Source organism: Quercus robur, chromosome 10 (assembly GCF_932294415.1).
Source record: "Quercus robur chromosome 10, dhQueRobu3.1, whole genome shotgun sequence".
In the NCBI taxonomy this organism is placed as follows: Eukaryota; Viridiplantae; Streptophyta; class Magnoliopsida; order Fagales; family Fagaceae; genus Quercus; species Quercus robur.
Window position 1 is genome coordinate 43945789 of NC_065543.1, and position 118775 is coordinate 44064563.

Genomic DNA, 118775 nt, shown 5'->3' on the forward strand with positions numbered 1-118775 from the left:
CTAGTCTTTTTGAGGTATATCACAAATGTGGCTAGTGCTTTTCCTTAGGTTGTTACAATATGGTATCAGAGCCGGCCTGGTAACCCCATGTGGACTTGGAGACACTACCCCACAAAGTGGGCCCTAACGAGGACGTTAGGGATTTAAGTGGGGGAGATTTTGATGCCCCAATTCTATTGATTGTGTGATGTGTTTGGGTGTGTGATGAGTCCCTCATTAGGTATTTACTAGGTTAAACTGGGCTTTTTTAACAACTGTAAGGAGCTTCAATTGTAACTAGTCCTTTTGAGGTATAGCGCAGATGTGGCTAGTGCTTTTCCTTGGATCATTACATAGATGGTCAACTTAGGGCAGCCCATTTGATATTGGGCTATACTCCAATATCTAAGAGTTTCTAGGCACCAAAGTTAGTTATTAAGGCTAGAGATCCTCGCCTGCAGCGGATCAATGTTGCAGTCCCAAGCTTTCTTATTAGCAGTCCCGTTCCAGAAGGTATGCTCGCCACCAAGCCAATACCCAAGGGCATACCAAAAGTAGCCTCGCCACCATAACAAACAACCGGAGTAGCCACTTCTTCTCACCCCGCTGACACAGAGGAGGAAGATATAGTTGAAGTATCTGATTCTGGGGACGAGTTTGAAGTCTTCAATCAAGCTTTGTTCCCAGAAACTTCAACTCCTGACCTCGGCCATCCATCTTTTGACCTTGGCCATCCATTCACACTGATAATTGATAAGATGGGGATTCAGCGTAAGCCAAGGTTTAACCTACTAGACCTGATAGTCCCAACCAGGGATGGACGCGCTTAGGAAGGCAACCCTAACTAAGCCTCCCACCCCTCCCCCCCCCCCCCCCACATGCCCTGCTCCTCCAACTTGAACCTGTCGACCTAAAAAGGAAAAGGGAGCAAAAGGTCAAGGAGGCGGTGGAAGTTGGAAAGACCCCCCCCCCTCCCTTCCAAGAGGATGAGGCAAAAAGAGTGGCCAAACAAGCCTAGGTGGGGCAAAAAGGCGCTGGGAGGAGGAGTGATCCTCAGGTTGCTCCTTCAGCCTAGACCCCTTCCCCAATGTTGGATGGGGCTCCATTGCCAGCCAGTGCCTCCATCCGGGACTTCCAAGGAGGGACGGCTGGCTGTGGCCAATGTGGTAGAGCAAGTTCTGCTACTTCCCGAGGATATGACTGAGCTCCGGTCCATGAAGAGGCACAAGGTTTTGCTCAACCTGAAAGGTATCTCGCTATGGTACGTCCTCTACTTAGCTCTTTCTTCTCATCTCTTTTCTTTTACTGCCTTCCTCTCTTTGTTTTTCTAATCCATGTTTCTTTCCTCAGTAGATTGTTCAAGCCTTATTTCGAGTGGAAAAGATAACCAACTATTGCAATAGGCAAATGAAAGAAGAGGAAGGGAGGTGCAACGCCACCGTATAGGCCTTCAATATGGTCGAAAAGAGAATTCAAGAGCTCAAGAGTAAGCTGCTTGGGGAGGAGAGGGAGAGAAAAAGCACTGCAACTGCCCTAGATAGCGCTGAGAGGCAGGCTGAGGGCCAAAGGGTGCTCCTCCCCAACGCAGAGGATCAGTTGGCCGCCTCCAAAGCTCAGATCATTGCCCTCAAGATGAAGTTGGAGGCCAAGAAGGAAAGGGAACGAGTGGAGAGGGCCTGGGATTAGGCCGAGCAAAAGGGATATGACGTGGGAGTTGCAGAGACCGAGGAGGCCCTTTGGGCTGAGGTCACGGGGGTATGTAGGAACTATTGCTCCTAAGTGTGGTATGAATCTCTCAACCAAGCTGGGGTTGAGGCTTCATCGGCACTTAGGAAGGCAGAGAGTGTATACTACCCCCTTGCCATCCGAGCGTCCGTTCCTTCTAGCTCGGGGGTTGATACCGCGCCCGAGGTGGCAGAAATGGGTAAGGACAACATAGCCAATGTTCCTACCTCTTCTGACAACCCCTCCGAGGAGGCCGAGCAGCTCGGGGTCACAGAAGAGGAAAAAGAAAAGAACGCAAGCCAGAGAATGGCCCCTGATGTCATGAAGCCTCCAACTATCACCCAGGACCCTCTTACTGAGAAAGAAGCTCCTAAAAAGATGGAGATTGTCCTGGCCACCCTTTCTCTACCTACGAAGACTGACCCTGCCAGCAAGGGCCCCGAGGCCCCAAAAGCAGCATCCTCTCAGCCAAATAAAGCCCCTCCCAAGGAAAAACTTGTAATAAAAAAGAAATAGATCTTGGTGTAGTTCTTTCTTTTGTGTTTTTCTGTTCTTTTGTTTTGGTTTTCAAGGTTTGTAATCAAGTTGCCCCTTTTTTGTACTCAATTTGCCTTGTTTTAAGGCTTTAGTTAATGAAAGTTATGCATATTTCCTTTCTTCCTATGATTTTTATACTAATGTTGAAATAAAAAAGAAATAGATCTTAGTGTAGTTCTTTCTTTCGTGTTTTTCTGTTCTTTTGTTTTGGTTTTCAAGGTTTGTAATCAAGTTGCCCCTTTTTTGTACTCAATCTGCCTTGTTTTAAAGCTTTAGTTAATGAAAGTTATGCATATTTCCTTTCTTCCTATGATTCTTATACTGATATTGAAATAATTTCTATCTTATCTAACACTTAATAAATGTAGTAATGAGGTAAAACTCTTTTTATTAATTTGCATAAGTAACAGAAAAGTTATCCCGCCTCGTATGATCAGCTTAAAACAAGTTAAATCCACCAAGTCCATCATCTCGGCAAAGCATAATTTTAACTTCAAGGACGTACACAGTAATGTAGTCTACATATAGGTTTAAACTTACTATGTTCCCTACTCATTGGCAAGTTTAAAAGGCCAAAGGGATAATCAATTCTCAAACAAATACAGGTATGCCTGCAAACACTTTAAGTGATGCTTATGAGCATCTACTTGAGCCTTAAGTATGTAGTCCAAAAAGTCTGCAATAACTAAGGCTTTGCCCTGACACTTGGTAACATGGTAGGAAGTATTAATTTACCCAAAGCACGTGGTCTGAGGAGCCAAACATAGCTAAGGTTCTATTTAACACTTAGAAAAATGATTAGAAGATATCAATTTACCCAAGGTATGTGGTCTGAGGAGCCAGATATGACCAAGGTTCTGTTTGATACTTAGATAGATGTTAGGAAGTATTAATTTACCTAAAGCATATGGTCCGAGAAGCCAAGCATAGCTCAGGTTCTGTTTAATACTTAGAAAAATTATTAAAAGATATCAATTTACCCATGATATTTGGTTCAAGGAGCCAGGCATGACCAAAGTTTTGTTTGATACTTAAATAGATGTTAAGAAGTATTAATTTACTTAAAGCATGTGGTTCGAGGAGCCAGGTATAGCTAAGGTTCTGTTTAATATTTAGAAAAATGATTAAAAGATATCAATTTACCCATGATATGTGGTCCGAGGAGCCAGGCATGACCAAGGTTCTGTTTGATACTTAAATAGATGTCAAGAAGTATTAATTTACCCAAAGCATGTGGTCCGAGGAGCCAGACATAGCTAAGGTTTTGTTTTATACTTAGAAATATTAATAATATGTAGCTCAACAAATAATGTAATAAACAAGAATGTGATAGGAAGACTTTCATTAATAATAATATCTTTTCAGGTTATTTACATTCCAAGGACGTAATAAAAAATTCTCATCTAGGTCTTCAAGATGATATGCACCTATTCCAGCTACCGAGGTGATGCGATATGGCTCTTCCCAGTTGGGCCCTAACCTTCCCTATGCTGGGCTATTTGCAGTACCCAGAACCTTTCTTAACACCAAGTCTCCGGGCACCAATGACCTTAGCTTCACATTGGCATCATACCCTTGCTTGAGCTTGTGTTGATAATAGGCTAATTGAACCATGGTTCTTTCTCTTCGCTTTTCAATTAAGTCTAGGCTCTTCCCTAACAGCTCATCATTGTTGCTCGGGGTGAAAGAACTCGTTCTCAGTGTTGGGAATCTGGTCTCCATAGGAATAACAGCCTCGGCTCTATAAGTCATTGAAAATGGAGTCTCCCCAGTAGACCTACAAGGTGTAGTCCGGTTCATCCAAAGGACATGTGGCAACTCTTCTACCCATTTTTTCTTTGCGTCATCTTACCTCTTTTTAAGCCCACTCACTATAACCTTATTGATAGCTTCAGCCTGTCCATTCCCCTGTGGATATGCCGGGTTGGAATATCTATTTAATATGCCCAGGTCACAGCAATACCTCCTGAAAGCCTTACTATTAAACTGAAGACCGTTGTCTGAGATAAGAGTGCGAGGGGTTCCAAACTGAGTGATAATATTTTTCCAAACGAATCTCTTGGCATCCATGTCCTTGATATTTGCCATTGGTTCAGCTTCAACCCACTTGGTGAAATAATCCGTGTCGACCAATAAATATCGCTTATTCCTTGCTGCCCTGTGGAAATGACCTACAATGTCCAAGCCCCATTGGGCAAAAGGCCAAGGGCTAGATATAGGATTAAGGACACCTCCTGGTTAGTGAATGTTGGGTGCAAATCTTTGGCATTGGTTACACTTCTTCACATACTCTTGTGCTTCCCTCTGCATATTTGGCCACCAATAGCCTTGAGTGAGGGCCCTGTGAGATAAAGATCTACCCCCTGTGTGGCTTCCACAAATCCCTTCATGTAATTCTTCCAAGAGTAATTCAACTGCTTCAGGGTGTATGCATAGTAGATACGGTCCAAAAAAAGATCTCTTATACAACTTTTGGTTCTCGGACAGCCAAAACTGAGGAGCCTTTCTTCACACCTTGTTAGCCTTTGATTTCTCCTCGGGTAGGATATCTTCCTTAAGGAACAGTACAATAGAATCCATCCAGTTAGGACTCACCCTAATCTGATGAATATGAACCGCATTTCCCTCCATTTCAATAGGTTTACACAAGTCTTCCACAAGAATCACTCGAGGTAAACTTTGTCCCAAGGAGGTTGCCAGTGTGGCAAGAGAGTCAGAATGTGTATTTCTACTTCTAGGGATTTATGATAAGTTAAAAGATTCAAATCTTGACTGTAAATGTCTAACCTAGCTCAAGTACTCCAACATTCTGAGATCTCTGGCCTCCAACTCTCTTTGAACTTGGTCTACAACCAGCCTTGAATCAGAGAATATTTTCACTGCTTTTCCACCCATCTTCTGAACCATGGTCATCCCAGCCAATAGAGCTTCATACTTAACCTCATTGTTTGTGGCCGAGAAGCCCAATCTCAAGGATTTCTCAATTATGATCCTCTTTGGAGATATCAGAACTAGCCCCACTCCAGATCCTCTATGGTTCGCAACACCATCAACGTATACCTTCCCAGACAAAGGATCCTACAAGGAGATTGCACCAACCGATTTTCCATCAATGTTCTGCTTTTCTACTTTCTCTTCTATTGGGGTTTCAGCAAACTCGCCCATCAGATCGGTGAGGACTTGAACCTTAATAGAGGTGCGAGGCATGTACTTGATATCAAAAGCCCCTAGGATTGTACCTCACTTGGAAATTCTTCCTATGTAATCAGTGCTTCTAAGTAGAGATCTCAGTAGAAGCTGGGTCAGGACAACAACTGTGTGTGATTGGAAGTAGTAGGGGAGCCTGCGTGTAGCATGCACAACTGCCAAAATGGCCTTCTCTAGGGGTAGGTAATGGACCTGGGCCTCATGTAGTGACTTGCTCACATAATAGACCGGCCTCTGCACACCACTATCAACCCGTACAAGTACCATGCTTACCGCATGGGAAGCCACAGCAATATAGGCAAACAAAACCTACTTTAACTCGAGTTTGGACATAATGGGTGGTCGAGAAAGATTATCCTTTAACTACTGGAAGGCTAGGACACATTCCTCGATCCATTCAAATCCCTTCCACTGATTTGACAATTGGAAGAAAGGTCTACACCTATCTGCTGACCGAGAAACGAATTGGTTTAGAGCAGCGGTCATCCCTGTTAGCTTTTGGACCTCTTTGGGATTCCGGGGTGGTTACAGATTGTTAATTGCTTTAATCTAGTTAGGGTTAACTTCAATTCTGTTGTGTGTAACCATGTACCCTAAAAACTTCCCTGATCCGACCCCAAAAGAACACTTGGAAGCATTGAGTCGTAGCTTATGCCTCCTCAAGGTCTCAAAGATATTCCTGAGGTCGTTAATGTGCTCAAATTCCATCTTACTTTTGGCCACCATGTCGTCTATATATACTTCAATATTCTTGCCTAGTTGTGATTTAAACATCCTAGTTATCATCCTCAGATAGGTAGATCCTGCATTTTTCAATCCAAAAGGCATCACCTTGTAATGGTAGTTTCTAATAGGAGTGACAAAAGCTGTTTTTTCTTGATCTTCTAAAACTAAAGGTATCTGGTGGTAGCCTTGGAAGGCATCCAAGAAGCTCATCCGAGGATGACCTACAATGGCATCCACCAGTTAGTCTATCTGAGGCATGGGGAAAGGATATTTTGGGCAGGCCTTGTTCAGATCTGTAAGTCCATGAATACCCACCATTTTCCATTTTTATTCTTCACAACCATAGTATTGGCCAACCACTCAAGGTAGAACACCTCTTTAATAGCCTCAGCTTGTTTAAGCTTCATCACCTCGTCTTTGACAACGTCAGAATGATCCTTAGATGAGCGCCGAGATAGTTGCTTTCTAGGGGTGACAGATGGATTGACGTTCAAATGATGACAGATGAAGCTCGAATCCACCCCTAGAGCTTTGTAAGCATTCCATGCGAACAGATCAACGTTCCTCTTGAGAAACTCTACCAGCTCTTCTTTCTCCTGAGGAAGTAGTTGAGCTCCAACCTGAAAAAACTTCTTCGGGTCATCACCTACAACAATTTTCTCTAGATCCTCACATTTGACCTCCCTGGTTGACCCATTGACAATTAACACCGAAGACTTTGACTACTATAAGCCCCCCTCTGCAGAGGCTGAGGACTCAACTGTGGGCTGATGCATAATTGTGGCCACGAGGCATTACCTAGCCATGGATTGACTCCCTACAAGCTCATCAATCCAGTCCCCTGATGGATACTTCACCTTCAAATGTAGAGTTGAAGAAATGGTCCCTAAGGCATGAAGCCAGCGTTTGGCCACAATGGCCTTGTAGGGAGAGTACGCATACACCACAATGAAGTCCACTTCAACCATCTCTAAACTTGCCTGCACAGGTAACCTAATTTGACCCCTTGGGATGACGACTTTCCCATCAAAACTCACCAAAGGTGAATCGTAGGCTGTCAAATTCTCAAGCTTCAAGTTCAGCCATTTGTACAAGTCAGGGTACATAATCTTTGCACCACTGCCTTGGTCCACCATCACCCTCTTCACATCATATCCCCCTATTCTAAGGGTGACCACCAAAACATCGTTATGTGGCTGGATGGTTCCCATCTTGTCCTCGTCTGAAAAACTCAGCACTGGTCGGATCTCCACTTTAGCCCTCTTAAGCTCAGAATTAAAGTCATCGGCTGATAGTCGAGCTACAGACATCACCTTGGAAGGATGAAAACCAGTCCTCCCAAGTGCAGCAGAGATGACATTAATTGTGCCTAACGGCCTTGAAGAAGCATTCCCCTAAGCCCCTGACCTTGCTTGGTCCTCTTGCCTGTTGGGCCGATACAAAAACTATTGTAACCTTCCCTCTCTTACTAGTTGCTCTAAATGGTTCCATAGAGTTCTACAATCCTCGATAGTATGCCCTTGTTCCTGGTGGTATTGATAATGAAGATTTTGGTTGCGCCTCATGGGGTCTCCTCCCATTTTGTTTGGCCATTTAAAGCATGACTTGTTCTTGATCTTCTTCAGGACTTGATGTACTGTCTCCTGGAACAACGTGTTCACCATTTGAGAAGTTGTAGGCCGAGATTGCCCAGCAAAATCCCTTCGGGATCTGTTATTGTTGTAATGGTCCGACTTGAAATCCCTCCTATCTTAAGGGATAACCTTGCCTTTTCCCTTGCCTTGTTGCTAGTCCTCCTCAACCCTCTTATACTTATCAATCCAATCTATGAGCTGGCGTACACTAATAACAGGTTTCCTCGTCAAAGACTTTCTTAAGTCATGCTTGGTAGGTAGGCCGACCTTGAAAGTCCTGATGGCTACATCATTAAAGTCACCATCTATCTCATTGAACATTGCCTAGTATTTGTCCGAATACATTTTCAGGGTCTTCCCTTCTTTCATGAACAGGGACAATAAGGAATCTAAGGGCTGAGGAACCCTGCTGCACGTAATAAAGCGAGATCGAAATGCTTGAGTGAGTTCCTTAAAGGAATTAATGGAACCTGCACCAAGACCGTCAAACCACTTCATCGCCACCGGTCCCAAACTGTTGACACCCTATTTTGCAACCCGTATTTAACCTCACATAGAGGGTAAAAGGGTAATTTCACATTGGAAATACGCATCTTGATTCTGGTCATTAGATCCTTAATCTCATTTCACCAAAGTGATCTTGATGTTGTAACGATTAAATCGACTGGTCATGAGCCGTAATCGGACCATTAGATTGAAAGTTATCATCAAAACAAGTTTTAATGGCTGAGATGCACTATCACAAATTGAGTCCGACTATATGTGATTATGAATAATTTATTTCAATTAGTTATAAGTATAATCAATTTGAGATCGATGATATGTCATAATTTGATTGGTTAAGACTTATTTATCAAAATTTTATAATTATTTATCAAAAAAATTTGATTGGTTAGGATTACATTTTATGGCAGGGTTGCACACACCTAATTAACTAGATAGTTAAACATTAATTATTCAATGAGTAACTTATGCAATTATCTTTTAATTAGAGTAAATTTGGAACCAATTAAGTCTGAAATGGGAGTGATTGGAGTCATTTAATGTTAATTGGGAGCTAATTTGGGACCTATTGGTGTTAATTGTGCTGAAACCATTTTCTAACAAATGACCTCTGCTCACCATTTCATCGATATCTCTCAGAATATTTTGAATTTGTGAATGAGGTTAATTTTCCCAGAAACTAGAGATCCGGGGCTTTAATTTGAGCACAAGAATGAGACAATTCCGATCAGAATTGAGGTAGATATGATTTTTCAAAGTTGGCTCTACAAACTGTTACAGCAGTTACGGGAAAGCCGAACTTTGCTTACTCTTCACCCTCATCAATCTCCACATTTAATGCACCAGATTTCCCCAAATGCTAAAATGAGGTCTAGGTTCATGATTCCTTGTCAACCCTCATTAAATGGCCTTCCATTCATATTTCCTCCACCACTACTATATAAACCTCCCTCTCCTTCATTCCAAGACACAAAAAAATCCCCCTCTCTTCTCTTTTCTTGAGTTCTAGTGAAATTGAGTAGTCTTGTCATATCTTGGTTTTCTTGAGACTCAAGGTATTGAGTGAGACTCACTCTCCTTCTCCTAGCTCTTCTTTTCTTCCACCCTTAGGACCTCCATCAAGAATCCCCTCATCCATTATATGGATCTTGCAAGAAGGTATAATCTCCTTCCCTAACTGTTTGTTTATATTGCCATGATGAGAATTTAAGATTAAAGCATGATAATTCCCTTGAATATGTTTGAATGTTCTTATGTGTTCTTCACATGTTCTTAGTTGTTCATCACATGTTCATGCATATCACTAGATTTAATCTTAAATCCACATCAAAAATATGAAAAACATGTTTGTTTAGTAATTCTTTCAAATCCTTGAATCTAGGTTATCACTATCCACACACATTCACTAGAGTTTATTTTTCAATCCAAATGTCATGCTTAATAAATTGAATTAGGGTTTATTACATGCACACACATTAAATTCAACATACAAATTGATTGACATATTGGATGATGTGATATGAATGTTGGCCACCATAGTTTAGAAGACCGGTTTCACCGGGCAAGGTGGGTGCCTAACACCTTCCCATCTTGTAACATAGCCTTTGAGCTTAGATCAAGGGTTAGTAGATCAAATACTTATCCATGTAATTTTTGATCTTTAGATTGTAACTAGGAAACAAAGCCATGTATTTTATCTTAGATTGTATCTAGGACCAAAGCCATGTAATTTTCCTATGATCAATGTAAATTCAATTTCAAATTAATAAAATGAGGAATTTTTCATTCATGGTTTTCTTATTTTTCCAATAATTAAATAAGTGGCGTCTCCATTGTAAAACCCTTAATCTAAAGGGAAAAATATAACTAGTCGAACCTCCATTTTGAGAGGCAATAACACGACTCCACTCATTCACATGGGTTTGGCCCAACACATCATAAAAACGGGCCGGGGCCGCGGTCTCTCACACAAACTGGATGAGAATACCTTGCATATCAAGGCATCATTCTTGGAGTGCATAGCCAATCTTTGATTGAAATGGCTAACGTGCACCACAAGGTCTGTTCAACCATTATACATGGTGAACGTGGGTTAAGTGAACCGCCAAGGAAGTCTCCCTCCCTTAATCCTACGCGTGAAAGATGATCTGGAAATTTGGTTGAGTGCTTTACTCATAGCATCATTTTCCAGGCCTCTCTAAGATGAATTTATGCTTCTGTGTTCATGATGGTAGTCCCCATCATGAGAGAAATATTCACAATGAGGGGTCCTTGATCTGCACCTATAGCTACTATCCTCTTCATCGTCAGAAAAGAAATCAGATTTGGAAGGAGCTCGCTTTCGCCATTCGTGGCGTAAGCTTCTCTTCAAGTGATCAATTTCCAACTGCATGGCTTTGGTATTTTTCTCGTGAGAGAGGTGGCTACCACCCTAAGAGTGACTCTTACTAGTATGGGTAGTATGCACACTCCCCTCCCGGTCCCTTCTCTGTTCGAGATCACGGAAGTGATCCTGACACTAAGACTTTATAGATTCTGCCTGGTTTAGACCTAAACCTACCATTGTTGACCATTATACTCACTATAGCACCAATATTTCCCATAGACGGTGCCAATTGTAAAGACCAGATTTGGATCCTTAGCCCAAAGGATAGATGGACTTAGGCCCAAAAAACCCAAAACAATGAATTTGTAGAGGATGGGTTGGAAAACTGGGTTAAAATGAGTTGGACAACAAGTAAAGTGGGCTTAAATGACCAGAATAGGAAGATAGATTGATTTAAACTAAAGAAAATTGTTCTCGACATAGTCCGAGGAGATTAGTTCTTATATATTTCTCATAAGTTTGATTACAAGTTTGGTTCTTGATTACTACAGTGTTTCTTTCTTGATTTCTCGATCCCCTTCTCTCATTGCTTCCTTCCTCTTTTATACCATCTTCCCCCTTCATTCCTGCCCTCCATATGCAGGCCGAATGGTTGGTGTTGATACTTGTCCCATCAGCCCCTTCTTGAAGTCTTTGTGTAGTAGTTGTAAGGCTAAAAACCACTATTCAGGTATCACTTCCACATTAATGCGGCCAGAGAGTTAGCTGCAGAGCATTTAATGCGGTGGTAACAGCTTTCTCCTTAGATATTTTAAGACTCCCCTCTGTCCTTTGTTTCTGCAATGCTTATCTGTGCCAACAGAACTTCCTAGAACATTCCCCCGGAGGGCAAACCACCTCTACAGACCTCGGCTTTGGTAAGCCAAGGAGGCACTCATCCTCAGCCTAATCTCCTAGGCCATTATAATCAAAACTAACTTCTTCATTTACTAACACGAGCTCCCTTAACAATGTTTACCCCTCCTCGAACAACCCCTTATCCTCGACTTGGGCCTCAAGCCCAATATAAACATAGATAATGAGCTCCTAAGCCCAATACCCCTACACATTATTAATAATATAGAAAATAAATTTGCACATATGAAAGTGAGTGTTATGAGTATACTCTAAATTTTGTAGGAGAAAGAGAAGGGAAGAAAAAAAAAACTAAATTAAGTTTCCCAATAATTTTGTGTTAAAAAAGTCTAACAATTTGTTTGAATCAAATAAAACCACAAATTTCCACACCAAAAAAAAAAAAAAAACTAATTTTAGACCCACTTGTCTATGTATCATACGATACATAGATTCATCGATACAACACAATTCATATGATATGCACCCATGTATCAGATGATTTATGAGTACTTGCGATACGCAACGTTTTGTACACGACACGATACGTATCGCTTATTGTACAATACTAACAACTATGTTAATAGGTAGTATGCTAAAGTAAGAGATGAAATACATAGTGTATTTTTAAATAGTATTAAAATAAATAAAGTAGATTTTTGAAGTGCTAAAAACTAAATTTTTTAGCACCACCGATGTAAATGCAAAAGAACCCAAATGGAGGATAAAGGGATAAAAATTATAGGCACTCTTTCATGTAAATTCAATCAATAACTTAACTTCAACCCATCATAACACTAATAATATCCACTAACAGAAATCATGAGAACTAAATTTATGTCCCAAGAATTACATTGACCTAATCAACTTGCATTCAAAAGATATGTCATTCACTCATCATTTTTTTTTTCCAACCTTCACATCATTGGAATTGGGCAAAGTTAACCATAACCAATAATCTCCTACCAATAAAAACAAAAATAAAACTGCAGGCATTAACTAATCATCAGGTCGAAGTTTGTAAAGTTGGAATTAAATTAATGCAAGTTTCCATCTCATAACTCATTGACTATGAGTTTTCATGCATGATGCAACCACTTTTCTTTTCTCTTTAATATATATTATTTTTAGGCAAAAAGCACATTTTGGTCCCTACATTTTCACACGATTCCCACTTTGGTCCCTATATTTTATTTTTACAGTTTTTAGTCCCTATTTAGAAAAACGTCTTCTGTTTTAGTCCTTTCCATCAGTGCCATTAGGGCACTGACCTACGTGACAAACGGAATTATTAAAATAATAATAAAAAATTTTATTTTGTCATTAAAAAATGCCAAGTCAACATTTAAATTTTAAAAAATAATTTATTAAATTTAACTAAATAAAAAAATAAAAAACAGAAATAAAAATAAAAAATCACATTAATTAAGATTGAAGTGTGTCTTGAGCAAGAACAACAAGAACACAAACTCAGATCTAAGAACAAAAAATTAAAATCCAAAAATCATAAACCCAAAAAATAAGAACATCAAATTAAACCTGAACAAGGAATTAAACATGAAAACAAACACAAAACACAAACCCAAAAAATTAAAATAAAACCAGCACAATACTCCCACTCTCATTTTATACTTCTTTTTCTTCGTTCTTTCCAGATCCATTACTTGCTCTATTTGTGTTTGTATCTTTGTTTTTCTTCTTTCTTTTCAGATCCATGACTCTCTCTTTCTCTCTCAAATACCAACACCTTAGTGTTCAGCATATGGCCGTCGATGTAGCGCACACGCGACGCCGTGGTGGCGCGCCTCGTCAAGACGCTGTCCAAGCAGTCCATTCTCTCCAAGTGCTACGACACCTTGCTGAGCGATCTATTTCTCACTCTAAATCTCACACTCTTGGAACTAGCGCCCGATCGGACCTCAATGGTCCCCATCCACCTGAAAACCATCGCCCCATCGTGAACCCATCAGTCCGACCAGATCAGGTCCAAGGTGGCGGCATGATGGCGGTAGTTCTCTTTCTCTCCCTCTTTCGCATTTGGCTTTTGTCGCTGGTCTTGGATTTTTTTGGGGGGGGGGGGGGGTTTGTTGATTGTGTTTGTTGGGAGTGGGCCACGGTGTTTGTTCTAAATTCGTGGGTTTCATGGGTTAATTTTTGTTGGGTTATGGTTCCAATTTGGGTCAGGGTGGTGGTGGTTGGTGGTTCCGATCTGGGTTTGGTTTGTGGCTTGCTTCGTGGTTTGGTTCTTCGTTTGTGGTTTGGTTTGTGATTTATTGGTGGGTTTGGTCACTGTGATTGTCCCTGGGTTTATGGCTTGCTTCAGACGTGGTGGTTGATGGGTTTTTCTGAGTTTGAGATTTTTTGTTTGGATTGGTTGTGATGTATTTTTGGATTGATTTGGTAGTTTGGAGTTTTAGGATTTGATGATTTTGCTGGGTTGAGAAAATGGTGATTTTGAAAATTTTAATTTTTGAATTTTAATTTCTAGGTTTGTGTACTTAAATCTGGGTTTGTGTTCTTGTTCAAGAAATACTTAGATCTCAATTCATATGATTTTTAGTTTTTAATTCTGTTTTTTATTTTTTTATTTAGTTAAAATTAATAAATTATTTTTTGGCGCAATTGCACTTTTAGTCCCTACATTTTTAAGTTTTTCCATTTTAGTCCCTACATTTTATTTTTTCCACTTTTAGTCCCTAAAACCAATTTACGCTTTCCGTTTTGGTCCTTTCCGTCAGTCAACCAACGGAAATAGCTGAGGTGGCAGCCGGAACAATTAAAATATTATAAAAAATGCCACATCACCCTGACAAATCAGCATATATATTTTAAAAATTAATTTATTAATTTTAATTAAATAAAAAAAATAAAAACATAATTAAAAATAATAAAATCAAACCTAAACCCAGAAAATCAAATCCAAGAACACAAATTCAGAATTAAAAACAATGAAATCAAATGCCTATGAACACAAGAACACAAACCCAGAAAATCAAACCCAAGAACATGAAATTTATACCTAAATAAAAAAAATTAAAAACATATAGTTTAAAAAAGAAATTAAATTAATTATATTAAAAAATTTCAAGTCCTGCTCTCTTTCTTTCATTTATGTCAAACATAAAGGTCCGGCCCTCTTTGTGGATTTTGAGCTCTGTGGTGTAGTGGTGTTGGTTGAGGTAGATTGATTGAAGCACTGTGGTTGATGATGGGTTGATTTATGGTTCATGGGTTTTGATTTGGGGTGGTTTCCGATGGGTTTTGGGGTTAGAATTTGGTATGGGTTTTGATTTAGGAATGGATTTAGGGATGGGTTTTCCTTTTGGATTCAGATTTTGTGGGTTTTGTGTGGATTTTGCTTTGATTTTTTTGTGGGTTTCGTGCATGGTGGTGGTGGTAGTGAATCCCCTCAATCCACATTTTCTCCGCCTTCCCGAATCTCCTCCCTCAAGAACTCCCAAACCCCAACGCACAAACCCCTTATCGCCGCCTCTGCCTTCTCTGGCTCCCTCCACCTCCTCTTCGCCAACGCCATCGAAGCCTTGCTCGAGTCGGAGTGCTTGGTTCCAATGAAGGAGCTACACGTTGGGGCTGTGTCTTGTGTCGATGTGAAGGACGATGGGGCTAAGTGCATGATAGTGGAGGGCTTGAGGTCAGCGGTGGTTTACCTCCAATCTCTTACAGATCAGTGGGTCTCTATTAGATCGGTGGGTTTAAAATTTCTGGGTTTGTTTACGGGTTTCTCGAATTTGGGTTTGAAATTTATGGGTTTGTTTTTGGGTTTGATGTTTGTATGAAGGGTTTGATTTTTCATGTGATGTTCTGGGTTTGCTAGAGATTGAGGGTTGGGTTAGGGTCTGTGTTCTTTGTGTTTTGAACGTTTGAAGGTCTTTTGTATTTTGTAGATCTGTGCCCTTTGATTTTACGTGTTCCATGTTGGCATGTTCTTGATTTTTTTAATTTCCTCGACAACCAAACATATTATTGGAAGAACATGAACATGTTCTTCATGATGACTGGGAAGAACATAATGTAAAGAAATTTTTTTTTTAATTTAATTAATTTAAGTTCATGTTCTTCATGATAACTAGGAAGAACATAATCTAAAGATTTTTTTTTTAATTTAATTTCTTTTTTAAACTATCTGTTTTTAATTTTTTTTATTTAGGTATAAATTTCATGTTCTTGGGTTTGATTTTCTGGGTTTGTGTTCTTGTGTTCATAGGCATTTGATTTCATTGTTTTTAATTCTGAATTTGTGTTCTTGGATTTGATTTTCTGGGTTTAGGTTTGGTTTTATTATTTTTAATTATGTTTTTATTTTTTTTATTTAATTAAAATTAATAAATTAATTTTTAAAATATATATGCTGATTTGTCAGGGTGATGTGGCATTTTTTATAATATTTTAATTGTTCCGGCTGCCACCTCAGCTATTTCCGTTGGTTGACTGACGGAAAGGACCAAAACGGAAAGCGTAAATTGGTTTTAGGGACTAAAAGTGGAAAAAATAAAATGTAGGGACTAAAATGGAAAAACTTAAAAATGTAGGGACTAAAAGTGCAATTGCGCCTTATTTTTTTAAATTTAAATGCTGACTTGGTATTTTTAATGACAGAATAAAATTTTTTATTATTATTTTAATAATTCTATTTGCCACGTAGGTCAGTGCCCTAACGGCACTGACAAAAAGGACTAAAACAGAAGACGTTTTTCTAAATAGGGACTAAAAATGGTAAAAATAAAATATAGGGACCAAAGTGGGAATCGTGTGAAAATGTAGGGACCAAAATGTGCTTTTTGCCTTATTTTTATTCATTAAAAAAAGTTAAAGGAGTTTTCATGGAACCCATGACCCAAATTTTAAAAAACGCACATCTTTGGACTGCTTATGTATTCGAGTTGGAAAAGTGGTCCCATAACCTGAACCCGGAAAGGCCTGTCATCTGTCTGGGGTCAGACTAGCCCAAATGTATTTACAAATTGTAATACAATTAGGTAAAACTAAAACCTCTCTCAACTCACAAACTCTACTCTCTTTGCTCGGAAAATGTGAAATCTGTGTACATTTTTCCTTCTCTATAAAGCCTATTACCCGATACAAAGGAAAAAAAGAAAAAGTAATAATAATTAAAATTATAAAAAAGAAGAAGCTAAATTACAAATTACACCTAACTTTCAAACTTATTCAATTTAATAAGATTTTATAAAAAAAAAAAAAAAAAAAGTGTTGTTAATAACCCCCAAAATAACATACTTTCATTTGTTTGCCAAGCTTTCCCAACTACATTGAAAGGTCCCACTAGGATATGGTTCAACAGATTGACACCCAACTCCATCAATACCTTCAAAGAGCTAAGTGTGCAGTTTGCATCGCATTTCATAGGGGGGCACATGTACAAGAAATCCACTGCGTGCCTGATGAGCATCAAGCAATGAGAAGACAAGATGCTGAGGTCCTATATAGCATGTTTCAACAAAGAAGCCCTTTCGATAGACGAAACTGATGACAAGATACTTGTTACTGCATTCACCAATGGTCTGCGAAAGGGGAAGGTTTTGTTCTATTTATACAAGAATGACCTAAGGACTATGGCAAATGTGCTTTATTAAGCCATTAAGTACATGAATGTAGAAGATGCACTACTGGCTCAAGAGGAAAAACCCAAGAAGAGGGAAGGGCAAGAAGATGCACGGCAAGACAAGAGATGGAAGACAACTAGAACAGGAGACCTATGGGAGGACAAGCACTCTAAACCACCCACTGGAAGGTTTGCGAATTCCACCCTGCTGATTGCCCCGATCGAATCAGGTCCTGATTCAGATTAAGGACGATATGACCTTGACGTGGCTTGGCAAGTTAAAGGGAGATCCCAATAAGAGATCCTAATAAGAGGTCTAGAGACAAGTATTGCCGTTTTCATCAGGATCACGGTCACGACACATCCAAATGCTATGACTTGAAACAACAGATCAAGGCCCTCATCAAGCAGGGGAAGCTACAACGATTCGTCAGCAAAGAAAAGACAAACCCACCGCAGGAACATGCTAGTAGAAGGGATGGCGAGCACCCCAAGCCACCTTTAGGAGACATAAGGATGATTGTAGGGGGCACCACAATGTCTGGCTCATCTAGGAAGGCATGTAAAACCTACCTTAGAATGGTTTAGAACATCCAGCTAACGAGTTTCATTCCAAAAATGACACAAGGTGGACAAACCCATAGTTGGGTTCTAGAAGGAAGATGCTCGACGTCTCCACCACCCCTACGACGATGCTCTTGTTGTTAGCATACAGGTAGGAGACTACAACACCCATCGGGTCCTAGTCGATAACAGAAGCTCTACTGAAATCCTATATTACTCGGTGTTCCAGCATATGAGAATTTATAAGAGAAGTATACTACCCCGACTGGCTGGCCAATGTAGTGATGGTCAAGAAAGCCAACGAAAAATGGAGGATGTGTATAGACTTCACAGACTTAAATAAGGCGTGCCCCAAAGATAGCTACCCATTCCCACGAATCAACGTCCTAGTAGACTCAATAGTAAGACACCAGTTGCTAAGCTTCGTGGATGTTTTTTTTGGTTATAATCAAATCAAGTTGGACGAGACTGATCAAGAGAAAACTTCATTCGTCACCAGCCAAGGCATTTTCTGTTACAAAGTAATGTCGTTCAGTCTCAAGAACGCGGGCGGAACGTATCAAAGGCTTATGAACAAAATATTTGCACATCAGATTGGGAGGAATGTCCAAGTCTACATAAATGACATACTAGTGAAAAGTTGACGGGAAGACAACCATTTGGATGACCTCAAGGAGACCTTCAATACCCTCTGCTCCTATAACATGAAGCTTAATCCAAGTAAATGTGCATTTGGGGTAACGACCAAAAAAATTCCTAGGCATTAAATTTAACCCAAACAAGATTCGAGCCATAATGGAGATGGCACCGCCTAGGAACATAAAAGAAGTACAAAGCCTCAATGGCAAGGTAGTGGCGCTGAACAGGTTCGTCTCAAGGGCAACAGACAAATGCCTGCCTTTCTTTCGCAAGTTGAAGAAGTCCTTCAAGTGGACGGCTGAGTGTCAATAAGCATTCGAGGACCTAAAAGTATACCTCTCTTCCCCACCATTGCTAAGTCCTTCCAAACCAGGGGAGGAGCTATTTCTCTACCTCGTCGTCTCCCTGGCCACTGTCAATGCAGCCTTAGTCAGAGAAGAAGACAGGGTGCAGAAGCCCGTATACTACACTAGCCAAGCACTCTGAGGCACGGAGGAAAAGTACCCCTTGATAGAGAAACTAGCCTTCGCCTTTGTGACTGCAACTCGCAAGCTCAAGCCATATTTCCAAGCCCACACTATGGTCATTCTGACAAACAAGCCTCTATAGAGAGAAATGAGAAATCCTGAAACCGCTGGACAGATGGGCCAGATGGCCCTATGGGCAATTAAGTTGAGTAAATTCAATGTGCAATACCGCCCGCACACTACCATGAAGGGACTGATAGTCGCTGACTTTATTGTAGAATTCTCCAATATAGAAGGCTAGGGGGTAAAAGAGCATCCTCAATGGAGTATCCATATGGACGGATCGTCCAACAAGCAACATGATGGGGTAGGTATAGTACTCCACTCTCTAGTAGGGGATGAGATCGAGTGCATGGTTTGTCTCAACTTCCCTACGACTAACAATGAGGTAGAGTATGAAGCATTAGTAGCTAAACTGGATCTCGCCAAAGCAGTAGGGGCTACAAGTATGGTTGTTACAAAGATGAACAGATGAAGAAATACTTGGAACAAGTAAGGAAATAGGTAGATGACCTTCAGACCAAATTTGTTCAAATCCCAAGGGAAGAGAACGAGCAAGCTGGTCGTATTGCCAAGGCCGTATCAACAGAACACATGCTCATTCCTAAGTAAGGTACTTTCTTTCATTCAGCTTTCGCCCCTAATAAATGGTATGGATGTGTAGGAAATAGGCTCACAAGACAACTGGACCGCACCAATAATCTTGTATTTAAGAGATGGCACATTACCTGACGGTAAGGAGGCCACAAGGAAGTTGAAGGTTCAGGTGGCATGATTCATCCTAATAAAAGATGTCTTGGGCAAAAGAGGCTTCTCCCAATCATACCTAAGATGCCTAAGCCTCAAGGAAACAAATTACGTCATGAAAGAAGTTCATGAAGGGATCTGCGGGAACCATTCGAGGTCACGGTCACTAGTGCACAAGCTGATTCGGGTAGGATACTATTGGCTTACCATGCAGAAGGATGTCCAAGCCTATGTCAAAACCTGCAACAAATGTCAGAGGTTCAGCAAAATCATTAGACAACCAACAGAAGAGCTCATCGTGATGACAACTTTGTGGCATTTTGCTTAATGGGGGTTAGACATTATGGGTCCATTCCCGACAGCGGTAAGATAACTGAAGTTCCTAGTGGTCGATATAAATTACTTTACCAAATGGGTGGAAGTTGAAGCACTGGCCACCATCATAGAGAAAAATGTACGAAGTTTTGTCTGGAAAAACATTGTCTGCAGGTACGAGATCCCTAGAGTATTGGTCTTGGACAACGAAAAACAGTTCGACAATGAGCCATTCCAGGATTTTTGCTCACAGCTGGGGATCAAGAATCACTACTTCTCACCCTCCCACCCTCAAGCCAACAGATAAGTTGAGGTCACGAATCGATCCTTGCTCAAAATCATCAAAACTTTGCTCAAGGAAGTAAAGAGTATATGGTCAGACGAGCTGCCAAGTGTACTATGGGTGTATAGGACGACGGCCAAAATACCTATAGGAGAGACACCATTTCAACCAACTTACGGAAGTGAAGTCGTTATTCCCACTGAAGTCGGACTCACAAGCTACAGAGTGAAGAACCATGATGAGAATAGGAACGACGAAGCCATGGGCCTACAACTTAACCTAATAGACAAGGTTAGAGTAACAGCTGTGTAAAGGTTAGCACGATACCAAGACCACATGGCCAAGCATTACAACTCCAGAGTCAGACACAGAGATTTCCAAGTTGGAGACCTTATCCTGAGAAAGGTGACAGGTGCCACAAGAGATCCATCCCAGGGAAAGGTAGGACCTAATTGGGAAGGACCCTACAAAATCACTTCATGGCAGAGAAAAGGCACTTACCACCTCGAGAGGCTAGACAGACAGAAGTTGCATCACCCATGGAACACTGAGCACCTAAAGAAATACTACCAATAGACGACGGCATGCAAAGCACCACTCCTTATTTCCAGTTTATTTCTTTTTAGTACATTTTTGTTATCTACAGTACTTTTTAGCCCAAATGGAAGCTTTTTATTTTTTCAAAACAATTGTTGGCTTATGCTCGTATTTATCATAGTAAGAGGAGTTATTCAGATATATCATGCACGTTTCTACAAAACCACAACTAAGTCCACAAATGGATGGATGCATCCCAAAGGGATGCCTTGATATGTCCTTAAGTGGACAGACACATCCCAAGGGGTGCCTAGAAAAATACAAGTCCAAAGAATGGACGGACACATCTATTGATGGACGGATGCATCCCACGGGATACATTGAAATTCTTAAAAGTCCCATAAGTGGACGAATGCATCCTAGGGATTCATTAAAATTTATTAAAGTCCATTAATGGATGGACACATCCAAGAGATGCACTGAAATTTATACAATCCCATGAAGTGGCCAGATACATCCAAGAGATGCATCAAAATTTATAAGTCCCATAAAGTGGACAAATACATCCAAGAGATGCATTGAAATGTATATAAGTCCCGTGTAGTGGACGGATGCATCCTAGGGATTCATTAAAATTTATTAAAGTCCATTAGTAGATGGACACATCCCAAGGGATGGATGAAAATCTATATAGGTCCCATAAGTAGATGGATACATCTCAAAAGGTACATTGGGATTCATTAAAGTTCATTAGTGGATGGATGCACTGGATCTATTAGTAGACGTATATAAATCTAAGCGAAAAAGAAGCCAACGGATAGAAAATCGAAATCTTCTAGATGGAACGGAGGTAAATAAACTTAGAATCAAAAGCCTAAAAATGTTAAAGTTATACAACCATTGTTTTCTACATGATTTTAACAAGGGCCTCCTCATCCTCGACCTTTTCATGATCTGCATTTTAGGCCTCCTCAAGTGGACGGTTCTCATCCTCGACAGATTTAACCTATTCTTCTTGTAGAGCGGCCTCTCTGTCACCTTGAGCGTCGGGCGTAGGGTTAGCCTCAAATAGCTCGTCGATACCTTCAGGCTTGACAGACTTGGCTGGGGTCTAGGCCACAGTGTCAATGGAGATCTGAGAAATGTCCAGGTTAGGGAAGAGAGCCTTGACATAACGGAGGCACTCATTAAAGTCGTCTGCATAGCAGTTGCTGAGCTCGTAAAGGAACCCGTCAGAGTTATGGAATTCCGTTTTCCCATCCTCCTTAGCTTGAAGGACTTGCTTCTTCAACAAGAAGACCTCCGCCTCCTTATCTGTCAGCACATTCTTCAGAGCCTTGGCATGACTCTCCGAATCCTCCAGGGCTTTCTTCGTCACATCCAGCTTCTTAATTTGCACCTCCCTCCAGGTCTTGAGATCATTCAACCCCGTCTTCACAAACTTAGCCCTCTCCTTTAGATGGTCAACTAGCTTCTCTCAGGCCATGCAATGGTCCATCAAACCTTTCATCATTAGCACCCCCTACAAGAATCAACACAAGGTTAGAAATAAGGGTGACTAAGAAACATAAGGGAAAGAGGACGGTTACACACCTGAGCCATTCTGAAAAGACCCGTCTTCCTTATAGCCTTAGTTGCATGGTTGCCCAAGTCCTCATAATCATTGTCCTTGATGATGGACGAGAGTTGCCCAATGTCATATCACGAGTCCTTGCAAAGGAGGGGGCGTTGTTCAACGACAGGACCTTTGGCCATCATCAAACCTTTCCCAATCCCATGACGGGGTGGAGGAGGCAGCTTGGTAAACGGAGAGGTCTCCCCAACGGTTGGAGTAATCACCTCCTTTGGCTTCTTTGGAGGACGGTTGACCTTGTCTGCGTCTTACACTTAATGAACGGCTTGATTGGACCCATCCCTTCAATAGGGGGCATGCCCTCCTCCTTCTGTATCTTCACCTGCACGGCGGTTTGTTGGCCAATGAAAGCCCTCCTCTTGCCGTCGTCCATTTTTGTGCCAAAAGGGACGGGAAGAGAGAGTTAGGCAGAAAATTTCTAAAGAATTAAATAAGTAAGAAACAAGAAATGGACTCACGTTGGCATGCAATTGCGTCGTATCGATAGATAGTATCTGTAGGCTCGGGACCCTCACAGTACCAGTGCAGAAAGTCCAAGGTGACGAGCTTCTTCCACGTCCTCTCCTTTAGTGAAATTTTGAAGATCTTCTCTAGAAAGCTCCACTGTTCAAGGTTAATCTCTAGATGGTGGTCCTGAGCTGTAACAAAAGATGATTAGACTAACAAGTAAAACAAATAAAACAAATAAAAGAGCAAATTTAAGCAAACGGACACCTACTAGACGGAGGCATTATACCCCAAGTTCTATCAACAAAGGGCATGTTCTCCCGTTCATCAGGGTGACACATCCAGTTGTCTCCCTAGATGAAGAAGTACCAGTTCTTCTAGTTCCGATTGGAATCAGGGGTCTTGTACACTAGCCTGAGCGACGATTTCCTTGGCAGAAAATTGTAAATTCCCTCAAACTTGACTATTTCAAAAGGACAGTAACAATGGAAGAACTCTTCCATAGTTAGTTGACGCTTCCCTTTAGTTAGAACCTCGTACAACACCTCCGCACCAAGGAAAATTCTCCAAGCATTCAGAGCAATCTAGGTGACGGCTAGTCTTAGGTATTGGAGTAAGTGATGGTGGAGAGCACTCAAAGGTAGTCTAAATCCTGCCTTGAACATCTGCTTATACACCCCGATGTCATCAGCACCACAGTAATAGCACTTTTCAAACTTGAAAGGTAGACGGATGGGGATGTTGGCAGGAATTTGTTATCTCTCCCGTAAGGTGTCGAAGTGTTTTCTTTTAATAGTCAAGTTAAAATCATTGACCGTCCACATTAGGGGAAGAACGAAATTCCTAAGGCTGACAGGGCCAATGACAGATCTAATAGGAGATTCAACGTTCTCCTCGCCGTTTGTGTCTCCATTTGTACCACTTTCTGACCCATCCACGTCTGAATCCTCATCCTCCTCCTCGAAAGGTGAGTTGGCAGATGGAACCCTTTCAGAATAAGAGGCACCAAGGTCGTCTTAACCTGACGGATACACCTCATCATAGCCCGCTCCTTCGTAGATACACAATTGTTCACTAGACACTTCACTAGACATCTATTACACCTACACGTAATGGATAAACTCCTAAGACTCTACAGGTTTGCATATGCAACGAACATACAATACTTAAAGAAAATAAGAAAATAAAAAATATGTGTAAAGGACGGAGAGCACTTACAGGTGTGCAATGCAGAAAAGAGACAGAAACAGTGTAGTGAACGGACGCATTGAGTAGACAAAGTGACAGATTCTTGTAGATGACGGCAGCACTCTGACACTGGAAAATGGTTGCGAAAAGTAAAAATGAAGGGGGGAAGCAACATATATATAAAGGAAACGGCATGGAAGACAAAGAGACGCTTTGATCCGGGTAACCAGCCACTGAAATTGGGCCATCTGTCCCCTTAGCATTTATGACTCTTAACTACCCTGTCAATCAAAACAAGACTCCCTAGAACTAGGTAAGACTGTCACTTCACGTGCCTGTCCGGGATACCAGGCGACAGACCCATAGAGTGAGGGGGCAACTGATAGGGATAAATCCTAAGGGAGATGGATCCAATCAACAAAGTTAGTCATAAGCGACGATGTTGCCAAAAGAGATGGCCTAAATGGCCTAACAGTTAAAGAACTGGTAGAGGGGAAAAACAAGTGAAGTCCCATAGTGTGGTGAGGACTAGGTGCAGTCTTGAAGAGCTGCGTGAGTGAGAGCAAGCAAAAGAGAAGAGAAAAATAGAGAGAGTAAGAGAAAATATACAGTGAGGAAGAAAGCAGTGAGTGAAAAGAAAAAGAGAGTTTTTTTTCTCAAGTTGTATCTCTAAGTATTGTAATCTCTATTTTATATAGTGAAATTATTCGGAGTTTGTCCCGTGATTTTTCCTTTCAAAGAGAAAGGATTTCCACATAAATCTTTGTGTTTTTGTGTGGTTGTACTTCCGCTATGCTTGCTAAAATTTATTCACAATAATATAGAATTTTTCCCAACATAACTTTACAGGCATCCTGAAACAGTTTGTGTATCATACAATAAGCAGACTTTGACTCTTATTAAGATTAAAAACTGATCGTCCTGTGTACAACATATGCTTCTGGCAACCCTATGATAATGTGGTCTTAGTGTCGTATAATTTTGCTCGTAAAAAAGTAGTAAAGTCAATGACGCTAGTGAGACTTTGTAGTGAACAGGTATTGGTTGACCTTATGGCTGGACCAGAAATCCCGACAACCAATACTTGTTCACTACAAACTCACTCGCGCCATTGAATTTACTACTTCTTTACGAGCAAAATTATACGACACTAGGAGCACATTATCGTAAGGTTGCCAGAAACATATGTTGTACACAGGACGATTAGTTTTTAATCTCAATAGGAGCCAAAGTCTGCTTGTTGTATAATACACAAACTGTTTCAGGATGCCCGCAAAGTTACATTTCTTCTCCTTCAGCTTATTGTGCATCTCTATCTAGATAGTCAAAATCAAGAACATAAAAATGTTGGCGTACCAACAGGTCAAAATTTGAGAGTATGAAAGATAAGTACTCTATGGTCATGACGGTGAACAATGTGTATAAACTTCATTTTGTTTAGTTTTTCTTTTTGTTTTTTCTAAATAAAATTGAACCTAAAAACCTATTGAGGTAGTCCCTAACTTTAAATTAATACACAACCATTTTCACTTATTAGCACAAAACCCCAGCTTAAATTTACAACTTAATCCCTATAATTTTTAACATCCGAAATACTAACAAAGAAAAATGGAAACAAAACAAACATGGTAATCATTAATTAAGAGATTTAACAATTTGCAGTGAAATTACAATTTTTCTTTTTGATTCTTACCTTCAATCATAGAAAAGTGATTCTCAGAAACCTTCACCGATGACTAAAGCGACGGGATGCGAAAAGAAAATTCACTGAACACAGAACATGAGAGAGAAGTAGTAGTCTCTAGTTTGACACCAATTATGCCCACCCCAAACCCACCCATGAGAGAGAAGTCGTCGGTGAAGTTCAACGTGTTGTTGATGTAATGTTAGCATAAATTACACCCCTACATCGGAGGATTTGGTGTTGGGAAGGTGGGTATCACTGATCTGTTTGCCATTGCCATTGCCATTGAAACAGGACAAAGAGATAGAGATTAATTGAAATAAAAAAAGAAATTAAGAGATAGAGATTAATTTGAGTGCTGTTGTTTGGTTGCCAAGAAAGTGAGGGAAAAAGGAATGACAAAAGGCAAGAAAGGATAGGAAAATGAATGGATTTTAAAATTGAGAAATTAATTAATTTTTTTTTTTTTTTTTTTTTTTTTTTATGGGAAGGGTTGGGTTGAATTTGGGTATGTTGTTTTTGGGTTAAATGAGATTCAATGGGTTTTTAGTTAAAACCCAATAATTACTGGGTCTAATTGGGTTGATGTCCATTTAACCCAACTAATAATTGGGTGAATTTAGGTTCAATTAAAGTGGACGGGTTTAGGTAAGTAAAGGGGTTTGGACTTACTTTAACACCCGTAAATTTGAGAGAGATATCAAAGAACAAGAGAGAAAAGAAGCGCCTTCAATTTCTTTCTATCCTTTTTCTCTAAGGTTTTTTGCTATTATATGTTACCTACTTGACCGGTAATTGGTGTCTCGTTAAAATTAAAATATCGGTTAGGATTAAAACGAAGTGAAATACACGGTTAGGATGCAAGTAGGTACCATGTCTACTAAAAATATAAAGGGTACGTAGAATGACCCTAAAAAATTAAATAAAATAAAAAATAAAAAATGACCCTTAGACCTAACTGTGACTTGGGATAAGACAAATTGACTAAGAGATCGAGAAACGACGCCTCTGTACTTTGACCTTGTCCCGGTGTGTTTTTTTTTTTTTTTTTTTTTTTTTTTTTTTTTTTTTTTTTGATAATGGTGCTAATTTATTAATATGATCAATTTGTTAGGAAAAGTTGTGTTTGATTAAGGAGTACCAATCAAATTAAAAATGAGAGCTCCAATTTCCCTAACCTTTTCCTTCCCAGAATAATACTTTTCATAAAAGAAATTGCAAAGAAATAATAGGAAAGGATCCAGTATTCTAAAAGTTAACACAAAGAAACAATATAAAAGGTATACGTCTGTATCCGTTAGAAAAAAAACTCTTTTAATCACATTTTTGTTTTTAATCTATTTTCTGAAACTAAAACATCCAAAGTGGTAGCGACAGAATTCTGTAACTAAATCTTTTTATTTTCTTTGTGACATAGAAGTTTAGGAATTTTGAATAAAAATTCTTATAATTTAGGGATTTTGAATAAAAATTCATCAATTAAAAGAGAAAAAAATAATTGATTATTTATCATAACTTAAAAAAAAAAAAAAAAAAAAAAAGAAAAGAAAAGAAAAGAGAGAGACTACATTTTAAGGCAATTTAAATCATGTACATCTTTATTGGACACACCAAAATGTGTCAATTAAACTATAAAACTCTAAGCAAACAAAGTAAAATTTGATTGCCCATTTTTTACCCATGGGTGTTGGTATTTTGTGTTGGTTGGTATGACTATAATCATATGTAAGGATTCCATTGTTCCTTTTATGTTTGTAATAAACATTCAAAAGATAATAATAGACACGAAAATGATGAAGACACTGAATTTATAATACGCACCAATCCAATTAATTGGCTAACTCTCATTCTTCACTGCTGGAACTTAATACAACTGAAAGGTAAAAGCTCTCTACAATTGAAATACACATAAAATTAAATTATAAACCTAAGAAGTAAGAAGTCAATATCGTTGCAATTTAATTTATATTACTTTCATTACTGAACTTCTACATTCAAGTTTTTGTAAGCATTGAGTTCATCTATAAGTTTGGAGTGAAATAAAATCTATGCGGCAAGAAAATTATTGAATGTCATAAGAAGTTTGTAGTGCTTCTTATGGAACACCGCAAACTTCTTATGTCATTCAATGTTTTCTTGTCACAAGTATATTTACTCCAAACTTTGATGAACTTTTACAAAAACTTGTATACAAAATTTCAGGTACATGATAAAAGTAATATAAATTAAATTGCAACCGTATTGACTTCTTAGGTTTATGTTTTAATTTAATGTGTATTCCAATTGCAGAGAGTTTTTGTCTTTCAACTGTAGCTCACTAAGGTCCAGCAAGAAATGTGGGAGTTAGCCAATTAATTGAACTCGTATGCATTATAGTCAAGGTTTTTAGACCCAGACCGTTTATTGAACCGTAAAAAGGAGAGGTTCAATGTTTTTGAGATCGAATCGAGGTTGAACCGTAATGACGTCATAATTAATTTAATAATTAATTAAAACCTAAATATAGATATTAAATTTATAAAACTAGCAAAATTGACAATATATCTATATATGTGAGGGAAATTTAATGATTTTTAAGCATATATTTAATAATTAAATAAGAAAGTTAATAAAATTAAATAATAACCATGAAAACATTAAAATTTATGATTAATTTTTGAAGTAAAGTTGAATATCTTTGAAGGATTTTAATTATATTTTTTTTTTATTCCTTGTAAGAGATGGATAATTTAATTAAGAAGAATAAAATTGTGTTAAGTTGTTTAAAAAAAAAAAATTTGCTAAGGGGTTGGACCGCACGGTTCTCACCAGTTTGTGCGGTCCAACCCCGGTTTTAGGGGTTCATAGAATTAACAAAAAATCCAGTTCTTTATGCTTAAAAAACTGTTTTTCATCTCGGTTCTCAGTTTCCACAGTCCGACCTCCCGGTCCAGTCCAGTTCTAAAAACCTTGATTATAGTCATACCAACTTACACTAAATAATAAAAACTAGATAGTGAAAAATGGACAATCAATTTTTACTTTATTTGTTTGGAGTTTTGTAGTTTAGTTGACATATTTTGTTGTATCCAATAGAGTCGTCCAAGGTTCAAATTGCTTTATAATCTTCTTTTTTTTCTTTTTTTTTAAGTTATGGTATAATTAATCTTTTTTTTTCTCATATAATTGATGAATTTTTATTGCAAATACATAAACTTCAGTGTGGCAAAAAAATATTTAGTTAAAGGAATTCTGTTGCTACTACTTCGGTATGTACAAGACGTTTGAGTGCAAATGAAAGAAAGGAGCTTTCGGTTCAGTGTAAAAACAAAAATGTGTTTAAAAGAATTTTTTTTAATGGACACAGACGTATAATATACCCTTATATATATATATATTGGTTAGCTTTTAGTATACTAGATTTTTTCTATTATTTTTCTGAAATTTCTTTTATGGAAAGTATCATGAAAAAATCACAAAAATGTGTTAATTTTGTTTGACATACAAGGTAAGTTGGGACCCCTAAAAAGTAAGAAAACCCTTGGGTTCCTAAGCTAAACTAGAAAGTAAAAGAATGTCCTAAACCAGAAGACAAATTCGGAAGCTTGGTTATGTGTAGGGAATGTGTTAAACATCCCACAATGCCTATCTTAAAAGATAGAACCTTGTTTTGAATCTTAAATTTTACCATTTAAAGAACAACTTAAAATATTCGGTATTTAGTTTTAAAAAGAATAAGATATGCATGTTAATGTGAAATGAAATAATGATTAAGCTTATCCTATGTGACATGTAATTTATCCTAAAATGACACGAAAAATGTCATGCATCTATCCCAAGTTGACATGTGGATGTATGACATGTACAACCTACCCTAAGGTGACGTGTATAAATGTACATGTGAACAATCTTAGAATTACATATAATTTATCCTAGGATGACCTGTGAATGCATAACATATATTTTCTACCTTAGGGTGACATGAGCATGTAGGCATGTGCCCATGGACATGTGAATAATTTATTTTTGAAAACAAAATTAAAAAACATTGCTAAGCATGTGATAGCATGGCATTTGTTAAGAAAATAAATTGAATAAGGCTTACCTCATTGCATAGCCATAATACAACATACCAAGTGCAATCTTGCAATTCCTCTTCCCAAAGTATCTTCTCATGCAAAAGACACAAAGAAATTACAAGAAAATGGTAAATTCAAAGTGTGAAAACAAAGTCATTTGACAAATTTATGATTTTAAAGGAATAAATTTTATTTGTGCACAAAATGAGATTGAAAATACATTTTTGGAAGTGTTAGAGGTCAATTTGTGATTTCAAAGAATTCAAGGTAAAATATAATTTGGAAAAGTTTTGGGTCAAAAGTTTAATTTTGGAAAGTTTGAGGGTTAAGAATGTAATTTTATGATTAGAGGGTTATAATGTAATTTATGAAGTTTAGGTGTTGAAATGTCACTTGGAGAATTTCTGGGGTTGAAGTGTGATTTTGTGAAGTTTTAGGGTCCAAAGGTAATTTCGAATTGAGCTTAATTTCAGTTGGGCCAAAGTTGAGTGTGGATTTGTTTTTTTTTTTTTTTTTTGTGAGTGGGCTGGGCTGACCAGTTTGCTCTAAGTGTAATGCTCCTTGTATGTTTCGGATTGGGCTGAAACATTTGTGGGTTTTGTTTTATCTTTATTTTTTTTATGTGAGTGGGCTTGGGGTATAAGTGAGAGTGGCTCTTAAAGTTGGACTTGCATGCATTTCAGACTCAGGCATTAGTGAGGCCAGACTGGGCTTGGGCTAAAGTGAATGTTAGGCTTTTGTATTTTGGTATGGGCTAGAGCTTATTAGGTTCAAGTTTGGGTTGAGTTGTTGTTGCTGGGTTTTAGAGAGCTGATTGATTTTTGGGCTGGATGAACTTTTATGTTTAAATGTGGGCTGGCGTGAGACAGATTTGGGTTATAAGGAATGGGCTAGACATGGGTTGGAGTTGGACTGGTTTAACCCGGTCCAGGTCTATCCTAACGAAATCCAATCACCAAATGAAGTATTGCCGATCCACCTGGTCTCTCTCTATCTCTATCTCTATTTCTTTCTTGTTTTTTTCCTCTTTGCTTTGTTTTTGGCTAAAAGCTCCCGACTTTAAGCTTGATTGCATCTTGGTTGGCTTGTTGGGGTTTGGGGGAAATGAGAATTTGGGTATGTTGGTTGATTTCAAGATGGGTATTTCTGGGTTGGATATATGTGTTGCTGGGTGTTTTTGATTCGGGGTTTGGGGTTATGGGTTTGAAAAGAAGGGATTCTTGGTTTGGGTTTGTCTTAAAACGTTCTGCTTGGTTATGTTGGTTTGGATATTTTCTATGACTGGATATGTGTGTGCTGTGTTCATGAATGTGAATCTGAGCATGTGTAAACAAACCGTGTTCAAGCATGGGCATGTATGAGCAAAAATAACATAAAGGTATAAGCTTTTAGGTTCAAAATGCATGCTTGTGTGAAACAAATGACATGAACATGTTCTGTGTAGCTGTGTGTACAAATCTAAATATTTGAGCATGTAGAGACTAGCAAGCTTTTATTTTTCCTTCTTCTTCTCTGTTGATGTTGAATAAGGTTTTTCCCCAATTTAATTTGCATGAGGCGATACTGATTACAAGGATAAGCATACAGAAAACTTAATTTTTTGTGGGTTTTTTTTTTTTTTTTTAGTAAATGTTTAAATTTTATTGAAACAATATATAGTACAAACACAGAAACTCTTGATTAAAAAAAAAAAAAAAAAAAAAAAAAAAAAGACCCACACAAACAGCCAACTGAGCAATTGCAAAAAGCATAAAACCATTGAAGATAACAGAAAGCTGTTGATAGTAGCCAACTAAGGAATCAAAATGCTGCTAGACGCTCATGAATCCTTCTATATCTTTAATGCAAGAATTCAACTTATGCTCATCTGGCAATGTTTTCCCACCACTTCATAAAGGTGGATTTCTTGAACAACGCATCTTTACCCAACTCGTTGCCATCGATCCATTTCTTTACTTGTTCTTCTAGTCGCAAAACCTTTTCCTTGACTGATGCAAAGCCTCCTAGGCCGCTAGTTTCAATGCGCAGCTCCTCTACGTTGGCCCAAAAGCATGATTCTCCACAAGATCCAGTAGGCATCCTTTGAGCATGCTCAAGCCATCTTTGAGTGAACCTGTAACGTTTTGGCCTGCCCCTATCCATATAAGCTCCTGTGTCTTTGTTCTTCAAGTGTCGATAATAGTTGGCGATGCTTAGGGGCTCACTAACGTGGCGGTACCTTGTTCCAAGTTCTACCCATTTTTTCTCGCCCTCAAATGCATCTGGGAGTTCATACCTTTTTAACATTTTGATGATTTCATCCCATATACCTGCTAACTCAAGCCCCTTCACATGAGCATCAAAATCCTTGGAGGTTTCTTGAAGCTTGAATGCATCATAACAGCCTAGGCTACTAACACTATGCCCACAATGCAATCGGTAGTCTTCTTGTAGGTAATTCATTGCCTTTTCAATATCTGTCTTCTTGGCATCAATGCGATTCTGGTTGCCATCCTTTCGATTCTCTAGCTCTCCAGCGACGCGAAGATACAATCTAGCTCTTGTGCTCTAGAACTCCCCAAACACAAAATAAGCATATAAAGAAATGACTAAGAAAATTCTTTGGCAGCAGTGCGCTAAATTTAACACATTTTCCAGCATTAACATACTTTTTCCTATTCTCTTGGTAAAGTCTTTTGCAAGTCAAGTTTTGAAAACAATTATCTTTTAAGAAGAGATTATTGATTTCAAGACTTTGGAATTTATTGAAACACCAATAAAAAATATTTTGGCAATAAAAAGCAAAGGAAATAGAACTGACCAAGCCAAGGTCCTTCAAGGTTGTGTTCATTGTTGTAGTATCACCACTTGTGGAGTCTGCAGATAATGGAAGTTGTTCCAATGACTCCAACAAAACAACATCTAGCGCTCTCTTTCAATTCATTCTCATAGCTGAAATGTTGTTGAAGGCTTCTTTGGGCAACATCTATACGTTCTCTTTCACTGCTCAACTGAGAGGAGTAAAATAGTAGTTGCAAAACAGCATCTGGGTTCCTCAAGATAGCCAGTTTTCCATTCCCAGTGCAAAAGACATAAGTTCCAAAGGGCTTGTAAGGGCTTAAAGCAATAAAATTGGTTACAGTTTCCAATAGCAGTTTTGTATTTCCCATGAGGTTGCAAGCAACATGGCTTGTTGGAGTATGTGTGTTTCAAACACTTAAACTATGCTTGTATCCTACATTGGTTAAAGATGAGTTTTCATCATAGTTTTAAAAACCGGACCGGATCGGCCGGTTCAACCGGTTCAACTGGGAACCGGACCTTAATCCGGTCCGGTTATTATTAAAAACCGAAAATGAAAGAAAAAACGGAAAAACCGGAAAAACCGCCGGTTTAACCGAAAAACCGGAAACCGGTAAGGTTAAACCGGTTTTTAGCTTGTTCTTTAACCCTTCAGCCACTGTGTTTCTGACCAAAAAAAAAATAAATAAATAAGAGATTTTGTTTCAGATTTAAGAAGAAGAGAGGTTTTGACTTTGAAAATGTTGTTAAGTCTAAAGCTGTGAAGCCTAAGATGCCCACATTGACACCAAAAATATCAGATTTACTATTTATGACTTGACACAGTTGAAAAGAATTGAGGAAACTCAAACCAAAGAGATGCAGCCACGCAGGTACAATGTCCGCTTCAGTTTAAGAGCTTTTCTTGCTGCTCTTGTATTTTTTTTTTTTTTGGCTGAATAAAAAGAATGAGAAAAATCTTGCTGCTGCTCTTGGAGACTTGCACAGGCGCTAATGCACATATATTGACCGAGAGAGAGCACTGAAGGCAAAGAGATGAGAAATGAGAGAAAAGTAAAAGAAGAATCCAGTACAAAGCTTTTAATTAACCAAGGTGTGGATGTAAGATTTCAAAATATGTGGTAGGTGGATTATCAACGTGTAAAGGACTAAAGGTGGGATATGTGGTGGAAAAGTAATGGGCAATGATATTGTCACTCACAGGTGACTTTTTGATATTTGAAAAATGAAAGAATAACTAAAATAATTTTTATAGTAGGCTTGAGTTTGGTTGTCTAATATATAAATAAAAAGAGATGTTTTATTTACAATATTTTTACAACAAATTATAAGTGGTTAGTTGTTATTAGTTCAAATTTAAATTTAATACTAAAATTACTTTTTTTTCCTAACAATAACAATTAGTAACAACTAACCACTTAGAATTTGTTGTAGAAATATTGTAAAACTATTGTGAATATATCATTTCTTATAAATTAAAGTTAAGGTTTAATGTTTTACTATTATTTAATTTAATTTTTTAGTTAAAATATTAGTTATAAAATTATTTATTTATTTATTTATATTTTATAATTATTAATTAATTATTTATGACATCATCGGTTCGACCATCGGTCCGACCCCGGTCCGACCATAAAACCGAGAATCACTCTCTATTCCGGTTCTTTGACCGTACCGGTTTTTAAAACCATGGTTTTCATATATGTTTATAAACCATAGCACCACTTAAGTGTTAGCTTGAAAGATAATGGGTTGAGGGTCAGAGTTGGGCCTTGAGTTGGGTTTAGACTTGTCTCTGTCTCTTTTGTTCCTCATTCCTTTTCTATTTCTTTTCCTTTTAGCCCATTTTGGTTCTGCCCGTTGGCCATTAAACAAGCAGCCCGTTGGGGCATTTAATGTGCTGCCCTCACACTAGTTGGTTTATAAAACCCTCATTTCCCCTCTTTATTTATTTATTTTTTTTCAGCTACACAACCGCCTCTTCCCTCTGTTTGCTCTGGTTTTTTTTTTTTTTTTTTTTGGGCTCATCTCCACTAAAAATTTTAGCATCAATTTTTAGTTTTAAGAAAAGGCAAATTAAGATTGTTCTTAGTTCTTCTTGCTTGAGTGTGTGATCAACTTGAAGAAATCACTATAGTCTAATCTTGGGGGGTTGTTCAGTCAAGAGAACCATTCACATCGAGTTCTACTCTGGGTGGCACGAATCAACCTTTAAAGACATCGCATTTTGCATGATTCTATAGTTTGTGAGATCTTTCTAACTCTATCTATTTATTTTTATCATTGCTAATTTTTTAGGGTTTGTATAGTTGAATCAAACTTGTTCATTTAGGCTAAGTTTGTTTTGGTGGTAAAGGAAATCTGGAAAATATTTTACACCCTTAAAAGTGTTTGGATGCGTATGAAAATTCGGTCAAACTGAAAACCAATTTCAGTTGACCGTAAAATAGACACCTCAACTCTGTAAAACCAATTACATACTCATTTTACCTTTAATTGATTTCCAACCTCACTTAGAACTCAACAACCCAAAGAGAGAGAGAGAGAGAGAGAGCACCAGAGGAATCGGATCGCCGTGCAAGCTTTGGTCGCCGTGCAAGCTCCATCCATCATCCGCCGTCCGCCGTGTAAGCTGCGTCCACTATCCCTCTTCTCTCCCTCGTTTTCTCTCTTTTCCTATGACCAACCATGGCCGAATCTTCAACTACATGTCACCGATCTGCAACCCACCACCCACCCCTGCCATCGCTGTCGCCTCTAGATCGAACCACCGATCTTGTCACCCAAAGCCCCAAGCTCGATACCAATCTTGACAACCGATCTGGCCGCCACCACCGATCACCGATTTGGCCACCACCGATCACTAGCCCACACACTTCACCCCTAAACCCACCCGATCTGGCTATCGTTGTCCTCCATCCACTCTGATCCTCTCTTTCCCGATCTACCTCTCTTTCCTTCAATCTCTCACTCTTTCTTCCTCCCCTCACTGAGTTTGTGAATAAAAAATGTTTTTATTTTGATTTTTGGTTGTGTTAAGTGAAGAATTTGAAATTTTCTGTTATAAAATTTGTTTGGGAGTTGAGAAAATGTGAAAAATTTGTAGGAAAATAGCATTTTCAGAATGTTATCAAACACTAGAAATCGTTTTCCGGACTATTTTTCATTGCACAACCAAACACCTAGATTTCATTTTCTTTAAGGGAATTCACTTTCCCTTGCATTCATTTTACACTCGGAATTTGATTTACATCGAACCAAACGCAGCCTTAGCCTTATTTTCCTACAATTTTAAAGGTTGATTAGTGTGTTTTAAAAATGAAGAAACAAGTTGTTGTTCTCCTAAGGTCATTTCGGAAATTATAAAGCTTGAGGCTTTTGATGGAAATAATTTTAAGCGTTGGAAAGAAAGGGTTTTGCCCATCTTAGAGTTTACCGAAATTGACCGGGTTCTTTATGAGCCTAAACCTGAAGATGATCCTAAAAACATAGCAAAGTGGGAAAAAACAAATAAATTATGTGTTCATACTATTAAGTGTGGTTTATCTAACAAGTTGTTTGATAATTATTGTCATTTTACTTGTGCTAAAGATTTATGGGATGAACTTAATGGTCATTATGGGTTTGAGGATGAGGGTGCTAAAAAGTTTGCTACGGCTAAATTTATGCCTTTTCAAATGGTTGAGGAAAAAAGTGTTTCTAGCCAAATTGAAAATTTTCAAAAATTAGTATCCGACCTAGCTAAAGAGGGTGATGTTTTACCCAAGAGGTGTGTGGCTCATGGCCTTGTGTTTAAGTTGCCGGACTCTTGGAAAGAGTATAAACACCGGTATAGCCACCATAGAACCTATTTGAATCTTCAACAAACTATCATTGATATTCAAATTGAAGAAACAAATAGGATGTTAGAAAAGGTTTCTAGAGCTAAGGAATTTACTTCCAAGGCTAATGTCGTAGAGGGAGGACCCTCTAGACCTCCATAACATAATAAGAAACATGATTTCAAGGGAAAAGGAAAATTTCATAATAAAAAAGGCCCAAATCCTCAAATCCAAAAGAAAAAGGGTAATTGTTTTATTTGTGGCAAAGTAGGTCATTATGCAGCAACATGTAGGACAAGAGGCAACTTCAACAATAATAAGAACAACAACAAAGGCTCTACATCAAATAAGGCAAATTGGGTGCAAACCGAAGAGATCATTGCAACAGTGGTGTGTGAGGCACACTTGGTGACAAAAGTGAAGGGATGGGTAGTTGACTCGGCTTGCACAAGACACATTGGTGAATTCAAAGAGGAGTTTAGTTCCTACACTCTTATGGCGGAAGGCACCGAATGTGTCTATGTTGGGGACAATAGGTCCGTGTCGGTGACTGGTAAAGGGAAGCTACTCTTAAAGCTAACTTCCGGTAAAACTCTTTCACTCAATAATGTCCTTCATGTACCTCACTTTCAACACAATCTCATTTCGGTGCATTTGCTTGGTAAGGCCGATATTAAAGTTTTATTTAATAGTGGCATAGTTACTTTAACTAAGAATGAAGTCTTTGTTGGTAAGGGCTATGATGATGAAGGTTTCTTTGTACTTAATATTGATCAAGTTATTAATGAAAAAGGTTCATCTTCTTGTGCTTACTTAGTTGATTCCATTGATGTTTGGCATGGTAAACTTGGACATGTTAATCTTGGCTCTATAAAGAAAATGAAAGAATGTGGAATTATTAACTCACTAAGTGAAGCTAATATGGACAAATGTGAAATTTGTGCCGAAACTAAAATCACTAAGAAACCTTGTAAATCCATAACAAGAGAAACCGAGCTTCTTGGATTGGTACATAGTGACTTGGGTGATTTAAAACACACCATGGCTAGAGGTGGTAAAAGATTTTATGTGATCTTTGTTGTTGACTACTCTAGATTCACTAAACTTTATTTACTGAGAACCAAAGATGAAGCTTTGGAAATGTTTATAAAGTACAAAAGTGAAGTTGAGAACCAAAAGAATAAAATGATTAAAAGACTTAGAACCGATAGAGGTGGTGAATATGAATCTAATCCTTTTAAGGAATTTTGTGAACAAAATGGAATAATACATGAGGTAACTCCACCTTATTCACCGGAATCTAATGGAATAGCCAAAAGGAAAAATAGAACTCTTAAAGAGATAATGAATGCCATGCTTGTTAGTTCTGGGCTATCTTCCAACGTGTGGGGGGAGGCCATTCTTTTGACTTATCATATTCAAAATAAAATATCTCATCAGAAAACCAGTAAAACTCCTTATGAACTTTGGGAAAGGTGTAAGCCCAACTTGGAATACCTCAAAGTGTGGGGGTGATAGGCTAAGGTCATGCTACCCGAGCCTAAAAGGAGAAAGCTTGGTTCTAGAACATGTGATTGTGTGTTTATTAGTTATGCTTGCAATAGTTCATGCTATAGATTTCTTGTCATAAAAAATGATATATTAGAATCATACACTATTATTGAATCCGAAAATGCCATATTCTTTGAGCATGTGTTTCCTTTGAAAAATAAGGAAAAAATATTGCATGATTCTATTGAAATTTCTAATGACTTTGTTGACGATGTACAAGAAATAAGAAAGAGTAAGCGAGCTAGGAAGGAAAAGGATTACGGTAACGATTTCCTTACCCATGTTGTTAAAAATGAACCTGTAAGTTACTATGATGTAATTATGTAGATGCACCTTTTCGGTTGGAAGCAATTAATAATGAATTAGAATCTATTATGTCTAATCATACTTGGAAATTAGTTGAGCTTCCACCCAAGATTAAACCTATTGGTTGCAAATGGGTGTTTAAAAGGAAATTAAAACCGGATGGTACAATTGATAAGTTTAAAGCTCGCTTAGTAGCCAAGGACTATAAGCAAAAACATAATGTGAATTATTTTGATACTTATTCTCCGGTTACTAAAATTGCATCTATTAGAATTTTATTTGCCATTACTTCTATTTACAAACTTGTAGTACATCAAATGGATGTTAAAACTGCTTTTCTAAATGGTGATTTAGAAGAAGAAATTTATATGGAGCAACCCAAGGGTTATGTAGTTCTTGGACAAGAACAAAAAGTTTGTAAGTTGGTTAAATCTTTATATAGTTTAAAACAAACACCTAAACAATAGCATGAAAAATTTGATAATTTTATGCTTACACATGGGTATATGATCAATGGTGCCGATAAATGCATATATTGCAAATTTATTAATAATGAAGGTGTTATTATATGTTTATATGTTGATTACTTACTTATATTTGGAACTAGTCTTGATGTTGTACATGATGCTAAACACTTTCTTACCTCTAATTTTGATATGAAAAATTTGGGTGAGGCAAATATAATCTTGGGCATCAAGATCCTTAGGGATAATGATTGCATTACACTATCACAATCTCACTATGTAGAGAAAATTCTTAAAAAGATTGAACACTTTGATATGTCACCTATGTCTACTCCTTTTGACTCAAATGTGCACTTGTTTAAAAATCGTGGTGATAGTGTTTCACAAGATAAATATGCACAAATCATTGGTAGTTTGATGTTTTTGACAAATTATACTCATCCTGATATTGCATATGATGTTGGTAGATTAAGTAGATATACTCATAATCCTAGTATTGAACATTGGGATGCAATATCTAGATTGTTGAGATATTTAAAGGGTACTTTTGATTATGGTTTGTCATATTGTGGTTATCTTGCTATATTAGAAGGATATTGTGATGCTAATTGGATCTCTGATATAGATGAGGTAAAACCCACTAGTGGATATATGTTCACACTAACTGGAAGGGTTATCTCTTGGAAATCATCTAAGCAGACTTGTATAGCGAGATCCACCATGGAATCAAAGTTAGTAGCTTTAGAAAAGGCTGGGTCTGAAACCGAGTGGCTTAGGAATTTGTTAATTGATATACCATTGTATACTAACTCTATTGCCTCTATTTGCATGCATTATGATTGCCAGACTACCATAGCACGTGCTAAGAACAAAATCTATAATGTGAAAAGTCGACATATCCGATGGAGGCACAATATTGTGAGGCAGCTCATTGATAATGGTGTAATCTCCTTGGACTTTGCGAGATCAACAAGGAACTTGGCCAATCCTTTGACCAAGCCACTAGCAAGAAGGCTGATGAGTGAGACATCGATGGGGATAAGACTGATACCCAAATTGTGACACTATGGCCAATGCCCAACCTCTATGATGGGTGATTCCACGTAAGGGGTTAAATAAGTAGAGGTCATTTGTGGTCCATATGGACACTGTCAATTATTAAGTATTCTGCTATCTCATTGAGGAGATTAGTGATGAGTCCATCCTTATGGTGTGAGACAGTGCTAAGTTGCAGATTGTTGGAGGTTGAACTCTAGTTCTTAATGGATCCATAGTCCCTACTTGTTAGGATGGGGTGTATTGCTCACACTCTTGATAGATACCACTTATGTGGGAGTGGAAGTTGTGCTGCTTCCTATGAGACTTGGGTAGGTCTCTAGAGCTCTCATGAAACCCAATGGCGCATGGCCTATATAAGGCGCCAACCCGCTTATGGAACAACCTTGGTAAAGAAAGGTATGTGAGTGATAAGTTTGGTTATCTAATAGCTTGGTTAAAAGAGTCTAACTCTACCATTGTCTAGTAGTTCCTACTTCTTAACCCTAAGTATGGTTAAAACCTTAGGGTACCATATTGATGCATGCCTTCTTGAGTTTATTGCATTTCCTAGTTTAGTGTTTGTAACATGTGGAGGATTGTTGGAGTATGTGTATTTCAAACACTTAAACTATGCTTGTGTCCCACATTGGTTAGAGATGAGTTTTCATATATGTTTATAAACCATAGCACCACTTAAGTGTTAACTTGAAAGATAATGGGTTAAGGGTTAGAGTTGGGCTTGGGTTGGGTTTAGGCTTGTCTCTATCTCTCTTGTTCCTCATTCCTTTTCTATTTCTTTTCCTTTTAGCCCATTTTGGTTTTGCCCGTTGGCTCTTAAACAAGCAACCCATTAGGGCATTTAATGTGCTGCCCGTTGGCTTGCACAATGATCATTGCATGCAGCTCTCAGCCCTCACACTAGTTGGTTTATAAAACCCTCATTTCCCCTCTTTATTTTCTTCAGTTTTTTTTTAATCTTTCAACTGCACAGCTGCCTCTTCCCTCTGTTTGCTCTGGTTTTCTTTTGCTCATCTCCACTAAAAATTTTAGCTTCAATTTTTGTTCTTCTTGCTTGAGTGTGCGATCAACTTGAAGAAATCGCTATAGTCTAATCTTTAGGGGGTTGTTCGGTCAAGAGAACTATTGACACCGAGTTCTACTCCAAGTGACACGAATTAACCTTTAAAAACAACGCATTTTGTGTGATTCTATAATTTGTGAGATCTTTCTAACTCTTTCTATTTATTTTTGTCATTGTTAATTTTTTAGGGTTTGTATTGTTGAATCAAACTTGTTCATTTAGCCTTATTTTCCTACATGGCTTGCCACAGATAATGCATTCCTCATTAAATTTGAATAAAAATTTGAAGCCTCCCAGGGTGTGTTAGCGGATGCTTTTGCATTAAGGAATTGGAGAACTAGCTGTAATTCTTGTTTAATGGATGACAAAGGAGCAAGCAAGATCGGAGGGACAATGTCATATCTCATGACAAAATGTATGAAGTAGGGAGCCCATTTCTCATGCCTAAGAGCATGGAAAAATATATGGTTATCGGTTAGAGGACATCCAAAAGTTAGACAACCAAGTGAGGCTCTTGAGGTATCTAGTCTCAAGTATTTTTCCAGGAACCAAATTGTTGCAAGGATGGCAATTGAACCACCAGTGGAGTGTCCTGTGAACACTATTTGCTTCTCATTCATAGCCTTTTCCACCTAAATGAAATAATCATAATAAACCCAACTTTTGTTAGTTTGAAATGATAAGTAATCTTATCAAAAAGAAAAAAAAAATGGTAAGTAATAGAGTAATGTTAACGGGTGCCCTTAGGACAATTGTTAATAAACAAGTTTAGAAAAAAAATTATACCTGAAAGTTCAAATATGTGTATAAACACCCTTGAACGTTTAGACCCCCAATATACAAATTACCAATACAAGCTTTAAATCAAACAATTAATGTGCAGAACATGAACAAAAGCTTAATACAGAATTGGTAAACAATCTAAGCCAATTAAAAACACATCCACAGCGGAAAATAAAAGGCAAAGATAAAGGGAAGAGAGATGCAAACACAAGGACAACACACGATGTGTTATCGAAGAGGAAACCGAAGCCCTCGGCGTAAAACCTCTCCGCCGCCCTCCAAGCGGTCAATAATCCACTAGAAAATGTAGTTGGGATACATGAACAGCAATAGACCCTCCAAGCCTAATCTACCCGATGTACCTAAGCCCTCCAAGCTTCTTGCTCCAACGAGGTTGCGCCGAACCTTTTTCTTTTCTAGCTTCCCGGATTCCGCTACTTGACCATAGCATCAACCAATGTAGATTGGTTCCTTCCTAACTGCTTCCCAAAGCACCAAATAAACCTTCTCACAGATATGGGTATGGTGAGAAAAGGATTTGGCCAAGAACCTCTCAAGGATGTATCAATGGAGAGGAAGAGAGTAGAGGAATTTGAAGAGTCTCTTAGGTGAAGATTGTGGATAAATCAATCTTGTTTTTCTCTAGGGTTTCTCTCTCAAAATTCTCTCTGGAGGCTCTCTTTCAATCGTGGGTAAAAGGGGTATTTATACTGGAATGGGAGAGGAATGTGAAACTTCAGGTTTTACAAAACAGGGGTGGCTCGCGGCTTGACCTCGCGGCTTGACTAAGTCGCGAGATCCAGTCGCGAGTTAACCATATGGCCAGTTGTCCTGTTTTGTCCTGTAGTGCTCCAGCTAGCATGACTGTTCATCTTCCAGCATGCTTGGCACGTGTGCTGCTTCTGGCGGCTTGCAGCCGCGAGTCACCCGTGAGTCCCAGCCGCGAGTCACCCGCGAGTCACCCGCGAGTCCCAGTCGCGAGTCTCTGTTTTCTTGCACACTCTTGAGCAAACTTCACTCTATCTCACTCACTACCCTTACAACAAACCCACCTAAATACAGGGTTACTAAATGCTGAATTACAAGCAAATTTGGCACGGAATAAAGCCAATTAGATGGTTGAATAAATTCAACCTTACAATCTCCCACTTTGGCTATTCCGTGACAAAACCCTAAAACAGACTCTAGACTTAACATGTGAGTTGGGAACAGTTGAACAAAACTCACTCACACCTAACTCTAGAAGCTGTGAAGCACTTGAATCATATGAACATAATACTCCTGAAACACAACAATACACCATGATCATTGTAAGTAGAAAATTATAAATGCATATGAAACAGGCAATATGAGATCAAGCAAAGATGGAGTTAATAAACAAACCATGGCTTGATCAACCAAGTGAACACCACAAGGTAGTGATCACAGTGCTCATTCACACTTGGAATGAACACAAGGACATACAAGTTAACAAGCACAAGGCAAGACACTTGTATGCTCAACACTCAACCAATGCATAACACACAAGACATGTGCATCTAGGAACAATCCTACAAGGGCACAAGAGTGACAGTACATAAACCAAAATGCAGAACATTTAGATTAAAGTACTGATTTCAACATAGCATAAAGGCTGCATTAAGCAAGGTACATACCATAAAGCCTACAAACTATGCATAAAACATTAACCCTAAAAGCTTACAAAAGCACATGGGTACAAATACAAAATTACTGAATAAAAACTTAAACAATATAAGCTAAAAGTGCATAAAGGTTCTCCCCTTCAAAGTAATGAGAAGCTGTGATGCACTTGGAACATATATACTTGTAACCTGAAACACTTGCACAAAACACATTAAACCCTTAAGGTAAAGCAAGTAATAAAAGGACAAGTATAATGTAACAAGTAAATTGCGATCAAGTAAACATGATGTGAAACATGTGAGCAACTTGATCATACACCAAAACAGTCATATAGTAATGACTACAATGATCACATAGCAAAGCAAATGATCATCCGAACATGCATTCAAAGGAGCACAATAACATAGGGATATATGCATGTCCAAAACAAAAACATGATGTGATGAGAACCACAAAGCATAACTCAAAGCACCATAAAGCCAACAAGAAAACAAACAGAACAAAGTTTTCTTATGATCTCAATGTCTTCTCCCCCTTGGTATATGCATCTCCTCTATGGAATAACTCTCCCCCTACAAATGTGCACAAGAGTCATATAAAAATGACAAAACACTCCGACATACTCTTTAGAGTATACTCTCCCCCTTTTTGTCAGGAATAGACAAAGGGTCAAGGAGAAACGAGGGTAAGAGATGAAGGTAAGAACAAAGAGAATGATGAAGGAGGGAAAAATGAAATTTTTTTTTTTTTTTTTTTGAAAACAACTTTGAAAATAACCCTCAATATGCAAAACACGCGATTTTCGCGACTGAGTGAGTCGCCACAAAGTCTCCAGTTCAAGCCGCCAAAACACTCAAAGACAAAAGATTGAAAATTTTTCCAAGTGTTTTTCGCGACTGGAAGGTCTACCCGCGAGTGAGTCGCGAAAATCTCTGAGTGAACCTTGCGACTGGACCTTCCACTCGCGAACAAGTCGCCAAAAATGACCAGCGAAGATGCGACTGAGGCTCGCGACTTGACATACCCGCGACTGAGCCGCCAAAACAGGGCAAAACTGGGTTTCTTGAAAAATTTCAGATTTTTTTAACAAAATACTTTCCAAAAACACCTAAAACACTCAAAAATATTTTTCCGCTTGAATTAACAAAGATTGAGCATGTGAGAACACATTTCATCAAGTGCAATCACACAAATGAATATGGCATTTATTGAACATAAACTTGTGTGTTGTGTGTGGATATCAACAATGAGATAGTCCTTAGTCTAATGTGAAGCTTCAATGATCAATTCAACCAAGGCATACACAATTAGCACCAGATCAAGTGATCCATCTCAATTATAGAAATATGTATATATGACCTCCCACAAAACTTGATAACATATCTTGGAGCTTTACATTTGACTCCATAACATTTGATCATTTTGATCTCTTGAGACAATCACCTCTCATTGTGAGAGTGATATTTGATATTTCACTTTAATGAACAAGCCTTTGGCTTTTTGAATAAACATTCTCTTTAATATAAGGTCGCTTACCCTTTTTCCTAGTCGAATACTAGAATGTGCGACAGGCTTTTGCAGCTCAATATCTCTTTTCATTTGGAGATTTACATTTGGTGAGCTCTTCTTAACAAAAACAAAAATAAAGAGTGGGAAGATATATAGACACAAGTCTATGCAAGTTTCAAGATCAACATAACCATTCACTAATCATTCATGACAAGTTTGAAGATCTATTTACAACAATCACATAGATTTCAAGATTTCTCCCACAGTGATATGAGTGCAAAGAAACAAGCAATGCTCGAAAATGCACAAAGCCATTAGCACAAAGGTACAAGGCAAAACAAGTTTTGAGACAAAACTCAACAACGTCGATCAAACTTTTTGATTTTCTACATTTTATGTGGTTTTGGATTTTTACACACACAAACCAAAGACATAAAAGTAAGATCAAAACAAAAACAAAACAATGCATATAAAGATATGCATGATGCACAAATGCATGACAATGAAGCATCTAATGCATGAAGGGTCCTACAAAGATCGAAAGAATTAAATCAAGGACCAAAGGAACAAAAGCTCAACCATAGGAACCCTTCCTCATCCAAACAGAACAATTGTTTGGAATGAGTGTCTCATGAGAAGTGAGACGAGGGTTGGAAGAATGAGAACCAGAGATGCACATAGACAAGGAGTTAAGAGCATTAAACACTTTCTTTAACAACATGCTATTATCACTAAAATCCGGTTTATCCTTTTTAGCACAACTTTCAAAAAGCTCAAGTTTTTCTTTTCTTTTGATTCTTTTAAAAGCATGAAACTTAGAGCATTGAGGTCTTAGATGACCAAAGGCACCACAATGGTGACACACAATGTGTTTAGGTCCACTAGGCCTTTTGGGAAGGGATCTAGCAATATGATTTTGTTCCCTCTTCAACTTATGACATTGAGGTCTTATATGACCAATCACATCACAATGGTGGCAAGTTGGAACAAACTTAGATCCATCCAAAGTCTTAGGTTGAGACCTAAACAGAGGCTTTGACTTAACAGCCTTTCTCTCCACCTTTTGATTTCTTTTATGTGGAGGAATGTACACTGATTTGTCCTTTAAGGTAGAACACACACTAGGCACAAAATCGGGTACCACAACATGATTGCAACAAATATTTTCATCCTTTTTAACAATAGGTTCAGCAATCAAACACTTGGCATGCATCTTAAGAGATTCATTTTCACATTTAAGATCATCAACAAGTTTGTTAGACAAAACAAGTTTAGCATCCAAGTCCATATTCAAACATTCAAACTCTTTCAGCTTTTCAAGAGAAATTTCAGCAAGTTTTTTATATTTCTCAACCAATTTGTTGGATTCATTGAGCTTAGCAATCAAATCATCCTTTTCACAAAATAACTTGCTCAAATTCTTCTGAAACTTCTTAGCATTTTTCTTCAAGAGTTTGTCGACAACACCCATAGATTCAAATAACATGTCATCACACTTATGAGGATTAACACTCATAGAGGCATTTTTACAAACATATGGCATGTTACAATCAACAATATCCATAGAAGCATACAAAGCATTATCCATGGCAAAACACACAAGGGGTCAAGGATCATACTTAGGTAATAAAACCAAAACAAGTGTACCCGCTCTGATACCAATTGAAAGTTCAAATATGTGTATAAACACCCTTGAACGTTTAGACCCCCAACATACAAATTATCAATACAAGCTTTAAATCAAACAATTAATGTGCGGAACATGAACAAAAGCTTAATACAGAATTGGTAAACAATCTAAGCCAATTAAAAACACATCCATAGCAGAAAATAAAAGGCAAAGATAAAGGGAAGAGAGATGCAAACACAAGGACAACACACGATGTGTTATCGAAGAGGAAACCGAAGCCCTCGGCGTAAAACCTCTCCGCCGCCCTCCAAGCAGTCAATAATCCACTAGAAAATGTAGTTGGGATACATGAACAGCAATAGACCCTCCAAGCCTAATCTACCCGATGTACCTAAACCCTCCAAGCTTCTTGCTTCAACGAGGTTGCGCCGAACCTTTTTCTTTTCTAGCTTCCCGGATTCCGCTACTTGACCATAGCATCAACCAATGTAGATTGGTTCCTTCCTAACTGCTTCCCAAAGCACCAAATAAACCTTCTCACAGATATGGGTATGGTGAGAAAAGGATTTGGCCAAGAACCTCTCAATGATGTATCAATGGAGAGGAAGAGAGTAGAGGAATTTGAAGAGTCTCTTAGGTGAAGATTGTGGATGAATCAATCTTGTTTTTCTCTAGGGTTTCTCTCTCAAAATTCTCTCTGGAGGCTCTCTTTCAATCGTGGGTAAAAGGGGTATTTATACTGGAGTGGGAGAGGAATGTGAAACGTCAGGTTTTACAAAACAGGGGTGGCTCGCGGCTTGACCTCGCGGCTTGACTAAGTCGCGAAATCCAGTCGCGAGTTAACCGTATGGCCAGTTGTCCTGTTTTGTCCCGTAGTGCTCCAGCTAGCATGACTGTTCATCTTCCAGCATGCTTGGCACGTGTGCTGCTTCTGGCGGCTTGCAGCTGCGAGTCACCCGTGAGTCCCAGCCGCGAGTCTCTGTTTTCTTGCACACTCTTGAGCAAACTTCACTCTATCTCACTCACTACCCTTACAACAAACCCACCTAAATACAGGGTTACTAAATGCTGAATTACAAGCAAATTTGGCACGGAATAAAGCCAATTAGATGGTTGAATAAATTCAACCTTACAATACCATTTTTATGGGAAATTAAAAAAGTTGTCAAAATATTATTTGTTTTTTTTTTTTTCTTTTCCCATAAAAACTTTCTTAAAATGATTCACTAACAAATGCATTTCTAGTAATAAAGAAAGAATAAACATTAGTACTTTTACATTTTAAAATTTTGGTCATCTTAGATTATGAAGTACCTTAAACATAACAATGATTTTAGTATACTTCAACTTTAACATTAGTTTTAAACAACCCCCCCCCCCCCCCCACACACACACACACACACACACACACACACACAAAAGAAAAAAAAAACTTTAATATTAGATACAAAAATAATAATAATAATGACACCATGCACGAGAAAATAAATTCTCACTTATTTACATTATGTTTTTTATGTCAATCAATTTATGTTTAATTACATTCTCAAAAAAAAATTATGTTTAATTAATTAATTACTTTTTAAATATACTAATTAATATTTTGAAATTAATCTGGCTTTAACCTTTTATTTTAATCTTTGTCCTCTACTAAAATCGTAGTTCTGTTTCTGCTACCATGTAACCACTTCCCCAGAAAAAAACTAGTATTCTACTAATTTTTTAATTTCTAAACATTTCATATATTATATTTCCACCAAACCTTACACATTACAAATACATATAATATGGTTTAAATTCTTGTTAAGGGCCATTTGTGGAAGCCCAGGCAAACAGAAAGAAAGCCCAATAATGAAGGCAACAAAGAATTGACAAAATAGATAACAAAAACCCATTAGGCCCAAGCGGCAGGAATAATGAATTACAGGCCCAATAAATAAATAAATGGGTCTTGAAGAGGCAAGTGGGCTCCAAAAAGCCAAGAAAAAAAGAAATAGCATCCCATGGGCAGTGTATGAGGTAAAAAATGTGAGAAAGGGCCACCGCAGGCTCAAGACAATGCAAACTAAGAGAGTAAGGGGTTTATGGCAGGCCCATGAACCCCAAGGACAAGAATAAGGTTATTGGGCCAGGGAAGCCCAATGAAGTTGGTAAAAAGCCCATGGGAGTGTGGAATTAGCAAATGGGCCAAGGAAGCCCAAAGAAAGCAATCGGGTCGTGGATGACCAAAGGAAAGCCCAAAGGGACATAGGAGCCCATAAGTAAAAGCAAAATAGTGCACGTGACAAGCCACTGAGAAAAGGGATAAACGGCTGGCCCAAAAGAGGTCTAGCAGGATTAAGTTATTACGGCAGGAATAACAGTTCAACGTTGCAAGAAATAAAGAAAATCAAGAGTGGACCAAAGAAATGTAAGGCCCATCATCAGACAAAGCCCAGCTCTTGAATGGAGCGAGAAACCAAAGAAAAACCCACATAAAAGGACAGAAAACACAAACGAAGAGTCTCCAGATCACGGCAAACGCATAAGCAGCAGGCAGACTCTTGGACATATCTGAAAAGAAAGTACGCGCAAGGCCCAGGCACCACTAGCTTGTACCCAGCTAATATAGAATGTGGTGGGACCATGGGCCAGAGGTAAGAGGTAAAGGGGGTATGGTTTGGTGGTGGGGAGAGGGGAAAAGATCTATTTTGCGGCTCCTACCCAAGCCCTTTTGGGAGGTACATCCTGTTGGGATGACAGACCACCCAAAAGATGCAAGTTTGAGGGGGAATTGTTGGGTGCATCCTTGAGGGAAGGAGAGAGAAAGTACTTATACCATGGCAGGAAAGAAATGCTACGATAGATGGAGAAATGAAATCTGCCTCTGTCTGGCAAGAGTGAGTGGCGCACATCTTTGATGGTCGGCAAGTGCGCCCAGACCAGACAAAGGCGATTAAGGGGCAAAGTGGTAAAAAACTGGCCACGACAGGCACTATAAAGGGACCTTTGCCGTGCCCTGAGAAAGTGATCGAAAAACAGAGCATTTTATGGAGTGAAAAGAAAAACAGAGTAAAAAGATAAGAAAAAAGATAAGAAAGAAAACAGAGAAAATTAAGGAAAAATGAGAGGTAATACAGTGGGCATGCACCAGTAGATCGGTTGCCCTCTCTCCCCCTTCAAATCCTGCTCTCTTCCAAAACATAACAAGGACCTCTTTTGGGTAATAACCATTCAGGTCCGACTCCCTCAAAGCCATTAATCTCCACGGCAGGATCTTTTTATTGGGAGATTATTTGCATTGAGAAGAGGCGTTCTCCCCTCTTTGGCCTTGCTTCGGCAGACTAAACTTAAAACTTGATTTATGCCCATTCTTGCTTAGTTCATATTATTTTATTTCTCCTTTACTTTCTCTGTGAATGACATTATCATGACTGTAATCATGTTTTATAAGTAGGGATTACATAGCCATTTATTTAAGTAGTCGAAATACTCTGTTTTGGTTATTATTATTATATCTGACTGCCGTAATTCGTCTAAAACAGTTCTGCTTGCCGTAAGCTTACTCCTGGCAGACAAGGCATAAGTTTGTGCATAAACCGGCCCAAGTTGAGTTACAATTGGACCGGCCCCAACTCCCTTACTCAGAAACATTCGGATCTATTACCACAGGAGGCAGCCCAGCCCAACACACAATACACAAAAAAAGGCCCCCACAATTCTTAATATATTTATTATGGCGTAAACAATGTTAGCAAATCATAGAAGAATCATTCAGCGAAAAAAAAAAAAAAAAATCATAGAAGAATCAATAGTAGGGACAGTCCATTTATTTATTTGTATTTCTTGAGTTGGAGCTTGAAGACTTCCTTTAATTTTTATTTTTGTCTTTGGCCAAGACTGGGTTAAACAATCGTTGACGGCCAAGACTTCCTTTAATTTTAATTTTGTCTTTGGTTGAATGAACAATGTCATTGACCAAGACTTGCTGGAAGGTGATTGGAGACTCGGGCTATAGAAATATTCTTAAGCCTCCAATGAAAAGCCTCATAAGTGAAAACTGGGGCCAGACACATTTCTTCAAGGAAGTTTCTTGATGTGATTAAGGATGTTGCTCTCACAACTTCCTATTTGATCTTCTTCTTTTTTTTTTTTTTTTTTCTTTTTCTTTTTTCTTTTATTTATTTTTAGTGTAAGTGAAGTGATTTTGGTAACTATGCATTTGGAATACTTCAAAGATGTCAAACCCATAGTTATTAAACTTGGCAAGGATATTAATTCAATCTTTGAGTTAAATCGTCGGGTTACTGATTCACTTGTCAGTTACGGGTCAAACCACAAGAGAAAATAGAAAATTTTAAAAAATAAATATATTTTTTATGTGAATATATATATATATATATATATATATATATATTTATAAAGTAAGTTTTAGAAATCATAATATAAATAAATTAATTAATTAAAAAAAAATCATGTATCTAAATTAAACTAGAAATTATAATTTAAAATCAAGGTTTCACAATAACAGAGTAGTATTTTGATAGCATGAGAGTTTTGGAGGTAGGTAAATAGGCTGAGAAGTGCATTTTTTTTATATAAAAAAAATTTAGGTTTTCTCTTCTTTAAACTAACACATTATAACATATTAATCAATAAAGAAGTCAATAAAGTGGATCTATACGTGTAATTTTATAAATTTCACAAACCGAACTAGGTTATATAAACCCATTTGGGTTACCCTGGTTGCCACAAACCCCCAGAGTTTGACTAGGCTTGATTGGGTCATATGCAAAAACAATCCATTTAAACACTCGAACCAGTCTAGGTGTCGAGTCACCAGGTTTTCAGTCCAACTGGCTGGTTCAGTGTGAATTTAATAACTTACTGGCTCAAACCATTTGTATCTATAAATGTAAAATGGCATAAATGTAACATTTTGGCCAAACAACCCAAAAAATTACCCATATTAGTTTGTTCACAATTATGCATATCTTGTCCACATCTACAATACTCAAGTAAATTTACACAGCTAAAGTTCATGTGTAAAGACATTTTATACATTTCTCAATTCACAATTGTGTGTGTTTGAGTAACGTTGATGTTTTAAAAAAGTGGTTATGTGAATAAGGAATGAATGTTTTATTGAAATATTTTTAGAATAGTCTAACATGAGTGTCTTTAAAAAATGATTGTATGATAATAAAAATAAATTGTCATGCTAACATTGATAAGAATTCTGATGTGAATGCTCTTTTCCACTTTAAATGTAGCAATACTATTGTTCTTACTGTGAACTTGGAAAAAGTAGGATTGGCCTACATGAAACGTTGAGAAAATGTCTAGCGGAATTGCATTTGTTAATCACTAAATCCCCAAAATTTCACTGAAAATAATATAATCCAAGCTTAACGGTAGGAAATGGACAGGGCACCTATCACACTATTGGGCTGTAGAAGATCGATTTCTTTCTCTCTCTCTCTCTCTCTTTTTTTTTTTTTTTTTTTTTGACGAAGTAGAAGATCAATTTCGGTGTAATAATAGCAACACCCACCCACTTAGCCAATGTCTAAATAGAACCTACATGGAGAATAAAAGGGATAAAAATTACAGGCACTCTCTTCTCTCATGTAAAAGTATTTGCATTCAAAAGATTTGTGTCATTCGCTCTTCATTTTTTTTTTTTTTTTTAAAACCTTCACAGCATTAGAGTTCGGCAAAAGAAAGTTTTCCATAACGGCCTTACCAATATTTTCCTACCAATGAAAACAGAAATAAAATTGCAGGCATTGTTTATATTCAAAACGATTTAAAAAACAAAAAAAAAAAAAAAAAACAATTGGGGCTTTATCATTCATGGAAGAAGATAAATCAATCAGTTTTTCTATGAAATTCAAATGCAAGAATTGGATGGTTAAAAAAAAAAAGGAAGAATGGTAAACAAAATATATCCAAGAAAAAACGGAAGATTATAAGATTTATTTATTTTTCTAAAACTTATAATCTTAGAATTTATATGTGTTATCTTTTAGCATAAATATTATTATTGAATTAGTCTTAGAGCATTGGCACACCAAACACTAAAAAGCCTTTCACACATCAAATGTTCTAAATGTTAAAAAATTTAGCATTGATGAATAGTACAATTTCAATTTTAGAACTATATGAGCATAAATTGTAAAAATTTTATTGTTTTTTTTATTCTAGTTTTCTCTCTCTCTCTCTCTCTCTCTCTCTCTCTCTCTCTCATATTTTCTTTTTTTGATTTCTCTCATCACCCTCGGCCTCTCTTCCCCTCACTTTCACCCAACCCCTCATTCTTGCTCTCTTACTCTCACCCTACCTCTCCTCTCTCTCTCTCACTCACACTCTCAGCCTCGCCAAGTTGGCCACCATCCCATACCATTTCTCCACAATGCCCTACTGCCAGATCTCTCTCTCTTGATCGACGAGTAATAGATTTTAATTTTGGGTTCGTTTGTTTTTTGGGTTGTTGTTGTGGCTAATTTTGGTGGGTTTTAATTCGGGTTTGTGTGTGTGTGTGTGTGTGTGTGTGTTTTTTTTTTTTTTTTTTTTTTTTTTTTTTTTTGTGTGTGGTGGTTATGGGTTGATTTGTTTGGGGGTGCAGTGGCTAATTTTGGTGGTCTTGGTGGTTCCAATTGTGGTAATGGGTTTGAATTTGTGGGATCTGATTTGGAGGTGGATTTGGATGTTGTTGACTAGGTTTTTGCATTTGGGTTTTTATTTTTATTTTTTTGTATTTTTGTAGAACCATGGCGGTGGTGGTTATGGGTGGTGGTCATGATGGTGGATGGGTGCTAGGTTCAAAGAGTAGAGAGAAGAGAGATGGCGGATGACTTCTGGTTTAGCGTGGTGGGAAGAGAGAGAGAGAGAGAGAGAGAGGAGTTTTTGGAGAAATTAAATTGATTTTTTATTAGTTGTTTATATTTTTTTAATGTGGTGTATGGAAGAATAGAAGATGTGATGTAGGGTGTAATGTTAAATGCAATGTTAAAATAGAAAAACTAGGTTTTATTGTGTTGAATTAGCATTTGGCATAAAAAGTGATGCTAGTGCTCAACAGTGTTAGGGATAGCATAGCAATTACATTAACTATCAAGTCAAAGTTTGTGACGTTGGAATTAATTTAATGCAAGTAAGTTTCCATCTCATTGAATATGAGTTTTCATGCAATCACTTCCTTTCCATCTCATTGAATATTAATTAGTCTAAGCTAAAAGTTTTGTTACTTAATTGACATTTTTCCATGCACAAAGTGCTCAGAGAGTCAAGAAGTGGAAAGGAAAATATGGTAGTGTATAAATTGTGAATTATTAGAGGATAGTTGTCCTCCTTTTGCTAAGTGTGGAGGTGTGATAATCGAAATTGGGATTAAGTAGGGTGGATTTTGGTTTCATGCATGTTATATACGACCAAATAACAATTTTTATCTTCTGGAAATAATGACATCATGTTCGTATATTTTTATGTTGCAATCTTATTATGTATTTATCGGACTGAATTAATTTATGCTCAAATACGAGTTTTATTCACATTTTAATATGGCATATAACTTTGTTGGCCAAACCCGCTAGAGAGGGGTGCCTGAAGTTTGTTAGCATTCTCAATTTCTTGTTTTATTTTTTGGATAAAATATAGTAGCATGGTCCACGAAATTTTCAGTGAATATAAGAAACACGTGGCACTTTTCGATATGTAGGAGGAATCACAAGAACACTGAAGTATTACCAATCAAATAGTGATGCCACCTTGAGGTTGGAATTGGATGGTGGTTCTGTTGAATATGTTTTTTCCCAAGTTAATGTGCATGAAGTCATTACAAGGATGAGCATATACACAAAACAGAATTTCTCTTTAGGTAATGATTAAATTCTATTGAAACAAGAAATATGTTACAAACAACCACACAAACTCTTGTTTTAAAAAAAAAAAAAAAACTCACACACAAATAACCAGCTCAGCAATTGCAGGCTGTTGATAGTAGCCAATTAAGAAATCAACATGCTAGACACTCGTAATCTTGAATCCTTCTATATCTTTAATGCAAGATGCTAACTTGTGCGTTTCAGGTTGTTTTTTCCACCATACCATAAAGGTGGAATTCTCCATCAACACATCTTTATCCAACACTTTGTCATTGATCCATTTCTTTGCTTGTTTTTCTAGTTGCAAAACCTCATCTTTGAATGGTGCAAACCCTTCTTTGCTGCTAGTTTTAATGCGCATCTCCTCTACATCGGCCCAAAAGCATGATTCTCCACAAGATCCAGCAGGCAGCCTCTGATCATGCTCAAGCCATCTTTGTGTGAACCTGTAACGTTTTGGCCTGCCCTTTTTCGTATAACCTTCGGTGTCATTGTTCTTCAAGTGTCTATAGTAGTTGGCAATATCTAAGGGCTCAACAAGGCGGCGGTACTCTGTTCCAAGATCTATCCACTCCTTCTCACCCTCAAATGCATCCGGGAGGTCATAATTTTTTAACATTTCAATAATTTCATCCCATATACCTGCTAACTCAAGTCTATTCACATTAGCCTCGAAATCCTTGTCGGATTTATGAATCTTGAAGGCATCATAGCAACCTAGGCCTTGATGCCTACAACTCAATTGGTATTCTTGTAGGAATTTCATTGCTATATCTGCCTTCTTGAGATCGATGCTGTTCTTATTTCCAATCTTCCGCTTCTCTAACTCTCCAGCAGCACAAAGACACAACCTAGCTCTTGTGCTCTAGAACACCTCACACAGGAAATAAGCACAAAGAAAAGACTAAGAAGATTCTTTGGTGAGTTGTGCTCTAAATTCAACATATTTTCTAACATTGAAATTCTTTTTCTTTTCTTTTTTTTAATTCTCTTTGTATAGTCTATTGCAAGTCATGTTTAATTACTTTTTAAAAAGAGATTGATTTCAAGATTTCGGAATTTGTTGAAACAAGCAAAGGAAATAGAACTTACCAAGCCGAGGTCCTTCAAGGCTGCATTAATTGTTGTAATATCACTACTTGTAGTTGTAGAGTCTGCAGATAATGGAAGTTTTTCCAATGACTCCAACAAAACCGCATGGTCCGCATCTAGCTTAGTGAAGCAGTCTTTCAATTCATTCCCATAGCTGAAATGTTGTTGAAGACTTCTTTGGGCAACATCTGGACATTCTGCTTCATTGTCCAACTGAGAGGAGTAAAACAGCAGTTGCAAAACAGCATCTGGATTACTCAAGATAACCAGTTTTCTATTCCCAGTGCAGAAGACAAATGTTCCAAAGGGCTTGTAAGGGCTTAATGCTGTGAAGTTTGCCATGGTTTCCAATAGCAGGTTTGTGTTCCCCATGAGTTTGCAAGCAGCATGGCTTGCCACAGATGATGCATTCTTCATTACATTCATATAGAAATTCAAAGCCTCCGGGGGGGTGTTAGTGGATGCACGGGAGGATTTTGGATTAAGAAACTGGAGAATTGGCTGAAATTCTTGTTTAATTGATGAGATAGGAGCAAGCAAGATCCGTGGGACAATGTCATATCTCATGACAAAATGAATGAAGTATGGAGCCCATTTCTCACGCCTAAGAGCATGGGAAAATATATGGTTACCGGTTAGAGGACATCCGAAAGTCAGACAGAGAGGTGAGGCATCTGATCTCCAGTATTTTTCCAAGAACCAAATTGTTGCAAGGATGGCAATTGAACCACCAGTGGAGTGTCCTGTGAACACTATTTGCTTCTTCTCATTCTTAGCCTTTTCCACCTGAATGATATAATCATATTCAGTCACGCCTTTTTCTTTTTCTTTTTTTAATTTTATCTATACTATCTCTAAAGATGATTTCCATCTTTGGACTGGACTTTTTTGTGATTCAAAAATACCCCTAAATTTTAGATTTAACAAAGAAAAAATTTAAGGATAACCTGGTAAAAATATATCTTCAACTCCATTTAAAATGCCTATAAAATAAGACACTCTCCAACTAATTTATGTTTTCAAAACAAACAAACAAACAAACAAAAAAACTTATCCAAAATTAAAATAATAAAAAAAGGAAAATTATCACACTAGATTAAAAATAAAAAATAAAAAACCCTTTTGAAACTATTCATGTTCCTAGCCAAATCAAGCTGAATCCTAACATTCTTAGGTGGTGTTTGGATACAGATTATTCCACGTCCACGTTTGCATTGTAGCGCGTTTTGCCTTTTTTTTATTTTTTATTTTTTTGGTTCAGCCCGCAATTGTTAGCAAGTCAACTCTGAACAGTGCTCCCATGCACTGTTCACGAGTCTCACAAATTACATTTTTCAACAATTTTTTCATTAAAAATGGGTCCCACAGCACTATGCACTCATTTAAAAAATATTTCGCTACAGTGTTTTCAGTTTTTAGTTTCAACAAAATAAGTTCTATCCAAACGGACCCTTAAAGCTATTAAAAAGACAACCAAAGAAGGGTTTTACTGTAATCGCAAGATGTGATTGGCAAATCAATAAAAATAGTAGGCTACATATGCGTGACCAAATATGGAACACAAGTTTTTTTACTTAAAAAAAATTGAGTCACATTGGTATTCTCGAATGGGTTTGGTATTGTCTCAATTAAGAAGACTTTGATTCAGCAACAATAAATGAGGATATTATATAAAGACCTGGCCTCTAATTCCGTTGGAACTGAATTTTTGTTCAATTGGGTTTTATTTATTATAAAACTTTTATAGGTGTTGTAATGAATAAACTTTCAATGCCGTTAAAATGGCTTTTGTTCATGATTTTTGTTCTCTCTATACTGTTATGTGTTTTGTCAGTTAGAACAAACAAAAAAACAGGTACTTCGATAATACAATAACAATAAAGAACATGCAAATCTAGGTCAATAAATATGAATAGAAGTTAAGCACTTACATGAAAAATACAAAAAACACTGAGTAATCTTGATGGAAATCCAAGCAATTACTCAATCAAACCAAATACAAACAAGTGATGCAATTACTCAATCAAATCAAATACAAACAAGTGATGAGGGATTAAGGCCTTGTTTGGTAGTGATGTTCAAACAACAGTTTTAAGTGTTTAAACACTAAAAACTATGAGCCAAAAAAAAAAAAAATTTGGTAGCAATGTTTTATGTTTTATTTTGGGTGTTTGAGCTACGATTATCAAATTAGGGCATTTAAAATATGTATTTTGAAAACTCATTCATACTAGTTTTTTAGTTTTTCAAGTAATGTTGCTAAAACCAAATTAAACTCATTCATGTAAGTTTTTTTAAGACCTTCTTCCCTCTCCCCATGTGTATGTTAAAAATATATAGTATTAAAAAAAAAAAAAAAAAAAAAACAAAACAAAACAAAAGTAATGTTGCTAAATGTTCTTTTTTTTTTTTTTTTTTTCTTCCCACAAGTCCGCCTCTCTCTCTCTCTCTCTCCTTTTACCGTACAATCATCACTTTTAAAAAAACATATACACATACACATACTCCTTGAAAGAGAAAAAAAAAAAAAAAAAAAAAAAAAAAAAAAAAAAAAAAAAAAAAAAAACTCTTTATGAAGCCTTCCAATATTACAAAATGGTATAATATCACAACATTCCCTAACCAATGTGCCGGTACTAATTTTTTTTTTTTTTTTGGCAATAAACCCACCTTCTGTTTGTTTGAAATAATAAGTAATATAGAAAGAATAAACATTTAGTACGTTTGAGTTATTTAAAATAAATTTATATAATGCATTTAATAAAAATCAAGGCTTGTATAGAACAATTTAAAATTTTTGAGTATATTCTTATAATTTTAATACTTCTTATTAATTTTTTTTTTTTTTTTACTTTTTATGTCATTAAAATATCTTGTTTGAATATCTTAAAATTACTCTTTTAACTTCATCTTTTAATGACTATATATTAATTATTTTTAGTTATATCTTTTTCTATTATTTAAAATATACTTTACTTTTAGTCATCTATGTAAAATTATTAGGTACTTCCGAAATACCATAAATGCGTAGTCCCTCTTCTCACATAAATGGTGGATCCCACCATGAATTTAATTAGTGGAACTCACTATTCATGTGAGCGGAGAGAGTACGCATTTATGGTACTCTTGGAGTACACAATAATTTCCCATCATCTATACTTCTATACTATTAATAACAAGATTTTATGTTTGGCTTTCAACTTTCAACATTTTGCGTATTAAAATACTTTCACACAAATTTTTAAAATCTCTAAAATACCCTTATCTTTTAGCTAAATAATTTTAAATTAAAAAATACAAATTGTTTAAAAGAGTAATCTACTGTTCTTAAGTTTTAGACTTTTTCCTTTATCCTCTCCACTCAACCTAAATCTTAGGACACTATCTCTATCTCATTTTTAAACATTATTCCACATTACTTTACCTCTTTCTAAAAAAAAAAAAAAAATAAAACATTATAACATTATAACATTAAACCAAAAAAACAAACAAATAAAAAAGAGTATTATTGCACACGCTTTGCACACGTGATGAGTCTAGTCTTAAATTACGAAGTACCTTAAACATAATAATTATTATATTATACTTCAACTCTATAGTATACACAAAAATAAATTGATACCAAGCACGGAAAAATAAATTCTCACTTATATTCAAATTATGATTTTTTATGTCAATCATTTTTACATATACTAATTAATATTTTTTAAATTAATCTGGCTTCAACCTTTTATCTTAATCTTTGTCGGAGACTAAAATACTAGTTCTGTTACTGCTAACATGCAACCATTTTTCCAGACAAAGTAGATAATAACTATTATTTTTTTAATTTCTAAACATTTCATATGTTATATTTCCACCAAACTTTATACATTACAAATGCATATATAGTGTAAACAATGTAAGCAAATTATAGAAGAATCAAAAGTAGGAACAAGCAAGTGGTCAGGAAATTTTTTTTAAAATAAATTATAAAGAGAGAGAAAGAGCAAAATGTACCTCCTTTATGAAATCTTGGTTCCTCGAGATTTTGTCAACAAATCTATGCAGAAAGGCTTTGTTGACCTTGGCATGTTCATCAATGCCTATACTTCTAAGAGAAGGAAACAAATCAAGATTGATCTTGGTTTCTCCAAAAGGTTCTCCATCATACCAGTCATTTTCAGACCAATATCCAGGAAAGCTAAAGATCGCATATGATGAACCACCAGTCTTCTCAAGAATATATGACTTTTGTGAAGACTTGTTGTGAGCTTTCACTGCAAGAGAGCAAGCCTTTTGGATTAGGTCTGTATTGATTTCTTTGTTTTCTCCAACCTTTAAACTAGCCATTCTTCTTGCTCTTTCTTAAGTTAGAGCTTGAAGCAAGGAAGTAGCTTGTTTATACTGCAAAATACAAATACCCTTCAGCTTTTATGCAGATTATAACGTGAATCTTGGGTTAAAAAAATTATTGACCAAGACTTGCTCTAATTTTTTTTTGGTTGATTAAACAATGTCATAGACCAAGACTTTGCCCCAAAAAAAAAAAGAAAAAGGCCAAAGACTTTGCCGAAAGGTAGTTGGAGACTTGGGGCTATAGAATTAAATATGCTTAAAGCCTCCAAAAATAAAAAATAAAAACCTCCAATGAAAAGCCTCATGAGTGAAAATTGAGGCCAGACACATTTCTTCGAGGAAGTTTCTCCGGGCCAAGACTTTGTCGAAAGGTGGTTGGAGACTTGGGGCTATAGAAATATGCGTAAAGCCTCCAATGAAAAGCCTCATGAGTGAAAACTGGGACCAGGCACATTTCTTCAAAGAAGTTTCTTCGGTTTGATCAAGGATGCTGATACCAGGAGCTTTCTACTAGTCTAGGTGCATTTATGTCCATTCTTTTTCTTCTCTAGTTAAGTGAAGTGACTGTTGGGTAATTACGCGTTTGAAATACTTTAATTACATTTTTATTTTTTAGATTCCATCTACCGTGGAAAGATGTGACAATACTATTTTTAGATTCCATCTCCATGTACCATATAGTACTTGGAGAAAGTAGGATTGGCCTACATGACAACGACACAATGAGAAATGTCAATATTGTATATTGTGTTTGAAGGAAATGGCTCATTAGAGTATCAGGTGTTGTTTGGATTTTGCGAAACTCAGTTAACAAAACTGAGTTTTGGTAGCTCATAACCCAAAAAACCGTAGCCCCACATGTATAATGTTTGTTTGGCAAGTTTTTGGGCCAGTTAACTTAGTTAACAAAACTGAGTTTTGTGAGATATGAGTTACCAATTTCGGAAACAGCCAGAGGATGTTTTCAAGTTATGAGTTTATTAACTCAGTGGCAATTTGGTAATTAAGGGTCCGTTTGGATAGAGTTGAAAACTGAAAAACATTGTAGTAAAATAATTTTTAAATGTATGAATAGTACCATGGGACCCATTTTTAATGAAAAAGTTATTGAAAAGTGAAATTTGTGGGTCCATGAACAGTACACGATGTGCACTGATTGGCTGAAAAAAGTGAGAAAAGTCAAACTTTGCGGCTACTGTTCATTGAACAATACATGAACAGTAGCCATAAGTCTTACAAACGTGTGAAAAAAAAAAAAAAAAAAAAAAAAAAAAAAGGAAAAACGCAGATGCAGAATCGCTGGGTTTCAGCCCAATCCAAACGTAGCCTAAATGAAATTTGTGGAACCCAATACTTTGGGTAATCACATCAAACACCAAAGCTTTTTCATTTCTCTTTCTTACTTTTTCACATTTGCTCCTCCTTTCTTTCTACCCGTTGCAAGTTCAGTGCTTCTTTCTATTTTTTTCTTTTTTTTTTTTTCTTCCTTTCTTCACATCTATTGCTTCTTCTTTCTTTCTTTCTCTTCTTTTTTCATCTCTTCACATTGATGCTTTTGTGGATTTTTGTTTGTGGGTTTTTTTTGTACTTTTTATGGGTTTATTTGTTTTTGTATCAGTGGGTTTTGTTTGGGCTTATGCACAAGAGGGAGAGATGGTGGTTGGATTTTTGGGTCTCTAATTTCTCTCTCTTGACCCAGGTGAACCATCGTGTGCGGTTGTGGATGTTTCAACATCATGGGTTTGTGGGTTTTGATGGTGAGATCGGTGGGACAAGGGTTGTGTTTTTTTGCGGTGGTTGGGTGCTGTGAGTTGGTTTTTAAGGGTTGGGATCGTTGGGTTTGTGGCTTTTTTTGGGTTTATTGGTGTTGGTAGGAGGCGGAGTGGCATTTTTGGCCAAGGCCGTGGTGGTAGGAGGTGGAGTTGGGTTTTAACACTTATCTTTTTGGAAGATTATCTTGGCAGTGTGACATAGCTTGGCGTGTTTGTGAGGGAAGGAGGAGGAGGAGGAGCAATGGTTGAAGATGGGATGAAACCTTCCGCGAGTAGGCTAATAGATTTGCTCAGACCAATTTACAGGTATGAGCCCACAAAATGTTGAAAAATTTGAGTGATGTTAGGTTGAGTGAGGTGTGCCAAACGGGTGGGCGATAGAAATTGGGGTTTTTTTTGTGAAGAGTTAGGATCTGTTTGGATATAACTTATTTTTACTAAAATTGAAAATTAAAAATATTGTAGTAAAATAATTTTTAAATGTGTGAATAATGCCATGGGATTCATGAACAGTGCGTGAACAGTGTATTTTGTCACTTACACAATGAATCCATGTGATGTTACTGTTCACGCGCTAAAAAAAAAAAAAAAGCAAATGTGATGTTGAAACGTGAATCCAAACACTCACTTAACGTTCCAACTTTTATTTTACCATACAACACATTAAAATAATATATCTACACAATAAAATAATATATCCCAATACCAAATAAAACTCAATACTCAAATAAAATCCAAAACCCAATAAAAAATATATTTTTTTAAATATCATCTTTCTACAATACCATTTTATTTATAAGATGGTACTAGAGCACAATTGTAAACTTTTTTACAGTTACAATTCCGGGTAATGCACTTCATGGTTTTGACGTTATAAATTTATAGTTGAGGGGTTTTACCATGCCCAATGTCAATGCTCTTAGTGCATTAAACATGTTGAGATATGAAAATACATTTAAAATTGGACACGTGTCCATCGCTTAATGTGTCTGGTACATGATACAATCCTAACCCTTATTTTATACATTTTTCCCCCTAAAATTAGAAATTTCGCTTGAAATAAATAATCCAACCTTAACGGTTGGAAATCGAAAGGTACCATCACTATTAGACTGTAGAAGATCTAATTTGGTGTAATAATTGCAACATCTACCCCCATAATGTCCTTTTAGGAGCTAATGTTTAGAGCATTCTCATTGGTTGTGTTAAAATAGTCAAAAAGTTATTTTCAACACAAGAAATACCAAAAAAGTATTTCAAATCAACAAATTCATTGTGTTTAGAGCATTCACATTCACATTGTGATTTTAGCATTCACGTTGTGTTTAGAGCATTCACGTTGTAGTAAGTTGCTACTTACTTTTAGTTATTTATTATTCTCTCTCAACTTAGCCTCTCGCTCTCTTTTCTGTTACTAATGGGTCGATGTTTTATATTATTTTAGTGGGTGTTTGTATTATTGGGGTGGGCTCCTCTCCCGTTTCTTTTTCTCCCGTTCTCTTCAGTTTTTAAATAGATGCTTGACATCTGGCAAGACTAAATCTAAGGATCAATTATCAAGCCACGACATATTTCACAAAGACTCCTTGACTCCTTCCATCATCTACTGATTTTGCTTCCCACTAAAATACATTCACTGCTTTACTTGACGCCTTCCATCATCTCATTCCCACATTCATGCTTTCCATCTCTCTCAGATTTTTGATACAGCTTCAACATCACTCTTGCATGGTATTTCTTACTTTTTCCTTTCCTTAATTTTTAAAATGAGAAGATCTAAGATAGTGAATTCTTCTGAAACCAGTTTTCATCAATCCATTGGGGAGACCGTTCGCATCGTGTATTCTTCCGAAAGGGAGAAATTTGATCAAAGAAGTCATCTCTTGCTAAAGCTGGAGCTCTTTTTTCAGTTTGTGTTAAATTATTAATGATTTCCATAGAGAATGAAAAGATAGTGGTGGAATACATGTGGCTAGCAAAGGATTCCGAGGCACAGGAAAGAATATATCCAATGTAGAAGACTTTAATTTCAAGAGACTTCTATGGTCATGGCACGCACACGGCATCCACAGTAGTAGGTAACCATGTACTTGGTGTAAGTTACTTTGGATATGCAAGAGGCACAACCAGTGGCATGGCTCCCCGTGCACATCTTGCCATGTATATGTGTGGCAAAAATTTGAGTATACTTATGACTTCCTTCATTTTGCATTACTATGTAGCACAACAATTGTATTGAAAGCTTCCTTTCTCTGATTGAAATGTACTACCCTTGAGGACTAAGTTGAGCAACTTGTGAAGAGAAGCAATAGTAACCCTTGAAATGCTGTGAAGGTGTTTGTGAAAATGCTTCGGCCGGTGGTAGCTTGTTTTTTTTGTAAAAGTACCTCATCAGCAAGGGTGAATGTGATAACGCCTTAAAATGTATACTTGTTATATATTTATATGGGCGTTATCTCCTTATTACTATGCTTAATTTGTATAATTAAGCCATGATTTGCATTAGTCCCTATTATTTATCTTTACATAATTTCTTGAATAAGATGCTATTCATTGTGTGTAATTTTCTACTTTCAGGAAATCATGCGAGAAAGATGAGTTTACAGGAATTTGTGAGAGAATGGAGGCCAAACTAGAATTAAACTGGCGCTAAAGGACCATGCTTAAATGTCTGAGGAGGTGCAGCTGGAGTGCTTGGATCTTCTACCGTGATTGGAAGCTTCAAATAAGGAAAGAAATCAAAGAGGCAGAATCTGAAAAGGAAAAATCTGATTTGAGCACTGATTAGTATTTTGGGCGTATCTCTCTCATCAAAAATCCAATTGACACAAGGCCAGATGGGTTGGAACCGTGACTTAAATATCTACAACTTTCCAGTTTTGAGTTTTCCGAAATTCTAAATTTTTGAAAGCCGAAATTAACTCACAAGTTACCGCTGTAAACCTGGACGGAAATTAAAATAGTAAATGTTTTATTTTTTTGGACATTTAGACATTAGGGTTTAGAAGGGAGGCTGGGCAGAACGAATTTTGCAGAGCAAACCTTGTATTTTTCCTTCTCTAATGGCAGCCTAAACTCTTTGCTAGGGCTAGGGGTTATGTTTCTTCTATACGGTATAAATATTTAATGTTATTCTTTCTAGGATTTTATCAACGACATATTTGATTGTTCAATTAGATTTCTTTTGATGTATTAGTTCTTCCATGCTTTCAATAAGTTCAATCATGTTTTTCTTATTGTTTAGATGAATTTCTAATAGTTTCAAATAGAAATCAGGATTTAAAGTGAACGGGTTTTTCTGAAAACTTTTCTAACTGCATTATTAATCGAGGTTATCATGCGTTCTTGAATTGTCTCAGTTCAACCGAATCATAAGTTTTTAATTGTATAAGAACAATCAATTATGAAATAGATGTTTTCTTAGATCACAAAGAATTTCATATCGATATAGGGAAACACCCCGATGCCCTAGTATTTACATTATTGATTTAAATAAGTTATCATTGTTATTCTTGTTTACAATTACCAGACAAAAATTATTCTTCATCTTCACCAAAAGTTTTTTTTTTAATTACATTGTCTTTGAATTTATCCCGCTCCTTGTGGTTCGACCTCGGTACTCAGAGAATTATATTGCTACAATCTCCTGCACTTGGGAGTGAGCAAGCAGAATGCAAGGCTGTAGGGTCATTTTTTTTTTTTGTTGGGTGAATGCAAGGCTTGAATCTGTATTTTTTGCTCATGTAACCATTGTACATTATCTTGATTAATGAAATTTTTTTGTTGGAGTTCAGTACAAATGGGGTCTCTCTATATTTGTTTTTTCTTTGTATCCTTGCGTGAGATATTATAGAATAGGTATAAAAATATTAATTGTAGGAAATTTTCATGGAGCAATTTGACAAAACTTGTTTGCTTCAAGAATTGCAAATGCATTAGACTTTGTGTTTGAATCTTGCAGTTTCTTCATTGTGCCTCTCTAGAGTCATCACTATGATAGTGATGTTGTATTTGCTTTCCTTTTTGAGTGCAAGCCTTGGGAAATACTTTGCTGCATGAGCTACAAGATAAGCACATCATAGCAACTAGAATATTACACTTCTCTACACAATTGCTTATCTCATATTGGCTTAAAGCTGAGTTAAGCAATTGATTACAAAATTACTTAAAGATATAGCTAATACTCCATTAATTTCCAAGAGAGCATAAGAAAAGGAATATTTTTACAAGAAACTTTAAAGAAATTTCTCTCAAGACATAAGAAAGAGAACAATTGGTCATTTGATCTCTTCAACTTGGATGCTACAAAAATTTCTCCAAAAGCTATATTATAAGCAATGCCAAAAATAGATTATTTCTCATGCTTAAAACTTAGCACCACTGGTTGTGATGTCCTACTTCTACCAAAGATAATAAAACAATGAAAAGCAATCTGAGGTAGCCAGAAGATGCAAGCAGTTTAGCTACAGCATAAGCTTCTAAGTTGAAGGAGATGGAGCTCATGGCTGTTCAAAAAAAGGATTTTTTTTTTTTGGGCATCACTCCCTTCCTTGCAATCATCCAACCTCTTATTAGTCACTTAAATGAGTAAAACTATGAGATGGTAGCATCTAAGACAGTCCAAAAATTCAATTCCATATTGATTTTTTTTTTTTTTAATGTTATGTTTTTTAAAGATAAAATTTATGTTGTGGTATCAAGTGAGCAATAGTTTCTTGCACACACACAATTCTAGTGATAAATTCAACAATGGGATATAAAATCACAATAAGTACCTGAGGTTTATGTCATGGTGGTGGAACATGTGGTTGGAGGAGTTAAGCTAGATGTGAGAGTTTGGATTTTTTTGCTTCTATTTTTTTTATTTCCCTTTTCAAGACATCCTTTCAACCGTTTTCTCCCACGCGAAACTTCCCTTCTCTTTAAACCTTTTGCTTGTATGGTACATGTGCCCTTGACGACTTGATTTTCACAAGACGTTGAGGAAGGCATAAGGTCTCACTCGGGGATTCAATCTTTAAATATTCTTCTAGTTTTGCATCTAACTCACTTGCAAGACTTAGAAGGAAATCAGATGCCTCTTTAGATTCAGCAGCTTTATCCATCAATCTAACATAAGTGGTGCACAAATTTCTATAATGAGCTCGTATTTCTAGCTTAGGGTCAGTTTGTACCTCACACTCATGAATATCCAAGACAATTCCAGCCCTTGCATTCTTGGTCCATCTCTTCAATATGAATTGTTCAGGGATCATCAACTTAATCTTCATCTCATTGAGTACTTTCAAAATATGGCTACACATAATTCCAACAAACTCAAAATTTTTACAACTACATGTAATCAAACCATTCGAAGATGTAACTGTATGTTGCCTAGAACCTTCACAATTATGAACTTTATATGTAGAAACTGGTCCACTTTGATGAAAAGTGTCAACAACCACCATCAATGACTTTTCGAACTCATCTTGGAACATAGTAAAAACAGCACCTGTGTAGATATCTCTGGCATGTCTCAACAAAGGAACATTAACCTTCAAAGTGGAAATTTTTTGGCTCATGTCATAGTTTGCACAAACTTCATTATAACGGACATCATCAACAGCCCTTTGAAAATGTTTGAAAAATTTTACTATGTCCAAATCAGACTTCAAGTAATCTTTTAAAAGAGAGTTGAAACTCTCACTAAGTTGTGTACTTTTCTTACTTGTAGAAAAGGTATTTCTCCCATACACCATAGCCCACTTTTCTTGCACTTTAAATAGATCTTGCAACCATTCATTTTCTTGAAGATCATATTTTTCCAACATATTCTCCCAAGCACTAATGAACTCCTCTTCATACTCACCATCATATATGCAACTTCAAAAATCAGCATTGAAGATTTTTTGGCTCTTAAATAGATGATTAAGATTTTTAAGAGCATTTTGATAAATATGCCATAAGCACAATCTATGATAAGTCTCTAGCATCACTAAAGATATTGCCTTTGCCATTGCAGGATCTCAGTCAGTAAATATTGTCTTTGGCTTTTTACCGGACATACACTCAAAAAATGTATGAAACAGCCATTCAAATGACTGACTAGTTTCATCATATAACAAAGAGGCCCTAAATACGACTAGCTGATAATGATGATTTACTCCAACAAATGCTCCAAAAGGTCGACACTCTTTATTGGTCCTGTAAGTTGTGTCAAAGAATACCACATCACCATCTATACCATAGTCGAAAATCATTTTAGCATTAGCCCAGAATATGTTAGTGATTTGGTCTTCAACATCCAATTGAACTCGAAAAAAGAATGATGGATTTTCTGATACTTGACTAAGAAAATAATTCAAAAGACCACCAACTTCACCTTGCTGCAAATCTCTTTTCCTCTTAGTCCTCAAATAATTCTTATGATCTTGCTTAGTAAAACCAAGATTTTCTCTACCTCCAACTTGACGACTCATCAATTCATGTGCTAATTTAGGTGGTATACCTGAATTATCTGCCAACTCAATTTCAATAGCTTGAACATCAGTAATAATTCTTTGATAAGGTAACATGTTTACACATGACTTATCCACTAACTCATGATTGTGATTTGATTCAAAATCAATGACCCGATATTTTCCATTAGCTTGAAGAGAAATGGTTAGTCTTGCTAAGCAACCAGTTCTAGTTTCTTTTCGCGGCTTTTTCACAACCACTCGCTTGTCTTTTTTTTTTCTGTAGCCTTCCTTATAATAGACAAATCTTCTACTTGATATTACTCCACTAAATCTATCCTCATTTTTCCATTGCTTTCGAATGCTAAATCCAACTTCTTTAGCATATTCATTATACCATTGGTGAGCATGCTCTTCTAAGTCAAACTCCATTTTCCAAACAGATATTTTCCCTTAACAATCAGAATTCTGCATAATATTAGCATAAATATCTTCATTTTCTTTATCACCTTCAAGGCATATTTGTTCATCACTAATTATAGGCATTATACTAACTAGTAACTTTGAAAAGAGGAGCACCTAAAGAGAAATTCAAAAACCAAATTAAAGCCAAAACAAGTTAGTGTTGTTGATAAAACAGTCAATGATATAAAAATAAAACAAATAATAAGAAATTGAATACCCATGTTTACTTGCTGCGTTACTAAATATTGAATTACTAGTATTGAACAAATCCCTTTTTTCTGTACATTGACGAGAGCACTTTACCCCATGTCATGTCCATGCTTACTAGATATAATCACTTGAGCATGGTAGCAAGTAAAATAATTTTGGACAAATACTTGATAATACTAGATAAGGAAGTCAAATTAGATTTAAGAATACTGATTGCAATTGTTTTGATCACTTAGAAAATAATTTTCAAAGTCTAAAAGCTAAAATAGTAGTGAAGCAAAAAGAAAAACAAATCCAAATCAAACAGGGAATTCAATTATTTGTTAGGAGATCACTTAAAGACTTAGCAAAAGAGTATAAAAACTACGGAGGGATAAAAAACACAAATAAATAATGCAAAGAATGATTGAGCACCTATTGGAATTCAGAACTTTCAATTCCAGTCAAGCTGTTGAAATCAACAGCGGTTCTGTTTTGTGGTCTCACTAGAGTTGGAATGATGTAAAGATTTTTATCTTGGGTACACTCAGTAGAAAGAAAATCTTCTTTGTTGGGCTGGAATTTGAATGACTGGAAGATTTTGCAATTGTTAGATATTTTAGCCGGTTGCTCAAAGGTTTTAGCGGAATGGCTTTTTGTGAAAATTTTGAGCGTGGGAAGCAGAGTTTTGTGCTAAACTCTGTTAAATGAGATAAATTTTTGCTCATGTGACGTGGCTTAATGAACATCCTTAGTTTATATAACTGTCAGATGTCAAGCATCCATTTAAAAACTGAAGAGAAAGGGAGAAAAAGAAACGGGAGAGGAGCCCATCCCTATATTATTTCCATTAGTTGTCAAATCATGAATCGATTTTTTACTTTTCTATATCATGTATCGTATCGAATCGCGAATCGTAAAATACACAAACATCTAATAAAATTATAAATAATTATAGATATACATATATAAAAAGTATATTCATTATAAATTTGTATGAAATACATTCAACTAATGACCAATTTAATCATTACTTATGTAATAAAATTTAACAAATCTAACTAAATAAATCAAATTAACTTATATTAATAACATGCACATTCAAATTAATTAAACTTAGAAGTGATAATACTTGCATTAATAAAATTTAAGTCTTCTTATCTTCTTTTTTAATAAAAATTCTTTTCAAACTTCTCTCTCTCTCACTCTCTGTAGTCTTAGACGGTAGAAGCTACACACTTAACAGTTTTCCTTGTGAGATTCAACCTCTCAAATCTGGTTCTTTTCAGATTGTGGTAGAGGTCATGTTTTTATTTCCCTTTTTCTATTTCTTTCCTCTTAAATCTTCTTTCTCTGTCTTTTAAATACTTTGCATCTTTCTTTTCTATTTTCTGTTGTTGTTAATATGGATGCTGCCATGGAGGAACTTTGGAAACATTTCAAGTTGTCTGATGAGGAAAAAGGTATTATGGCTGTGGAATCCCATGAAGTCACTATCTCTAAACAATAGGCTCAATTTAGCATCCTTTTCACGCTGCAAACTACCAAAGATTTCAATAAAGAGGCATTCAAATCCACTTGTACAAGTCTTTGGCGAAGCTCTCGGGGAGTAACCATAAAAGAGGTAGGACAGAATTTATTTTTGGCAATCTTTGGTTCAGAAGAACATTTGCAGGAGATCATTGATAAGAGTCCATGGTCTTTCGATAAAAGCTTATTTTGTTGAAACGCTTTTATGGTGATATTAGTCCAGCTAAGGTTACCTTTACCTATTCCCTCTTCTGGATTCGTATTTTTAATATTCCAATTAAAAGTATGAATAAGGATGTAGGATCTCGTATTGCTAACGAGATGGGTGAACTTATTATGGTGGATGCTCCCAAAAGTGGTCTTGCTTGGGGACCCTTCCTGCGGATCAGAGTAAGGATTGATATCACTAAGCCTCTCATGCGTGGAAAAATGATCCAGATTGAGAACCTTGATGCAGATTGGGCTGTTTTTAAATATGAAAGACTTCCTATTTTTTGCTACCGCTGTGGTCTTCTTGGGCATCAAGATCGTGAGTGTCCTCAGTTGAAAACAGGATGTTTTGCCGTTGATGAGGATGATTTTCAGTATGGACCTTGGCTATGCTCTATGGCTCCACAGGGTGGACGAAAAAAAGATGCTGGTATCCCTCATTCAATGGCACGGGACGTGGATGATGAGGATGTTTTATCAGTATCTGAGGAACCTGAGGAGTCCCAACATATTGGAAGGCCAGCAAAGGAGCTTCCCATGGTGGATGGGATTGGAAATCCAGCTCATCCGGCAGCTACACCAGGAAGCATTACAGCTGTTGTAGCGCTGGAAAATCTTCTTTCTGCTGTTTCTCAGGAAGATTCAAATGTTCGAAAGGACATAGCTGTTCCAGATTCAGTGCTGGCTTTTAATTCGAATTCGAAATTGATTATTCAGGATCAGATTCAAGATTTGGATAAATCCAAGATATCTCCCAATAAGGTTATCAAAGAATCTTTTTCAAACTCTACAATGCTACATCCTAATTGTCCCAATTTGGAGACAAGTTTTAAAGACTCTGAAAATTCTATTGAAGAGCCTGGAGATAATTATGAGGATATTGAAATGGAATCCTGTTCAGATGTCAACACCGAAAATACGAAGCAGAGAAAATCTTCCCTTCGTAGCTGGAAGCGTGTTTTAAGAAATAAAGGGATTTCAAATTCAAAAGTCTCTATCAATCCAACATTTCTCCTTTCCAAACGGCCTGCTAAAGTCTCTGATCTAAATAACTAGCTTGAATCACATCCTAAGCAGACAAAACTAGATTCGGCTTTTCCCATCACTGGGGTTGGTACTCAACCCCCCCTTTCTCCATGAAAAATTCTTAGTCCTAATTGCTTTGGGCATCTCCAAGGTTCTTCCAAAAAAAAAAACAAAAAAATCCACACCACATTGTTGTCTCAATAAATCAAGAGGGTGTTGTTTGGCGCTTTATTGATTTTATGGGCATCTGGAAATTTTGAAGAGAAAGATTTGCTCTTTTGTAGTCGCTTGGATCTTGAAGACATTAAATTTCTTTGTGGTAGTTTTTATTTTATTTCTTTTGTTAGTTTATCTTTACGGTGTAATCATATTGTTCTAGTTTTAGCTAGTGTTGCAAAAGAGAATGAGGGGGTATGCCTCTCTTTTCTCTTCCCCATTGTATAACTTGATTCTATTTAAATAAAGTCTACTATCGTTTCCTCTTCAAAAAAAAAAAAAAAAAAAATACACTTCTTTTTTGAGCCTTAGGTTTCTCTTCACTTCCAAATTCTTTATTTACATACCTTCTCTTTATTTTATTATTTTGAAATTAATTAAAAATATTAATCTCATTATAATTTAAAGTTAAACCTCTTTTAAGTTGATATATCATCTATTTTTTTTGGAGAAAGAGAAACTCACATCAACATATAAAAATCCTCTAATGCCACCTCACACTCACTCTTAACCCTATGATGATTTCTCAGAGTTTTTACTTTCAACATGGTGAGCAAAGCAAGAAGAGCAAGAGGTTTGGTACCAGGTTTTAGGTATATGAAAGCTAGGGTTTTCACTTTAGTTAGGGAATGCTTGGTATGATTGTTGGGCTGAAATTAGTCATGTGTATCTCTATAATCATTAAATTGCAAGAAAAAAGTAAAAAGATTGTTTCTTTTTTGTTTTTGGTTTCAATTTATGTGCAGATAACAAGTTATTGGAGATGGGTTTTAAGTCAGTTTACAAATTACAGGGGATATTTCCAAAGGTATTAAAAACTTGGCCACGTTCCATTCTTTTAGTTATTTATTTATTTTTGTTGTTAAATTGCTACACGTACTACTTTAATTCTTTTTATATTTTTAATAAAAATTCTTCTTCTCAATTAATACACTTCATTTTATAGTCTTAGGTTTCTCTTTACTTCCAAATTCTTTATTTATATACATTCTCTTTATCTTATTATTTTTAAATTAATTAAAACTCTTAATCTCATTTTAATTTAAAGTTCTATATTAGTTAAACCTAAATTTACCCTTTTTGTTTGAGTCAAATCAGTTATTTTTGTGGGTTTCCTTCTTTGGCCTCACAATTTCTAACAAAATTTTTAGAATTGTTTATTGAAATTTTATTTTGGACACTAATAGCAATCGAGTTTCAACTTATAGTCCGGTGCTTTTAGCGTATTTGTTAATGAACTATTTAAGGAGAGTTTTGGCATTTGTTAATAGACCAATATAAGGAAAATTTGGAGAAGAGAAACTCACATCAATATATAAAAATCCCCTAATCCCCAAGACATATATAGGTGGTATGCATTTCTCTTCTTTTTTAAAAAACTCTTTTTAGGGGGTTAACATAGTTTATTGAAGTTTGATTTTTTTTTTTTTTTTTTTTTTTTGGCTTACCATTATGTTTTGATTTGGACAATTTGCACAATTACATCCTATCATTGTGGTTTGTTTAAAAGCTTTTTGTTGTTTGCTTTTGCAAATATTGTATTCTAATCAAAGTTTGTTCTAAATATACAATTGTAGGTTGGATGAAAAATTTTATTAATGCTACAGGTATGTCTTATCAATAGAAATAGATTAATTTATTAGAGTATTCCTAACAATGAATTTCTTGATTATTCCTAAATACTTTGTTAAATGAATGTTGCTACATCACATGATTATTTTGATACTTTGTTAAATGATTGTTGTTGTCGAATTCACATGAATAACTAAAGAATAATTATATGGATTAAACTCTTCACGGTTTATATATATATTGCTAATATATCCGTACATCACACATTTAATTAAAAATTATATGTTCTACACTTATACTTCTACTATATGAGAAAATTTTACTTTTTAAAATCTTTAGTATGCATCAAGTGATTAGGTCTTTATTTCTTTGTATATTATTTTTTGCAACTAATATCATGAAAACAAGTCTATAAAGTATAACTCAAACTCACCTATATTTGACTTTCCCATTATATTTTGAATCTTAAATTTTAATGTCTTGCAAATTTAGTATATGTTAGCTATGATTTATTTTGATTCATATTGGTGGGTACAGATGCCACTAATATATGGTTTATACTCTATAGCTTTTTCCTAGCAGGTTGGATACTCAACAACTTATATATATATATATATATATATATATATATATATATATATAAATGGGTGTGCAGGATTGCCAAAAGGTATCACTTCTTAACTTTCATCATATCCAAATGCTAATGAAGTTATTTTCGATTTGGCATCTCCTTTTATATTAGTTACATAACCTACCATTTTCCATTCAATTAATTTTGGACTTATATATAATTTTTTTTAATAGGAAACTTTACTTTAGTTTTATTATCTATTTTATTATTTAATTTTAATTAAATTAATAAAATATTTTCTTTAGTCTGCACATTATTCTTGATTAAGCCGTGCGATAATACTAGTTATTTTAGTAAACGTGCATCTTTGGATTCACACTGCTACTTATGGATTTGAGCTGGAGCTAGAAAAATGGTCCCATGACCTGAATCCGTAAAGGCCCATCATCTGCATGGGTCAAACTGGCCCAAATGTATTTACAAATAGAAATACAATCAGGTAAAACTAAAACCTCTCTCAACTCTCAAACTCTAATCTCTTTGCTTAGAAAATGTGAAAACTGTGTACATTTTTCATTCTCTAGAAAACCAATTACCCAATACAAAAGAAAAGGTAATAATAATTAAAATTTAAAAAAAAAAAAAAAAACTAAATTACAAATTACACCTAACTTTCAAGTTTATTCAATTTAATTATATTTTATCAAAAAAGTGTCATTAATAACCCCCAAAATAATGTACTTTCGTTTGTTTAACCATCTTCATTTTGGAGGTCACTAACAACGCATTTTTTATGGAGACTAACAAAATGACTAAATTGAATAAACTTGAATGTTAAAGGACTTAATTAAACAAAAGTGAAGTTAGAGGACTAAATTAAAATTTGGACAAAGTTAGAAGTTGTAATTTATTATTTGGCCTAAAAAATCATGGGCTTAGATTGTTTGAATTTTTTTTTTTTTTTTTTTTTTTTTTGATGAATGGAAAAAGGTAGGATCATGTAGGTAAATCACGTCCTACCGAGCAGAATATACAATGAGATTCCCATATTGGTCTACGGCCCTAGTACTAATGAGTCACACACTACTCCAACTCAAGTGCTATGACAAGGTGGACGAGGGGCTTCACCACCAGACCCTATACTAGGGTTAGATTGTTTTGCATTTTTTTCTTGTTGTGATGGTTTTGGTAATAACTTGTTTGAAACTAGGATTTTAGGCTATACATTAACATGTCAGCTTTAGATTGAGATAAATGTTTGGATATAGAAAAAGGAAAAATATTGGAGATTTTATTATTGAATGTCGATAATTAAATTGCCTTTAGGCTATTTAGATTGCTTAGAAAAGGTGGAAAAAATAAAAGTTAGGCATAGTACAGACTGCACCTAGTTAAATTGAAACATGTAGTTGCATCAACCAATTAAATAGTTAAAATTAGTTATTCTTGAAAAATCTATCAAAATATTAATTGTTTTTGGAAAAAAAAAAAAACATTATTTTTGTTACATGTCAATACAATTATATGATTAAAATTCAATTTGAGACCTAAAGATAGAACTGAACATAAGTTTTGCCAAAAAAGAATATCCTTTGCTATGTTTTTTTAGCCTAGATGTTTATTATGATAAGTAAGCTGCACCATGGTCAGCCATAAGGCTGTCCAGCGGTTCACTGACTCGCCCAAACTGACCGGGTTTGACCAATGTAAAGCCTAGTGGGTCAACCCGAAACCCATGGTCGGTCAGATTCAAGTCTGTCTCTTAAAAAAAATTGACGATTTGGGTCGAGTAGCGGGTTAAGGAATTAAAAACCCGTATTACCCAACCTAACCAATGGTTTCAAATTAAAAATAAATAAATAAAACATTGGTTGTTTCTAGGAGAACACGTGAAGACTGAAGAGAGAAGAGTGACTGGACTACACTGAGTTATTTAGTGCTACATGCTAACTCACTAAGTTTCAAATCAAAATCCTTGAGTTGCTAAGAGTGATGGGACTAAAAGGCTAAAAGCACTAAACTTACACTTTTACACACAAAAGAAAATCTTCATCAGAAGATTTAGAACGCCTGCACTTCAAATCAAAATCAAAGTTCCACTTTCCCATGGCCATGGCCATGATGAGTCCTCCTTACTCCTTACTCGGCTCAGCCTCAAAGTCTCAAGACTCTCAAGTCTCAACCGTCATCTCTCTCTCTTATAAATCAATCTTCTCTGAGTTCTCTCCATTCTCTTTGCTCTCTAGTCTCAAGGGTTGATTTCAAAATCTCTCTTTTTTATTTTGAAACAAACAAAGTCCTTTACATCAAAATCTTTCTTCACTCCACTGGATCAACCCCTAGTTGCTAGTTGCTACTGCCGTCACCTCACACCACACCTAACACCGCCGTTTCACTTTGTTTCCACCATGGATCTTCTCAGCCTCTCAATCTTGGCTTCCTAGTCTCAAATCAGGTAAATTTTCTTCCTTTTTCATCCCTCTTTTTCTGTATTTTGTGTTTGTGATATGGCTTTATCATCTTGTTCAAATGTTTTTTTTTATATAAGTAATAAGTGATAGGCCAAGAATGTATTGACCCCCTAGGTAAATTAACCAATTAATTAAGTCAATTAACATGCAATACGCATGGTAGCACAAACAAATCACCAAATAACTAAATGTAGCAGAAATTAAATTTGACACAGGTGATTTGTTTACAAATGGAGAAAACCACCAAGGCAAAACCCCATTGGATGAATTTAAGGTCACCACTCCCGAGAATCCACTAGATACCGCTATCGAGCTATCTGTCGAGCTTCAAATATTAAATCTTGATAGATACATCTGTCGAGATATCTGTCGAGATTTAATGAACAACACTTATTCACTTGATTCTTGGACAGATTTGCATGGCTTCAATACTTGGACTTGAACTCTTGTTCTTTGAAGTATTAAATACATTCTAGATCTACCCAATTACAAATAAAGTGTGTTTTGTCAAAGGATTAGCCAATTCTAAATGACATATGTTCATAGCATATTCCACATATGTCCTAACAATAAGAATCATATTAATCATGAATAAAAATCGAAAACAGCAAAAACAAGGTGTTCATGATGGTGAACACAAGAAACAGCAACAAAAAACAACAAAGATATGAAAAGCAACTTAAGGGATCTTGTTCAAATGATTTAAAACTTAAAGATTAGGGATCAAAACTGACCAAGAGATTGGATTAATTAAAAGATGAAACCCCAATTTTTTTGATTTGATTTGTTGGGTCAAAGACTTGATTTATCACTTTTCAAAGATGGAACCCCTAATTTGAGTATGTTCGTTTGTGTTATAATTTTTTAAAGACTTGAGTTATCACTTTTTAGAGTGTGTTTTGTGTTTATTTTCGTGTTTACTCTTTACAAATAAACATTATAGTTTGTTTGATTCATTATTTTAGTATGCTCTGAGTGTGTTTTGTATCTACCCTGTTTTATTCATTGTTTTCTTTTTTTTTCTATGATCAATATACTTGTATCTTCACTATTAAAAAAAAGAAAAGATGAACCCCTATTTTAAAAAGATGAAATCCAAACACATTTTTATTTTCTTATCTACTTGTTTTATTCCTTGTTTTTTTTTCTTTTTTTCTTTTTTTCCTTTTCTATGATCAATGTACTTGTATCTTCACTGTAAAAAATAAATAAAAAATAAAAAAATAAGATGAACCCCCATTTTCAAAAGATAAAATCCAAACACATTTTTATTTTCTTATCTGATTGTATTTTATTGCTCATTTGTTTGATTCATTTTGCTTTCCTAACTTAAAATTTTGAAATCCTAATTTTATACAGGAGTTGAAAGTTGTTCAAGTAGGCTACTCTTTTTACATCCTTTTCAAGGTCGAAGCCCTAACAACTAAGAGTTCTTTAAGGTATCATTTCTCTTCAATTGTTTCTCTTTTAACTTCTTATTTTTGTTTGTTTGTTACTTTTGTCGTTGTTTTTGTTGTCACTTTGACCTGTTGTAGTTGTGTCACTTGTGTGTGTTCTTGTTACTAGGTTAGTAGTATCATTGTTATGGTTGTTTGCTAATGCTTAAATTTGATGTCTTTAGGCTATGGAACCCTCTAGTGATGCACCCCCTTCCCAAACACTTGCTACCCAAGCTGAACCTACTATCACTCCAACTAACGCTGAGGCACTTCCACCTAAACCTAATGGTAAAACCAAGGTGAGTGAGATATCTGCTAATTGTGGTAATAATAGGAAAAAGTCTACTGCTTGGGATCATTTTGAAAAAATAAAGATTAGCGAGGGTCAATTTAAGGCTGTTTGCCATTATTGCCAAAAAACTTATCGTGATAATAGTAAGGGGCATGGTACTACTAATTTATTGAATCATGTGCCAAACTATGATAAAAACCCTAATAGAGATGCACTTAACGGGCAACAAACCTTAGCATTTGAACCCAAAATGAATAGGGAGGAAGGGTTTCAGCTTATACCAACAGCCTTTACTGTTGAGGATTTTAGGAAGGCACTTGCTAAAATGATTATAATAGATGAGTTGCCTTTTAAGTTTGTTGAAGGGTATGTGTTTCAAAGATAATAGATGTGATTGGCATTTATGGTGTTGAGAGAGAGAGAAACTAAGGGAAGCCTTGAAAGGTCCTAGGGTGTGCCTTATTACGGACACATGGACTAGTATTCAAAATCTGAATTATATGTCCCTCACATATCATTTTATTAATGATGATTGGAACTTGCATAAGAGAATTTTGAATTTTTGTCAAGTTGAAGACCATAGGGGGGAGGCTATAGGTAGAAAGATTGAGATGTGTTTACATGAGTGGAGTGTTAATGGCATATTCACCTTGACAGTGGATAATACTTTCTCTAATGGTGCTACCATTAAATTTTTACAAACAGTAACTAAAGATTGGAAGGGGACTGTTTTAGAACATGAGTTCTTACACATAAGGTGTTGTGCATAAATTTGATTGTTGGGGACGGTTTGAAAGAAATTGATGTGTCCATTGCTAGGGTGCGTGAAGCGGTGAGGTATGTGATGTAAAATAGCGAAAGCTCAAACTACCAAGATTGATTGTGAAAATATTTTAAGCTTGTGAAAGATCTCCAAACTAATAATAGGAATGAAGAAAATTAATCCAAAAGAAAATAGACACAAAACACAAAAATTTACGTGGTTCAGTAATAGCCTACATTCACGGGTAACGACAAACAAATTTGGGATAATACAAATTGGTGTAGAGGTACTCTCACAAACCCAAATCCCAAATACACCCAAATAACTCTCTCTCACAAATACAAAACCAAAGAACCAAAGGTTCATAAATACCAAATACGAATACCAAATACCAAATGTGAATTCCGCACAAACCAAAGAGAGAGCCACAAAGCAATTCCAAAAGTTGCAACATACCAAGAGAGAGCAAATCACCAAACTGTAGAACGAAGCAGCTACACACCTCTCTCACTATTCCAAATTGCAACCCACAAATATCAAAGAACTAAACAAAGGAGAGCCTCTTTTTCTCACACCCACACACTCTATTTTTTCACTCTTTTCTACTTGAATTGCCGAAGCACCTTCTCCTTATATAGAGTATCAAGTTGGCCAAGATGAATCCTAATAGAATTGTATTCCATATATTCATGTGCTACTCCAAGTAAAGTGACTACCTTAATTAGGACTCTAATTCTCATCTCTTGAGCAAGATCCAAATCAATTCCAAATTGAATGGGATATCTAAACCGGTTAGGCATCAATTTGAGAGTCCTAAAACAATTAGGAATTATAGGACATCAAGTCTTATACACCACTCCAAAACAATTTGGATTAGGATAACAAGCCACTGACTTCACATGTGAAGTCCTCACCAAATAGAAATCAAACTTTTAGGAGTTTTATGGAGAGATTAGGTATTAAATCCAAGTGTTTACTAAGTTTAGATGTACATACTAGGTGAAATTCTACCTACCTCATGTTAGATACTGCTGAAAGATTTGAGAAAATGTTCCTAAGAATGGACTTTGATGATGATAGCTATTCGTCATACTTTATGAACAAGGAAAATAGTGGTGGTTTGGGATCTCCTTGTGGGGTTGATTTTCAAAATTGTAGAACGTTTGTGGGTTTCTTGAAACTTTTTTACAATGCAACAAAAAAGTTCTCCAGTTCTTTGTATATTACTTCAAATACCTTCTTTGATGAGATGTTTGTGATTCAAGAGAATATTGCTCATTTAATTAAATCTCAAAATCATCTCTTGAAAAACATAGGAACTAAAATGGAAGCTAAATTTGAAAAGTATTGGGGGAAAGGGGATAAAATTAATCAACTTTTGTATGTGGTTGTGGTTCTTGATCCAAGAAAGAAAATGAGCTCTTTGAAGTTTTCTTTTTTTGAAATTTATGGGGATGAAGTGGCTGATGAGATGGTTGATTTGGTGAGGAAGACCATGGATAGGTTGTATGATTATTACTCTTGTGTTAATTTACCAAATGTGGGAGTACCAAGTAAGAGTGAGAGGACACACATAGAAGGTAATACAATTGGTTGTACTGATCCATATATGATGGTTAATTCTCAATATGAGCGTTTCTTGGAGGCTGAGAAGTCTATAGGGTGTAGCAATGAGATTGAAAATATTTGGCTGAAAATTGTGAGAGTAGAAGGGATGTGAAATTTGAGATTTTGGGGTGGTGGAAAGCTAATTCAGATAAGTACCAAGTGTTGTCCAAAATGGCTAGGAATGTGCTGGCTGTACATATTTCTACAGTTGCTTTTGAATTGGCATTTAGTTCCGAAGGGCGCATACTTGATCCATTTTGAAGTTCACTCTCTCCTTTCATGGTTCAAAATCTTGTTTGTGCTCAAAACTGGTTGCAAGCCCATGTCCCAATTTCTTTTTGCAAGTCAAAGGACAAGATGGAGGCCTTAGAGGATGAATTTCATGACTTAGGTAATATGTTTAACTTCCAAACTTCTTATCTATTAAGTGTTATTAAATGTGTCATATACTTGAGCAAAATTTAATCTATTGCCTCAATTTTTTCTTTTCTAGTTTTGAATCAAGCAACAACAGCAGCAAGTTCTAGTTCCTGCTCAAGTAAAGGTGGTACTCGTACCACAGTTAATATTGATGAATGATCACTAACCAGGTATGTTTCTGCCCTTGTAATTTTTGTTGATTGGTTACTTCTCTTTTGGTCATTCTGTAGTTTTTGTTTTTTGTTTTTATATATTATTGATGAATATTTTTTTCCCTTTGTATTGTAGGAGGAAGGAAGGTCGCATTTTGTATAGGAGGCAATTTTTTGGATATATTTTGGAAGCTTTTTTGGATAGATGCATAGTTTTTCTAACTATACATGAACTCTTGCTTATAGGAAGGAAAACTTAGCATCTATGTAGGCTTTCCTTTCTATAAGTTATGGACTTGTTAATTATAGATAATAGAGTAGTTCTTTACTGCTTTAGGAAAGCTATTTTTTGGAAATACTTATAGTATTTCATAATTGTAACTAATTATGTATACTGTTGGGAATATTGCCTACTGCCTTGGTGGTTTACTACCTTACAGACTTGTGCAATAACTGCCTTCTCTGTTGCCTCTATGGCCTACTATATATATATATATATATGGAATTATGAAGATGTTCTAGTATTTGTAGCAATGCTTGCTGCTGTGCGGTTTTGGAATATTACTTGATGTGTGGAATGGTTGGTAGGTTTAATTTGTTCAGATTGACTTTTATATGCCTGAGTTTTCTAGAGACAATTTTGAGGTACTACCCAATACCTAGGCCTTTAGGCTTAGGCGATTTGGAAAATATCTGTTGTAATGTGTGGAATGGTTGGCAGGTTTAATGTGTTCAGATTGACTTTTATATACCTGAGTTTTCTTGAGGCAATTTTGAGGTACTACCCAGTGCCTAGGCCTTTAGGCTTAGGCAATTTGGAAAATATCTGTTGTAATGTGTGGATAATTTGTAGTGGTAAAAAAATGGTATTTTGTGTGTTTTTATTTGTTTGATTAATGCCCAGGTTTTACATGCTATTGATGTTTAACAGGTGGTAAAAAATGGTATTTTATGTGTTTTTATTTGTTTGCTGTTGTGCCTAGATTTTACTTTGTATTTTTTTTTTTTTTTTGTTCTCAAATGTCAATATGTGGGTTATGGGAAGTATAAATTTGGACTGATATTGCTTCAAGCAAAGCTTGAAGGCCCAATTTAAAGGATACTGGCCTACTAGGAAATATTAATTTGGATAGATTCAAGCTCTTGAAGGCCCATTTAAAAAAAAAATGAAGTAAAAAAGAAGCCCAATTTGATATAACAAGATTCAAAAACTTTTTAAATCCTTATAATTTAGAAAGCCCAATAATATTGGCCAAAAAGGCCCAAAAAAATTAAATCCATGAAAATCTACAAATTTGGCCCAGTATGTGGTCCAAACCCACCAAACCGTTGAATCCGACCCGCCCCAACCGATGATCCAACTCGGCAAGTCCGAACTGTATTTCGGGTGAGTGTGGGTCAATTTTCCAACGACCCAACCCAATCGGGTTGAGTGCGAGTTAGGCCCAAACCCGGGCCGACCCGACCCGACCTGTGGACATCCCTAGTCAGCCATGAGATCTTCCATGTAAAATTGGGGTTTTTACTGGATGTTTAGTAGATCACAAAATGATAGAAAATTTAATGAATGAGACTATTTCAACAACAACAAAAAATTTATTTTTTAGTTTAAGTCGACTGGCAGTTCATGACATAAAAATAATATATTTTTTGGTTACTGGCATAAAACTCTTGATAAAAAAAAGAAAGAAAAAAAAGTAAAAAACACAACAAACAGCCTACTGAGCAATTGCAAACCCAAACATAAAACTACAGAAGATAACAGAAAGTTGTTGACAGTAGCCAACTATAAGGAGCCAACATGCTTGACAATCATGAAACCTATAAATCTTTGATGCAGGATGTCGACTTATGCTCTCTAGGGAGATCTTCCCACCACTTCTTGAATGTGGATTTCTCTAGCAACACATCTCTACTCAACTCTCCAAGATTGATCCATTTCTGTACCTGATCTTCTAGTAGCGAAACCTCTTCCTTGATTGGTTCAAACCCTTGGCTGCTAATTTTAATGCGCAGCTCCTCTACCTTGGCCCAAAAGCATGATTCTCCACTGGATTCAGCAGGCATCCCCTCAGCATGCTCGCGCCATCTTTGCGTGAACCTGTAACGTTTTGGCCTGCCCCTTATCATATAAGCTCCCGTGTCTTCATTCTTCAAGTGTCTATAGTAGTTGGCAATATCTAGGGGCTCAACAAGGCGGCGGTATCTTGTTCCAAGCCATTCCCAGTCACTTAGGCCCTCAAATGCATCTGGGAGTTCGTACCTTTTTAACATTTCAATGATTTCATCCCATATACCTGCTAGTTCAAGTCTCTTTACATTAGCATCGAAATCCTTGGCGGTTTCTTGAAGCTTGAAGGCATCATAACAACCTAGATCACGATGCCTACAATTCAATTGGTAGTCTTCTTCAAGGTATTTCATTGCTTTCTCAATATCTGGCTTCTTGAGATCGATGCTTTCTTTGTTTCCAATCTTCCGCTTCTCCAGCTCTCCAGCAGCACAAAGACACAATCTAGCTCTTGTGCTCTAGAACCCATCACACAGGAAATTAGCACAAAGATATAACTAAGAAAATTCTTTGGTGAGTAGTGCTCTAAATTCAACACATTTTCTTGCATTGAAATACTTTTTTTATTCTCTTTGTATAGTCTATTGCAAGTCATGTTTAAAAAACAATTATTTTTTTAAAAGAGATTGAATTCAAGATTTTCAAATTTGTTGAAACAAGCAAAGGAAATAGAACTTACCAAACCAAGGTCATTCAAGGCTGAATTAATTGTTGCAATATCACTACTTGTAGAGTCTGAAGATAATGGAAGCTGTTCCAGTGGCACCAAGTCCAAGTTAACCACATTTAGCATTTGGAAGCTATCTTGCAACTCATTGTCATAGCCGGAATGTTGTTGAAGACTTCTCTGGGCAATATCTGTGCATTCTTCTTCACGGCACAACTGAGAGGAGTAAAACAATAGTTGCAAAACAGCATCTGGGTTCCTCAAGATAACTAGTTTTCCATTGCCAGTGCAGAAGACATACGTTCCAAAGGGCTTGTACGGGCTTAACGGAATGAAGTTTGACACAGTTTCCAATAGCAAGTTTGTGTTTCCCATGAGGTTGCAGGCAGCATGGCTTGCCACAGATGATGCATTCTTCATTACTTTCATGAAAAAATTTGAAGCATCAAAGTTGTCAATGGATGCAAGTGCAAGATTTATGGATTTCGCATTGAGGAATTTGAGAACTTTCTGAAATTCCAATTTAATGGATGAGATTGGAGCAAGCAAGATCCGTGGAACAATGTCATATCTCATGACAAAATGTATGAAGTAGCGAGCCCAGTTCTCACGCCTTAGAGCATGGGAAAATATGTGGTTACCAGTTAGAGGACACCCAAAAGTCACACACAGAGGAGAGGAAGGTGAAATCTTGTAGTTATTTTCTGGTTTTAAGTATTTTTCCAAGAACCAAATTGTTGCAAGGTTTGCAATTGAACCACCTGAGGAGTGTCCTGTAAACAATATTTGCTTGTTTTCTTCCACTGCCTTTTGCACCTGAATAATGTAGTAATATTTAGTAACAAGATATCACCTGTATTCCAATTCCATATGACTATGTTTTAATGCTTGCATGGCATCCTTTCTATGATCTCTTTAAATTCTTATTGAAACTAAAGTTCAATATCTAGACCTACTAAAAAGACAATCAAACTACAAAAGTAGGCTTTTAATTTTCTTTCTTCACATTCTATTAGACAGTGCATTCTATTGGCAAACAGAGGGGGCCTTGATTTTTTTTTTTTTTTTTCTAAGTTGAACTATCTTTGATTAGAATGTTTTGTTTTTCTTTATTAGAACTCTATTAGACAATTTTACAGCTCACAACCTAGCTAAACATCTTAGACATGTTAGAGGTTTATCGATATGAATGGAGGATATTCTTCCACACATTCATGGTGTTCTTCTAGCTGATTATGGCTAAGTTTCTTTCTTTCAATAGAGTTTCTAGTACTTCTTCTCAAAAAAGAAAAAAGAAAAAAAAGGTATCTGGTTCAAGTTCACCAACTTATCTTTTATTCTTCTAAAAATAAACCTTATCTATTATTTGGAATAATTTTTTTTTTTTTGAGAAACAATTATTTGGAATAATTTACTTTTTATTACTATAATGAAAAATATGAATTTGGAATGAACTTTGTATTAGTAATTTTGGATCTCAAAAAGTAAGAAAAATATATTTAAATTATATATATAATTTAATTAATATTTAAATATAACAAAAAAAACCCTTTAAAATTTTTGCCTTATACCCCAAAATTTTGTTGAGCCAGCCCTTTAAACTAATGTGTCAATTTTATTTTTATTTTTATTTTTAATTCTTTTACAATGATATATACTTTTTAAAATTTTTTTAAATAAATCCAATTATATATATATATATATATATATATATATAAGAATAACCATTGATACTTTTAAGTTAATCTAAAAAACATGATATAAATATCTTAAAAAAATATTCAAGGGTTTCATATAATATTTTAAAAACTTCAAGTATATTATTATACATCTTATTAGTTTCTTTTACTTTACTTCTAAATAATAATTAAAAAAAAAAAAAAAAACTTGTTTGAAAATCTTAAATTAGTCTTGTAACTTCAGCTATTAATTACTATATGTTGATTATAAGTATTTATATCTCTTTTAGTTGTTTGAAAAATATATTTATAGTTAACTTTGATTATGAGGTGCCTTAAACATAAGGATGATTATACTATCTTTCAACTCGAACATTAGAAAAAAATAAATTAACACTAAGCATGAAAAATAAAACTATCACTCATATTTTGCATTATTTTCTATGTCAATCAATTTATTTTTTTAATTTTTTTCTTTAATTAATTACATACTTTATTTATGTTAATTAAAAATTTTAATATTAATTTGGTTTTAACCTTTTATTTTATAATCTTGTTCCCTAAACTAAAATCCTATTTGTGCTCTGTAAGCTAGAAATTTTTGTTTGGAAGGCCAACTTATGATACTAATTTATTAGCTAATAAAAAATTTCATAAACATGCACAAACACAAATATTTATACACACAACTTAGTATCCTCTATAGTGAATCCTTAAAGTTTTCATTTTTAATAGTATAAAAAAAATTCAATTAAACTAATGAAGTATTCAAAAACATGAATGATCCAAAACTTTAATAAATATAAAAACACATTTTACAATAAAAAATGAATGTAAGGAAAAAAAAAAAAAAAAAAAAAAACATTCTCTATAACTACTAGTCCAATTGGACAATTTTTTTAAAAACATCATTGAACTAACACAAATATTTGAGGGTCATCCTATTTTTGTAGGCTAATAATTAAAATGTTAAATATTTATATATGGTATAAAAATATTTTTAAAATTTTTGGGGGGCCCACTCATACTTGTAGCTCCTCCCTGCAATCATGCAACCCCTCCACCAGAGAGTAAAAATAAAAATAAATAAATAAAAGGATAACTAGCATTTTTTTTTTCTCTAAATTTCTCAACTGTTCATGTTAAATTTCTACCGGTAAAACAAATACATGGTTACATTCTTAATATATTTAAGGCATAAACAATATGAGCAAGTTATAGAAGAATCCATAGTATCAACAAGAAGTACCCCTAAAAAGAAGAAAAAAAAAAAAAAAAGAGAGTCCAAGAAAAAGAAGTAGAAGAAAAAGGAAGCAAATAGTACCTCACGATCAAAATCTGGATTCCCCAAGATTTTGTATACAAATCTCTGCAGAAAGGCTTTGTTGACCAAGGCATTTTCATTAACGCCTATACTTCTAAGAGAAGGAAACAATTTTGGAGGATTGATCTCAGTTACCCCAAAAGGTTCTCCATCATACCAACCATTTTCAGACCAACATCCAGAAAAGCTAATGATGATGATAGGATCTGATAAACGACGACTTTCCTCAACATTATATGCCTTCTCTGAAGACTTGCTGTGAGCCTCAACTGCAAGAGAGTAAGCTTCTTTAATTAGCTCTGTATCGATTTCTATGTTTTCTCCAAGATTTAAACTGGCCATTTTTTTTCTTTTAATTGTTTCTTTAGCAAGAGAGTAAGTTTTTTGCTTGTTGCTACAAATTGGTTTGTATTTTATACTGCAAATACCCTGTGGTTTTTATGGATGAGTTCTGGGTTAAACAATCATTGACCCAAGACTTCATATTTTATTTTTATTCTTTTGGCTTAATAAATAATGTCATTAATTGACCAAGACTTTGTTGGAAGGTGATTGGAGACTACGGTGGAGTTTGGATATACGTTTTGAGTTTTGTGTCTGCGTTTTACGTTTTTTTTTTTTTTTTTTGTTTCAAGCCACATTTCAGTGGAACTTGAGCACGGTTACTGTTTATAAACAGTAGCAGAACTTTGGATTTTTTTTATAAACAGTATCGGTGCTGTTTATATACCTACAAATTTCACTTTTTAACAATTTTTTCATTAAAAATAAGTTTTATGGTACTATTCATATATTTAAAAATTATTTTATTATAATATTTTCAATTTTTAATTTTCAATTTCAATAAAATAAGTTCTATCCAAACAAATCTTCCTATAATAACAATAGTTGAAAAGTCTCTGAAGTGAAAACTACATTTTTTTCAATAAAGTTTCTTGGCAAGATCAAGGTTGCTGATTTCACAGTCTTTGTCTGGATGCGCACAACTTATGGAACAAGGTTTCCCTTTTTTTCTTTTTTTTTTTCTTTTCTCCTTTTTAATCGATAGTGCTCGTGAAGTGACTGCTGGGTAACTACGCGTTAGGGATAATTATAATACATTTTTAGATTCCCTCTACTATGGAAAGATGTTAAAACATTCGCACTAGCTTGGTGGAAGGTGATTGGAGACTGGAGCTATAAAAATATACTTAAAGCCTCCAACGAAAAGTCTCTGAAGTGAAAACTGGGAGATACATTTTTTCAATGAAGTTTCTTGGCATCATCAGGGTACCTATTTGTCTGGATGATCAAGGGATTTATGTTTCCCTTTTTTTTTTTCTTTCCTACTTTTAATTCTATAGTGCTAGTGAAGTGACTGCTGGGTAACTACGCGTTTGGAATACCTTAAATTTAGTACATTTTTAGATTCCCTCTACTAGAAAGATGTTAAAACCAAAGTAGTTGATACCATGTTAGGCCATATCGGTCCATATGTACTGTACCGGTATATGTATTGGTATCAAAATATCAACGTTTCGTACCGATTTAAATATTAGGCGTACCGGCTATGTATTGAGCGTACCGGCCAATTTTGATTGTATTGGCTGGTATCAAGCATACCGACCGGTACAGAAAAAAAGCATTTTTTTTTTTTTAGTTTTGTAATTTTTGAATTTTTGTAAAGGCGAAATGATAACTTATTTGCATTAACTTATTAGTATTATTTGTTTTCTTAGTATGCAATGAACAATTAAGCTTTATGTTTTTTATATTGTTTTTTTTTTTTTTCTTTTTTTTTTTGGTTGATGCTAAAATCTAAAACCATGAATAATTTATTCTGAATTGAGGTAATGTTTTATGGTAAACTTTTATATTTATTATAATTGTAGGGGGCGGTTTTGGGGCTCAGGCCCAACAGGCGGGTGGTTCTGGCCCAAAAGTCCCTCAACAATGAATTTGTAGAGAGTAGGTTACAGAACTAGGTCTTTGATAGAGGAAAACGTAGTTATGAACAAGCCATGCAACCAGTTGGACGTAAGGATATTCCTCCAAGCTTTTGGAATAACAGTCCCTGCGGCTGTATCTTCTGCTTCTTGTCTCTAACTCCTTTCTCTTTTTCTATCTTTTTCTTCTTCCCACTTGCGATCCTCTGGCCATGGGAATTTCCTTCTCTTATATAGCATCCTTCCTAAGATCACGACCCTACACTTGTCAACCATCTGGCCCTCTACTTGAGTGCCTGTCCCATAGGTCATCCTCCCTCTTTTCTGTGAGTTGCACTGGCCAAGATAATTCTGCGTTCCTGTCCTTTCCACATTAATGCGGCTGGAAAAGTAGTTCCTTGGCATTTAATGCGGCAGTTGTGGTTGCCCCCCTTCCTGAACGTCACGCACTATTCCTTCGTATTGGGTGACTTTTCGCCATGTATGGAGTGTGAATCGGACACCCACTTGGCGAGTCCGAGGAGGTACTCCTCCTCGGACGCCCCTAAGCAGGCCCGGCCCAACATGGTTGGGATGGGATATCCTATGCCCATGCCTTTTCTTCTTGTCATGGTTGGGCTTGGTACATGTACTATGGCCCAACATCGGCTGATGGATTTTACCCCCACAATAATTATATATAAAATAGCGGTAGACCTAAAACGGTACATCGGTATTGACCGATACCGAAATATATCATTCCACTAGTTAAATCGATACAGCCTCCGATACAAGATTGACTCCCTTGGTTAAAACATTCACACTAGCTTGTCCAAAATTTTATGTTTATTTTCATGTAAGAATTTACTTATTTTATTTTATATAACTATTTTTTCAAAGACACCTACATTAGATTATTTATTTTACACATTTTCATTAAATATTATTTTTTTATCAATTTTTTATTACTCTTTTAGACAATTTCTCTCTCTCTCTCTCTCTGTATATGTGAATTAAAAAATAGTAAAAAAATAGATATGCATGTGAATAATAATCAAATATATTTACATGGTTACTGTAGCAATAATCTAAATTTAAATGTATTGATATGGGTGATTTTTGAAGTTAAATGTGCAAAATTATACATTAATTATGTGAGTGCTCTTAACGCTTTAAATGTGGCAATATTATTGTTGTGATCTACATGACCCATTGAGAAAAGAGTAATTTTAATACCACATAAAAAACCACAATTATCCTACGTTGTAGATTGTAATTGGATGTCTATCACTTTCACATTACCTCACCACATTTTTTTCACTACTCACAGTCTGTCACATGGACAAGTGTAGAAAAAGTTTTTTTTTTTTTTTTTTCATCAATTTTTGTTGAGAAAATGTCCCTGCTCTAAAATCTTGTTCGAGTGGAATTGTATTTGTATACCTTGGAAATTTCACTTGAAATAAATAATCCAAGCTTATCTGTCGGAAATGGACAGGTCAGGTTGTAGAAGATCAATTTCGGTGTGATAAAAATGGAAGAATGGCAAAACATAAAATAGATACCAAAAAAAAAAAGGGGGGGGAGGAAGATTGCTTAGAATTTTTTTTTAGACTCTAGATTACTAAACTTAAAATTTATATATTTGTTATCTTTAGCATAAATTAGATTAACTATCAGGTGGAAGTTTGTACCGTGGCAATAAATTAAATTAGCTAATGCAAGTTTCCATCTCATTGAACATGAGTTTCCATCTCTCTCTCCTCTCTATATATAGAGAGAGAGAGAGTTTTCATGGAACCCAAAAAATAAGCTGTAGAAATTTGGTAAACGAGCATCTTTGGATTCACACTGCTACTTATGGTCTCGGGCTGGACATATGGCCCCATGAGCCGAATCTGAAAAGGCCCATTATCTGTATGAGGCTGGACTGGCCCAAAAGTATCCATCAAGCTTCTTTACAAATCATACTCTGTGGGCGCACCAAAGCTTTTGTCATACGATCAGCCAATCAGGTAAAACTAATACCTCGCTTTGCTTGAAAAATGTGAAAATTGTGTACATTTTATATTGTCGGCAAACTAATTAGAAACTAGGGTTTTAGTTTGAGGTAAATATATGGATATAGAAAAAGGGAAAATTGGAGATTTTATTATTGAAGGCTGATAATTAAATTGCCTTTTGGCTATTTTGGTTGCTAAGATTAAAGGTAGAAAAAGGTCTTCTAATTTCAAGCACGTGATTGTATTGATCAATTAAATTCTTTTAAACATTCTTGAAAAATCTAATTTGGTTGCTAAGATTGTATGCTAATCAAGAAGATGTTGCTAGAGAATGAAGAATGATTCCCAGCAGTTGGGAAACTTTCAATTGTCTTTGTGTTAATTCATCGTAAAGAATTATTATACAAAGACTGTGTGAGAGAGAGAGAGAGAGAAGATGAAGCTGATGATGGAGAGTAGAGAGTTAATACTATTTTTTATTTTTCTGTTTTTAATAAGAAGAGTGAATGACTTAATTACTAATTTCTAGGGAATAATAATGACATGACCATGACTTTTTTTTCACCCTTAGATCTAATACAAATCAATGGTCCAAAAAAGGTATAACTCTTATGAAGTTACACCTGGTGTAACTTGAACCCATTTATATATATATATATATATTAGAGAGTTTCAACATATGACGTCCGCTCCTGATGATAGCTCTCTATCACTAGACTAAGACACCAATCAGTTTTTGGTATAGGCGGGGATTGAACCTTAGATCTCTTATACAACCATCAAAGACTTTACCAGTTGAACTAGCTGGAACCCACTATATATGTGTGTGTGTGTTCTTGAAAAAGATAACATTATTTTTGTTATATTTTTCAATACTTATACAACCATGTGGTTAAATTTAATTTGAGACCTAAGTAACTATACATAAGTTTTACTAAAAATGTATCACTAATTTTTCTTAACAAATTTGTCCAAAATAAATTTAAAAAATAAAGATAGTTATTGTAGTTATTGTGCCCGTTTGGATTCGAATGAATCCAGCATCTACGTTTTCTGATTTTTTTTTTTTTTTTTTTTTTTTTGCAGCCGCATAATATGACCAAGTCAACTATGAACAGTGCACGGATGCACTGTTCACGGACCCACACATTCCACTTTTCAGCAACTTTTTTATTAAAAATGGGTCCCACAATACTATTCACACATTTAAAAATTATTTTGCTACAGTGTTTTCAATTTCAGCAAAAATAAGCTCAATTCAAACGGACCCATTGTAACGAATAAACATAAGCCACTTCATGTTGTACTTTCTTTTAGTCGTGGAAATTTGAAACTATGAGGCCATTGGTTTGATTAGCTGTGCACAAATGTAATTGAAGGACATGCACATAGCAGCTGTGTATTGTTTTGTAATGACATATTCTTGTGTCAAACATAATGTTGGATTCATGGCATTGTAGGCATAGCAATTGCTTGGAGACGGCTTGTTATGAACAAAGTAACTCACACAACACCATGTTTGTTTTCTGCAGTGAAAGGTTGGAATTCTAGAGCGTTTTTTAATGCAGTTTGGAGGGGAGTTGTAGCAAAGCTTGATACTGAGATTAGGGACTTTCAGTCTTTCATAGAATTCCTTGTCACCTGCACCCTTAAGCTCGAGGAACTTGGCATATTTTGCAAACATGTGTGTTATACAATTTACTTGGCATACCTTTAATATGTCTGTCTAAGGTTAATTAGTTTTATATATTGTTTATATGAGGCACCAATTTTTATTTTTCTTATCAAAGAATTCAATCCTTTAACCTGGTATTCACTTAATTTTGATGAATTTTTGAAACTTGTGACCCCAAATGGAAGGGGCAAAGGAAGATACAGTAGCCACCTCTGCTTCATGAGGTTTCTTCTTTGCATATTCACTCTATTTAAGGTAAACTTGATAGATTAGAGCTAGTAACTTCTGATATTATTAGCTTGTGAATTTTATAGTTGCACACAGATAACATTGGTAGGCGATATTATTAGCATGAGAATCATGTTCAACGATCATGAATCCTTTACATTTTTAATGCAAGATTTCGATTTATGCTCTTCAGGGAGTGTGTTCCACCACTTCATAAAGGTGGATTTCTCCAAAAACACATCTTTACCCAACTCTCCGCCTTTGATCCATTTCTGTACTTGTTCTTCTAGTTTTAAAACCTCTTCCTTAACCTTGACTTGTGCAAACCCTCCTGCATTGCTAGTTTTAATGCGCAGCTCCTCTACCTTGGCCCAAAAGCATGACTCCCAACTAGATCCAGCTGGCATCCTCTTAGCATTCTCAAACCATCTCTGCGTAAACTTGTAGCGTTTTGGCCTGCCCCTATCCATATATGCTCCTGTGTCTTCATTCTTCAAATGGCGATAGTAATTGGCAATATCTAAGGGCTCAACAAGGCGTCGGTACCTTGTTCCAAGATCTATCCAATCGCTCTGGCCTTCAAATGCATCTGGAAGTTCATACCTTTTTAAAAATTCGACGATCTCATCCCATATCCCTGCTAATTCAAGTCTCTTCACATTAGCATCGAAATCCTTGGAGGATTCTTGAAGCTTGAAGGCATCATAACAACCTAGGCCACGATACCCACAATTCAATTGGTAGTCTTCTAGTAGGTATTTCATTGCTTTCTCAATGTCTGTCTTCTTGAGATCGATGCTGTCCTTGTTTCCAATTTTCCGCTTCTCTAGCTCTCCAGCAGCACGAAGACACAATCTAGCTCTTGTGCTCTGAACACCTCACAAGGAAAAGCACAAAGAAAAGACAAAGAAAATTCTTTGGTGACTAGTACTCACATTTTCTAGCATTGAAATACTTTTAGTCTGTTGCAAGTCTTGTTTAAAGAACAATTATTTTTTTTAAAGAGTTGATTTCAAGATTTTGAAGTTTGTTGAAACAAGCAAAGGAAATAGAAATTACCAAGCCAAGGTCGTTCAAGGCTGCATTAATTATTGCAATATCACTAGTAGATTCTGCAGATAATGGAAGCTGTTCCAGTGGCTCCAAGTAAACCTCATTTAGCATTTGGAAGCTGTCTTGCAATTCAATCTCATATCCGAAATGTTGTTGAAGAGTTCTCTGGGCAACATCTGTACATTCTTCTTCTTTGCACAACTGAGAGGAGTAAAATAATAGTTGCAAAACAGCATCTGGATTCCTCAAGATAACTAGCTTTCCATTCCCAGTACAGAGGACATAAGTTCCAAAGGGCTTGTATGGGCTTAATGGAATGAAGTTTGTCACAGTTTCCAATAGCAGGTTTGTGTTTCCCATGAGGTTGCAAGCAGCATGGCTTGCCACAGATGATGCATTCTTCATTACTTTCATGTAAAAATTTGAAGCATCGAAGCTGTTAATGGATGCATGTGCAAGATTTATGGATTTTTCATTGAGGAATTGGAGAACTCTCTGAAATTCCAATAGAATGGATGAGACTGGAGCAAGCAAAATCCGTGGAACAATGTCATATCTCATGACAAAATGTATGAAGTAGCGAGCCCAGTTCTCACGCCTAAGAGCATGGGAAAATATGTGGTTACCAGTTAGAGGACAACCAAAAGTCACACATAGAGGTGAGGAAGGTGAAATTTTGTAGTTATCTGATCTCAAGTATTTTTCCAAGAACCAAATTGCTGCAAGGTTGGCAATTGAACCACCTGTGGAGTGTCCTGTAAACAGTATTTGCTTCCTCTCTGTCACTGCCTTTTGCACCTGAATAATGTGTTCATATTTAGTAACAAGATATCTGTGTTCCAATTCCATATATATGAGTATGTTTTAGTGCTTGCATGGGATCCTTTCTATTATGTCCTAAAGTTTGTCGTTTCGTTAATTCTTATTGAAACTATTAAAGTTCCAAGCCAATTCAAGCTGAATCAAAAATGGGTTTTACTGCAATGGCAAGATATGATTGGCACATGGATAAATATAGCTACGTATGCTTGACCAAATATGGAACGTGTTTGTTTTACTAAGAAAAAAAAAAAAAAAAGTAATACTACGTATACAAACTATTTTGTAACATTTTTATAAATTGTTGATGTGGCTAACTTCTAATTAGTTTTCATTTAGGCCCACTATTAACATCACTATTTTATTTACTAATAATCACTCATTACTTCAGCATTTTGTAAAATTCTTTTGTAAAAAAGTTTGTATATCTGACATTACTCAAAAATTATTGAGTCACATGACTCACATCGGTATTCTCAAATAGGTTTGGTATCTTCTCAATTAAGAAGGCTTTGATTGAGAAACAATTATTGAGGATATTAAAGACCTGGCCTATTAACTCTGTTGGAACTGAATTTTTTTTTTCATTTGGGTTTATAGGTGTTGTAAATGAATAAAACGACTCACTGCTCAGCTAGGTTTCCCTCATGTGTTATAATGATATGTGGTTTTTAAGCTAAAAAATAATAATAATAAAAAAAAGGCTATTTTGACAACACAATCACAATAATAGTATGTTTAGATTGAGAATGTGGGAGGGGAAATAGAATAGAATTGATTGGAAATTAGCCTATTATCCGGTCAACTCTACTTTACTCTCCCTTACTCCCCCTTCCTCAATCCAAACAGGCCATAAAGGACATGTAAGTCAATAAATATAAATAAGAGTAAAGCACTTGTATTAATTGAAGAATATGGACGCGGTGAGTAATCTCGATCAAAATCCAAGTAATTCCTCAATCAAAAATTGAATACAAATGAGTGATGAAAACTAAGTTACACTACTCATGAAGGGATTAAGCAACACCACTCCTCGGATAAAAACAAAAGTGGAAGTAATTTCAACACAATGCTGGGGTAGTCTACTAGTTTTTCCTACCATTTTGGCATTTTACGATATATTGAGGTAATTTTTTCCCACTATGCATGGGGAGGGTGGGGTGGATTTTGTTATTTGAGAATATTTTCAAACTCTCCTGATTTGGTCAAGAAAAAAAAAAAAAAAAAAAAAAAAAAAAAAAAAAAAAAAAAAAAAAAAAAAAAAAAAACCTATATGAAGACTTTAAATATTAAAAAAAAAATGGTATATTATCACAAAATCACTTAAACACTCTGTCTTTTTTTCTTTTTCTAAACAATTTCTCCTATAATATATATGTAAGGACTCAATTTGTAATGACCCCAAACCGGTATTGAGTTCGCACGTTAAAGGCCCAAACAATAAAATTTGTAGAGCGTGGGCTGAAAGGTTAGGCCTTGATCACAGGACAGTGGTTAGTCATGGAATCCATGGTAATCTAGAGAGGGTGAACCTAGCGTATCTAATAAGATTTTTTTTTTCTTGGGCACGGCCTAAGCAGCTCCGGTCCTTAGACCTCATCCGAGGAGCTTCGTGTCCTTATTCATATATGTAAGGACTCAATTTGTAACGACCCCAAACCGGTATTGAGTTCGCACGTTAAAGGCCCAAACAATAAAATTTGTAGAGCGTGGGCTGAAAGGCTAGGCCTTGGTTATAGGACAGTGGTTAGTCATGGAATCCATGGTAATCTAGCGAGGGTGAACCTAGCGTATCTAATAAGATTTTTTTTTCTTGGGCACGACCTAAGCAACTCCGGTCCTTAGACCTCGTCCGAGGAGCTTCGTGTCCTTATTATTCTCCTTTTTTAGGATTCAATGGCCTGGGAGACGATATGTCCCCCCCTTTTCCTGAATTGCTTATCTTTCATTTTTATACTAGCCTTTACCCTTTCTCCAACGTCCACGTGTAAGTTCAACTTCTTAGGGTTGATACTTGTCCTATCAGCCCATACCCAAAGTGGTTGGAAGTGGTTGTAAAAGCTGAAAAGCATTGCTCTGTCAGACGCAGAGTACTTAATTGCAGTAATGGTAGTCGTTCCCTTGTCCTTTGTCGCCACTCTATTCAAGGGTCCTTTCCACATTAATGCGGAGGTGTTTGGCTTTTCCATGCACCGCTCTTATACCATACTCGCCCTTTTTTCTAGGAGCACCTTGGGATGCCGAGGACAGCATCATCCTCGGCTTTATCTCTAGGCCATTTGGACTTTCATTGCATGTCTTCAGCAATGTCTTTCCTCGGCTCAGACCTTGGGCCCTAATGTAAAGTGGGCCGGGGTCACAAATTCTCTGGCCCCACAATAGTATTTTTTTTTCTTTCGAAATACATGTATAATGCCTATCTTGGGGATGACCCCAAGAAGGGGGCAAGATGTTTCATGCCCAAGATTTCATGGATATTATAAGACTTTAAAACCACTTAGCCAACCTCTTAAGGTTGCCTATATTATTTAAATTTGAATTTTAAGATAATCTTTTGAATATTTATCGTTTTTTTAGAGCTCATATCTCTAATTTCTAATACCTTTTTGTTTGAATTTTTTAGCCCAAAACTATAAAGTTTGGTCCAAATAGAATAAAATTTCATACTTTTCAACCCAAAAATTAAGGGAAAAAAAAAAATTTGAGCCCAAAACTAAAAAGGTAACCTACAAAAGAATCAATTTAAGGCAAAGTTAGTTTGAAATAGACCGAATAGACGAAAGAGGACCAAAATGGATCGAGTGGATTGAATTAGACCGAACTGGACCGTATTGACCTAACTAGATAGAAGTGGACCGAATTGGACCAAAATGGACAGAATAAGACTGAAATGGACTGAACGGACATAACTGGATGGAAGTAGACCGAATTGGACTTAAATGGGCAAAAGTAGACCAAAATGCTATGTTATTGTAACTCAAAAATAGCGTAGCAACAATACACTAAATTTCATTTTTTAGATATTATATAAATATAGATTTGTACTAATTAACTATAGTATCACAAAAAAATAATTAGGACGTTGTTTATTATGTTATTGATGTAAAACTAACCAATCATGTCATTTTGTAAATTTTTTGGTTAGTAAAAGATATCATTTAAATGTTCTTTTTATATTAAAAATTAAATGAAAACATTCCTAAGATGCATTATTTAAAATATCTTATTGTTTTTTTTATTAATATTAATTAAAAAAATGCTTAATTGACTTTATGTACTAATAGTTTTTGACAAAATAATGAACTCATTTAGTTATTTGCTAATGGATCTTACAATTGAAATGGACCGAAGTGGACGAATAGATTGAAGTTAACCAAAATGCTACCCTGATATGGCTCAATAGGAGCGTAACAACAATAAATATTATGTTTCAATTTTTAAATATTATATATATATATTTATATATATTGATTATTTTTATTTATATATTTTACTTATTTGAAATATATGCTTATAGTCATCTTAAATTATGAAATACCTTCTAAAAAAAATAAAGTACTTTAACATGACAAGGTATATACTATATCTCAATTCTAACATTAGACACGAAGATAAATTGACACCAAGCATAAAAAGGACAAAGTTTAAATACAAAATTGATTATAGTCTAATAATACAACCTTACTCAATATCTTTTTATTAGAGATGGATTTTGATAAATTCATCATTAGATTACATTTTCTTCTTATATCCTCCATGTTTGCAAAATTTCTAGAAAATTAAAGATCAATAGTTATGTCATCGATAAATTATTTAAATTATAAGTTTTTGTAATTTAAAATTATGCATAAAATATAATCTTATAGATCATATAGTAAATAACATCCGATTATCACAAAATTTGACATATGTATTAAGAGCGTAAAGAACATGCAAACCAACGATTAGATTTTCAAAATATGTAGCAATATTAATGATATTGAGTAAAGTTATAACCTTATACTACAATCAATTTTGCGTAGCTAAACTTTGTTCAAAAATAAACTATCACTTGTATAAACACTATACTTTTTATGTTAATCAATTTTTAAAAATAATTAATTAAGTACTTTTTACTCATATTAATTAATAATTTTTAAAATTAATTTGGCTTCAACCTTTCTTTTAATCTCTCTCCGGCACTTAAATTCAAGCCTACTGCTACCAGGTAAACCATTCTTCCAGACAAAAACTAGGATAAATACTGAAATTTTCAATTTCTAAACATTTCTTAATATATTTCTACCGAACTTTTACATCACAGATACATGGTTAAATTCTTAATATATTTAATTATGGTGTAAACAATGTTAGCAAATCATAGATGAATCCATCGTAGGAACAAGCAAGTGATCAGGGAAAAAAAAAATACAAATAGTACCTTGTTTTTGAAATCTGAATTCGTCAAGACTTTGTCATCAAATCTCTGCAGAAAGGCTTTGTTGACCTTGGCATGTTCATCGATGCCTATACTTCTAAGAGAAGGAAACAACTCAAGATTGATCTTGGTTTCTCCAAAAGATTCTCCGGCATACCAATCATTTACAGACCAATTCCCAGGAAAGCCAAAGATGACAAGATCTGGTGAACCACGAATGTTCTGCAAAATATAGGGCTTATCTGCAGAATTGTGAGCCCCCACTGCAAGAGAACAAGCTTTGTTAACTATCTCTGGGTTGATTTTTATGTTCTCTCCAAGGTTTAAAATGGCCATCCCTTTTGGCTCAGAAGCTTTTGTTTGTTGATCTTGTTCAAACCTGCCCTTGAAGAAGTGAATCAGTTTGATTTTATAGCACATACAGTTTGGTTTTATTGGGTTTTTTCCTTGGAGATCATAACGTGCATAGTGGGTTGATGGTGACCACTTTTGGTATTAAACACTGAAACTTCAACTTTTGTATTTCTGTTCTGAAAAAGCTGTGTAATTGACCAAAGACTTTGTTGTAAAGATGAAAGTTATTGGAGACTAGGGACATGGAAATATTATTAACCCTCCAATCAAAAAGCCTCAGCATGAGTGATGATTGGGGTAAAGCATATTTCTCCTAGGAAGTTTCTTGGTTTTTGATCAAGGATAAAAATTCCACAGTTCCCACTTGTCTTGATAAGCTTTTTAATTTATTCCTTTTTCTTTTGTGTTTGTAAAGGGGACCATTCGGCAACTACACGTTAGGGAATACTTTTGTGTTTGTAAAGGGGACCATTAGGGTATTGAGATTGCCCCTGTTCCTGCTGTAGGACCAAGCGAAACCATCAGGAATGGACGATGGCACCTACCAGGTAACCAGGCCGTAGAAGACCTATTTAGAGCTTTAGCATTTTTAGTAATTAACAATTAGTATCAGATTAACTATTGTTTATATTAAAAAAAGTATTAGATTAACTATCTAATGGAAGTTTAGTTTGTATTGTTAGCATTCGTATCCACTTATGCAAAAATTCATGTCTACTTTAACATTAAAAAAAAAAAAAAAAAACTTTCTATTTCTATTTTACTTAATTACTTTTCAAAACACATTACATTATATTATCTATTTTACAATATATTTCATTTAAATATCAATTTTTTCTTTTTTTTAATTGTTTCTTTTTTTTCACAGACAATCGTCACTATCTACTCTCTTCTTTTATGCTTGAAATTTATAAAGAAATAATAAAAAATTAAATGTAAAATAAATAGTGTGAGATAAATTTACATATTACTATAACAATTATGTATTTTTAGTCAACTTCATATAACCTAATGCGGGGGTGTGTTTTGCACTTAAATGTAGCTAAAATTTGATACTTCTTTAACATGTGTTCTCATTGAATTAATGCGAATATAAAGGGCCCATTTGGCACATATATTTAAACAATAATTTTTAATTTTTTTTAAAATATGTGTAAATGAAAAAAATATATAAAAATAATGGTTTAAAAACAAAAAATATGTGTTTGAACTCATACAAACAGACAAAGTTTCCAAACATTCAGTACAATTTTCTTGGAACCCACAAAACTAAAGTGATAGGAAAATTGGACAATTTGGTAAACACGCAAAAGATTCTTTTCCAAGTTGGCATATAAAATTGATTTCTTTTTTTTGGGGTCGGAATGGGAGCATATAAAAAATGATCACTTCTTCTCCAAAAATATAAAATAATAAAATAAAATAATGTTCACACTGCTACTATGGTTTCGGGCTGGATAAATGCCCCATAACCCAAATCCGGAAAGGCCCAAAAGTACCTTTGCTTCCTTAAAAATAATACTAATCGTAGCATCAGCATTGTGTGCAGTGCCTCCAAGATCAACGGTCATCCTCTGTTGGCGCGCACCAATCAGGTAAAACCTCTATGAACTCTGATTCTCTCTTTGCTTGTAAAATGTGGAAACTTATGTATGTTTTTACTTTTTGTTTTTCATTATCTGTGGCTCTAAAGACTGTAACCCAAGTACCCAACACTCACAATAGATATAAAAATAAATAAATAAATAAAATAAAACAAAACAAAACAAAAGTTAATGATTTTATTATTGAACGTTGATAATTTAATTGGCTTTTGGCAGTTTTTTGGTTGCTAAGAAAAGGTGGGAAAATAAAATGGAAAGATGAAAGTTAGATACAGTAGGAATTGCATTTTAGGTTCCCTAATTAAATTTAAACGTGGGTGATATTGACCAACTAAAGCCATGGTTGAATTTAATTGTTCTTGAGAAATATAACATTATTTTTGTTACACTGGTCGATACAACCATGCGGTTGAATTCAATTTGGGACCTAAGGAATTTGTACATAAGTTTTACCCAAAAGGGTACCTGTGCTGTTTGAGCCTAGACAGCAATTTTCCTCAACAAATTTGTCTAAAACAAATTCAAGTTAAGCCTCTTTTTTAGCACAACATGTACTTTCTTTTATTAGCTCTGCATCACAAATGCAAATGGATATGTCAGCACTTAGCAGCTACGTGTATTGTTATGACATATTCTTGTGTCAAATGTAAGCATTTGTAGGCATGGCAGTGGCTTAGAGATGGCTTGTTTTGAACAAAGTAACAAGCGTGACACCCGGACCCTTAAGCACAAGGGACTTGGCATACCTTGGAAACATGTATGTTATCCAATTTACCAGGATCTTAATATGTCTGTCTAAGGTTAAGTTTTATATTGTTTATTGTGCTATGAGACACTAGTTCCTACTAGGTCTTTAACTTGGCAGTTCCCATAATTTTGACGAATTTAGTTTTTTTGTTTTGGGATTTTTTTTTTTTTGGGGGGGGGGGGTGTTAAGGAAGAGGAAGGGGAGATTCACATTAGTCACCTCTGCTTCATGAGGTGTAGTCCAGCCATTTGTGATTTGAATTTTCTTCTTTGCATATTCACACTATTTAGTGAAAACTTGATTAATTAAAGCTTGAGTGATTTATGATATTATTAGCTGGAAAATTTTATAGTCGCACTGATATCATATTTAGGTAACACGCAATGGTGAAAAATGGAGTTGATTATAATGCAAGCAAATCTTTTTGAAGTGTGAACTTCAATAACACTAATTAGTCAATATTGTTCTGACGGCAGTGACTCAAGTTATGCTGGAACTAACATAGACAGCCTGGAAATTTTTGGCATAAAACAACTAACAAATTTTTCCATGTTGCAGAGAAAGTTGATATTGAAATATACACGCAAATATAGGCTGAGACTATGGAGGCCTCCAGCTGAACCATTAAAATCTGCTTATCTATCAGATTTCAACTTTTCATGACAGTTCCACTTGGATACATGTGACTGTCCTCCAAATGTGAGTGGTTCTTACTTCTACCGAGGATGACTACAGAAATGATGCATTCTGATTCATTGTAATTTTTCGTCTTTCTATTAACCTTCATTTAAATTCCAATACAATTAGTTTAAGTAAGTTAGCTGATGGCCTCTTGATTTTGATTTGTCATTACTTTTTGTGGTTGACAACAGAACCGCCATTGTTTCTTGATTAGAGTTGAATTCATTGTATAACTAGAAGCAAGAAAATCATTTAGTCCTGCCTACCAAGCAACCTTATTTGTTGTCCTGTCTTCCTTTCCATAGAACCGAACATGACTGTTGAAATGCCACTTTGTAAATAAGTGTATGGGATTGGCAGATGCAAGTGGAATAATTGTTTCCCAGCATGACTGCCCAGGTAGTTGATCTAATTATACTGTTACAGGGGCTTCTGCTACACTGGTCTATATATTGGATTAGAAATTACTTGGAAGGGAAAAAAAGGAAAAGAGCCACTTACAGGCTCAGCATTTCACCTGTTAGGCCATCTGAAGGTACTTATAACTCTACTAGCTTGCGTACTGAAGACTAGGTCAAGCACATTCATTTTTCCCTAGTTTCACATTCTTCACACATCACACGCATATACACACACAACAGAAATGATTTTGCCCACTGACACTATTCAAAAAACTCTAGAATGTTGATTGCATTCAAGGTTTGCTTATAGTTACAAGATTTTTTTGAAACGGGGTGGGGGGCTTAAAGCATCTGGGGTTGTTGAGTCTTCAACGAGAAAAAATGATCTGGATCCAGAACAGTTGGTGACTACTTATGACTGAGTAAGAAGTCCTGAATTAGAACAGTCAAATCCCTTTTTGTGGGGGATATATATTTGAAGAAATTGAAGATGCTATAAATTCCATCTACTGTAAGTATATGTATTGTATGTGTTAGTGACCACTTAATGCAAAATGGCTGAAAATAATATCCATTTCTGGATGTACCCTCTCAAAATCCAGTTTGGCAGGACTAACAGTAGGGCTTATGTATATAAACCTAGAAATTAGTTTAGCAGGAAATTTGTGTAGTTAATTGAGACTAGAGGAATGTTACATATTTCCATATGCAGATGCAACTTTCTTATGTTACGCTCCATGTTGGGCAAGGGAGGGATTGCATTTGGGACATCATGCTCATGAGGACCTCAATGTAGCACGTGTTCTTTAGACTCGCATACTTTCATCTCCTAGAACTTATCATTTCAGATCTTTCAATTTTTTCTTTTTTCATGTTTTCCCAGTACGTAGGGCTTTCAGCTTCTATGACTGACCAAGATCCATTATTTATAATTTCTAAAATTTAGAGAGAGAAAGAGAGAGAGGAAAAAAAAAGTTCTACTAATATGAGATAATGAAATTTTTGCTTGTGCCCAATGGACTAATGGTCAGGCAAGTGACATGACAGATTTAGTTCTACAGTCTACTTTTCATGTGGCAGCTGACTCCATATCAAAGTTTCATCCAGTTGTGTTTTTCCATAATCAAATCTCTGCATAATCTTAGTTAATCCTCCTCAGAAGTCATCATCAGATTCAGATGTGCTAGACATATCTGACATGAAATGTGAGTGGAAGTTTGTGAAGCTCGCTAGAGTTTTCATTGATGGTGAAAGTGGTGGCGATGATCCCAGAGGTGGTGTAACATTCTTCTTCTGTAGCTTTCGAGAAATGTCTAAACAAACTTGACCAACCATGTCAAGGAAGTCCTTGACTATAAGAAACAGTTGAAGTGGGGGTGCCCCTTTGTCTTTGGGAGCTCCTGCTTGGTAGTATTGAGTTGTTCTTTTAACAAGCTCCATAACTCTTGCTTGCTCCTCTCTCACCACCTTAAGTTCCTCTTCACTTTCCTCCAGAAATCCTTTCATTTCCCTCATGAACCCACCTCTTTCATCATTGCCACAGTGTCTCATAAGCTGCCGAATTTCTGTGACACGGACGCAAAGAGTGGAGCACATATTGTTAAAATTGTCATATTCTATGTTGGCTGCTTTCTTTACATTAGATAATTCAGTATTAAGGCCTTCCAACACTGGTAAACCAAGCATTAGATACTCTTTGTCTTTCTCTTCTGCTGTAAGGCTATCCGAGTTTTCTGTGCTTATACTTTGGCCAATCCTTCTGCCAAGGCTGTGGTTCTGACTGATCAGATGATGTCTACCCTCTGATCGAGCTACTTGTTCCACAACAAAGTGAAGTAGAGTAGTCTTTCCATCTGTGCTTTTTACATCAGAGAGCTTCCGAAGAGCAGTAAGGTTGAAACCTTGCGCATTGCCTCTGGCAGTTCCAGCATTCATACGATTGCCAGCCTTGAGAATGGCCTCAAGAAGTTTTAAGAAAAGCCCACGGGATTTTAGCTCCTTGCACCCTAATTCTAGTGCTTGCAAGGACTCCTTAAGGTGAAGGATATCAGGATCATAGTTTGTTCTGAAAAGCATTGCATTGAAACGAGTGAATGCCGAGGGAACAGCTTTCAATATGTGGTAGAGGAAAGATTCAGCATCTGCAAGTTTAGTTGGGTTGCCATTGAATTGGAGGATTTTAGCCTCTTCCTCTTGGGTTGGGGCCATTTTGGTAAGCTTCTCGAGGGTATCAGTACCGAGTCCCTGGCCTTCAAAGAGGGCATCCAGAATTTCCTTGCGAGAGATTATAAGAGATTTTAGGACAATTGCTATGTTCTGTGATTTTCGTGGTTCCAAGATAAAAATTTGAGCTGGTGGGGCAGTGTTGAACTTGCTTGAAGTTGAAAGGATTTTGTCTTTTTCATGGGATTTGATGTTGGTATTAGCATATCCAAAGAGAGTCTCCATAAGATCATCATCAAACCTGAACAGCACATAAAAATTAATTAACAGACACAGACATGGCAATGCATTGGAGGATAGCTATAATGTAAGAAATGACAAATATTGAGGCACAAAATACCGGAAAGATCCATCTACAATCTCATCCCAGACCATTGAATGATCAGCAGTAGCTACAACTTTATCCCAGTGCAGTGGCTTCAGCTTCATTTGGCCAGCACCAGTCCCTTTCAAGCTCTCCCCCATTGAAACCTCTTCCCTGCTCTTGTTGTTTGATTTTGCTCTTGGTGCTGGTGGAGGTTTTAATGATGACACCAGGCTCCCTGCCTTAGGAGGTGGCGGTGGTGGTGCTGGACTTATCTTAGCAGGAATAAATGGTGGTGGTGGAGGAGGAGGAGGAGGAGGAACTGGAATCTCTTTTGCTGGAGGTGGAGGTGGTGCTTCAACTTGCTTCTCCAAAATCATTGATGGAGATGGTGGCTGAGATACTAGTGGCAGAGTTGGCCTTAGTGGCAATGGATTTGGGACTTGGAATGTTGGTTTCACTTTTTTAAGATGATTTGCACCAGAATGCTCACATCGCAATGGAACTTCCTGGGGCTTAGATTTTCTTGGTCTCTCAAGTGTGACATCCACCTTCTTTTCTTCTTCATCTTCATAACTGGGATTAAACATAACCTTTGGAAAAGAATGTTTAAGTTCTCCACCTTCTAGTTTCCTCAAATAAAGAACATCCATCCCATTTTCATCAACAATCAATCCTTTCACATTTCCTCCAAGTTTCATTACCTCTTCATGAGTCACTACAACTTCTTCTCGACGAAAGCTTTTGTTCACTTTGTTTTTCTTTTGGCGGCGAGAAATTAATAGTTTTTTATAGAAGAAAAAGATAATCCCAGCAACAACTAGGGTAGCTGCAGCTGTGGCAGCAACGGCCTTCACAACTGTGTTAATTGGTGGTGGTGACATTGTTAAAATGTATGCTGGAGAGACTGCAGGATCGTTTGGAGATTATGTTATTGGACTCAAATGTGAAGAACCATTTGTAAAAGAAAGACTCTGAGAACTGAAAGAAGAAGTTCTTGTTTTGATTGTTTGTGTTATGGGGCTAACATGTGAATAAATTCTTGAAACATTGTGTGTTTAGTGCTGGTTGCTGAGTACTGACAGTTTCAATGAAGGTAGTTGTTGCTGGTTGGAATTATTTACTCTTCATAAGCTTTTGTCTAATGAAATGAACATATTGTACTTTGTTGCAACGTTGTGAATTCCAACTGCAGCCGAATGGAACGTATACTAATTAGTCTATTATTTGTAGATATACAATAATATGTACATATTATCTGGTGGGTGTGACAGTTTAGCCGTCCTGCCTCATTCCATTGTTATTGACAAATAATACATAAACTTGGTATTATTCTATTTGGGCATATAATAATGCTATACTTATCCTTTCTTGTTCCTTGTTTTTAATCTTAATGGTGTTGTCTTGGATACAAATTGTGATGATCCAGCTATTAGATTAGAATTGGCATTATGTAGATATGGATGTCAATTATTTTCAAACTAGTGCTGAGTTAATGGTTGGTATGAATATGGGTATATATGTTAGTATCTTTCTTTGATTGTTGGATTATGATCATAAGTTCATAACCTGGATTACAATGTCCTATACGTTAAACACAAAGTCAAGTGTACAATGATCGAGAAAAGATTAGAAGGTCACCCACTTTGGACTATCTGCAAGTTGCCAAATAGCAGAAATAAACCATATCTTGGCTGACACCAAAAACTTTAAAATATACTAGCCTCGTCGCATGCGGTCTGCATGTGCGATGAGATGCTTTTTTTTTTTTTTTTTTTTTGAGTTTAATGTAATTTTTCAATTTGAATTTATTTACTGTTAGACACCAATAACTTTAAAATATACTAGCCTCATCGCATGCGGTCTGCACATGCGATGAGACTTTTTTTTTTTTTAGTTTAATGTAATTTTTCAATTTGAATTTATCTACTATCAGTGAGGTTATACAAGAACAGATTTTTAAGAAACTAAAATTTAGGATTTGAAATGGAATAAATTGCTGGGCTTAGCGTGTGCTAATTTTTAAGAAAAAAAAAATGTATTAAACCTGCATGAGATACATTTAAATGAAGAGCTTGCTAATTTTTAGCAAAAAGTTTCTCTGTTTTTTTTTTTTTTTTTTTTTGAATTTTGTTGAATTATAATTTTAACCCTATTTTTTATTTTTGAAGAATAAAGATTATCTAATTAGATTAGGAGTATTTATGACATTTTTTGAAGCTATAACTAACTTTCTGGATTCTCTTAATATATAGAGATACATATTAAAAGTCCTGGATTATCATTGCATGTTAATGAAAAATGAACCACATACCGAAATCTTTTAGCACTTATCAGCATATCTTGTTTGTTTATTATTATGTTTTTTTTTTTTTCCTGGCCAAAAGTCTTATAATTCATTTCTAGGATGCATGACATGGGTATAAGTACGAAATAGCAATACAAGCAATTTTTAAAAAATTATAACATGACACAGTAAATAGGTAAATTAGACACTGTTACAACACAGGTACAGCACCTCAAATGAAGTGTCCATACTTCCTACATTCATTTGGCAACTCTTGCTGTTTCCATCAGAAACGTCTAAAGTTCAAATCCTCTTTCTTCCATTATTGTAACTATTGAATTATATATAAAGATTTTTGTGCCTATGGTATGTTTGTGTCACCAACTGGTTACTCAAGAACTGTTCCATATGAGAGAGGCGTGGTTTCATTAGACAAAAAATTGTCAAGTAGCTTTCTAGAAAAGCATTGTGGTTCACTTGGGTCTACTTGGTTTCTTTGTATCGCAATTAAACCTTGGGGGACCTGGTCTGTCTCTGGCAAAGAACCATGAATTTACTATCCAAATCGTAAGAATTGATGCTAAAATAACCAACACTTCAGCATGGATTGAGTGAGTGTCTACTTGCAAATTGGTTGGGAATCAATAAGTGTGCCAACCATCCAATTTTATGGTTTTCCTGCTTGATAGCTTTACACCTCATTAATGGTCTTGACCGACCTTAGATTTCTAATTATGATATTGCTACCCTTCTAAGTTCTAATAGGAAGTATAAGCATAGTTAGAACCCACAAGGAATCTTTATTTAGATCTCTCTCACCAAATAACGTTGGGACTAAATAATGTTTAGACTATTTGCATTGTTCGAACTGCTTTATGCCCGAGCTATAAGCATTGATTTCAATACATTGTTCTAGACTTTAGTGCACAAATTTATCGTGGGTAGCTAAAGCATTTAAGACTAGGTTGTTGTCCAACTCTTGAAGTGTGATCATACTATGTCTAGGGGAAGATCTTCATTCATACCTATCTACATTTATCAGACTCAGATGCATTAATAGCTGAAGAGAAAACATAAATTGTGATACCAATTTGTCATGAGTGTAGTTAATTATGGTGTATTTATTTACTCAAAAAAAAAAGTATATATATATATATATATAGTGAATTTATACAAAGGCCCAACCATAAAACTATCATAAATCTCAAATCTCAAATACGAGTCAAGAATTTTTGTAGTTCATTTGGCACTTAATAGTATTTCTAATTGAGATATCCAGGATTTAAATCTCTTCTCCCTCATTACATATATATATATATATAGTGAATTTATACAAAAGCCCAACTATAAAACTATCATAAATCTCAAATCTCAAATACGAGCCAAGAATTTTTGTAGTTCATTTGGCACTTAATAGTATTTCTAATTGAGACATCCAGGATTTAAATCTCTTCTCTCTCATTGTAACTATTGAATTATAAATAAATAAGTAAATAATTTTCATTCAAAGAATTGTCTCCTACGAAAACACTAAAAAACAGAAATTTGTTTTACACTATTTGTCATGACTTCCAACTCTATTGGGAAAATAATGAAATTGATTATATAAGTGACGTCCAAGTCGATCCATTGAGAAAATAATGAAATTGATTATATTATAGGTAAGTGTGTATATGTGTGAATAGAGAACCAAATAAGTGGGCAAACTGACAAAGTGATATTATAATACCAATTATTATGGGAGATTAATCCCTAGTAGCCAATCCATGTCAATTGAAGTCTTCACAAGATGTATCTCCCCCAACACTTATAACAGTGTTTTCTTTGTATAAAATGACAGCTTGGAGTAGAGTGGAATCTAGACAACTTGGATTTGGGTTAGAATTTCGACTCATATCCAATCTTACCTAACCCGATTCAACTAGTTGATTTGAAGCACACAAATGCCAGAGCATTTAGAAGGTGCTAATTAGTCTCCAATGAAAAGAAAGTGAAATCGCAGAAAGAAATTTGATGCGACATATCGCGTCTTTATGTGCACATTACTACTCAACAATTTCAACTGCAATGCATAACTTCACACCTCACACCAATTCTAGATCGAGTACACCATCACAACTCACGAAGTCACTTGTACTGCCTAGTCTACATTTATGACCCCATGTTTTTTCTTTTAGCAGAGATTTCTGACACCATAATATCAATTCAACCAGAAGAGTATATGCTATAGTGTGAAGGTTATGTTTAACGGTTTAAGCTCACTAGGAGAGTTGAACTTGGGCAAAGGAGTTAACCAGCAGAACACCTTAATATAGGCAACTAGTGATGCCCAATCTAATTGATTATGTTCAAGACCGATTAATTATTGGGCCTGAAATTTTCTCTTTAGGCATCATGTAGATAGAGATGAACATCTATCAAAAATACATTTGTAGTAAGCTTTGCAGAAGATATCACATATTGGGAAAGTAAACATTAAACCAAGAGATGCATTAAAAAACTGATGCACAAAATAACCCCTTGAATTAATTTGTGATTCTTCTATCTCGTTATAAGGAAATTCAACTATACACCAACAAAGCGAGGATGAGAAACAAAAAGAATACTATTTCCTAGTATTTGTGATTCTTCTATCTCGTTATCTCTATTTCTGGTTCTAGTTACATACTCACGTCAGCAATTATGCAGGCCAGTGTAAAATCTCACATATAAGAGTGAAACCATCTCCAGCCAAACAAAAACACCAAGGATGGGAGCCAACAAAAAAATATTGCCAGTCAAATGCAAAGAATAATAAATCAATCTTTGTTACGTAGTTTGGCCCTCTTTGATGATCGCGCAGATGGTGATGATGATGGCATTAGAGGCGATGATGGATCACAAGCAGGAAATGGTGATGGTGATGATAAGGAAGCGTAATCATCTTGCCGTTTTCTCTTGTGAATTCTTGTTTCTCCACCATCCTTCCCATCCCCTTTCATTATGAAATCTTTCAAGCGCTTCACATCATCCAATTTTACTGGCTTCAGTAGAAAGTCCTCAGCCCCTTCCTCCAAACACCTGTTAATCAGTAATAAAATAAGCTGTCAAAATTGGTTTCCATTGCAAAGCAAAAACCAAATTTAAGAAAACCACAGGAACATCAAACAGAGTTAAGAAGTTGAATCAAATTTACACAATAAACTAGTAACTATAAATCCTAATAATCTTTCATCAATTTCATTAAGACAATCAAGAAGTGACCTCAATTGCAATTGCAACATCATCCAAATTTATGTAATTTATACTAGGCCTGTGTGATAAAACCATTACAAATTTTGATTAGTTCATCAACTAGAGACCATAATTTTCACATCCTAATCTTCCTCAATTGTGTCTGTCCTGTATACTATTTGCAGGAAAATCACGAGAAGAAGTCCTAATGTTCAAGAGATCCCTCTTATAAGATCTACCAAGTGATATTACAAAATCATCTTGTGGGCCATGATCTGTAGCATGTGAGGTGATGGACAATCATAACCTACCAATATATCAATGAAAGTAGCCTAATGCTACAAATCCACATCAGAACATGTTATGTTCATACTCTGCTTAATTCAGACATCGTATATGAATCATATCACATGCTGATGGCATAATTGTTACCAAATGAAATAAAAATTCACACATCGGATTCACAAAATCCACCCTATTTCTGTTTAGGATCAGATCAGATCAGATTCAGATTATACTTCCCATATCAATTATACCATTCACACAAACAACCAGATTGAGTATGTCCACATATAGCTATTATTATAATAATAACCAGATCCGACAGATTATGATTTCTATCAATCATTAACAAACAGAGAGTTTCACCATATTTGCTGTACATTAATAAAACAGACATAATCCAGAATTACCATGCGCATTTGCTAATAAAATTACATCAATTATGAACCTAGGTTGAAACTTGCAAATTAATGATGTTCGCTCCAACCAAATACTGATGCAGACACAAAAGATTGAATATAAGAAATTACCTATCAATACGAGTCAAGATATTCTCGGATGACATGACCACCACCGGTATCTCTCTAAAAACTGATGATTCCTGCTAGAAGAGTAGCCCAAAAGCAAAACAACGTTAATATCAACAAGCAACACTAAAAGTAACGTTTTGATGTCTGAATCCTTCAAAAGTATAAGGTTTCTGTGACATGCTTTTTGCCATTAAACCAAAAAATTAAAAGAAGAAGAAGAGGACGTTTAGAAAATACAAACCTTAATCTTCTTAAGCAATTCATATCCGGTCATCCCTGGCATTGAGTAATCGGTCATTATGAGATTAACTTTCAAACCCTGCAATCATAGCCATAAAAATTCCTTCAGCAATGGTTATCACAATTACTCATATAAAGAAAAGAATTTGAATATTTGCTTGAGTTTCTGAGAAAATCCAAGAAAAGAAAAAGGCCCAAGAACTTTTCTTTCTTTTCTTCTCCTTTCCCACACTCTCTTTGCAACCAAACATAGTTTAAGAAAAATATATACACATACGAACAGAGTAGTCCAAGCTTTCTTACATTGAAACCAACCGAGGCTCTCTCTCCATCCAAACCCAGATACTGCAAAGCCCTTGTTCCACTCTCTACAGCAGTGACTGCATATATAAACATTTACAGGATCATAAAAAACCAGGGTTCAAAAAACCAATCAAAACCCAAATCCTTTTTCCATTTTTTCAAACCAAAAACAGCATCTGCAGAATCATCCACAGCCTATATATACCTTTACAAGACGAGATTTTTAGCAACCTTTCAATGACTTTCCGGTCCACAAGGCTGTCGTCAACAGCAAGAACATGCAACTCCGATGATGATGATGAATCATCACGAACCTGATCAATAGTCTCCGGCAAGCTCCGCCTGAAAACCTCGCCGACCGTCGCCATTCGCCGGAAAATTCACCTCACAACTGTTCTTCAGGCTCTAAGCTGAAATGGGTGACTCTCAAGCTTTCTTAGTTTTACGTAAAATAAGTGATAAATTGATAACAGTTGAAACGCACAGAGCAAGAAGTGTGAGAGTCTGTGGATGACTTTATAGCACAGTTTGTTGGAAAGAGAGTGTATGTAGCTTTTGCTTTAAATTAAGCAAAAAAAAAAAGTTAAAGCTTGAGATTCTGAGGATCCAAATATAAAAGATTTTCTCTCTCTCTTTTTCTGTTAGCAAATCTAGCAGAGAGGATTATAGAGATTATCCTCCGACTCATTTGTCCTCTTGTCCTATCAACAATATTTCAGAAGATTTTAATTTTTTCATGCAGTAAATAGTCTTTGTCAGAGTAGACAAAACGTATAACGTATTCTTTTATTTTTGTGGGTTACTTTTTTTTTTTTTTTTCTTTTTTTCTTCTCTGTTTTTTTTTAACTGGTACACTCAGATTTGAGAGTGAGGAATTTGACTTGGGTACAGTAGTAGTGTAAAACTACAGAACATTTTGGCTGTGTTTGGTTGCCGTAAAACGTTTTCCGGAAAATACATATTTTCCGGAAATGCTAATTTCTGGAAAAGGAAAATATTTATGTGTGTTTGGTTGCATTTCAAAAAATTTTCCGGAAAATATTTTCTAGTGTTTGGAAAAGAAGAAAGGAAAACACAAATCAGAAAACACAACCCAGAAAACACATCCAGAAAACCCGCCGGCGCGAAGGCGATCTCGCCGGCGCGATCGCGATCTCGCCGGCGCGATCGCGTTCGCGAGATCGCGATCTCGCCGGCGCGATCGCGTTCGCGAGATCGAACGAGATCGCGATCGCGTTCGCGAGATCGCGATCTCGCCGGCGCGATAGCGTTCGCGAGATCGCGATCGCGTTCGCGAGATCGCGATCTCGCCGGCGCGATAGCGTTCGCGAGATCGCGATCTCGCCGGCGCGAACGATCGCGAGATCGACGAACGATCGCGATCGTCGATCGACGATCGCGATCGACGAACGCGCTCGTCGATCGACGAGAGACGAGCGCGCTCGTCGATCGACGAGAGACGATCGCGATCGTCGATCGCGCCGCGAGATCGACGATCGCGATCGTGCACCGCGCCGCTCGTCGGCGCGGTGCGATCGTCGGACGAGCGGCGCGATCGTCGATCGAGCAGCTCGTCGGCGCGATCGTCCCTCTCTCTCTCTGATCTAGGCTCTCTCTTCTCTCTCTCTCTCTCTCTTTTTCCGGAAGTCAAATGAAGTGAAAATGAAGGCAGAAATGATTTTCCGTGGTCAAACGGAAAATTCGTGGTCAACCGGAAATGATTTTCCGGAAAATAACGTTTTCCGTGACAGCCAAACACCGAATTTTCCGGAAAATCATTTCCGGAATTAGTTTGAAGTCAATTCAAACGCACCCTTTGTCTGAACTTTCTATGTCGGAGGGAAAAAAACACACACACACACAAAAAAACATGCCATGTTATGGAAAAGAAAACGACAAAGTATATGATGTGATTTTTCATACAAAAATTTTGTATACAATAATGTTTAGGGGAAAAGTGAAAAATACCATGTGAATTTGAATTAGGTTTTTTTAAAAATTTATTTAGTTATTAATTATTATTTTTTTTAACGTTTCATCTTTTTTAGGTGCAATTGTTCTTTTATGAACTTTCAACAAATTATAAATAAATAAATTTTCAAAACAACTTATTTAAACACAAATATATTCATTATGGTTATTTACCTATCTATATTATTAATAAAAAAATTTCATATTTAGTTTTCAACTTTTGTATATTAAAATATTTTCACACAAACTTTTAAACTCTCTAAAGTACATCTATCATTTAGTTGAATAATTTTAAATTTAAAAACAAAAACTGGTTAAAAGAGTAAGGACTTGATTTAAGTCTAGTGCTAATTACTCAGTTAGATAGTGACATGTATCTAAAAGTTGATACATATCATCATCTCAACGGATCCAATATTACTAGACACTGAACCTAAGCCTAACACAAAGAATAATTTTCTATTTTTAAAAGAGTTCCTAACTTTTAGACTTTCAAAGTTTTATCAAAATCCTAAAAATTAGAACATTATCACTATATCACTTTTAAAGATTATTTCACTAAACCTAAAATAAATAAATAAAAATTCTTATTGCACACGCAAATTATATTATAACATTTTTCAACATAATCCCATCCAAAATAACTTCGATCAGTGTTTACTAGTTATTAAGAATAATAAAACAAAATGATTTTAGGGGTAAAATGTTATTTGGGGGAAAAACAAAAAAGGAAGAATTTTTATACTTTTTTTCTTCTAAATTTTTTACACAAGTGTATTTGTTTGGCTTAAGCTAATAAGTTCAAATTTTAGTTTTTATGTACAATTTTTTTTTAAATCTCATTCTTTTGTAATAATTTTTTTTCACTTTTTGAAAATATAAATATACTTTAGCATATTTTTAGTAAAAAATTTTCTAAAAAACTATTTCCAAACCAACCAAATCGGTATTACTATAGTGACAAATTCCAAGGTAAAAAAATATTGTGATAAGTTACAGCTTTATCACAAAAATTTTCTCTTCCTAAAAGGTAAATCCTATATCAGGTAAAACCTACATGAGTGTTAGATGGAAAGTACGGTAACTCACGCAAGATCTTGTGTGGATCTGGACCACTATGGATTCTATACTGTCAAATGTTTATTAAATTAACTTTTTTTTGTTGCATGGACCATCCTTTGATTCCAAAAGTTTTCAGGGCCTTTAGTGAAGTAGAAAGTTAAAGTTTTTAAAATAAAAATAAATGTCGTTGTATGCATTCCTTAATACAAAATTAAACGTCACTATTTTCTAGATTTGTAGATTCACAAGATATGGGCAAATCTTGTTGAACCAAAATCAAAAGTGGGATACAACTGCATTGAATTTATTTTCTTGCATTATACTTCTTGGCACTTGCTTAGTTTTTCAGGACATGAATGGATTGGAGCCTACAACCACTTTATTTTTGATAGGTAAGAAACAATTTAATTATCACCATTAATAGATCACCTATCATGATCTATACTTTTATCATAAGATTTTATAAGGAGATCTTGCACTTTTTGTACACCTCTGCTTAGGCCACTAAATGTTTAATTAATTTCAAAGAAATTGTGGATATATGTAATTTTCAACTGCTCAGAAATGTATTTTAGAGGAAAAGTAGGTAACACATAAGTGCCAAAAAACCTCATTGGTAGTTTGGTATAAATAAAGAAACCCAATTGAAAGTGGCACATAACTAATGCATGGCATGCACCTATTCAATTGGGTAGTAAATCCAAACAAGTTGGTAACATTTTTGTCAGATTTTATTGATTAACATCTAACTTCAGATTATGATTGGAACCCAAGGCCTTGATTCTTGGAAATTTTTTTCTAAATAATTTTATAAACGCCTACGATGACAAGCTAATTAGAATTATTTGAATGGTAAATGTCTCATTTAATTTAAAAAATTAATAATTGAGTTACAAAGTGGGTTTGATATTACTAGTATCTTTTTTTTATAGAAAAAATTAACAAACGTCTTAAGGGCATTAGTTCAACGATTATTTTTAAGAACTTTTTATAACAGAAGAAAAAAGTAATTGACTTTTTTTATAACTTTTTATATTTTTTATAAAAGTGGTATTAAACTTTTCTAAAATGTCTCATTAATAAATGCCTAAAACAATTATTAATGGATGTGGTTAAACAATTATTAATATTAATAAAACTATTTTAGTAAAATTTTGGCAACATATTTATGAAAAATATTAAAAAATGTTAAAAAGTTTTTTTTTTTTTTCTTATAAAAAAATTTTAAAAATATTCTCTAAACTAAAACATGCATTCATTAACTATTTTTTATTTTATTTATTTAATGAATCGAAAACTTTTCGTTGGGAAGGATTATAGCATTGAATATTTATAAATGAACTTGACCTAGCCAAGGCAACACGGTGTTAAAAGAAGAAACGGCGGCGTCAAAAGAAGAAAGCCGCCCTTAGCCGGCTGACGGGCTGAGTAATTAAAAGCCTTAAAAACGCCCACCTCCCAAAATATATATTTACAGTACGGTCACATAATCTTACTATATCTGATGCCAGGTGTGGACCCTACACCCAAAAAAGTGAATACTTTTTTCTTTATTTATCTTTTTTGTCCTTTCAAATTGTAAATTATCTCCATCCATACACGCACATATATATATATATATATATGTATATATATATATATATATATATATATATACAGAAAGTTAGCATCTGCTTTTAATTATAATTTTTTATCAGCTAAAACGTTAATTGGTTTTTTGTGCAAATAAAAATTGAACAATAATAAATCTCTTATTAACTTTCAAAAAAACTTTATCACTTATTATCGCATATTTTTGGTGTGATAATCACTTCACAATATGATTACTCCATAAATATAAGTACTTGTGAAATATGAGGGTAAGGGTTAGGATTCAAGTTAGCTCAACTGGTAAAGTCTCTGATGGTTGTATAAGAGATCTGGGGTTCAATCCCCGCCTACACCAAAAACTGATTGGTGTCTTGGTCTGATAATAAAGAGCTATTATCAGGAGCGGACGCCATAGGTTAAAACTCTCTCAAAAAAAAAAAAAAAAGTTTTCAAAGGAAATTTCACACATTTATATACTTAAATTAGATTAAAGTAAAATTCTATTACATCAAAAAAAAAAAAAAAAAAAAACTTTATGGCTTATTTCTAATATATTTGTAGGTGAGTGGAGGTTTTTTATTTTTTATTTTATGGGTAGGTGAGTGGGGGTTGAGATTATATATTAAATGCTACATTTAATAAATACCACTCACTAATATTGTCCAGTTAGCTGGCTAACTAAAATTAGATTAGATATGCTTTGGATTTGACGCCGTGATCTTGTGGGGATTGGATTGGATCTGTATTTTCACTTACGTTTTTTTTCTCTGTATGTGAAATCATATTGCCTGGCTTTTTGGAGGAAACATAATCTGAGATCTCTCTCAGTTCCAGATCCCAGTGGATTTTTGCATATATTTGACAGTATAGAGTCAGAGGTAAGAGATATGAAAAATTCTGGTGCTACGTCATAGGTCGCAACTTGTGGTAAATTGTAATTGGTGGAAGAGTATCTCTACTAACATCTATCTACTAATCATAACTCACTATATGGACAAATTGTGGTTAATGTTGTGACCAATGATGTAGCACCAGAATCACTTAAGAGATATTACATATAATTTTCAAGGCCATGGGTGTTGTTGTGGGGAACAGATTTTGCTGTTTCCTCTTTCATTTTTCACATCCATTCTGAATTGACTAAACCTTCTATTCATAAACAGTTGGTGACTTGTGTAGTCTCTATTGTACAGTTAGTAAAGATCATTATGTATCTAGGCAGATTTTATTCCAAATCTTAATAATATTTTGTTGAATTCATGATTTTTAAGCAACAAAGAGATGGGTAGTGTGAAACATTGTATACAAGGTGGTGCTGAATTATCACGCATGGTTTTGCTTATATGATTCAAATCCCTAGTAAGTGTCCATCAAAAAAAAAAAAAAAATCCCTAGTGAGTGATTAGCACCAGCATTCCTTTGTAACCTCTTATACCTTGGGTTTTATCCTTCATAATTACTTAGCAAAAAAACAAAATAATCCAAAATGAAGTTGTATAAGTAGTCAAATTTAAAACCGAATAGCGGAATTGCAACAAGAATTGAACAATGATGAATCCTTGCAATCGATCGAGTAGCCCTGCTAAGAAGGAGAGATCACAATTTTACTTAAACCAATTAGGGGGTTCGGAAAATTCGTGGTTAAATCAATAAACTAATGGGAGAGGAAGAGAAATGAAAATGACAATGACTCATTGTATGATTTAGTAAAATCAAGAAGACATATGTTAGGGAAGTAGTGTAATTTGAGCAAAAATGTGAATATCAGTTGTTGGAATGAAATAAATGCTAATATAAATTGTTTGTTTTTTAATTTTTTTCAGGGAAGAGAGTAAAATCTTATATTAAGAGAAACTGGCTAAATCAGCCTAAATTACTTAATAAAACTATGTGAAACATCCCCCTCAAAAAAAAAAAAACTATGTGAAACATCCTTTACCAATACAAAACAATCTAGAACATTTATTACATGCCGAGTTAGACTATGAGCAACATTATTATTTTATAAGAGTAACTTAATTGAGTAAAGAGCCTAGAACAAAACTTCGCATCTTGAATCAACAGATCGTAAGAAGCTAGAGACCCACCATCCTCAACTAAAGCTTTCATGATTACTTCAGAATCCCCTTCCAACAGAGCTTGTTCAACACCAATCTCTGAAGCAAACTCAAGCGCTCGAGCAGCAGCTAAAGCTTCAATCTCCACTGCATGGAAAGCTTAAGCTTCAATCTCCACTGCATGGAAAGCTTGCTGAAGTTGTTGAGATAAAAAGGCAATGAATAAACCTTGGTTGTTCAGTATAACCACACCTATCCCAGATTTAATGCCATTTTTAAAGATAGCTCCATCAAATTAAAATTGATTTTAAATA

General features: G+C 35.6%; 3 protein-coding genes and 1 pseudogene across 3 annotated transcripts; all 4 read right to left on the bottom strand.

The window, feature by feature from the left end:
• Positions 1-31531: 31531 nt before the first annotated feature.
• LOC126701985 (protein EDS1L-like) lies at positions 31532-99313 on the bottom strand (annotated as a pseudogene).
• On the bottom strand, positions 54269-59745 carry LOC126701986 (protein EDS1-like). Its single transcript, XM_050400515.1, has 3 exons — positions 59300-59745; positions 55301-56086; positions 54269-55073 (listed from the first exon to the last, which is right to left on the bottom strand). Exons 1-3 carry the CDS (start codon positions 59630-59632, stop codon positions 54348-54350), a joined length of 1845 nt encoding a protein of 614 aa, XP_050256472.1. The 5' UTR covers positions 59633-59745; the 3' UTR covers positions 54269-54347.
• Positions 99314-103358: 4045 nt separating the features above from the next.
• LOC126702883 (formin-like protein 8) lies at positions 103359-106112 on the bottom strand. The gene is made up of 2 exons (XM_050401747.1): positions 104963-106112; positions 103359-104863 (listed from the first exon to the last, which is right to left on the bottom strand). The coding sequence occupies exons 1-2, from the start codon at positions 105808-105810 to the stop codon at positions 103555-103557; spliced, it is 2157 nt and encodes a 718-aa protein (XP_050257704.1). The 5' UTR covers positions 105811-106112; the 3' UTR covers positions 103359-103554.
• A 3602-nt stretch (positions 106113-109714) lies between these two features.
• LOC126702677 (two-component response regulator ARR5-like) lies at positions 109715-112421 on the bottom strand. Its single transcript, XM_050401494.1, has 5 exons — positions 111987-112421; positions 111782-111858; positions 111480-111557; positions 111239-111309; positions 109715-110273 (listed from the first exon to the last, which is right to left on the bottom strand). Exons 1-5 carry the CDS (start codon positions 112147-112149, stop codon positions 110012-110014), a joined length of 651 nt encoding a protein of 216 aa, XP_050257451.1. The 5' UTR covers positions 112150-112421; the 3' UTR covers positions 109715-110011.
• Positions 112422-118775: the final 6354 nt, after the last annotated feature.

Bases quoted from the DNA above. Each gene is read 5' to 3' on its own strand.
- LOC126702677 (XM_050401494.1), bottom strand. From the start codon at position 112,149: ATGGCGACGGTCGGCGAGGTTTTCAGGCGGAGCTTGCCGGAGACTATT. The intron at 111,859-111,986 runs GTATATATAGGC...TTATATATGCAG, and splicing joins AAAAATCTCGTCTTGTAAAG to TCACTGCTGTAGAGAGTGGA. The intron at 110,274-111,238 runs GTAATTTCTTAT...ACTGATTAACAG, and splicing joins ATCTTGACTCGTATTGATAG to GTGTTTGGAGGAAGGGGCTG.
- LOC126701986 (XM_050400515.1), bottom strand. From the start codon at position 59,632: ATGGCTAGTTTAAAGGTTGGAGAAAACAAAGAAATCAATACAGACCTA. The intron at 56,087-59,299 runs GTACATTTTGCT...TATATCATTCAG, and splicing joins ACCAAGATTTCATAAAGGAG to GTGGAAAAGGCTAAGAATGA. The intron at 55,074-55,300 runs GTAAGTTCTATT...GAGGTGTTCTAG, and splicing joins CCTTGAAGGACCTCGGCTTG to AGCACAAGAGCTAGGTTGTG.
- LOC126702883 (XM_050401747.1), bottom strand. From the start codon at position 105,810: ATGTCACCACCACCAATTAACACAGTTGTGAAGGCCGTTGCTGCCACA. The intron at 104,864-104,962 runs GTATTTTGTGCC...TGTGCTGTTCAG, and splicing joins ATTGTAGATGGATCTTTCCG to GTTTGATGATGATCTTATGG.